The sequence below is a fragment of the Trichosurus vulpecula genome, chromosome 1 (assembly GCF_011100635.1).
Source record: "Trichosurus vulpecula isolate mTriVul1 chromosome 1, mTriVul1.pri, whole genome shotgun sequence".
Classification (NCBI taxonomy): domain Eukaryota; kingdom Metazoa; phylum Chordata; class Mammalia; order Diprotodontia; family Phalangeridae; genus Trichosurus; species Trichosurus vulpecula.
In genome coordinates, this window is record NC_050573.1 from 343,993,760 (window position 1) to 344,137,938 (window position 144,179).

The 144,179-nt window shown below is 39.3% G+C and overlaps 1 protein-coding gene across 1 annotated transcript; it reads right to left on the reverse strand.

Moving 5' to 3' along the window:
• Positions 1-3,269: 3,269 nt before the first annotated feature.
• Positions 3,270-116,248, reverse strand: ANKRD33B (ankyrin repeat domain 33B). The gene is made up of 4 exons (XM_036741008.1): positions 115,820-116,248; positions 40,036-40,165; positions 16,508-16,648; positions 3,270-4,117 (listed from the first exon to the last, which is right to left on the reverse strand). The coding sequence occupies exons 1-4, from the start codon at positions 116,246-116,248 to the stop codon at positions 3,270-3,272; spliced, it is 1,548 nt and encodes a 515-aa protein (XP_036596903.1).
• Positions 116,249-144,179: the final 27,931 nt, after the last annotated feature.

The following is a 144,179-nucleotide window of genomic DNA, read 5'->3' on the forward strand; positions in this document are numbered from 1 at the left end:
ATGAACCAAAAAGCAACATTCTCTTAAGTGTCCTCAGCTATCACAGATCTGGGCTGCTTATGATCAAGGAAATTCAAAAGGCAATTCCCAGAAATCTTATGGGGGAGGGCGGTGAAAAGAAGGGCTGTGCAACTGTCTTATATTTTATTTTTACTTTAACTATAATACCCTCAAGGAATTAAAGAAAATTAAAATAATCTCTAACCACAAGCATGTATGTTTGTGCATGTGTGAGAGAGAGAGTGAGAGAGAGAGAGAGAGATATCTGTCAAACTGTTGACTCAATATTCATAGTAATTAAGAACTGAGGTGGAAATCTTATGCCCTTGTTCAATTTGGGCTGTGCGAGGTTATTTCAATATACTATGTTTTCCTATCTACAAAAAGAAAATTGTAAAGAATTTAGTCAAATTAAGGGAAACAGGAGAAATCACTTTTTCTTTTCATTTCATGCAGTCTAAAGATTGTCACTTAGCTTTGCCAAAGCTACCATATTGCTCTCATCTCACATTTATGCCCCTTTTTTGCCTTCAGAGTAGCTGATGCCAGGAATTCTGTGAGGAATTTTGATAGGGATGGGGGTGGAACAGCCAGCAAAGGGAAGAAAGCAGAGGTCACAGAATGCAGAAGCATGTGGAGAACAGGTGGTCAAGCATCAAGAGGCAAAAGGTAATGAGGAAGAAAACATTTAATAGTCACACTTATTCTTCCACTTTTCCTTTTCAGCCCCAAAAGGAAGTAGTGGGATGGCAGTAGAAGGTAAAGACAAGAGTTCTGTGAGAACAACTATTGAACCTTAGCAAATATGGCAACTGGGAAAAACAAACCTGAGTGCCATTTTGATGCTAACGGTGGAAGAACACTCTTCAAGGAGGCCAAGTTTGACACACGTGGGACACACACTTAACTGACATACTTAGAGTATTCCATGATTATCTTCCCCAGTAGGGACAAAGAGAGCCAGTTGCTACTCTAATTAACCTTTTTTTAAAAAAAAAAAAAAGAGAAGAGGAATAAACAACATAATTATCTTGCCTAAGAACTGATATCCTTTTCCAATGCCTCCCCCATAAGAAATCTTCATTTCATGTTATTCTCCCCCACTGGGGTTAGCTGAACCAGCTCACCCAAAAGCAGAGAATGAACAAATGTATCTATAGTTTTCATCAACCTGTTCTGCTGACATTGTTGTGCTGATGGTTAGGTTTGCACAGAGATCTTAAGTTCAGTGTGAAAAATTACCTTGTGTAGGAAGAAAAAAAAACTCCCTTGGAAAAGAATAGAAAATCCTGAAATTCCCAGGAAGAGATAGCATTTGGATTTGGATATGCAGGGTTGCCCCTTTCCCATCCTGTGGCTGGGTTAGAAAACAAGAACACAGGCATCCTCGCTACAGCAGGGAGGTGGACCTGGAAGACAACTTCTATGGCTTGTGAAACTGCCATAGTAGTAAATCTGCTCATGCAGAGGAAAAATGAGAAGATCTAACCAAGCCAGCCACAAGGAAGAGAAGTGCAGAAATAACATAAAATGCCTTCCCTTCAGAGTCTGGGTGTGAGGAGTTAATAACGTAGTTGGATACGTGTGTGTACTCTAATGTGGTACTAATCATTCACTTGTTTTGTTCATTTTCTGTTTTTCACAATGTGCCCATGCATGTGTATATGCATGCACACACACACAAATATACACACAGTAGCTACTTCTCTGTCCCCTGTGAACACACAACTAACTCTATGCTCCACATTATGCTTTTCCATTGTATTTCTTTGGCCAATTATCTTGTTTTCTTCAATAACAGGGAAAGTGACAAACACAGCATCTGGCTTGCCAAGAAGATGTTTGTTTGTTGGAAACCTGCTGGCTTGACAGTTTTGAAGAAATATATAAGGCCCGTTTTGCTGACATCGTGAGCATTCTCTGTACCGTTTGCCCATTCAGTAAGCAGACCCCAAAGTGTCCTTTGCCTGTGACTGAAAACTAGGAAAAAATGTAATAAAAACATTCAAAACTCCCACTTCCTAATCCTATATGATATCTAGAGAAATGTAGAATTTAGCATCTCAATAATCTGGTCAAGTTTGCCAAAGGCATATGATGAGGCAGGGGACTGAGCAACACCAGAGGAGAGCATGCCTAAAAAATACCGGGACATCTATACAGTATTAAATGACCAACCTTTGGGGGAACATAGGAAGTATTGTTACAATACAAATACCCTACCTATCACTGATTTGATACAGGGACTATCTATGAAACAGATGGCTAACAGAACCTCCTCCTTCCCCAACCTCTAACCTCAGTAGGTACCAGCAAGAACTTGGGACATCAAATTTGCTCCATTTGACACAGACATCATTAGTACAAGGCAGATGTGATTCAATTAAATTTCAATTTCATAAACATTTACTGTGTCTAGTGTGTGCAGAGTACTGTGTTAGGCACTTAACTGCACTGTCCTTGAGTATGGGAGGAATGGAGACAGGACAGTATTTTGGAAATGCATGGTATCTCTATGCCATTCTACAGTACTGAAGTGTTGCCAGTAGTGTGTGCGTTACAAATATTCCACAATACCTATGATCATGGATTCATTACCCTTCCTTATTGGTTCTGAGATACAAGTGGTGCCAGGGTTTTTCTACAGGGCACAAGCTATGATGATGGAGTTTTTTTATACTCCCTTCCTGCTTCCCCTTACCCATATTTCTAAGTGGTGAAATTTAGGTCAAAAGAACATGAAGGATCACAATAAGGGAAAAATTAAGAGTGTTTGGGGTGGGGTTAAAGAGGGGCCAGCACGAGCAATCCCACCCACCTTCCCTTGGGCTTGGCGGAAGAATTTATATATATGGTTTGTTTTCTACTAGCTAGAGTAACCACCTTCTTCATACCTGGCAGATGCCTCCCTGGATCACTGCCCAGCTACCAAATTCCACAGCAGCATTACCAAGTTACCACGACAATTTCTACATTTTAACTCAAACCAAAGGAGAGGATAGGCAAGACAGGAACCTTGGAGCCCTGAGTTAGACATAGCAGCAAAGGAAAATATCACCTTTTCACTCAACAGGCTCAAGCAGCTGACATGAGCTGAATCTCCCCAAACCCTTGTGCTCGTTCAGCATGCCCCCCACTTTCTCCCTACATGCCTTCTCAGCATGACCCAAAGGAACAATCCCATGTCGCATGGCCACTGCCTGAGCGGAACGCTCAGTGACCCTGCAGTGTGGGAAGCTGATCCCAGATGCTAGAACTCCACCATAGGTTCAAGTCCTATTCCTCCAGGGAGATACTCGTCTTTCCTTTGGCGTTTCAGCTGTTTTCTTCTTCTCTGCCTGTTCTGCTTTTCTCCTTTCCTCCTTTGCTTCCTTGTATCTCCACTTAGGAATCTGCAAATAGGTATTATCCTTAACATTACTCTTCTTCTTCACTCGTTCTGGTTGAAAAGTGGGAGTGGGGGCCTTGTTGATGCGGACCTTTGGAATCACAAAGCCTGGCCTCACGCTACTCCTCCTCAACAAATGCAAGGGTAAGAGGCTGGCCTTCCGAGAGACTGCGGAGCTCCCCTGAGCAGCTGGAGAGGTGGAAGTTTGAAGACTTGCTCTCCTGTCTGTCTTTTGGGGAACCACCTCAACCTGGGAGTTCGGAAAGACCTCAAAGCTCTCCACCTTGCCCTTTTCATGATCATGGGCTTCCCCAGTGTTCTGGTGGCAGAGGATCTCCTGCACTGCAAGGCGCCTCTTCCCCACACAGGGGGGGCTCTCGGGGCACACAGTCTTGCAGGCAATTGCCACAGCAGGGCTGTGGAGACTCGTGGTCATTCTAACCATATGGTCAAGGACTCCCCCATCTTCAGGTCCTTGGACATAGCGAGAAGACAAGATTGACCGAAAGCACTCAGTAAGCCTCTGTAAACAGCTCTTGGGCTCTGCTGGTTTGACAAGAATGTCCTTCACCACTGGCCAGTCAGGCTTGTACTGTTCACTGAACTGCTCAGGACAGGGCCTATCCAACAGTCTCTGGATAACCCAGACAGCCTCAGACCTTCCTGTGTAAGATGCCCATTCCCGTGGAGTCATCCCTCTGTTGGGATCCGTTGCATGGACATCGGCTCCTGAAAAATGAAAACAAAAATAAGAACTCTCCCTACTCCCTACCCAAAAAAACAGAACAGAGATAACTGAAATGGAACTCCATTTAAAATGCTTAACAACTCACTGCATATTGCAGGTATCTCATCTTGGGGGAGAGTAATTACCTCCCAAATGTGGGCATTCTGTATTATTATCATAATCACCACCAACTATAAATAGAAATCAAACTTTCATTCTTACAGTCTATTTGGTGCTTTATCTTTCTGGATTCCATCTTCACCGATCTGGAGTTTGGGGTGTGTGTGTGTGTGTGTGTGTGTGTGTGTACACAAAGACTTTGTTACTTTCTACTACATAGGGCATCTTATGCCAGCAAAGGTCCCTCAGAACTTGCTTCAAGAAATGGATAGGAAGAGTAGTATGTTAAATGCTGCTTCTAAAGTACTTGGAAACAGTCTGTACTTAAGTAGGTTAAGATTTCCCTTGCCCTACAATTTTATTAATTAGGAATCAACGATAAGGAAGCCAATGGAGATTGTCTGAATGTTAACCTAGGCAAAGCACTACAAACGTGCTAGGTATAATGACAGATAATGATAATGGCTAGCATTTGGGGAGCGCTTTGGTTCGCAAAGTGTTTTACAAATATTTCTATTTATCCTCATGACAATTCTGGGAAGTAGTGCTTGTATTATTCCCGTTTAATAGATGAGGAAACTGAGACAAAGAAAGGTTAAGTGATTTGCCCAGGGTCACACAGCTAGTAAATATCTGAAGCCAGACAGAAGGACTTGGGTCCTTCTAGCTCTAGGTCCAGTGCTCTAACCACTGTACCCACTAAGCAAACTGCAAAATTGGAATCTTGATGAATAATTCATCACTAATGAATCTTAATGAACAATTCTTATTTGAACTGCAACTTATTGTTAATTAGGTAACTTAATCTCTAGTTTACAGCACTGAAAGGTTCAGTGACTTGCCTAGGGTCACGCAGCTAGCATGTGCCTGAGGTCAAATTTAAATCGAGATCTTCCTGGCTCCAGTATCAGCATTCTACTCACTGTGCCACCTCTATTTAATACTGTCAGCCTCTTCTCGGCAATGTTACATAACTGACAGTTGTCTAAAGCAGAGGTATCCAATACCCTGCTGCCATCTTGGCCCTCTTAGTGCAAGATTAAGCAGATTAAAATCTAATTTGGAAATTAACAAAATAAATAAAAATTAAAAATAATGCTAATTTGTGTTTTTCTAAGTCAATATGCCCCTGCAGGGATCCACTTCTATAGAGTTAGTCACCACTGGTCTAGAGCACTGGGAGGTTGGGTGACCTTTCCAGGATCACACAGCAACACTTGGAAACTGTCAGTCCATTATACCCCACTCCCTACCTTTCAGCGATCCAAATGAACAAAGATGTGCTGTATTGCCAATCCCAAAATGAAGCCAACTGCACAAATGGCTATAAAAATTATTTGAGACTTCTTTCAATAACAAAAAAGCAATGAGATGATTTAGGGTAGCAATCTGCATAATCAGGTAATGACCATTTTTGGCCTCCCTGGCTGCTGCTCGGTTCTTTTCTTGGCCAAAGCTGGCCTATCTAATCTGCACTACTTCAGTACATCTTCATTTTCAGACAAATTAAAGAGCTATGTGGAAAGTAGTTGCAATTATTTAGAACTGAAAATTAGGAAGTAACATTAGCTGAAGTACAATTTATAAATTGACTAAAAAGGAAACAGGGCACTAAAAATGTCATCACAAAAAATAAATGGCACATTAAAACTAAATTAATTGCATGTCACTTAAAAGGGAACAAACTGCAAAATTAAAATCTTAATGAACAATTCATTGTTTGAAAGGGACATTTTTTAAATGCTAATGGAACACAAAAGGAACAGCTGTCAAAATTTTAAGAATCTCCTCCCTGTGGAGAAAAATCTGCCCTCCTTTTTGCCCTCTGTGTATGATCTTGGGATGTACAAAAGATTCAAAAGATCAGAAGGCATTTCCATTATGAAATATTTCTCTGAACTATATCATACATCAGGGTGAACTCTAATTCAAAAGACCCATTATCAAACCGAATATTAATACTATAGTATGGCAATTAAATAACGGACTATAACGGACTGATGTTAATTATTTTATACTTAACGTCATGCCATTCAATGAAGACGTCAAAGAATTGTCATATTAATCATTTTACAATGTGACTATTGTTATCTTTACCTCTTCCTCTATCCACTGTGGCAGCCAGAACCCAGCTCCCTGACCACCCTGAAAAGAAAAGCTGGGCAACATAAAAGATGCCACTGTCCTAGTGCACATCTGTTAACTGTAGAGATAAGAGCCATCTAACTCACCCCCACTAAATATGTATGCCTACAGAGAACTCATGGTTGGTGGCAAGAAAAGAAGAAGGGCCTGTTGTGCCCCTAAGCTAGCTTCCTATGGAAAAGATTTAGAAGGTGTTTCTCTTGATAACCATTTAAGAAGCCTAGCTAGACTATTAGCAGAGTGATTTTGTGGAACTGGGAGGAGGGATTGGGACAAGTGGTGCTAAAATAAAAAACTCAGCTCACATTGATATAATGCAATTACAGTGACAAAAAGCTTTATCTCATTTCACCCTTACAACAACTCTGAGGTTGGCAGAGGAAGCACCACATTTTGCAGATGAAGAAACTGGGGCTCAAAGAACTTAACTGACTTGTCAAAGGTTACACATCTTGTAAGCAGGTGAATCAGGTTTTCTTACTCCAATTACTATTCTTTAAAAAAAAAAAAAAAAGGTAAGGCTCTGTGTTGGCAATCAAAATGGGCTCTTAGCACTCAGTTCAACCAAGTGCCCTTGAAGAGTTTGGCCTTTGTTTCCTTGATTAGATTGGGAGTCCTTGGTGACCTGACCTCCTTGCCTCAGGGGAGGGCCTAGTTTACATGGGTGTGAGTGGCATGTTTGGGACATCAGAGGCTTTTAGACCACGTGGGTTTAAGTCACCTCTTTGTGACGATTTTAGGTCACGTGAGTGTGTCGCATGACCTTCTCTTTTCCGGAGCTCTTACCCAGAGCCATGGTGGCATGCATTACTCTGGGGCCAGCCCTTGTTATGAGCTCCCTGGCTGAACCTAGATGTTAGTAACTATGAATTGTATTTGGTCTGTCTGTCACTGTTTGTAATTTGTATTTGCTCCAAAGTTCAGGGTGCTGGCTTTTTCCCCTGAATTAAGTGAACGGTATTTGTATGCTGAATTAAAGTAAGCTTGTTAACCCCTTAACATTGCTTTCCTTAGTAAAGCAGATCAAAAGAACCTGGGCTATTGCAGCGTGCTGGTAGCGTACCTGTTGCTGGGCTTGTGTTGGTCTTTCACCTCCACAACAGCTGCTAGCTGGATTGTTGAAACAGGCTCAGAGAGGTGCCAACATTTTATGATTCTGTGACTGAGAAGAGAACTTAGAGCTTTTCTAGCACAGCTACATTTTTCAGGTGAGGAAACTAAGGCCCAGAGATAAAATTATTTATACCAAAACACACAGTAAGTAAATGATGAACCATCACTTATACCAGGTCTTATGACTCTGAATCTACTGGATTTGTACACAACCAGCCACACAAAATACCCTCCAACTTTCCACCATCAGTAAAGGAAAGGGGGTAGAAATGTATATGTAATCCTCTGACTACATGTTTTATTTTTCCCCCTTTCAAAGCTGCTCTAGATGTCCATTTTAATCTGATTTCACCTGCATAAAAACACTGGGGTGGAGGGAAAATGGAGGAGAAAGTTTGCTCAGTGGTTTATCTTCCTTCATAAGTCATAATTCATCTACTGTCCCTCCCACCCGAGAATCTATACTAGATAGACTTTGTAGTGTCATGAAAAATGGGGACCAAGCCAATACTGCCTCCTATTAAAGTCAATCACAAAGAGAAACTTTGGCTGACACTCTATTTGTGTTCAAGAATATGCATGTACTCTAAGCCCTTTGATCCCAAATGGACTGACATTTTTCCTGAGAGAGCACATACACTATCTCCTTATATCTCCTTATCTCCTTATATCTCCATTAGCTTCGAAAGAGGAGACTGTAAAAGCTGGCTTGAAGCTTAAAAAAAAACAAACAAACAAAAACTAAGATCTTGGCTACTGGTCCCATTACTTCCTGGCAAATAAAGGGAGAAGAAATATTAGTAGTGTTAGATTTTATATTCTTGGACTCAAAGATCACAGCAGACAGTGACTACAGCTATGAAATCGAAAGGCACTTGGCTCCTTGGAGGGAAAGCTATGGCAAATCTGGACAGCATACTAAGAAGCAGAGACATCACCTTGTCTGTACAGTCAAAGCTATGGTTTTTCCAGTAGCAACGTATGACTTTGAGAATTGGATTATAAGGAAAACAGGGAGCTATAGAATTGAGGCTTTTGAATTATGGTACTGGTGAAGACTTTTGGGATTGCCCTGGACAGCAAAGAGATCAAATCAGTCAATACTTAAAGAAATTGATTCAGGCTACTCACTGGAAGGTCAAATGCTAAAGCTGAAGCTTAAATACTGTGACCACATATTGAGAAGATGAGACTCTTTGGAAAAGACTCTGATGTTGGGAAAGATTGAAGGCAAAAGGAAAAGGAGACAGCAGAGGATGAGATGGACAGTGTCATGAAGGCAACGAACATGAACTTGGACAGACTTCGAGAGACAGTGGAGGATAGAAGGGCCTGGCATGCTATGGTCACCCAGAGTCAGACATGACTGAATAACTAAGCAACAACAACTACATGATAAGCTCATCAGGGACAAGGGCTGCAAAGTGGCTGACAGAAAGCAGGTGCTTAATAAATGCACTGATTGAGCTTTAGAATTCTCTCCAGGTGGGGCGGAGCCAAGATGGCGGCTGGTAAGCACGGACTAGAGTGAGCTCCGTACCCGAGTCCCTCCAAAAACCTATAAAAATGGCTCTGAACCAATTCTAGAACGGCAGAACCCACAGAACAGCAGAGGGAAGCAGGGCTCCAGCCCAGGACAGCCCGGATGGTCTCTGGGTGAGCTCTATTCCACACGGAGCTGGGAGCTGGGAGCTGGGAGCTGGGAGCTGGAACGGAGTGGAGCAGAGCCCAGCCTGAGCGGCGTGGACGATCCAGACCGGAAGCCGGGCGGAGGGGGCCCTAGCGCCCTGAATACGTGAGCAGTTACCAGACCCCTCGACCCACAAACACCAAAGACTGCGGAGAAGGTTAGTGGGAAAAGCTGCGGGAGTGGAAGGAGTTCGCGGTTCGGCTTCCAGCCCCGGGGGCAGCGGAGGTGGGGCAGCTACAGCTGTTGTTACTTCCGGCTCCAGGCCCACCTGGTGGGGGGAATTAAGTGGCGGATCACAGCAGGGGTGCACAGCCTGCCGAGATCTGAGCCCAGTCTGGACTGGGGGTCCTTGGGGAAGGAGGAGTGCGGCTCTGACAGAGCTGGCACCTCCCCCCCAAACGTAGAACATAGAACTCTGTAATCTACAAGCAGTCATACCCCACTGAAAAACTCAAGAGTCAAGTTAGTTGGTTGGGAATATGTCCAGGACGCGAAAACGCGCCCAGATTCAGTCTCAGACTTTGGATTCTTTCTTTGGTGACAAAGAAGACCAAAACATACAGCCTAAAGAAGACAGCAAAGTCATAGAGCCTACAACCAAAGCCTCCAAGAAAAACATGAACTGGCCCCAGACCATAGAAGAACTCAAAAAGGATTTGGAAAAGCAAGTTAGAGAAGTAGAGGAAAAATTGGGAAGAGAAATAAGAAGGATGCGAGAAAACCATGAAAAACAAGTCAATGACTTGCTAAAGGAGACCCAAAAAAATACTGAAAAATACACTGAAGAAAACAACACCTTACAAAATAGACTAACTCAAATGGCAAAAGAGCTCCAAAAAGCCAATGAGGAGAAGAATTCCTTGAAAGGCAGAATTAGCCAAATGGAAAAGGAGGTCCAAAAGACCACTGAAGAAAATACTACTTTAAAAATTAGATTGGAGCAAGTGGAAGCTAGTGACTTTATGAGAAATCAGGATATTATAAAACAGAACCAGAGGAATGAAAAAATGGAAGACAATGTGAAATATCTCCTTGGAAAAACCACTGACCTGGAAAATAGATCCAGGAGAGATAATTTAAAAATTATTGGACTACCTGAAAGCCATGATCAAAAAAAGAGCCTAGATACCATCTTTCAGGAAATTATCAAGGAGAACTGCCCTGATATTCTAGAGCCACAGGGCAAAATAGAAATTGAAAGAATCCATCGATCGCCTCCGCAAATAGATCCCAAAAAGAAATCTCCTAGGATTATTGTTGCCAAATTCCAGAGCTCCCAGATCAAGGAGAAAATACCGCAAGCAGCCAGAAAGAAACAATTTGAATATTGTGGAAACCCAATCAGAATAACCCAAGACCTGGCAGCTTCTACATTAAGAGATCGAAGGGCGTGGAATGCGATATTCCAGAGGTCAATGGAGCTAGGATTAAAACCTAGAATCACCTACCCAGCAAAACTGAGTATCATGTTCCAAGGCAAAATATGGAGTTTCAATAAAATGGAGGACTTTCAAGCTTTCTCAGTGAAAAGACCAGAACTGAATAGAAAATTTGACTTTCCAACACAAGAATCAAGAGAAGCATGAAAAGGTAATCAAGAAACGGAAATTGCAAGGGACTTACTAAAGTTGAACTGTTTTGTTTACATTCCTACATGGAAAGATGATGAGTATGATTCATGAGACCTCAGTATTAGGGTAGTTGAAGGGAATATGCATATATATATGCATATATATATGTTTATGTATATATATAAGTGAATGTGTATGTATGCATGTATCTATGTGTATATGTATGTATGTGTATGTATGTGTATATATATATATATGTAAAAGAAAGAGAGCAGACACAGGGTGAGTTGAGGATGAAGGGAAGATAGCTAAAAGAAATAAAATGAAATTAAGGGATGAGAGAGTAACTTACTGAGAGAGGGAGATAGGGAGAGATAGAATGGGGTGGATTATCTCCCATAAAGGTGGCAAGAGGAAGCAGTTCTAGGAGAGGAGGGGAGTGGGCAGGTGAGGGGGGAATGAGTGAACCTTGCTCTCATCAGATTTGGCCTGAGGGGGAATACCATACATACTCAGTTGGGTATCTTACCCCACAGGAAAGAAGAGGGAGGAAGATAAAAAAAAAATAAAAGGCAGGGGGATGATGGAGTGGAGGGCAGATGGGGGTGGAGGTAATCAAAACAAACACTTTGGAAAGGGGACAGGGTCAAGGGAGAAAATTCAATAAAGCGGGATGGGTTGGGAAGGAGCAAAATGTAGTTAGCCTTTCACAACATGAATATTGAGGAAGGGTTATACATAATAATACATGTGTGGCCTAGGTTGAATTGCTCAACTTCTTAGGGAGGGTGGGTGGGAAGGGAAGAGGGAAGGGAATTTGGAACTCAAAGTTTTAAAATCAGATGTTCAAAAACAAAAAAAGTTTTTGTATGCAACTAAAAAATAAGATACACAGGCAATGGGGCGTAGAAATTTATCTTGCCCTACAAGAAAGGAAGGGAAAAGGGGATGAGAGGGGAGGGGGGTGATAGAGGGGAGGGCTGACTGGGGAACAGGGCAACCAGAATATACGCCATCTTGGAGTGGGGGGGGAGGGCAGAAATGGGGAGAAAATTTGTAATTCAAACTGTTGTGAAAATCAATGCTGAAAACCAAATATGTTAAATAAATAAATTGCATTAAAAAAAAAAATATGTTGATATACCATGCCATAAAAAAAAAAAAAAAAAAAAAAAAAGAATTCTCTCCAGGTGCTCCACTAACCAGCTGTGTGACAAGCCACTTCTACCTTGGGAGACTCAGTTTCCTCATTTTGGAAAATAACAGAAGAGAGCCTGATAATTGTAAAGGCCCATTGTGACTCTAATATTCTATGAGCTCTTTGAAAGTATGACTACATTTCTTTTTTAACCACCAAGAATTCTGTTAGCAGAACTGATGGCATCTAAGCTACTGTCCTTCAACCACGTTAGTGGTAACATGTGGAAGGGCATGTCTTGTAATCAACTGCTTGAGACTGAAGGAATGGTGAAATGGCATCCCTGTTCACTGCTTCTTAACATAGTCTCCAGGTCCCCTTGTGGCTTTCAATAAAAACTAGGCCCAGAGTTTTCCTGATTAAGAGGTGATCCTTCTTATCTTTGGAGAAAACATCTACACTTCTATTCACTGAAACCTGACTCAGTACATGCTATTTCCACCACTATTCTCTGCTTGTTATGTGCTCTTGTTAAGTAAATCCAATATGCAAGCTGCACTGTGTATATAAACAAAAAAAAATATGGGTATGAAGCAGAAAGAAACCTAGATTTTCATCTGACAGTCTAATTTGGCTTCATGAAAGCAAGTAGTTAGGAGTTACCTGATGGCAGAATAGTGTATGAGTGAGTAGGCCCTGTTCATCATTACAATTCTTCACTCACCCACATCTATATCAACTTTATGAAGTAGGAGGGACATGAATATTCAAAGATGTTTTCCTTTGTTTTCCCCAAATGTCACAACAGTTCCACCTAACTCAGTGTATGCCATTCAGGTCTGAAACTAAGCCTTGCAGCTTCTTCTTAAAAAGGAAAAACAAGTATCACCACTGAGTTATGTTTTTATGTAGATAAAATCATGCTCTGAATACAGCTTCTCAGTGCAACTTATTTAAACCAACCCGTCACTTTGGGAATATTAATATTCTATCAAATTAATAAGGTTTCACATCCCTTATAATCAACACAGCTGGCATTGCTGATGTGTTTGTCCTTAGTAGCCACGGTAACAGAGTCCCAATAAATCGGAATTTCAGAACCTTGGAGAGAGAAAATCCTTTATTGAACTATAATTTTTTATTATTAAATTCCAGGGTTTCTGAAATGTCTATTATCTCTTTGTTCTGCTTGATCAGAGTAGATAAAAGCAGTTATTGACATGTGACTCTATATACTCTGTATATATACTCTATGAAGATGTTAGCAGTTTGGGAGGGAGGGCAATCTGATAAATAATACATCATTTGTTTAAAAAAAAAAGGGGGGGGATGGACACCATTCCTGTTGAATACAATGAAATTGGGGCTAGAATAATTCAGCTCATAAAGGAATGCAGCAATGGATGAGTTGGAGGGCAAAATATATTTCCGCCTTAACTTTCAATATGGAGTTACTCCTGTGTCTTTCAATTCTCTAATTAAGAGTCTCACAATGATCATATTTTCTTGTTCAAAGTTATAGAAGGTACCTTATCTCAAAAGCGCAAACATTAAAGTTTTAAGCCATAAGTAATAAACAGTGATTAACAACCAAAAAACCCCCAGGACTGGACACTATCATCCATTTCCTTTTCTTAAGACTGAAGTCTGGCATAATGTACAGAATCAGCCTTGAAGCCATGAAGATTTGGGCACTACTCATACCTCTGACACACATTAGCTGTGTGATCTTAGGCAAGATACTTAACCTCTCAGTAACTCTAGGTGCTGATCTGCACTAGTAAGAGGAGGAAAAGGAATAGGCATTATAAATAAAATACAGATATAAGAAATCTATGTGCCAGGGACTCTGCTGAGCACTTTTTTTTCTTTTACAAATATTATCTCATTTGAGATATTTACCTTATTGTTCCTGATGTAGGGATTCCCTATTCTAGCAAAATCCTTATTCTTATTTAACATCGAAGATAAGGTGGAAAGAAACCCTGAGACTGAAGTAGATAGTCTATACCTATACCATATCCTATAATAGGTATACAGAAAAGTCAGGGAGAGATGCTTTACTACTTTTACTGATAAGATCAACTCTATTGCCACCAATTAGAAAAACAATTGTTAATATTTTGTCAAGATGATCTGAAAACCACTGATAAAGCCAGCAATGAAACACAGCACAATATTCCAGACTAATTATTTCTCCCCAGAAGATGGAGAAAGAGAAAGAATCTGAAATCTAAATGCCAAACTTACATTATTCAGACACTTTGTATCAAAGACAAAACTTAAAACTCATCTACTGTATACTTTCAATGAATTCATTTTTAAAAACCTCCTATGTCATGATAGGTAAACCAAGATGCCAAGATACCTGATGTAGTGTGGCAGATAATGTATCTGGAGCTAAAGCATGAGTCCTCTTTCCATCAGCAATATGTTAAAAAGCTTTACCAGAAATTGGTCAAAAAAAAAAAGTTACAAATTCAGATTCAGTTCCACCTGGACCTAGAGTCTGGAGGACCTGTGTTCAAATTCTACCTCAGATACTTAATAGCTGTGATCTTGAGAGCAAGTCACTTAACCTCCTTTTGCCTCAAGTTTTCTCATCTATAAAATGGAGAGAGCATCTACCTTCTATGGTTGTTGTGAGGATCAAATGAGAAAATATATGTAAAACATTTTGCAACCCTTGAAGAGCCATTATTATTATTTTGAAGACCCATCATTTCATCAGATACATATGACAACCTTCCGTGTGTGTGTGTGTGTGTGTGTGTGTGTGTGTGTGTGTGTGTTTGTTTTCTGGCTTGTCCTTTGTTCTTCAAGAGGACCATGGCGTCTGGGAGATGATGACATGACTTGCAAAGACAATCTTCAGAGAACCTTAACAATTGATTACCAGGAGCTCAACACTTTGGTAATGAGTCTCTCCAAACTTAGCCAGGCTGGTCTTCAGACAACAGATACAGCCAAACATCAGGCAAGTACTCCCAGATTTAGAATCAGAAGGGATCTCCTCAGAGGTCATCTAATCCAACACCTTCATTTTGCAGATGAAAGAACTGAAACCAAGGAAGGTCAAAGCCTTCCCATCTTAACCTTGTGCTCCACTAATATAACTTGAGAACCCAGGGTCGTCCCATGATGGATTTAAACACTGGAGTAGGACTTCAGTAAAGGAAATGATTAAACGTGCTACCCCCTGACAGACAGAGGTGATAAACTTAAGAAGGGGAATAAGATGTACACTTCTGGATATGGACAATGTGTGACTTGGGGGTTTGGGGTGTGCGCGCACTAGACAATGATTATCTGGCGTGAGAGAAAGGTTGTATAGGGGATGCGCAAGAGTAATAATAATGCTACTAAGAGGGAAAAAAAGAGGGTCACTGTAGCATTTTTTTTAATGCGCAGAAATAAACAGAAGAAAGTTCTGATGGAGACACAGATAAGCAGGTTAACCTTGAAACCAAGGTAATAAATTTATTATATACTTAAAAAAAACCAAGTTGAATAAATTAGAGATTGTTTCATATACAGTGTTCTTTTTTCTGTTCTTTGTAAATAAAAATACTAACATTCGTTGGCATTTGTCAAGTTCAGAATATCAAAATCAAATTATTATAAGTAAATTTAAAATGAATAACAATTCTTTTTTTAAAAACCCAGCCTTGATATAATTGTCTAACCAAAATTTTAATTGGGAATGAAAATTCTAAAGCCACAGCAACTCATAAAAACTACTCTAACACAGAGAGAAGGCTTGATCAACACTAGCAGAGGGAACAGCCTCATTTGGAAGCTCACTTCACTTCTGCATTATTTCTTAGAATCGAAGTATCCTCTATCCCTGTGGCTTCTCCCTCTATTTCCTCCTGGAACTTCACATTAAGGAGGTGGCCCAGGTAATCTGTCTTCATTCCTCTCCAGGCTACACTGCTAACTCCACAGGACTTCCTCTACCACCCTGCCCCTAACCTGGTTACTTCAATTCCATCCCCCTTTTCAGCTTCCTTTTATATGTAGTCTTCTCCCATTATATTGTAATGCCCTTGAGGGCAGGGATTGTTTTTCTTTTTTTGTATTTATATTCCCAGCTCCTGGAACACAGTGAGTGACTACTAAATGCTTGTAGACTTGACTTGATGCAGGCCTCAGAAATCTTGAATCCTAGAAGTATTCTATCGTCATTTAATTCCAACCTACAAGTCACTGATTTGCTCCAGACTCTCACCTTTGATACAAGTAGCTTGGTGGTTAACAAGATCAGGGCACAAACTCCTGAGGAAGGAGGATATGGATAGTACAGTTATGAAAGAAGGCAGCCAAGGTCCATGGCAGACAGGAAATATGGAATGGGACTAAACTTTGGAACACCTCCTGCAATTTTTAATAGCTTTTTCTTTTGTTTGTTTTATCTGGATTTGGGTGGCAATAAACCTCACAAAATAAAATGTTCTCTAAGACTACTGATATTTGGAAACACAGGGCTTTTTCAACACACTAATTCTACGTTGACACCTCAATATCTGTGAATAAAAAACACAATTTTAACTGTCCCCAACCTTGTGGAGACTGCAAAAGATGATAACCTACTGAAGTAGAGATTACCACATACCTGCCAACATTAAAGCTCGGATGCATTCAACTCGACCTTGCATGGCAGCTTTCATCAGGGCTGTGTACCCAAATACATTCCTTCTTTCAAGGTCAAGACCAGGAAAATAGTTCAGCAAATAGTTGGTGATGATTATGTGCCCTGAAAAAGAAAGTTGTACAGACACATATGGACTTATATATAAAGACTTTCATCTAGACCGGTTATTTGAATCACTGCTATAGAAATCCTCCCACCTTTCACCTGGCAACATCTCTGTAACTCAGTCAAGAAAGTTGGCTGGGGAACTTAGAAATTAAGTGATTGACCCAGGATCACAAAGCTATAGTACATGTTAGAGGGAGGCTGCCTCGAACTCAGGTCTTCCTGACCAAAGGCAGCTATCTTATCCAATATATCAAACAAGCACAAGCACAAGAATAAATGTTGGGAGTGGGGAGGAGGGAAAGGAAGCAGAGACAGTCACTTCATTAAGTATAAAGCTAAGTTATCTCCTTGCCATCCACTGAAATCACTTCAAGGATTTCTTTCTTTGACACTTGCAATACAAATTTTGCAATTTAAGGTTTCTTTTCTTTCATATTTCTTTGAGTTACCAGTAATTATTTTCCAGGTAAACATTGTCTAGGTCAAGAGAGAAGAGTAAGAAAATAAGAGAAAAAGCAAAGAAAGCAGAATACTACCAGATTTTCCCATTTATTTTTACCACCTATGATTCCTTCTCAGTTTATGACCCCCAGTCACATTCTAATAACATGGGGCTGTCCTATTGATCTCTAGCAAATGGATAACTTGAAACCTATCATTAAGAACTAAGGGGAACAAGCAATGGAGCTCCAGGTGCCTCTTGAAATTACCACAGTAGTGAATCTCCTAACTGCAGACATTTGACATGGTCTAGGAATTAGCCTCTGATGCCTTCAACAGCATGAAACATGGATACAAATATGTACAAAAGTACAAATAAGCTTGAGACAGTTTACAAATCATTCTGACCCTCAAAAAAAGAAAAAGCTGTCACTACTGCAATAAGATCTGACTAATTATATGCAGTAGGTTCCTAGGAACACACAAGACATCATGCCATATTGTAACAAGAAACATTGGATTCAAGAATTTTCTCGATTCTTTCTACTCTCTCTACTACTAGCTTTTCTGGTTAGAGCCCCATTTCCTAATAGTTTTCATTATGCTTGTCAATTCTAAAGACAGCTGGGTGGTGCAGGGGATAGAGCACCAGAACTGGAGTCAGGAAGAAATGAGTTCAAATGGTGCCTCAGATACTTCCTAGCAGAGTGACCCTGGGAAGTCACTTAACTGCTATCTGGCTCAGTTTCCTCATGTATAACATCTGCCTTTGCAGGGTTGTTAGCAAACCATAAACTGCTATATAAAGACTACCATCACTCTTGTTATTTACTGCTGTTTTAGCATCATCTTCATATAGCCACAGTCCAGTGGTAGCGAACTGAAGAAAAAAGCAATCGACCAGAAATTCTGCTGGCTTGCTCATAGAATACCTTACCCGTAACGGTTTGGCAAAATGGCACCAAACAATTGCCTAGCCCCTCCCCTCACCCCAGTAAAGTCTTCTGAGTGACCACATATTCTCAGTTCCCTCCAGCTCTAGGTTGCCATCAAGTTATCCTAGTACATCAGAATCTCTGTTCCTGCCTTAGTCAGTTACAGATTTTACCCTGGGGCAGGTTATAACCTCTTCCTGGTTGTAATCAACACCTATGGACCTAAGGCCACGGACCCCCAGCAGGCAGCATGAGAAGTGGGCATACTTGCTTTACCTATTTATGGAGAGTCATTAATAATCAGGTCAGATCAGTGATTTTCTTCATTTGAGACTAACACCAGAGCTGCGGTGAGTGATGTGGATAAACTAGGAGCTGGCCTCCTGGCTTAAAAGCAAAACAAGAGTAGAGCTGTGATTGGTCAAAAGAAATCATGGCTGTTTATCATTTCCATCTTCACCTCATCTACCAGCCTTCCTGCAGATAGTAACAAATGAAATATGTGCAGCTCTGCAAGGGATGTGTTACCTAAAATAATCACATCATCACAGGGCTAACAGTCCAAAAACAAATTAATATTAGGTTATAGCCATGTGATTCGCAGATCAAGACAAATATCTATTTCCTTTCTGACTCATTTATGTCGCTCTCACTCTTCCCTACTCCCCTTTGCTTGGCATTTATTTAGCGAGAGTGTGAAAGCTGCTATGATAATGCAAGCTGTCAGGCGCCTGCAACAGCTTAATTGTGGCAAACTATAAAAGAATGCTCTTTGATCTCATTCTGTAGTCCAGCTGAATGCTTTGTGGTGTGTCTGTCAGTTAAATTTGAGTAGGAACGTAACTGAAGCAGATTGCAATTCGTTCAGAGTCATTTTTTTCCTATCTGAAATAGCGTATCCATTGCAATTTTCAGCAGGAGGTGTTTTGCACTGACCATGTCCTAAACACTTTGAAGAGGAGAGAAGAGAAAAAACTGAAAATCCACAAAGCAAACTGACTGTTATACACAGTAGGCAGTGTTCAAATTAGACTTTCTCTCTATCTTATGCTTCGTTCGGGAGAATGGCCATGCAACTGACGAATCCTGATTATGGGTTTGGCTTCTCAATGGTCCATGACATGTTCTGCCCACATCAATGGGTGCCTTTTATTACTCAGTTGATCTTGTTTCAGTCAAGTCAAGGATAGGCCAATAGCCACCTCTCTCCTATGCATCTGGGAAGGTATAAGTCTTAAATTTTCTCCTTAAAAATGACAAATCATCCATTTTTTCCCTTTTTTCTTTCTGTAACCTACAAAAATATAGCCCTCTTAAAGCACTGGAACTTTGAAATAAGACTATTTACTATAAAGTGGAAGACAGCATAAGACAAGTCTATTTTCGATCTCATCCGGAGGTTCAGTTACTGAAATTCCCAAAGCACCTTGTTATACGCAATCTCACGTATAAGATATATTCATGGCATAGGTCCTAAGGATAGCTATATAATGAGACTCCAGAGTATTAGAAGCCCATGAGTCATAGTGGCAATGAAGCTTCAATGGAACATCTTAAGTCAGATGAACTCATATCATATCAATTAAGCACCCCCACAGAACAATGAAAGATTGTGCTTTAAACTAGCCTGGCCTAACTGCAGATATCTTCAAGCAATATGTAGCTTTGGAAAAGGAGTGAAACTGCTCATTGAAGGAAGGAAGCTGAATTCCCATGGCCTAGAATTCCTTTTTTTTAAATTAAATCTATGATTTTATTACTTAGAACTTAAGGTAAAAAGAGTTAAGTCATATCACCTATAAATATATCATCTATAAAGGAAAAAAAAATGAGCCTACCCTGCATTAAATATTCAAATGACAGTAATATTTAGACTGCTTAGTCATATTCAGTTCAATGAACACTTATTAAATGCTTCCTGTGTGTGTGGTGCCCTGCTTGGCGCTGGGGATCCAAAGACAAAAAGGAAACAGTCTTTACCTTTAAGGGTTTTACATTCTGTAGGGGCTGGGACATAACAAAATGTAGCCTACCATCACCCATTAAGATATTTTTACTACTGGAGTTTCTAAAATAAACTAAGTTATATTTAACTCAGTTTAGTTTTTCAATTCAACTGCCACTTATTAAAGAACTATTGTGTACAGAGAACTGTGCTATGTCTGGGTAGGATCCAAAGTTTGGTTAAGAAACCTGCCCTCATGAAACTTATCTCCAGCGCAGGAAGGATATGAGGCACAAGTTACCAATTCAGGGAAAGTTACTCAACTTAGGGAAAGTCCTAAATGGATTTGAGAGTTGTTCTTCAGGATTTGGTCTTTTTTTTTTTCTCTATTAACTATTATCAGATAAATCAGTACTACTGAAGTGCTTTAAGCTTGGGCTTACTAGGCAACAAAAAGCCCTCAGGGACTTTACCAGGCATTGGCAATTTTTAGGAAAGGGTGTGAACTTAGCTACAGGAAAGGGACTGGATTTGTGATTTCCTGGTGGAGAGACCTCCCAGATGTGGCAACTCCGTTTACTGATCCTAACAGGTTAAACACCTTCCTTAGGGTCACATAGCCAGTACGTGCCAGAGATGGGATCTGAACTCAGCTCTTTCTGACTCCAAGCCCAATGCTCTACCACCCTGCCATCTAGCTGCTTCTATTATCATATAGCATCTATTTTCATGGCAATGTCAAATCAACAAGCATTTATTAAGCACTTACAATGTTCCAGGCACTGTGCTAAGCTGTGGAAGTATAAATACAAGTGGAGGAGCTTACATTCTGGGGAGAACACTTAAAGGGAAGTTGAAAAGAGGTCTAGGAAAGAAAGAGATAATGGTACCACCAGGCATGGTGGAGAAGGCCTGGTAGAAAGTCCTAGCCTAGAGAGAAATGAAGACATGGTTGGTCTGAGGATCCATTTTAAAAGAGAGTTTCTGGGAGGAGACATCCAATCAGAGGGAAAGCCCGCAGGCATGGAAGGAAGGTACTTCCAGTGAGTGAGGTCCAGGGGCAGGGTGAGCTTCCCCACAGAAGAGGTTTCTATGTTACATAGAGAAAGTCTGGAGATACAAGAGTACATCCTAAAGAGGAATGAAGACCAAGCAGCATTACAAAGCCAGAAGACTGAAGTCAAGGGAAAAAAATCAGAAAAGAGAAGTCACAATCCCTAACTGGCTCCAATGAGTACTGAGTAGGAAAGCACCTGAGGGGGAATTAAGAATCAAAGAGAAACAGGATGGAACAGTCAGATCTTCACAAGATGGCTTACAATTCTGCTATGCCCTGAACCTCCTAGAGGCTGGCTCAGGGAGGCTCTTGTTTTTTCTTTCTCTTTTTTTTTTGGGGGGGGGGGGAGTAGAGGGGGGGGGGGGGCAGGTGCGTCATGCCTTCAACTTCATAGATCCTGAAAACACTGGACCACCTGACCAAGCTCTTGCATTCTCTGCCTTAGCAACACAAAGTCATGTTAACCACCCTGAATCTATTAATTTATCTCATTTAAAAGATCTGTTAAGTACCTATAGATTGTAATGTACTTAACTAAGTACATGGGGAAAAGTGAGGGTGGCATGGAGAGTGAAAGAGACAGAAGCAAAAATAAAGCTAACTTTTAAAGTCAAGGTATAATCTAATAAAGAAAATGTTTTACAAGTAGTGTCTGATCCTATTCATTACTTTTCAGGAGAAAGCTAAGTAGCACAGGAAATAGAGTGCACAGGACCTTCAGTCTAGAAGACCTGAGTTCAAGTCTAGCCTCAGATACTTATTAGCTGTGAGACCTTGGGCAAGTCCCCTAACTTCTGTTTGCTATTAATTTCTTCATCTCTAAAAAGGGGATAATAAGAGCACTTGCCTCCTATGGTGCTCATGAAGATAAAATGATATACCTGTACAGCATTTTGCAAACCTTATAGCACTCTTATAAATGTGAGCTATTATTATTTTCCATGACATTACATTGGCATTCCATACACATTCAGTTCATCCAATAAAAATATTTAAGTCCCAGCCACTTGTAATGTACTATGCTAGGTGACAGTCCTGTAAATCAACTTACTATCTCTGTGATTTCCCAGCCTAAAACATCTTTCTCAGGCCCGCAGCCCACTCTAGTATAGTCTTCCTCCATTCGAAGAGAAGCTCCTCTAGGAAGAGAACAATCTCTCTTTTCCCATTTTGTACAGCTAGAGCTGACCATGGTGGTTGGCTCACCTTAAGCGCTTAATAATAAATGCTTGCTTGCTTGGTTGAATTATTGATGTATATAATAATATTTTGTAATATAATTTTATAATATAATTATGGATGTGATCATTCCATGATGTATATGTTTTTGAGTACCCTTTAATGTTTTTCCTTACTTGAAGAAAAGAGTATAGATTGATCATACAGACTGATACATACAAGCTTCCAGTTTCAAAAATATGTACATCACTATTATCAGTCTAGTGCTATCATAAGAATATAACAATATTCTACAACTCAGGTTCTAAAAATCAGTACTCTGAATCTGGGTGCTAAATCTGTAGTTCTCCAAACTAAGCCAGTAGAGGGAACTGTAGACTTTACTAATGAAACATTGTAACTCAAGTGCAAGAGCAAAGTATGTAATCTACTTATCCTAAAAAGGACAAAACAGAACATAGAAATATAGTTTTAACTGAAAATTTTATAGCTATAGTAGCAAATGGGAAAACAATAAATTCGAGGGGGATCTTAGAGGGAGGCAAGCTTGTAAATGTAATCAGGACCACACTGAGAGGCAGCGCTCTTAACTCTACACAACATTGTTCTCATGTCATCTGTGGAAGCTAAAGCCAATACGGAAGGTAAAGGGAAGGACAGGGGATCTAACAAAATCTGTCGACACAACTCCAAATAATCTTCATTATCATTTCTTATTCGAAGAAAAAATTAAAAAAAAAATAGACAATAATGAACAGGGAAAGATCACAGATCACAGAACCAAGAAGCTACTATAAATGAAAAACACAACAGTAGTATTCAGAGGTATATTCTATTGACTACAAAAACCCCCTACACATAATGTTTAAGTATGGGTAATGCTAAACAACTCCAAAAAGTTTCAGTTTTTCTGTCATTTACATGACAGTGTTTCATGTTGATTAAGTAGATGGATTCAGATGCTGTATCACTCCACTGTTTTCAGGGGAATCCAATTTTTATATTATATATTTTCACTAAACAAAATTGTACTTTTTTTTTCTTGGTCTCACCTAAAAATAATTATAGCTACTTAGAATTTCCTGCTGTGGAAACATCACTTCTCAGTGTCCCACATCAGTCAGGCAGCACGCTGGGTCTTTACCTGTCGTTTTATAACTTTTCCATTGTGATGATTCTCATTTTAAAAATATGAACCTAATTTTTTTTCACTTTTCCTCCCTTCCACTTGCCCCCAACCACTTTAAAAAAAAAGAAATATAGAACGTTTGTGTCATATAAGCACAGTTAAACAATGTAAATCGCCATACTGGGGCTACATTCAAAAATACATTTCTTATTCTGCATATTAGTACACAATCTCTCTTTTAGGAGGTGGACAGTGTTCTACTTTATCAGTCCTCTGGAATCAAAGTAGATTATTTTGTTGAGAAGAGTTACTAAATCTCACAGAATTGTTTTATTACAGCATTGATGTCATAATATAAAATTTTTCTCCTCATTCTGCTAAATTTACATCACTCCCTAGAAAGCTTTCCAAGTTTTTCCGAAACTATCTTGTTAGTCACTTCTTACAGCATGATAGTATTTCATTACATTCATGTATCCTAACTTGCTCAGCCATTTCAAGTGATGGGCGCTTTCTTATTTTCCAATTCTTTACCACTATAACAAGGGCTACTACAAATGTTTGTGTACATATAGGAACTTTTCTTCTCTCTTTGATCTTTTTGGAGGTATAGGTTTGGTAGTGTTAATCACTGAGTCAAAGAACATGCACACATTATTAACTTTTGGAAGAAAATATTACCTGTGCTTATCACCCACTGCATGTAGTTTTCCTAAAAAGTTTAAATTTGTCTCCAAAAACCTATAACTTTATGGCTTTGAGAGGATCACTGACAATTTCTTGATAGTTTTCTGCCTTTTTGTACTGTCTCAAAAAGTTTTTGGTCACTTTAAAAAATGATTTCTGTGAAGCTCTTTCAACTTCATTCAAATAGCCTTCAAAGAGTTCAGTTTTATCATTTCCCTTATTTGAAGACACACAAATAGCTAGTCTTTGATTTCAACTTTACTGACTATAGAAAACTTATTTTTCAGATAAAGAAACTCATTCCATTACTTTAATTACATTTTTTTCTTTAAAGTGTAATATGCAACAGTGGTAAATCTCAGAGTTAACCAACTGTTGGCTTTTTTTTTCTTTTACCACTTTTTCCCTTCGAAACCATGTATTGTTAATGGAATGGGAAGATCTTTCTTGCCCATTAATAGGCCTATATGAACTGCTTGAGTCACATGGAAGTCTGAGTCTCAGGAGCCTCTGGTTGGAGGAGCTTGCTGAAGGGGTGGAGCCAGAAGGGGCGTGGGGAGGGAGGGAGGGAGGAGGCAGAGAGCAGCAGCTAGCATGATTGAGAGAGGGAGCTTGTTTTTTGCTTAAGGGAGCTTGTTTATGGGAAGGCCTGGGGATGGCGGTGCCTCCCTGAATTGATACTGTGTGTAGATTTCTTTGTTGCTTTGATGTATTTGGCTTTCTGGTGTTTGAATAAATGTCTTAGTTTCGTCTTCAATTAGGAGAGTCTGTTATAGTTTGCGATTCAAACCTGGAGATATGTTGTTATAGTCATAGCAGTCACTGTGGGTATCGCACAGGCAATATAGACCAGCGTCGCTTACAATTATGGATTTTAAAAAGATCTCTGCTGCCCTATTCATAAATGTAGCAACAATGTTTGCTATATCCAAGTTATAATCCTAGTATTACAATGACCAATTACTTTCAGCTCCCTACAGATACACCTATCATACTTGATACTTCTCAAGAACATTTCATATTTTGAACATGTTTTGGTATCTTTGTATAGGAGATGTCATACTTTCCTTCAATAGAGAAACAGTTTGATTTTTAGATGAAAAAACAAGGCCATTCACTTCCGCCTAAATTTGTATATGAAGATCTAGGGACAGGAAGGTCACTTTTCTGGGCTCTTTCCTTATCAGGCTGAGCCTCACTCTGGCACTCAGGTTCATCTTCTTCATCTAAATTCCATGTGTCTAGTTGTTGGGGACAAGCAGTTCTTCACTGGGTGAAACGGGTTTTATAGCTGATGGTAGATTTGGATATTGTGAAGCTACCCCATTGCATTAAGAAAAACAGCAACCTATTGAAAGATCTTCTTGTTCTCTCCCTATCTGAGGAATCATAAATGGGTTTGTAATGAGATCCATGCATCCAACCAGATAGCAGTCCTAGTACAAATGATTTAGTACATGTGAAGGGCTCAAGCTCTGTCCTGACCATGAATTATTCAGCCAAGAGAGAGTTTATATGCTTTCTTATCTCTTTTAAAGTAAAGGTGATATGTGAGATTTACAAGTGAGCTCAACACATACACAGCAAAAACCTTCTGGATGATTGACATGCTTGTGAGGCATACTTAAAATTTAAGCAAAGAATACCAACAAAGTAAAAAGCACTTGAGAAAACAGGATTAGAAACCTTAGTATTCTCAAGGTTTGCCAGACTCCTGGTACAAAACTGATAGAACATATTGAATTTCACTGCATGACTGAGCACACATGAATATGTCCCAGCCTGTCCTGCCACATAGCGCATAAAACTTGGGCTTTGCATAGCATGAAAAAAGCTAACTAGCGAGTCTTCCCTATTCTTCCAATACTTCCTACCTCCCCAAACCATATGTTACTGCCTCAAAGTGCATAATTTCTATAAAAAATTTATGTCATTCAACAAATAGATGAGAGTCCTCTTTTATTTTTTTTTACAAATTCACCATCAAAAATACATATAAAACACCAAGATGTTTTCACATGACAAAATATAGTTAACAGCATGATCTCTTGGTGACTATACAACAGTACCATACTGGTACAAAGTACTCGTTAATCAGTGTCTGTAGCCCAGTTTATATGATATAGATAGCAGGGATCTTAAAGATAATCTAAGTCAAATTACCTCATTTCTAAGGAAGAAAGAAAAATTTAGGAGAAGTTAAGATCACAGAGGTAGAGAGCTGATTTGAACCCAGTGTTGCGACTCACAATCCAAATTCTCTTTCTAAGCCTCTGCCGACAAGACAGTTTCAATTTTAACTGAGATCAATATCTAAAGGGAATACCAAGTCAATACGAGCATTTTTAAAATAATTTCTGAGCTCACCTTGATTAAACACAATTGGAAAATAGATGGATGGCCCCAAATCCTTCAGGAACAAAATGTGACAAAAAATAAATGCATTTCATGGGACCTTCTAGAGATCTTTAATTTTGTTTATAAAGTACTGTGTTCACATAAGTATAAAGGGATCTCTAAGGAAGATCAAAATGTTTTTTAACTAGAAACAGTTATCTACTATATCTACAAAATGGTAAGCAAGGTAGAATTCCTTCCCAGCGAGAGATGGAGCAAAACCTATGATGCAGCTGTTAATGATAAAATGGCAAGCACAGCTAATATATGTGTGTGTGTATGTATTACGTACATGAATATATATACATATGTGCACACATACATGTCTCTCATATATATATATGCATATATATATATATATATATATATATATATATATATATATATATGCTGGTTTAAGGTGAAGAAAGTCTTACAAAAGTATCACACAAATCATTTACTAGCCTTATAAATCATTAAAATGGATCATTTATTTTCTTAACATATTCCTAGCAGAGAAGTCATCATTGTAGAGAAAGCAATAGAGAAATTATGCCTTTGAAAATAGCTCACCCTTTCCTGGAGTCTTGATCTCTAGTAACCCCACTCTCATCAAGATCCTCCTTAGACTCCAGTCACCCCAGACTACTTGACCACCCCTCAATCCCTCCCTACAATCTTTCTGTATATAAGTCTCATCTTGCCTCCATGAAGGCGCTCAGATTCAATCTAGCTCAGTGGTTTGAATCTGGCCCACTTGTGAAAACAAACGTCACAAAGGGTGAAATTTCTTAAGACAACCCAATATGGCGAATCTTGAAAAAAAGGAAAAAGAAAACATAGCTCACCCTTTTAAAAAAAAAAAAACTGTTACAATTAATCATTAAGTATGGATCCTCTTGGCTAACAAGTAGAAACTAAAGGCAGGGAGATTATTTGCTAATGAGAAAACCCTATTGTTACCTACATTGTAATGAAACTAATTTGCATGACAAGCTGCTAGCAGTTGTAGAAACTTATAAAAGCAGAAAATAGTCTTTAACTTTATCATTTTATGGCAAACAATAGTGTTTAAAAAAATAAGAAACAGAAACTTAGCTGAAAACTTAGCATTTCAGTCTACATTTAACCTTTCTGAATAACAAAGGGAGCATGCTAGAAACATATAGCAGAAGGTCCCTGGAATCTTAGCATTCATTTACAAAAAAGGAACAAACTGATTACCCTATTTATGATATGTACTACTATTATCAGTAATAAAATCATAAAAGGCAGTACGGAGTGATGGAAATAGCACTTGTTTTGAGTGGGAAGGAAGGAAATAAGCATTTTAAGCAGTGTGTCAGGCAGTGTGCTAATTACTAAGCCCTTTATAAAAAAGGTCTCCTCTGCCACTCACTACCACGTGAACTGCGGTAAGCTGATTGACCTGAGTCCCTTTACCATTTTGGATAAGCTAAATTTTCTGTGGTGATCAAATGAGATGTCAATGAATCAGTTAGTCTAAAAGCATTTATTAAGCGACTAATATGTTCTAGGCGCTAAGTGCTGGGAAAACAACAATAGGCAATGCTCTCAAGGAGTTCAGCGTCTAATGGTAAAGACAACCTGCAAACTACATTCAAACAAGCTACGTAAAGAATAAACTGCAGATAGAGGGATGTTTAAAGGCTTCTTGAAGAGGGTGAGAATTTAGCTGAGGCTTAAAGAAAGCCAGAGAAGTTAGGAGGCTGAGTAGAGCAGGGAAAATGTCGCAGATATGGGCAGACAGCCAATGAACATGCCTGGAATCTGGGACTGAAGTGACCTCTTCAAGAAAGAGCAAGGTGGCAAGTATTACTGGATCACACTGTGATGGTTAGGATGGGGAAAGTGGCTGGAGAAGCAAGGTGTGAGAAAACTAGAAAAGTAGAAATGGCCAGGTTGTGAAGGGCTTTGGATAAGGAACAGCACTTTGTAAATTGTATGGCACTCTATAGTGCAAGCTGTTATAACCTGGGAGGACGATGACAAGGATGTCAACAAGCATTCAGAGAGCTCCTGCTTGGGGAAAGCACAATAAAAGCACCTACTGGAACAAAGAAAAACTAGGGAATACAGTGCCTGCCACGAGGGAAATAAAAACAAATTTGTATGTATGAAGTAACGTGTGAAGTCACAGAAAAGAACATGGCAACCAGAAGATCAAGTGAGGCAACGAAATGAAAATATGAATATGCCTAGTACCAAAGTATCCAGATCACATTTTAAAAAAACAAACAAACAAAAAAGCAAATGTGGCCCAAAAAGTCAAAACCTTCTGTCTTCTCTATCATCTCCACTTTCCCAATCGTGACCTTTCAAAGTGCATATTAGGGGCAGCTAAGTGGCACAGTGAGTCGAGCACCCGCCCTGGAGTCAGGAGGGCCTGAGTTCAAATCCAGCCTCAGGCACTTGACAAACTTACTAGCTGTGTGACCTTGGGCAAGTCACTTAACCCAAATTGCCCTGCCTTCCCCTCTCCAAAAAAAAAAAAAGAAACAAGATGCATATTAAATATAAAGGCATAATTCCTTGAATGATACTATAATTAAAATATAGAAATCTTGGCAGGTTTATAAACCTCTTCTTCCCATTCTATTTTGTGTATAGTTTTTAGTATAAAAGTTCAGAATTTTTAAAATGTATTTAAAAAACTAAATTAGGAGAGGCAGTAAGGTGCAGTACTGAGAATATTAGCCTTAGAGTAAGGAGTATATTTTAGTGTCTGCATTGGAATCAACTAGCAATGAGGTTTTAGACAATTTCACCTCTCTCTCTTCACACACACACACACACACACACACACACACACACACACACACACACACCATAAAGGGACAGTGTTGGAGCATATTTATCTCCAAGGTTCCTATTTCACCTGTCTGTCGGTCTGTCTATCTATCCATCCATCCATTCATCTGCCATAAAAGGACAGCGTTAGAACATCTTTATCTCCAAGGTTCCGGCTATATCTAAGATTCTGTGAATCCCTGGAGAAGACCTAGCTATGAGAGAGGTAGAGTGGAAAGGACAATGGAGTTGGACTCAGAGGACAGGGGTTCAGATCCCATCTCTGATACCTGTGTGACCTTGATCAAGCCCATTCACCACTCTGGACCTCAGTTTCTTTAGCTGAGGATGTTACAACGAAGTGGGCTCTAAGGTCCCTTCTAAGCTCTAAGCCTATGATCCTGAGGAAGTATTAAATGAACTATTTTTCAATTAATTCTCTGCAGAAGTCCTACTTTGAGCTTTCATCACGGCACAGAAGTGATCCTGGGTTCACGAAGGCTATGTCAGCAAAGAGCAAGTTCTGGAGGGTCCTACCAAGGGTTTTAATCCAACCTTGAGAGTAGACAGTTTCATTCTTTGCATTTGTATCCCCAGATCCTGGGAAATAGCAAGTCAGTGTTTAATAAATGCACAGAGCTTCCAGCGTCAATGAAATCAAAAGTCTGGTCCAGAAACAGAAATGAGAAAAGACACAAAACCAAAATACCCCTGACCTAGATAAATTTACAACACTGGGGTGGGGAGGGAGGATATAAAAAATACAAGGAAATCTGAGGAGTGATTGGGCAACAACAGCAAGTTTGAAATGCCTTGGGGGAGTGGGGGGAAGCATGAAAATGTGACCAGATCTGTAGGAACCTCCCCCACCTTGAGTGGTCTAGGAAAGAAAGATCACTCTTCCCACCCCTACCCCCCATGCACGGACACTTCCACATAACTCTTCCTTTAGATCAACACAATATTTTAGTCTATCTCCTCAAAGCACCCTGTCTATCTGTATTAATTTTTCATACACTATTCAAATTTTGTCCTTGTTTTCCCAGAACCTAACCTAATGTCTCACATAGAACAGATGTTTAAGAAATGTTTGTTTCATTTAGCTGAACTGGTTGTATGCTTAATAAAATCATAGGAGCCCAGGAATGGAACTCAAGAAATATAGAGATAATGTATATAAACAAAAGTATATGTCTAGTTCATGGGGCAAGTCGTTTAACTTCTGAGTCTCAGTTTTCTCACATATAAGGGAGATACATGGTTTTGAAGCTTCCCTTTAGAATTTAAAATTGTATATAGGGCATCCCTCATACCAAGCAAACAAACTAAACATTTAAATGATGTTAGTTAAATAAAGTTAGTTAAATAAAACTACACATTTAAATAAAGTTACTTAACCTGAGTTTATGAGACTTTAAGGTTAGAAATTCCATATTTAGTAGTTTTTTGTGTCTAATCATTTTTACTGCCAAGGTTCACTCTGATGCCTAACGTATAGTTGTACTGCTATAGCTTACATGGTTTCATTTGGTTTGGTTCTCTACAAAAATGGAGAGAAATTGGTTGGCAACAACTTTCACATCAACAAATAACTAATGAGGACCCCCTATATAGAAATATTTGCATCCCCAGGACCAAGCATAGTGCCTTGCATATACTAAAGAATGTAATCTAAATGTCTGTTATTGAATGATGTGTTACATCTTTGGGTAGGCCTTTTGTACTATATATATCTAGGCTAAAGACCAAATTCTAGACATCTATAGACTCTTAATAGATAACTACCTAGACTTCACAAATAATCTTATGCTTCACATCAGATATCCAGGCTTGGTAAGCACTTTTTGTGCTCACATTTCAAATCAAGACAAAAGTCTAAAAGAAATAGCCTTTAAAGAAGTGTGAATGGAAACAGTTTGTGTGGACTTAGAAAAATATGGAAAGATTTACGAAGGAAGAGGTTATCTACCCTCAGAGAAACAGGACAAATAAGTATAGTACAGTCTTACATAGGTGCATATGAATGTGTATGTCTATATATGAGTATGATTATAGATACCTAAATATATGTATGTGTACGTAAGTATATATCTTTGTGTGTATGTTTGTGTGTGTATATGTATATATATGTATGTATATAAACATATCTGTGCTTAATTGTAGCCTTCTTGGGGGAAAGAGGAAGGAAGGGGAGAAAAAGAACAAAGTAAAATGCACAGCAGAGGACAAAACAAAACTTGAAAGGAAGCAAAGATTAGTATTTATTATATAGGCTTTCTTGAAATGGAAATTTATTGGGTATATTTTGAATCCTCTCTTACGTTCTGCTGTGCATATGGCAAAGCTTTTTTTCTTTCCCTATTTGGTATTTAAGTTTTAATATTTAAGTTCAAAAGAAAAAAAAGAAACAGTTTGTGAATTATCTAACCGTTCTTTACTGAGGACATTAGTTATGTGAATTCATTCTTTAGTCCACCATAGGCAGGATATCTGTAGAGGTCCCTTCTTTAGCCATGAAGGCTTCCCTGACTTGAGAAGGGTCTGAGTCATAAAGATGACTGTAGGAAACAATTAGCCTCTAGAAATGGAGTTCTTAACTTTTTTGTGTTATGGCAGTCTGATGAAGTCAATAGGCCCTTTCTCAGAATAATATTTTTAAAATTACAAAATACATAGGAATGCAAAGGAAATAAATTATATTGAAATAATTATCAATTTTTTTTTAAATTCACAGACACTAGGTTAAGAACCACAGCTCTAGAATAAGTTTGGCCTACCTTCCCAGGTGTGAAACATTGTAGATAATGGCAGTTTTCTTTCATTATTTATTGGTTTTGTTCATTTTCCCCTCTTCTTCTTTTTTTGAATAATTCTTTGTTACAAGAAATGGTTCTTTGTGAGGGGGAAGTGGGAAGAAGATAAGGAGTAATACAAGTGATGTAAAAACTATTTTTTTAAATAATTTTTTTTCTTAAAAAAATTTTTTTCCTTAAAAGATCATAATCAGCTAAGCCTGGTGATTCATATACCTTTAATCTCAACTAATGGGGAGGCTGAGTATGGCAAATTTCTTGAACTGAGAAGTTCTGAGATGCAGTGGATTAACAGGGTGGCCCCAGGGAATATAAGGTTGTATAAGAAAACGTGAACTAGTCCAGGTTGGAAACAGAGCATGTCAAAGCTCCCTTGCCAGATTAGAGTGAGATTAGGACTGTGAGTAGCCTCTATACTTCCAGCCTAGGTAAGATAAGAAAACACACACAAAAAAAAAAGACCAGAATCCATGGAGCTCATGGAAGATTCAAGAGAGAGAAAGATCCTGGGTAAATGGGACTATTGTCTTCTCTCCCAGGGATCAGAACCTATCCTAAAAGGTTCATCCCTTTTAAGCCAAGAGGGTTCTACCCAGAAGCAAGACAACCCAGACTTGAGCTTTCTGGAACAATAAGTGACATTTATATAATGTTTGAGTGCTAGGTGGTATGGGCGATGGAGAGGTAGCCTCAACACCTGGGTTTAGGTCCTGCCTCTGATAAATACTGGCTGTGTGACCGGTGTGTCAGGGTCAATTAAACTTTCAGTTATCCTGGCAGCTCATTAAGCCTATAAGTTACCTATTTGTAGAATTTCCTCACATGAGAGTTTCCTATATCAGCGAAATTACAGGCCCAATCTCAATCCTAACCCTATATAGGATTTATTCAATTTAATATTTCAACACTTATGTAATGAAGGTGGTGATGAGTATAAGGCAGTATCATTTATTAACTTCCTATTAATGTAGAAAAAACTAACACTATTCTTGTGGAAATTAGGAAGGAAATTTCTCTTCATATTGTGGTGTTGAAAAGAAAAAAAAAAGGAAGCAAATACATCAGAGATTGCCCAACTCTTGGTGACCCCATGGACCCTCACACACCATGGGGTCTATGGGGTTTTCTTTGCAAGGATACTGGAGTACTTTGCCATTTCCATCTCCAGTGAATCATGGCAAACAAAGGTTAAGGGACTTGCCCAGGGTCACACAGATGGTGAGTGTTTGAGGCCAGTTGGCTCAGAGTGAGTACAAATAGCAATTGTTTCCTGTCTTGTCCAGAAACTCTGAAGGTCTTCCCCTCCCGGATTGAAGGCAAACTAGGCCATCTTTTGTCTCAATTCTAACATTGTCTTTAATCACTGAATGGGTGTTGCCTCAGACAAACTGAGACCTAAGAAAGACCTTGGCTTAAAAAGGCCAAGGTCTCAAATTGCATCCTGGGTCATTGCCAGTCACCTTGATTTATGTCTTGCCCCTGGACTCTGATGACTCAGGAGGAGAGTGAGGCTGATGACTTTGCACAGCTCTGCCTCACTTAAATCCAAGTCACTCACAAGACAAGACACCACCCTCCTGATGTCATTGGTCCTCTTAGAGAACAAACAAGGAAGAACGGTTTGAGACTGGATTTAAACTCAGATTTTCCTGACCCCACGCCAGGTGTTCTATCCACTGAGCCACCTAGCACTGTTTACATAATATTAACATTAGTAGTGCTCAAAGTACTATAGACATCAACTTCTGGTTATTCAGTGACCCCTCTTTTCTAACTGCTGCTACATCTTTTGGCCATTTCAACACCTACGTATCATGAAAGGAGGCCCGGGAAACAGAAAGGAAAACAGAAAAAGACCAGTCGATTTTCATATTTTATTATCTTTTATAAAAGCTTTGTCAAAGGGAGGTGAAGGAAAATATGGGAAAGGAGGTTGAAACTGACTCAGTTTGGTCAAATTTTACCCTAGAATTCTTTAGGGAAGCTTTCTATTTTACTTCAATTAGTTGAGACTTGGGTGAAACAGTATTTAATATTTACTGAACGCCTTTCCCCTCTCTCCCAAAATAGTCTAGGCATTCAGAAGGAAAAAACATAGTTCAATGAACTTACTTTCTAATTCAGTTATAAGAAGTCAACAAATTCCGTATCTCCTATTTCTACAGGCGCCTGAATATGCAACACAACTAGAGTAGCAAGAAGCACAAAAGTATGGAGGTTCTCCATATTCAGTTGGATACTGCATGAATTTTTTACTTTTTATTCATTCAACACATTTTTATTGAGCTCCAACTATGTACAAGTCACCATGGGGATACAACAATGATTAAATATTCACGACTTCAAATTATTTAGCTCATAGAATTATTTAGTTTTTCCCAAGAAACAGCAAGGTGGTCTTGGCTTTGTCCTTGGGGGACATTTGTTCCAATTACAAAACCAATACACAACACCACTGAAGAGTTCAGAACAATGTTCCTAGAAAAGTAGAGGGTATTAATGTGTCTAACAAAATCCACTGGCAGCTCCCCCTGCAGAGAGCTTGTGCAGAATTTGTCCATGGGCTGCCTGATTCCACCCGTTTCTGTAGGTCTCTACCTCCCAGAAGCATTAAACATTTACTAGGCTAAATAATTTATAGAATACATGCAAGACTATTTAGATAAAACATCTAGAAAAGGAAGCAGTGATTACAAAGAACCAGCATGGTTTCATCAAAAACAAGTCAAGACAGACTAAACTCATTTTCTTTTTTTTTTGACAGGATTACTAAACCAGGAAATGAGGAGCATGCTGAGAAAATAGCTTACCTAGATTTTGGCAATGCTTTTGATAAAGCATTATCACACTTTGCTTGTGGAGAAGATGGAGAGATTTTATAATTCAACTATATGGATTCACAAGTGGTCAGAGGACCAGACTAGCAGAATAGCTATTAATAGTGCATATCAATGTGGCTGGCAGAAGGCCTCATCAGAAAATGCCAGGGATCTGTATTTGGCTCAGGACAGCATAACATTCTTATCAATGACTTAACTAAATACATAGATGGCATGCTCATCAAACCTGGATAAGGCACAGTGACTTGATACATACTGATGCTCTCAATTACACTAATTTCTGAGTTTGGGGTGGGGAACCTGTGGCCCGGAGGCCACATGTGGCCCTCTAGGTCCTCAAGTGCCACCCTTTCATTTGGATTCAAAGGGCTGCACCTGAGGACCTAAAGGGCCACATGTGGCCTTCAGGCCTAGTTCCTCAAATTACCAGGACCTATTCCCCTCCAAATCAGCCCCACACAGATAGTCATACCCTCCTTGACCTTCTCTGAAGCCACAAGCGCTCCACTTCCAAGTTAACACTAAAATGTTTATATCTGATTAAAATCTTTCATTGTTCCATCTTTCCCTGTGCCTTACAACCCCTACCCCTACTCTTTATTCTGACTGAGACCTCCTTCCCTCCACTCCCCAGTTCTTTCCCAGGGCTTCACCTAGCACTAACTACACTTTCTGCCTTTCAGTATCTTGACCTCTTGGTGAATCAGTTTAACTCTTTCCCATCTTCTACACTCAAATGCCTTTATACCCATGTCAGATGGACAATAACACCTTGCCAAACCCCTAGTGCAGATTATTTTACCATTATGCTTTCTTTACTTGTATTAATTTGCTGCTGAATGGAGTCAGAGAAAACAAAAAACAACCATAGCGACTGGATCTGCTACAAATTTATGCTCCATAATTTCAACTGCACCCTTACTGCAGCAATTTTTTAACACGTCCCTAATTGATTCACTATACCACTTACCACAGCTGCCCTTTTTATCCCTTTCTCAAGCCTCCCCATAATAACACCTCTTTCGCAAGCTTCTCCCCTGCCAAATAAAATTAAGCCCCCTTTCTCCCTTCTGCCAAATCTCAGGGAACCCCTATCTCTTCCTTCCCCCCTTATGACTTTGATCCCATCCTGTCTCCAACAGATTATCCCTAGTATCATCCCCACTCTCTTATAATCTTTAATCTCTCCCTTTTAAATGGTTCCTTCTCTGCTGCCCACAAACACACACTATCCCCAATCCTTGAAGAAATCCCCACTACTGTCCTATATCTCTCCTTACCTTTGCAGCTAAACTTGAGAAAGCTATCTTCACTCAGTTGCTCCTCTCTCTCTCTCCTCCTCCCTCCCCCCAATCCTCTGCAGTGTAGCTTCTGACCTCATCATTAAATTTCATCTACTCTCTCCAAAGTTGTCAATGCTCTCTTCATTTCCAACCCTTCACATTCTTAAGCTCTCTGGAGCACGTGACCCTGTTGATCACCTTCCCCTCCTAGATACTCTCTCCCGGTTCTCCCCACTTACAATTCTCCCTCATCCAGGCCATGCCAAGTTACTGTAGGTTTTTCCCAATGCTCTAACCTTAGTCCTCGTCTCTTTTCCCTCCAGACTACCTCACCCAATTGTCTCATGACCTCCATGGGTTCAATTATGTCAATGCAGATGATTCCCTGATCTATATATCCAGTCTAAGTCTCTCTCCTGAGATCCAGTTTTATATCATCACTTCCTTTCAGACATCTTAACAATCCTCAGTAGTTATCCCAAACTCAACATGTTCAATACACAATTTACTGTTTTCCCACTAAAATCTTCCCTTCTCACCTTTCCATTTAGTATTACTGGCACCCTGCTCCCAATCAGGTTTGAAACTTCAGTGTCATCCTTAACTCCTGACTCTCAAATATACCACATGTCCTGCCTGTTGTCAAATCTTGTCACTTCTATCTTCATATCATTTCTCACTCATGTCCCCTTCACTCCATTCACAAAGCCACAACCCTCATCACCTCTTGCCTAGACTACTGTAACAGTCTTTTAACTCATCCCCCTTTCTTAAATCTCTTCCCCATCAATCCATCATTCTACTCTGATGTCAAAGCAATTTTTCTAAAGCACATCTGAGCATTTCACCTCTCCTCCCCAATCATTGAGCTGAAGTGACTATTATCTCTAGGGTCAAATATAAAATCTTCTGTTTGGCATTTAAAGCCCTTCTCAACCTGGCCTCTTCCCAGATTTCCAGTTTTCCTACATTTTACTCCCCCAAATTACATGAAAATTACATTAGGGCCACGAACCTTCTGGGTCTATTCCTAAAGTTTCACTGACACAGTTAGCAGTATTCCTAGAAAAAGTCTCTAAGTGATATTGGGTATAGCCTGTTCACCCGTATCACACATAATCGCTAATAAGCAGGATCAGTGAGGTTAAATATTAAAAAAAAATAAACAAATCAGGGCAGAAATCACTTCTTCATATTGACTAGTGTCCACTTTTGCATTATTTAAAAGTTAAATGAAAAACAATCCTGCCGCCAATGAAAATAAGGGCAAAAATGAGCTATATTATCACTTTCCTCAAACCATTTAACCAGCAGCAACTAAAACAGCTGAAATGCAGGGCAGTCACAGCTGACCCAGCACTGAGGATGGGGTATAATCACAATGAACAAGGGAACAAACCTAGGGGTACACATCAACCTCAAGAAAGTCATTCTTCCTTTTACAGTTTAAAGGAGAAACACAGAAGCAGGGGCTGCGAGTGATTTTGAAAATTAGTCCATCATCAGTTCTGCAGTGGCAGTATGTCATTCAAAGAGTGTTGAGTACAAGAGGGACAAAGAGAAGACCAATCTGTAACAGGACATATCTATCTATATGGCCATGATTTTGTTGTGGAATTCTAAATTTCCAGCTTCCTGTGAGGGTTTCTATGGTTGCCTTTGCAACCATACTCCATAGGTCTGGAGTCAGTAAGACCAGAGTTCAAATCCAGCCTTAGACATTTACTAGCTGTGTGACCCTGGGCAAGTCACTTAACACTGTTTGGCTCAGTTTCCTCATCTGTAAAATGAGCTGGAGAAAGAAATGGCAAACCACTCCAGTAGCTTTGCCAAGAAAACTCCAAGAAGAGGGAGGTCACGAAGAGTCAGGCACAACTGAAGCAACTGAACAACAAAAGATGGGAGTATCAGCTACCACACGGACCAGATTGTTTAGACTGAAGACTAAGTCTTTCCAGTCAGTCAGGTAGGCAGTCAACTAGCATTTACTGAGCATTTTCTACGTACCAGGTACTGTTCTAAGCACTGGAAATACAAAGAAAGACAAAAACCAGCCCCTCACAGTTTAAGTGGGGAGACTACACGCAAATAACATCTACAAACAAGCTACACTCAGGATAAATTGGGAGTAGTCTCAGAGGGAAGGCGCTAAGATTGAGAAAGACTCTTTGCAGAAAGTGAGACTTTAGCTGAGACTTGAAGAAAGCCAGAGAAATCAGGAGGAGATGAGAAGGGAGAATGTTCCAAGCATGGGGGACAGCCAGTGAAAATACTGAGAGCTGTAATCCGATATTCAAGGAACAGCAAGAAGGCCAGTGTCCTGGGGTTGCAGAAGAGGGAAGTGGATTCTTGGATTTCCCATCTTTATTCTCCCATATTCTGTCGTTCTCTGAGGCCGCAATTATTTGGCTTGTTGTCTTTTTGGTTTGTTTTAGCTATCTTTATGACTTAGTTTCTCTTCCTTCATTGATGTCTTTGCTAGGCTTCTAGCACCCCCAAGGTCAGGGTGGTCTAGTAACAGTCCTAAAGCCATTTAAGTGGTAGAAGGTCCCCTAGAACAGAGGTATCAAACTCCCAGAAAAACTCTGGAGGCTTGGCAACCAGATGAAAATGGAACTGGGAAAAGTTTGACAAAAATCAACAAAAATACAACATAGTATTAATTTATGGTTTTCTAAGTCAATATGTGGCCTGCAGGGATCAGTTTCTAATTGAGTTTGACAGCACTGCTCTAGAAGACTTCTAAAAGTCTGCGCAAGGGTGGGATATCTACCGGCATCCCAGGTAGGTAGATTGAGCTAGTTCTTTTCCTTAAAAGTTACTGAAATTATTTTTGAGATTTATTTAATTAGGGAAACCAAAGACTGCTAAGAAAATAACCAGGAAGAGCACAAATTCCTCTTTGACATTTGTCCTAGGCAACAACTCAGAAAGAGGGGAGCTGTCCACACCTGAATCACAGTGTTCTTGCTAAACATCCTTCCCCTGCCATGGCTAAGTAAATCTTTTTGTAAACTGTTCAGTGGACTAGGAGTGCCTCATTTTATTCCAATCTCAAACTGAAAATATTAGGGCTTTTGTCAGCGCTGGCCTACAATATAGAAATATAAAACAATGAATGATGTTTCCTGTATAACCTACAAACTGACTCTAAAGGCAATTCTAAACAGATTTTTCAAGTGTTTTAAGTGCTTTGAACACACAGAAAAAAGTCTGAACTTAATGAGTGTAAGCCTTAGCCACAGCAGAGGATTAAATAGCTGAACCAGGAATAATAACTGATATCATAGAGTTTTTTAAGTTTTACAAAGTGCTTTACATGAATTAGTCATACACTGGCCTGAATCCTCCCTATCTTGTCCCAGCAGGAAGTCCGCCAGACATTTGAGCCTAACCTTGCTCCCGAGCAACAGGGAAGCTCTGACCCATTCTGTGTCCAACCTGGGATAGTTCACTCCTCTTAGGCAGCCTGGCACCTTCCCATACAACATACTAAGGGCCCACCGTATTGGTACCAGACTTAGTGCAAAAGCCACCTTATTGGCTTTAGACCAACTGTATGCAGTTTCCTAACTCAAGTGATGCATCACCCTCAGCCTCCCCTTAGTAGCATGGATTACATGCACACACTACAAGGTGCGGCAGCTCTACATTCATTACTGTCTTTGAATCTCAGGACAATTCTGTGAAATAGTATTATTTATTACTCTTCCCATTTTACAGGTGAGGAAACAGGGCTCATGGCCCCAAAACTAGAGTCAAGAGATGGGATTTGAAGCAAGGCCTTCCCATTTTAAAGTCCAGTACTCTCTCCACTATGCCACAGAACCCAGATTTTACAGCTAGGTATCATCCATAACAGTGAAATGAAAAGCAAAGCCTTACCTGCCTGTGCAGCTGTAATTAGTGCTGTATTCCCCTCGTTGTCCTGCCAGTTTACATCAATATGAGGGCACTCTGCTAAGGCTACTACAATATCCACAAAACCTTGGTAGCAGGCAATAATAAGGCCAGTCTATAAATAAAAAGACAGAATTGGGTCAGAGGTGGCATATTCTTGATAATTGTTTTCCATCAACATTGTTGGCTCTCTCCCCATTAATTGTACTCTCCGAAAGCTACAGAAGTCATAGTGATACAAAAATCAGTAACAAACATCCTGAAGACTTAGTCTCAGTACATATAAAACTTGCAGATTTGTTAAGATCACTACAGAGACACAGAAAATGAAATATGTGTAAAAGTCATCTAGAAAATACAGTAGCACAGCAAGGATCCCAACAAGTCTTATTCAACTGGATAATTAAGTCTCCGGACAATGACCAAAAAAAGAGGAAAAGGCTATTGTAGGCAGCCTTGGGACTCCTGAAAAGATGAGGTAAGTAGATTTTTCTCTACCATTAAATATGTAAAGTGCCAGAGCAGTTTGCTTGCAGAACTTTCAAACTTCTGAGTGCTAGAAGGAGCCAGCGTATGCCAGCAATCAATTCCCACTAATATTTTCAACAACAACAAAAAAAAAGTGGTATGATCAGAAGCCACTGTGCTTGAAATACTGACAGGTAGCAAGCAATATGCCAGTCTCTTTAAGGAAAAATTTTCCAGCCACCATGATCTCACAACCTCCCACTCTAACAATTATCTATTTCTCTGTCAACAATTCTCCTTTGCACCTCTGCCCAACAGAGCAAGCCTTTAGTTAAGCTATAAGTAATTTAAGTAAGCTAAGTAGAATAACTTTAAATAAATTAAGCAGAATAACTACTTACCACAAAAATGCTGGGGACATGCAATATATAGATAAGCATATTCTGTCAGGGAAAAGTGTTTTAGTCAAAATGAATTTGGTTTGGAGCTAATAGTTCCCTAGGCCTATTCAGTTGGGTTCTAGGGGAAAGTGAATATTAAAGAGAAGTTTAAAAATACTGTTTGCTCAAGTCTGTTCAAGAAATCTCTAATAGCTCCCAAACAACTCTAGGATAAAACAGAAATGCCCATTTGTCATTTACAGCCCTTCACAATCTGTCTCCATTCTACCTTCCCAGGCTTATTAACTTTTATCCGGTCAACCTTTCCATACTCTACATTCCAACCAAACCTATTCTTCCTTGTATATAGCATTCCATCTTACTCCTCCTCTAGGATGCCCCCCCCCCCCACCTTTTACCTTTGGCCACTCAGAATCTCTAGATCCTTTCAAAGCTCTGCCCAAGTCCCACCATCTCAGGCAAAGGCTTTTTTGAGATTTCTCTAACTACCAGTGCTCTCCCAAAGTCTGTGTTTACATATGTATGTAAGTTAGAATATAAGCTTCTGGAAATAGAGATGGAAAGGATGGCTCCTTTTCTGTCTCTACTAGATCTTCCACCAGATCACACCCTGTAACTGCAGGTGTCCCTCAGGTTTTTGTCCTGGGGCCTCTTCTCCTCTCCCTCTATACTACTTCACTTGGTGATTGCATCAGCTTCCATAGATTCAATTACCATCCCTATGCTGATGATTCTCAAATCTACCTATCCTGCCCCCAAATCTCTGCTGACCTCCAAACTTGCATCCCTAACTACCTTTCAGACATCTCAGACTAGATGTCCAGTAGAGATCTTAAATTCCCTATGTCCAAAATGGAACTCATCATTTTCACAACCAGGGAGTCACCCTGCACTCCACACACTATCCCCTTCATCTAGTGCAGTGCCGTTACCCAACGATTTCACAAATGCACCCTTGTCTCCTCTGCTGCCTCCACCACTCTAATGAAGGCCCTTATCACCTCACACCTGGACTATTGCAATAGCCTGCTGGTGAGTCTGCCTGCCTTAAGTCTTTCCTCACTTCAATACATCCTCCATTCAGCTACTAAACTGATTTTCCTAAAGTCCAGGTACAATCACGTTATTACTCCTACTCCAGTGGAGCCTTATGGTCTCCCGCATCAACTACAAAATGTTCTATTTAGCATTTAAAGTCCCTCATAACCTAGGCTCCTCCAACCTATGCAATTTTCTTATACCTTACTCCCCCCACCACATACTCTCTGATCCAGCGACACTGGCCTTCTGACTGTTCCACTCCATTCCTCAGCTCTCAGCATTTCACTGTTTCCTATGCCTAGGACACTCTCCCTTCATCTGCACTGCCTACTGACCTCTTTAGCTTCCTTTAAGTCCCACCTAAAATTCCCTCTTGTAACAGAAGTCTTCCCCAAGCCCTAAATTCCAATACCTTCTCTCTGTTAAACATTTCCTATTTATCTTCCATATAGCTTGCTTTGTAAACTCACTAAGGGCAGGAACTTTCTTTTGCCCCTTTTTTGTATACCTAGCACTGAGCACTATGCCTGGCACATAGTAGGCACTTAATAAATGTTTAATGATTGCTTTTTAAGCGTATTTTTGCTCATCTAGCACAGGACTTGACAAATAAGTATTTTGCCAATCAATAATTAATCAAAATGGATTTATCAAGTATCCACTATGTGCCAGGCACTGTTGCTTTGTACCAAGGACACAAATACAATGGATGAAACTACTACCTGTAAGGAGCTTACAGTCTAATGAGAGAGACAAAAAGGGTATAATACAGAACAAAGACAACCAGTTACTGGAAAAGACAGGAATGCTGTTGGATAAATGCCAAGACTGGGGAACACTCCTTAGTCAAATGAGAAAGTAAAACCAACTCTACACCTGCTAAGTGATGAATTCCACGAAGCATACCAAAACCGAAAGGAACAAGGTTATTTTTAGGCAGCTAGTTGTTATGATCCTTCTTCCACAGGAAATTTGTGGAAAGTTGCGGCTGTGTGTGCTTCCTTGACTCAACAGAATAAATATAGCCATTTCCATAAATTATTAATCAGAAGCCAGAATCACAAATAAAAATTGAAATTGAGGTTTTATGAAACCAGCTATGTCTTTTATTTATTAAACTATGTTGAGGACCTAACAGTATCAAATCCAGAAAAAATATATATAATAGATAAGAACAATGAACAGTGAACCTTCCTTGCCAAAGGAGTATGGGTAGAGTCTAAGCAAGGGATTGAGGAGTCATGGCTGCCACTGGCCTAAGAGAGACCACTCATTCATAAAATGCACCATGGAGGATGTCAAAGGGAGCTGGGTGACCTACAGCTCTTACTTACTTTGCTCTAAGTGCCTTATGTGACAAGGCTATTCTACATAGAGAGGCCAGGGTAGAAGCCCAGATCACATCCCATCTAGCTTAATAGTCTTCTTTGTTGTCAAGCAAGCATGTATTAAGTGCCTACTAATTGCCAGGTACTGTTTAGGTTCTAGAGATATACAGGAGGGGGACAGCTAGGTGGCTCAGTGAATAGAGCACCAGCCCTGGAGTCAGGAGGAACCTGAGTTCAAATCTGGCTTCAAACACTTGACACACTTACTAGATGTATGACCTTGGACAAGTCACTTAACCCCAATTGCCCTGCCTCCCCACCCCCACCCCCCAAAAAGAGATATACAGAAGAAAAAAGGAAGAATAAGAAAAAAGACCATCCCTGGTCTCAAAGTAGCTTACATTCTATCAGGGGAAACAACATGCATGTAAGTAAATCCAAAGTGATTTCAGGGGGTACTAATAGTGGAAAGACTGTAGAAAGGCCAATAAATCATCCCATCATAGATCTAAAGTTAGAAGTGACCTCAGAGGACATTTAGGTCAACTCCTTAATCTGACAAATGAAGAAACTAGGGACCAGGGAAGTTAACTCCTCTGGCTCCAAAGTCAATGATCTTTCCACTGTTCCACCATACTGCCTCCCAAATAATGCCTTTGTTAAGCAACAACATAGGACTGATTAGAACATAGATACTCTATAGCTGTTGCTTCGGGTGGGCATATGAAGTCACAAGTAGCTTTCGTGCATATATACATATATATGTTATATAATATATGTAATACATATTTGTTCAATCGTTTCAGTCATGCGCTACTCTTCATGACCCCATTTGGGATTTTCTTGGCAAAGATACTGAAATGATTTGCATTTCCTTCTCAGGCAATTTTGCAGGTGACAAAACTGAGGAAAAGAGGGTTAAGTGACTTGCCCAGACACCTAGTGTCTGGGGCCAGATTTGAACTCAGGAAAATGAGTCTTCCTTACTTCAGGCTTATAAACCACCTCTATAATAGGTGTCCTATATTTTAAAAAAAGTTTTAAATTATTAAATTTAAAATGAATTTTAAAATTATTAATTTATTATTATTTTAAATAATTTAAGAATTACTAAAATTATTAATAATATAAGAGTCAGTAGTAACTGTGATTTGGAAGTATAAGGATCCTCTATAGTTATATCTGCAGATATGCCTTAAGAACAGACTAACAATCTGAACTCTGGAACACAGCCCTGAAAAACCAGAAAAAGACCTCTAACCACTGATACAGCTCCACAAAGCTAATTCTTTAAAATGTGGTTATCTGGTTTCTCAGATCATAGTGGAATAGAAGCAGCAACCTGGGGCCTGCTAGAAGTAGGCATTCTAACAGAAGTAGAAGCTTCTCCATCAGCAGCTCTTTTTGGTTTTGAGTGCTAGGAATATCATGCTCCTAGTTCCAGGCACCCCCTGGAAGCCTGCCCTCCCCCTTCCCCACTTTCTGCTTCTTGTGAGTTGTCTTCTCTCGTCAACTTGTAAGTTTCTTGAAGGCATGGACTGTCTTTTTTCTTACCTGAATGTCTAGCACATTCACAGCACCTGGCACACAGTAGGTGTTTAATAAATGTTTGTTGAACCGAATTGAAAATGAAAGGGTCAATTTTATCTGAAAAAATCTACTGGTATAGAACACTTCAATCCCTGCAACACCTAAGGAAATAGCATGGAAGGCTTTTCACACAAAAAAAGAAATGTTAATGCTACCACAGTGGCATTTTGGAACTCCAACTCTGTGAAATAGCATGATACTTCCGTAATACATACCTCCAAAAATAAAAATGCACACTCTGAGCCACAGAGGTATTTAAATGGCATTGTATCACTTAAACACAATTCCTACAACTCTCTAATTTGATGAACTTCCTTAATTTTCACTCCAACACTGAAAATCACAACCTGATTGACACTAGTAGTAAATGGCCATAGCGTTAAAACCCCTGTTGGTGTTCAGGGCTAAAGAGGTTGCTGACTTCTGGCTTAAGAACCTAACTCTAGATGCATTCTAGATCCAGCCTGAATTAATGCTATGGTTTCCAGAGGAAGAATGTTGTAGTCCTATAACATCCTGGTCTGGTCAGACTACATCTGAAGTTCTTTGGTCAGTTCTGCCATATTTTAAGAAAGACATTGAAAAGCTGAAGCATACCCCAAAAAGTCAATAATAATTGGGGTGGGATCAAAGTCATCCCAGAAGAAGACGGATTTAAAGAAAAATTATCTGGAAGAAGAATTAAGGAAGTGATGCTAGCAGCCTTTAACTTTTTGAAGGACTGTATCATGGAAGAGGAATTAGATTTATTTTGCCTGGAACAATGGGTGTCATTTACAGAAAGACAGATATGAGTTCAATATGAGTAAACACTTTCTAAGACTTATAGGTGATCAGAAATGAATGGGTTCCTTCAGGACATATTGATTTCCCCATTTTTGGAAGTACTCAATTAGAAGCTCAAGGCTAAAAGGGATAACAAACATGTTGGATGATAGAATCATTGTCTGAAAAGGCCTTACCTGTCTAAAGCATAGTGATGAACCCAATATTGGGGGGTTTTTGTTTGGTTTTGGGGGGGCTATTTTTGATAAATCAGCTTCACATGTACAAGATTAGGGAGGTATAGATCGGTAGTAGTTCATTTGAAAAAGATGTGGGTTTTTGAACAGACCGAAAGTTCAATATATTTGTCAGTGCCCTGGTAGGCCAGAGAAGCTAATGTCATCTTAAGCTGAATTAAGATTGGCAAAGTGTCAAGAAAGAGGGAAATGATGGTCCTGCTCAATACCTACCCTCCAGCTTTTCAGCTCCCTTTTCTGTGTAAACTCTTTTAGGTTAGGACTATCTTTCTTTTTTGCTCATATTTGTAACCCAGAGCTTATTAGCACAGTGCTGGGCACAAAGTAAGCACTTAATAAATGCTTGTTGCCTTGCCAAGATGAACATATCTCAAGGATGTTGTAGAAGGAATTCCTGTAACTATATTATCTTAGATATTCCTGAAATGTAAAATTCTTTGATAATTTAGAAAGAAAAAAAGAGCCATATTTATAGAGGCAAAGTTTTTCATCATAAACAACAAAAAACTTCACAAGTTAGTACGTTTATATGCCTTAAGTTATCCACATTTGTGAGTTGGGTCAGCCTAAACTAGACTCCAGTGTGAGAAATGTTTCCCAGTCATTTGAGATTGATATAAACTTAGGATCACTGATTAGGTCAGAAGCAAAGAATACAAAATTATTCGGTCAATAATCCCAAGGGAATAATTTGCTTTTGAGCTTCAAGCATTAAAAAAAAAAAAAAAAGATCTATGGTGTTCATAAAAGAGATACCAGAGCACTCTTTTAGAACTAGAACCACAGTGAAGTAATTTATTTATTCATTTATAAGCAGCATTTAATTATCCTCGATGGCTGAAAAAGCACTTTTAGATTTTTAAAAGGTCTAATTTCTTCAAGGCAAATTCTAAAGGGCAACAATATTCTACAAAGAGTTATTTGTAATTTCTAATGGTACACCTGATAGTATAAGCACATGCACACATGTCTGTGAATGGAATTTTACTTTTCATTTATTTGCTCATACAAAAAGTTCTGAAGTCATCCCCTGGCCATCTCTCAGTTTTCCTCCAATACATCAGATAAGGGGAAGAAAAGCATTCATTGCAAAGCAAAGCTATATAAAGTCAGTTCCCTAGTTAGAGTGGCTAGAGAAAAAGATAAATGATGATGACACAAATTTATCTTCATGTCACACTCTCCTCTCCAAGAATTAACATGTTACAACCATGTAATATAATACTAATAACATTGTAAAAACAATTCCTCCTCCAAACAACTCAAAGCTTAGAGTTTTTTTTTTTTTTAGCTTAGAGTTTTAAGAGGGAATATCTAGCAGATAAAATATAGATGCAGTCAAAGTCTGGGTTCAAGGGAACAAGTACCACATTACATCTTTGAATACTTCCCATAGGAAATGTAGATTTACTTCTACTAAAATATTTATGCTTTGTGGCATATTTTGATTGTTGATACTGACGATTGGCCAGAAAGTGATTTACCTTTAAATACCCAAGCTAAAAATTTTTTCTGCATTTCCAAATGGAATATAATACTTATTATTTTAAAGCCAAATTACTGTCTTGTCATAATTTCATAATGAAAAGCAATACGGCAAGATTTGGAGAAATTAGATAAAGATATAGCATGGAGGAGCTGAAAGGGATCCTGGAGACTGTTAGTCCAAGCCTGTCATCTTTTTGTTTCGTCTTTATTTTAAAATTTATTGATGTTCTGTTTTATAAACATAAATCAAATAACTATGTGTTTTCCTGTAACAAAGTAAAATAATTAAGCAAAACAAGACAGTGGCCTATCCTGAAAGTGCATACAGCTGTTGCACTCCCCAACCTCTCTATTTTAAAAAATAATCCCTTTTTAATTAACAGAAATCTATTTTCTCTCCCGCCATTCCCCAACCCAATGAAAAAAGAAAGGGGGGGGGACCCAAATTCGTTTGAACAAACATGCATAGTCAAGCAAAACAAATTCCTTCACTGGCCGTATACAAAAACATATGTGCCCATTCTATACCCAGAATCCATCACCTCTCTGTCAGGAGATAGATAGCATTTCATCACTGCTCTGGTCATTGCATCGATAATAACTTTTACAGCATTCAAAGTTGGCTGTCTTTACAATGTTGTTTGTTACTGTATAAATTGTTTTCTTGCTTCTGCTCATTTCATTCTTTAGTCTTTAAAATTCATCAAAATTATTAATTTTCATATTGATGTTGTGGTATAAATTGTTTTGATCCTGCTCCTTTCACTCTGCATCAGTTCATGTAAGTCTTTCCATGTCTCTTTGAAATCTACTTCCTCATTTCTTACAGCATCACAGTACTCTATTACATTTACATACCCGATTTATTAAGCCATTCTTCAGCTGATGAGTATTCCTTCAATTTTCACTTTTTTGCCACCACTAAAAAAAGCTACCATAAATATTTTTCTACATATAGGACCTTTTCCTATTTCTTTTCTCTCTTTTGGGTATATATCTAGCAATGGTACAGCTGGATCAAAGGGCCCATTTGGTAACTTTTGGTGTACAATTTCAAATTGTTTTCCAAAATGACTGCATACATTCACTGCTCCACCAACAGTGTTATCACTGTGCCTTTTTTCCTATAGCCCTCTCTAACACTTATTTTCTTTTTTGGTCATATTTCCCAATATGATGAGTATGAGGCAAAACCTCACAATTGCTTTAACTTGCATTTCTTAACCACCTTAACACAACACAGAATAAACTTTATGACCACAACATGGCAACACCAAATCCACAGGCAGGGGGTGGAGGGTGGGGGGTGGGGTGGAATGAAAGAAATAGCAGAGCCCAGGTGCAACAGGGACTCAAAAGCTACAGACCACAGATTTTATGTTTTAATATTTTGAGTAATATTTCATTTCATCCTCAGTTTTCTCATCTGTAAAATTGGGATAATAACAGCACCTACCTTGCAGGACTGTTGTGAGCAGCAAATGAGATATTTCTAAGACTCTTAGTACAGTGCCTGGCACATAGTTACCACTATGTAAATATTAGCTATTGTTATTATCCTCCAGACTAGATTAATTCTAGACCCAGCCAACAAAGGTTAATCACTTGGTACAGCTGAAATCCTAAATTTGTGGAGAAAGGGAGGTTAGCAATCAGGGTGTCTGCAGGCTAAGTATCCTCTGATTTCCAAAAGGGATACTGCAACATCCTAAAAAACTATCTCATGCATGTGCTCAAAACAAAACAAACGAACATACAAAAAAAAAAAAAAAACCACCAACTGATGAGGCCATGAGGTTGATCATTCAAACAGATTACTACTTCTGAGCCACTCAGATACTACATTCCCTTACTGGATAAATTAATTCAGTGACACAGCGTATTCCTATAAACTTAGGATGGCAGAATTCAAGCCACACAAAGAGATATTGTGCAAGGAACAGCAAGGAAGCCATTGTCACTGGATTGCAGAGTACCTGTGATGGGATGGGTTGCGAGGCGTAGTATGATGATAAATGTTACACATATACAAAGACTAAGGCTAGAGGGATCATTAGAAGAAATTCTCTATATATGTTATTTTGAGGATGCCAAGGCCCAGAGCTCACAGCCTGGATTGACATCCAAAACTGCTTTTTACCAGTATTACATGAGAGCAAATAGTTTGCCTCAAGCTGCATTCAGACTCCATAATTCTTTCTCTGGATATGCATAGCCTTTTCCATCATTAGTCTTTTGGAGCTAAGAACCTTGCATTGTTGAGAAGAGCCAAGTCTATCAAAGTTGGTCATCACAGAAGCAATGTGTCTGTGGTTGTGTACAATGTTTTCCTGGTTCTGCTCCCTTCACTCATCATCAGATCATATAAGATTCTCCAGGTCCATCTGCTTATATTTCTTATAGCACAATAGTATTCCATTACATTCATATACCACAACTTGTTTAGCCATTCCCCAATTGATGGGCATCCCCCTGATTTACAATTCTTTGCCATCGAAAAAGAGCTGCTATAAATATTTTTGTACATATGGGTCTTTTTACCCCTTGTATGATCTCTTTGGGATACAGCCGTACAAGTGGTATTGCTGGGTCAAAGGGTATGCACATTTTTATAGTCCTTTGGGCATAGTTCCAAATTGCTCTCCAGAATGGTTGGATCAGTTCGCAACTCCACCAACAATGCAACAATTTTCCCACATCTTCTCCAGCATTTATAGTTTTCCTGTTTTGACATGTTAGCCAATCTGACAGGAGAGACGTGGTACCTGAGGGTTGTTTTGATTTGAATTTCTCTAATCAATAGTGATTTAGCACATTTTTTCATATGATTACAAATATCTTTAATTTCTTCCTCTGAAAACTGCCTGTTCATATCCTTTGATCATTTATCAACTGGGGAATGACTTACATTCTTATAAATTTGACTCAGGTCCTTGTATATTTTAGAGATGAGGCCTTTGTCATACACACTGCGTACAAAACTATTACATTTTCCAGAGACTGTTCTTCCTGACATTTCAGTTTGTTTTCTTGACTTTGTTAGGGTCCACCCTGACATGCAGCACTTTAAAGGGTATCATCTTACCATCAGCCCCCAAACTTTAGGATGGTGGGTCATCTAATGTCTATATGTAGTTATAAATATGAGAAAATAAGTCACCATAAATTAAACCAAGCACTTGAAAGTTAAAAGACAGTGAGATTATTCTTCCATCTCTTTCTAGTCAATAAAAAGGGATCAGACTTAATGAGTCATTAATATAACTTTGCCCTTTAGTGAAACTGGTATTGACACAAATGCCCTCATAAAATCTCAGAGTTCGAAGAGATCTGAGAAATCATCTAGTCTAAGGTGTGGATGCACAGAAATTTCCTCTACAACATCCATGAGAAGTGGTTGTCTAGACTTTTCTCCCACCAGAGATGGGAAGATCACTACCTTTTAAAACAACCTATTTTACTTTTCAACAACTATAGCCACTAGAAGTTTTTTCCTTACAGTAAACTGAAATCTACCATTTTTCCCCCAATTCTTACCCTCTGAGGATAAGGAGAAAATTTTAATCCTTTTTCCACAATAGCCCTTCAAATAAATAAGATTTCTTCCCTACATTCCAACCTTAAAGATGAAAATGTAGAGATTAAAATTCACATCTTCCTTCTCTTCCCTCTCACTATTCTAAACTGATTGACTTCTATCAAGATCCAGAATACCCCAACATGCAAATGATCTATCCTTCCATCTGGGACAAGAAGATGAAACCTAGAACTCTTAGCTAGAAAATTAGAAAAGTTTTGAACAAACTAAACCAGTGAAGGGAAACTAATGATCACTCTCTGCAAGGTACTGTCCTGTTCTATGTCATTCACAACTACTGCCTAAGGTGCTGCCTTAGGATCTCCTTGGAAACTTCCATAAGACCCCTAGTTTCTAAATCTACAGTTATCTATACTGAATTAGAACCCATTAAACGGCCCTATCTATTGGGTGCCCCTTCACTCCTTTCATGAACAAACCGATAATTAAACAAACAACACCTTTGTCCTGATTCATTCAATTATATGAGTGACCCAGTGCTCACAAAGAAACTAAGCCTTTTTCAGGAAAAGAGAACTTAACTTATTTTCTTCAAGTATTTTCAGACTCCATGCTGGTCACCAAAACTCCTTTTAAATACTAGTACTCTATTTTCAATACTGTGTTCTTGATCTGAATTATTTAAATGTGTTATTTGTATTTTAAATAACAGACTATCTTACCAATCCTCATACTACCCCTTGCATCACAGGTACTCTGCAATCAGTGACAATGGCTTCCTTGCTGTTCCTTGCACAAGATACTCCACCATCCAATTATGGGCATTTTTGCTGGCCATCCCCCACACCTGGAATGTCTTCTCTCTCCATCTGTTTCTTGGCTCCCTAGGCTTCAAGTCTCAGTTAAATCCCATCTTCTGAGACTATCTCTCCAGTTTATTCTTCATACATTTATTTGTACAATCATTTGCATGTTGTCTTCCACATTAAGACATAAGATCCTTAAGGGCAGAAACTGGCTTTTCTTTTGTGCCCCCAATTCTTAGACCAATGCTGGGCACATACTAAGGGCTTAACTCAACTGGCTGCTGATCAGTGAGTCAGGAGATTTAACGTTGTTTATTGCCCCCTCCCTCCTAGATGTTCTTTTCTCAAGTGACTTCATGAGCCTGATCTCTCCTGGTTTTCCTATACTACCAGTCTGACCATTCATTCCCTTCAGACTCCTTCGCTGAATGGGTCACCCATGTCTTGCTCCCCTCAAAGCGTGGGTCACTAAAACTCTGTTTTATGCCTTCTTCTCTTCTCACTTTATACTCTGTGATCTCATTAGCTCCCATGGGTTTTTCATTTCTAAACAGATGACTCTCAACTCTGTATGGAGGGTTGCAAAAGTCAGTGCAGTTTTAAACTACTAAATCTTAAGAGCTCTTGGGAAGCCCTGTATAGCCAACCATAATCTCTCTCTAGTACCACCAACTGCTTGTAGATATCTAGTTATATCTAGTTTCCTTGGAAACAAATTCAGCACGTTCAAAATAGAATCCATTACCTTCCATTTTTTTTATCAAATTTCCCTATGTCTGTTGAGGGTACTCCTCTTCCATTCACTGAAGTTTATAACATCAGAGTTATGTTTGATACTTACCACTCTTGAAGCGACCACCCCAACTCCTAAAATTTACCTATTTCTCTGTCAATAATGCTCCTTTGTACCTCCAGTAGAAAGGATAATAAGTGATTAATAAATACTAGCTACTCTGCAACAAGCATGATGAATACAGAGAGGCATAGAAAGAATTACAAGAACTGATTCAAAGTGAAGAGATATGAAACCTTTTACAAGGGGGGGCACAAGAGTGGGACACTGTATAGAAAAATCAGATTTCTTAAATTTGTTGATGAGTTTTTCTCTTCCTCCTTTCCTTTTATTTTCCTTTTAAAAAATTTCTTCTTTCTGGGAAAGTAGAAGGAAGGAGGGGGAAGGGAGAATGATATGGGGAAAAATTTAAGGGATGTCAAAACAAAAGATACCAAAACAAATCTATTTTTAAATATACTTGCTGAATTGAGTCTATAAAAGATGACTGCCCTTCTTTCTACCCTCATTTCCAGAGAGAGAATAATATTACAAGTGGTTAAGAAAAACCTCATAAAAAATAAAACTCAATCTGTCCCTTTTGCTAATAAAACATATTCCCTCTAGTATATTCAAGGGCTTTTATGTATTCAGATTTTTCAATGACTCAATGATTATATTTTCAGTTCATTCCCCAGGAAAATAATTCATGGATGGAAGAACATTTCAAGTTTAAACATGTTCAACCTTTCCTTCATTTAATTTTATCCCATTACCCAGTCATCAACTTGAGATGGCACAAAATGAAAAATAATTAATAACATTTCCCAGAGCCACAGCAAAATTGTGACAGTCAGGCAGCTGGTGTGGAGGAGTTAGGACAGATAAGAAAAAGTAAATGGCTTAGGGGACAGAGGATTTAAGATGTCAGTACCAAAAAATGGAAACTAGAACCTCACTGTCAGTATCATCTGTAAATATGCTACAGAAGTTATTTAAGACATTTGGGAGACACCCTCAGATTACAACATTATCAATGCTAATAATGGAGTAAGAAGAAAGATCTTCATCTGCTTTTCTTGCGTAGTCAAATAAAAGTGTAAATTATAAGGAATCCCAGAGCCAAAACTAACTAAAACTGCACCCAGGACAAAGAACAGAAAGTACCTGATGTGATCATTTTGATTACCTGAAATTTGAAAGCATCTACACAGAAAGAATTAATGCATCTAGGATAAGAAAGGAAGTGTAGTCAAATGGGAAAAAAGTCTGTATCAAATTTCTCTGACAAGGGTTTGGTATCCAAGATATGTAGACATTTAAGAGAAATATAATACCAAAAGCCATTCCTCAAACAGAGAAGCGGTCAAAAGAAGTGAACAAACAGTTCTCAAATGAAACACAATTAACAAATATATGTCCTACCTACATTGTTCATTCAAAACAACAAGAAAGACTCTACTATTCTTCAGATTGTTTATGTGAAATAACTGGACAACGTAAAAGATTTTCCATAACAAACTCGTGTATTTTCTTCAACCTCTATGATCACTGTTAACATTTGACTAACTAAAGGGAGTAAAAAATGGCTCATTTTTTGCTGCATTAAATTAGACTGAGGAAATGAATTTTTAGAAAATCTAAGTGCCAAAAAAAAAAAAGTGTTTAGTTATATAACAAACCCAGAACTTCTTTCATATCTAAGTTTGTTCTGGTGATAAACAAGAGAGATTAACATACCCATGAGACAAAGCAGAAGTAAGAATATTCACTTTCAGGATTTTAAATTTTAAATTTAATTTCATCTTTCAGGATTTTAAAATACAAATCTATTATTAGGCTAAAGAAAAAATGATGATATTCCATTAGAAAATAAACTGAATGCACGACGCTTGTCAGTTTATATCTTATCTTTGTATTAGGTTCAGTCAAGAAAAATAATATCTTTGAACAAAACATGTAACTAGCAGCTGGGTAAACAAACAGAAGAAGGCAAAACATTACTTGCTGGCCTGTTTCTTATAACTGAGAATTCTCCCCCTAAAAATTATATAGATTGTGTAAACATGAAACATTCTTTCAACTATGGTGAATGAATTGTCCAGTCAATTCAACCAAATAAATATTCTACTGTAAGATGTTTAAACCACTGTTTATTTTGTGTAGTGGATTGATTATATGAATGTGATCATTATTTTTAAAAGTCAAAACACTACTATAATCTTTTTTTATCAATTAAAAAATTAAGGTGTGATCTGTACCATTATGTTACATAGCACCAACTAGAATAAAACTATTTAAAATATTTTTATATTTTCCCTATTTATATATATGAACAAATCTATGAATAAACTTTTAAGGGATGTCAAAACAAAAGATACCAAAACAAATCTATTTTTAAATATACTTGCTGAATTGAGTCTATAAAAGATGACTGCCCTTCTTTCTACCCTCATTTCCAGAGAGAGAATAATATTACAATAATATTACAACTTCTCAAACTTTTTGGTCTCAGGACATCTTTACCCTCTTAAAAATTAAGGACCTTAAAGAACTTTAGTTTATATTATACTTATCATAATTTACAATATTATAAATTAAAACTGATAAATTTTAAAATATTTATTCATTCAAAATAATAATGCTGTTACATGTTAACATAAATAACCTTTTTATTAAAACTAACTATTCTCCAAAACAAAAGAGTAGTGTTATTTTTAATATCTCTTTAACGTCTGGCATAAAAGAAGGGAGCTGGATTTTTTTTATCTGCTTCTGCAATCAACCAATCTGTACTAGTTCGTTTTCCTACCCAGCTGAACTCCTTTGGACTCCTCCCAGGTGCCTCATCATCAGGAACCTATCTTGCAAGATCACATCAGCTTTGGTAGTCATATCTCCCAAGTAAACTCTTTATCTCTTGCTGGAGGGCACAGCCTAGAACTCCTCCCAAGAACCTCCATTTAAGGAGGGTTTCCAGGCTAGTCATCTTTACATTCTCAATCAGTTGCAACTAGTTTGAACTTCATCATCATCCCTTTTGTGTGTAATTTTCCACTATTAGACTGAAAGCTCCTTGAGGGCAGGAACTGTCTTTCTTTTTAGTATAACCTTAACTTATGGTCTCCCACTGCATCCAGGGCCATCTCCAGTCAGCCTGATCTATAGCTTAGTACTGGACCCAGATGCCTCTGGAGGAGAAAGTGAGGCTAGTGACTTTGCACAGCTGTCCCTCACTTAAATCCAATTCACTTGCAAATCCTGGCATCACCCTCCTGATGTCCCGGTCCTCTGGTCCTCTTCGAGAATGAAGGACAAACAATAATCCCAAGGGCTTTAGCAGAGTCCCTAATGAATAGCCAGTGCTTCATAATGTTTATTGACATTGACTCACTGGTTAAAGCAAATGAAGAAAATCCTGATCGACACAGATAGGTAGTTGGAAAAGGAAGAATTATTTTAATAAGCAAATAAAGTCTTAGTATTATTATGAAATTAGTTTTTTACCTCATTGACCCCCTGAAAGGTCTAGAACAACACAGAAAATGTTTACATATATTTAAAGACAATTCATAATGAAGCTTCTTAGGAAAAAAAAATTTCACAGTTCAGATGATGAATTATACAACAAAATTAGAAATGTTGCCCAATCATTTTTCTGTACACCTGTGCCTTCTTGAAGCTTCACATTTCTTATTGTTAAGCAAGGACGCCCTTTACGTGTTCTTATCATCAATTTCACATAAGGTCACTGTCATCTGTTCTGACCAAATCTGTGGCCATTTGCTACATTTGGGAAAAAAAAATCAGAGAGGTTGGGGCAGCTAGGTGGCGCAGTGAGTAGAGCACCAGCCCTGGAGTCAGGATGACCTGAGTTCAAATCTGGCCCCAGACCCTTGACGCACGTACTAGCTGTGTGACCCTGGGCAAGTCACTTAACCTCAATTGCCCCACCCCCAAAAAAGTAACAAAAAAATAAAAAATAAAATTTTAAAAAATCAGAAATTATTTTATACTGCTCTAAAATATTGAAACTACCTAGCAATTTGCTATCCCTTATTCCTCTCAGACCTTCTGACCTCAGTTTTTAATAAAAGGGAAATTATAGGCGACAGGAAAACAGCAATAAATACTTTGCAAATAAAGTCATATTAAATAAGTGCACTTGCATCCAAATGGCTAAAAGCAAACATAATGCTGCAGAAACAAGCTGGTTGATAAAATTCTTTAGTGGCAAAGACTAGCCCAAAGAATTAACACACTCAGAGGTCTAAACCCTCTGCAATCTGACTTAGATTTTAATCTGGGTAAAGTCTATTGATCATTCCAAATGTTTAACTCATTAGTGAAATTAAAGCAAATTTTACATTAACAATAATCTTAAGGTTGTCAAGTAGTTGGTAGACAGACTTAAAGTTCAGTGAGATCATGTTCTACTATCAAGCAGCACAGCAGAATAAATAGCATGCTGTATTTTGAAGTCAGGAAGACCTACTGAGGTTTGAATCCTGCCTCAAATACTGGAATCAAGTCATTTAATCTTTCTGAGACTCAGTTACCTCAGATGTAAAATGAGATTAATAATAATCCCAATTTCACAGGGTTGTTTTGAGGGACAAGTTAGATTGTGTATATAAAACACGTATGCAAACTTTAAAAAACTATAAATGTAAGCTATTATTATTCCCACCAGATAACAATGTGAAATAAATTTGAAACTATGCTGTATTACTCAAACAAACACAAAGGACCTGCCCAACTATATGTCAATAAAACTGACAATCTAAATGAAATGGATGAGTATTTGCAAAAACGTAAACTGCCCAGATTAGCAGAATATGAAATAGAATACTTAAATAATTCTATCTTAGAAAAAGAAATTGAATAAGCCATAAAAAAAGCTCCCTAATCCTCAGGACCAGCTGGATTTACAAGCACATTCTACCAAGCATTTAAAGAAAAAATAATTCCAATACTACAATAAACTGAAAAAACTGGTAAAGGAGTCCTATCAAATTTCTTCTATGACACAAATATGATCGTGATGCCCAAAACAAGGAGAGCCAAGGAGAAGAAAGAAAATTATGGACTAATTTCCCTACTGAATATTGACACAAAATTTTAAATATTAAGGAAATTACAACAATATATCACGAAAATCATACACTATGACCAAGATGGATTTATACTAGGAATGTAGGGCTGGTTCAATATTATGAAAACTATGCTCATAACCAACCATATCAACAACAAAAACAGACAAATTGTAATTATTTCAATAGATGCTCTTGACAAGGCGCTGTAACAACAATGTTGCTAGCAGCTGCTACGGAGGTGAAAGACCAACACAAGACCAACAACAAGAGCAGACAAAAGGGCTGCTAGTACAGGTTCTTTGATCTGCTTTTCAAAGGAAGGCAACTTTAAGGGATTAACAATCTTACTTTAATTAAATTTATCATTCACTTAGTTCAGGGAAAAAAGTCAGCACCCTGAACTTCAGAGCAAATACAAACAGAAAATATAAACAGATCAATAGACAGGCTTTTGTCTGATCAAGCCATCACATACAGTTACCAGAAAGAGAAGCACCAACATCTAGGTTTTCAAAGCCAGGTTGAGTGTAGCCCCCAAAAGCAAAAGGCCGACCTCAGAGCTCATCTACTCTGTTCAGGGCCCTGAGGGGTCTGAGCACTACTTAGCAAAAGGAGTGTGGGAAAGATCTTTAATCACTAGTACCATATCATATTGTTTCCCATCAATGACTCTTGATTCAAACAAAGACTCAGAGACACTAGACTGCCTCAGTGCTGAGAAGCACTCCAAAACAAAAGACCCCACTTTGCTTGCCATTACATTTGAAAAGGCAAGACCCATCAAAGGTACTTGATCACCACAGCATTCAAAAAGAGAAAATAATAATAAAAAAAAAAGTCCCATCTTGATTACTATTACATGTTCAAGGTCATTCTTGAGGTCATGAATATTGCCTTACCTTACTGATACAGGCTCTTGATAAAATATAACTCATTCTTGTTTAAAAGAAAAACACACTAGAAAACATAGGAATAAATTGTACATTCTTTAAAATGATAAATACTAAGAACAAGTATTATCTATTGTAAGGATAAACTGGAAGCTTAAAAAAAAAGCTCTTCTTAATTTTAAGAGAGCAAAGAAGTCTTGGGACCAGAAAGTTTGAGAACCAATGATGTAGTCCAACTCATCTAGTGAGGCAGGGTTGTTTTCACAAAGTGAAATGTTGTACATACATGATAAACAGTAGAGTTGTGTGTGGGATGAATGACCCTTACCAATTAAAAAAATTAATTTTTAATAAGGAGTCATCCCAGGGTGGGAACAGAAATAAAATTTTATTCAATTCTCCCGAGAATTGGGCATCCCCTGCCAGAACAGATCTAGCAAGGGAGGCCTAGTACAAGAGGCAAAGCACCAATAATTATATCTAAGGCAAGAGAATTCCTGCCCACCTCTGACCCTTCTCACCATTGGCTGGGAGGCGGGCTTACAATCAGCACGAAAAAACTAGACAAAGAACCGGGAGATCAAGGCACAGAAACTCCAATTCCCATTCCCTTAGTTAATGATTTACAACTGAGGTGACATCTATAAATCTAAAGAAGGAGAATAAGATAAGGGGAGGGGGAGACCCTCTCCATTCTTCTACAGTACTTTTACAGTAAAGGCAAGCAGGTCACAGTGACCCTATTCTTACTTAGCAAATCTTTAAACCAGAACCAGAAGAAAGAACAAAAAGTTTCAGGGTAAAAAAAAAGAAACTTTCCCAGAGGCTGAGCAATCAGGCTCTCATGGCTTCAGAATTTTTCCACTTCCCCATTTCTCTATTTTTTGATTTTTAAACATTTCTAAGTATAGATATGAATAGATATATATTTATACATATATATTCCCTGCGTTGTCTTCACATTTTATTTTCTCACTACCTCACACAGTTGGAAGTCAGGGCTTCCATGAAACCTCACTGGTTTGGTCCCAAAACAAACAAAAAATTAGAAACTGCACTTTCTAGGGCCATGTTAATCTTTCTGCTTCAACATAAGGATGACACTTTGATACTTCAATGTAGCTACTAACTAACTAATGTGACTCTTTTCTCCAACAGCTCCTGCCCCATGCCTTATTCTGTGAGAAGGACCCTCCTGAAGTCATTGGGCACAGCATTCAAGCTATCTTTTATCTTTTCGCTCACTATGGCTGAACTACCTAATCCCTGATGATAATCACCCTAGTAATTCATACATCAATTTTACTGCTAGGAAACTAATTCTTCTCTACTATTCACAGAGAAAACAAAGAAAATCTATTAGTAGAGGATCTTTTTAAATTTAAAAGGTTACACAATCTTCTCCCCGAAGTACAAACTCAAAGAATACCACAATTCTGTTGCTGCTTTGAAATCCAGCAAGCCAAGAATTCTAAGAGGCACTGAGCTAAGCAGAAGCAGCTATTGCGCTAAAAGGTCAAGGAAGCATTGGAGAAATGTCTCTAAAAGTAAAGGTAAATTTGTTGCAAAGAGCCCACCATTTTGTATCAAAAGGTCTATCAGCAGAAAGTGGCTCAAATCTTGTGGGAAAAAAATGAAGTTTTCCCAACCTGCTCACCAAACAACAAAGAGATGAACATGGACAGCACTGAAAGGCTGAAAATAAGAACCACTATATTTACCCAAACCATTTGGAGTGTAAAAAAAAATTATCATTCACTGAAAAACCAATTTGGGGCTTCATAAGAATTTTATATTGCATTCAAGTGAACTTCGACCAACATCAGGAAAGCATCAGACCTGAGTTTAGGGGAACTATATCCACACTGTATTTTCATAATGTATTAAATTTGAATGTTGATTCAGGGACAAATGGGCAGTTGTTGGCTGCAGCCAACACCCTCCCCTTCTCTTCTTGTGGGAATTATTCCTTATCTCAGGATGGATCAAAGAAATGCTTGACAATCTAGCAATCAGCCAGCTGACATTTGAAAAGCACAAGTTGAATGTTAACACAGAACTGCAAATCCATACTATGGTATACACAAAAAAGTTGGGAGGGGAGTGAAAGACAGGAAGTAGTACAGATGTACCATACCCATGATACTTCACACATTTCTGAATCCTGAACAATAGCTTTTTCTTTTTTTTTTTGTCAAGACCTGTTTCATCACTAATTGTGGAGAACTCTTGTGAGACAATAAATTATACAATTATACAATAAAATGCTTTGCAGCTTGGGGAAGACAACATGAAAATAACTCCATGTTAACAAGAAACACACATGATAAATCGGAGATCATAGAGGGATAGGTGCTAGAATGAAGGGGCAACTGTGTGGGGTTGTGGATAGGGCACTGGACCTGGAATCAGGAAGACCTGAGCTCAGCTCTGGCCAGACACTAGCTGAGTGACCCTGGGCAAGTCATTTAACCCTATTTGCCTCAGTTTTCTCATCTGTAAAATAAGCTGAAAAAGGATATGGCAAATTGCTCTAGTATCTTTGCCAAGAAAACTTCAAATAGGGTCACGAAGAGTCAGACATGAGTGACTGAATACCTAGCCTTAAGAGGGATAAGGAAAGATTTCTCACAGAAGATGGGAATCAATTGACCTACACACTGAATATCTATGAAAGAGCATCATAATGTCATACTGGTTTGACTCTAGTATGAGCTCACTGAGGTAACAATGGAATATCTCCCTTAAAAGCCCAACATCAACCTCATGGCTACCAGGCCAACAGGGAGACCTAGGGTTGGCCAACGTCAGCCCCAATCACTCCAGGAGGTTTTTCCTACTCTCTGGCAAGAACATAAATCCCAATTTATGGATGCCCAAGAAGTAAGGCCAGTTTCGAGGGTTCCCCACAGACTTCCAACCACTGTAGCAGATTCTAGAGAAGCTTGATAGTTAAGATCCAGAAGCCCTGGGCCTTTTCAAGCTCCATTAGGTCAGAATAGATACACTTCAAGGGAAGGAAGTTGCTGCAAGGGAGGATGTGAAACTTCCTTCCTACCTCTGTCTTCATTCCAACCCATGCAATGAATGTTGAAAAACTCTGGGGTCTCTGAAACTGGATCCAGTATGGGGCAAGCCTTCAAGGTCACCAGTGAAAGACTGGTCCAAACTTATATCCCTGAAAGCAATAGATGGTACAGTGGATACAGCACTGGACTTGGAGTCAAAAAGACCTGAGTTCAAATTCATCCTCAAACACTACTAGCCCAGGGTCATATAACAACTTAGTCACTAGTCATAGTCACTTAACTTCTGTCTCCCTTGTTTCTTCATCTGTAAAATAGGTGTAATGGAGGCACCTATTTCCCTGGGGTATTGTGAAGATACTATGAGATAATACTTTTAAATGTTTGCAAACCTTAAAGCCATACATAAATGCTAGCTATCATTATTTTTTAATGACCACCTTGATGGTGGTCAATCCAAGATAATTCGTCCTCAGCCAGTAGCAACAGGCTTAGGTGTGTTTAACACTTAGGAAGTCACAAAACCATGATTGACTTCTCTATTTGATCTTAGCCTCCAAAGGCTGAAAACTACTCTTTAACTTCAACTGGTCCCTCGAAGCTGCAGAGCAAACTTTTATTCAGTTCTGATTGATTTCTTATTGCAATCCCTATGATGGCACTTCCAAACCTTTTCTTCTCTCCCCAAACCACCCCAAATCTCCCTCATAACACAAACGTCCTCAGCCCATTTTACTTGGAACTTTCCATCATGAGCTCCTAATTTCCCATCTTTTATACCTCAGAACTTTTAAGTGCCCTTGCCCCAACTTTGTTCCATGGTTCCAATCTCCAGATAAAGCAGCCTTCTTTGCCAGGGATAAATCTTGTTTTTGCTCTTAATCCCAACCCCTCTGGTCTCTTTGAGGACTACACCATCAACAACCAATAATCAACAAGCATTTATTAAGCACTTACTATGTGCAAAACATCAGGTATCACTTCTTTATCATTTGCCTTCTTTCACTTACTACTGGCTCTCCTTCCTCACTGCCTACAGAAATAATGGAGTTCCTAGTGGTTTAAAAAAATCCCATCCTCTCTCCAAGAGGTTGACCTACCAAGTCTAGCTGAAAATTATTTCTCCCTCCTCAAATTTTCTGGAACATCTTTGTCTGTACTCTCCTTGGTCCCTATCAAAGCACACTGTTATAATTTTGTACATGCAGATCTCCTTCCCAATGTAACTGCCCTGATGACAGAGACTGTGTTGTTTTTCATTTTTTAATCTCAAGTATGAGTACAGAGTGCCTTGAACAAAATAGATGAGTGTTTTTTGAATAATATATTTTAATGGAGTTCTTATCTATAGAAATTTCCTGATGTTCTTATAAGTCCTTTTCTAAATGTTTGTTGGCTAACATAATTGCTGTTCTCTTTCAGCATCTCACTGATCAAAATAAATAACTGATACTACACAGCCACCAGTGGTTAGGTTTCCTCCATTACAAAAACCAAAAATTAACAAATTCAACAACAACAAAAACCCAACCTCAGTGGTTTAATGATTTTAATGTAATTAAGTACTGTAGCCCAGGAAAGTCAAAATGAAGCACAAAAAAAAGGCAACAAAGACAGAGCTCCCTAAGGCATAATTTATCCATACCCTATCCTCCCTGGCAAGTGCTCTTAGCCCTTTCTGTGATGAATGATAGTTCCACTAATTCAATCCCAAAACGCTTCATGAAACATTTAGTCTAAAACCCTCATTTTACAGATAAAGAAATTGAAGTTAAGTCATTTACCCAAAGTCACACAGGTAGTATGAAGGAGAGCCAGGACTGTTGCAACAATCTGCTAGCAGCTGCTGTAGGGGTGCAAGACCCACCAACAACCAGCACACACAGAAAGCTGCCAACACAGGTTCTTTTGATCTGCTTTACTAAGGAAAGCAGTGTTAAGGGGCTTAACAATCTTATTTCAATCCAACATACAAATATCATTCCCTTAGTTCAGGGGGAAAAGCCAGCACCGTGAACTTCAGAGCAAATACAAAGTACAAACATACATTCATAAACAGACCAAATAGGATTCATAGTTACCAAGAAACCATCATCTGAGTTCAGCCAGGAGGCCCTTAAATCAGCTGCCCAGAATCCCGGGCCTCCAAGAGTGAGAGCCTCAAGCAAATAGCTTGGTTCTCTCTCTTTTTATACACTCTTTAGCCATCATCAAAGGTCATCTGAGCGACCAGAATTCAGGCTCCTACCATTGGCTCTGGTCTTAGCAACTCCCCTTAGGACTCTGAGGGCTTCATGCCCACACAGGCTTAGCACCTAGTAAAAAAATCAAAGATACCCAACTTAACTGATATTACAACGATTCAAACTCAAATCCTAATTCCAAATCCAGTATTTCCTCAGAAAGGCTAGAGAGAATAGCATTCATTAATCCAACCAATAGCTACTAAATTCAATGAAAGTAAAATTATTTGAGCAAGCAATGTGTTAGAAAAGATTTTTGTCATTCAGTTGTTCCAGCTTTCGCTGTCTCTTCTTGATTCCATTTGGGGTATTCTTGGCAAAGATAGGGGAGTGGTTTGCCATTTCCTTCTCCAGCTCATTTTACAGATTAGGAACTGAGGCCAATGGAGTTAAGTGACTTGCCCAGGGTTACACAGCTAGTAAGTGTCTGAGGCCAGACTGCCTTGTACTCTATCCACTATACCACCTACATGCCCCATCTATCTGGAAGAGATACTGGGAACTGAAAGGTTCCAATCATGGCTTTGGCACTAATAAATAAAAAGTAATATGCAGAAAGTCTCTTAGTTATTTTTTGTTCAGCTGTAAAATGAAGGGGTCAACCTCAATGATCTCTAAAGGCCCTGCTAGTTCTGAAACTCTCAAACTGATTGGGTGTTGTACTGGAGTCAAATAGCCCCATAGATACAATAAAATACTTGCTGTCAGTGATAAGATGAAAGGATATCTTTCCTTCCAGAGCATAAGTTCAACCATAAATTAAAGTGATTGCCTGGCTAAAAAGGGTTACATTTCAGTTGGGAATATCAACTTCTCTGAAGTATCATGAAAGAAAAAGAAGATAAATAAAGAAAATATTATAGGAAATCATGAAAGTTGGACTATTGAAGAAAGTTGAAATTTGGAAAATCAGAAGAGGAAGACCACCTTCTTTTACAGAAAATAGCAATATTTCATCCACAATCCAAAGAAGTGACTACAGCATAAGTCTTTCTTCAGAAATTTTGTCATTGTAGGGGTGATGGGAATATGAAGGATAGGACAGCGGAATGAATACCTGAGGGGTCACCTTGAGATAGTATGAGCTTGCAGAGAAACTGTCAGTAATTTCTAGCATTGTTCCAAAGCACCCAAACTTGCAGATTCAAGTGTTCTGGTCTACCTTACAGATACGACCGAATCACAGAAAGGCATTTTTCACCAGCTGTCTGTTCCATCCTGAGGTGAGTACCTCACAAGAGCATCTTTTCTCCGAATTTCACAGATTAACCAAGAAAAAAATTTTTTTCCCAAGGAGACTTCTATGGTATAGTATAGTGGGAAGAATACTACACTTAGAACAAAGAGACCAGATTTATCTCCTGACTCAGCTGCTTCCCAGCCATGTTTTCTAACCTTGGGCAACTACCTTCTGTAAGCCTTGGTTTCCTAATCTGTAAAATAAGCATAACAGCACTGGTACTGCCTAGTTCACAGGAAAACTGAAAGGAAAACAGTCAGGAGGCAGACATGATGATGAGGGACAGCATTCCAGGCATGGGGGAGAGCCAGAGAAAATGCCCAGAGCCAAGATATGGAGGGTTTTGTTCCCGTAACAGCAGGAAAGCCATTGTCACTGGATAGAAGAGAGGCAGAGAATGAGGTGTAAGTGGACTGGAAAGTTAAGGGATGTGGGGGAAGGGTAAATTATGAAACTTTATGTGCTAAGCTACTTGCTAAGCACTGAAGATACAGAGAGGCAAAAGACAGGGGATAAATGTAAACAAATGTATTCAAAGTAAGTTATATACAGACTTAATAGGAAATAACAGAAAGGAGGCACTAGGATTAAGAAGGGTTGGGAAAGCTTCCTGTAAAAGATGGAATTTTAGCTGACTTAAAGGAAGTCCAAGAAGTCAGCAGAGTTGAGGAGGGAGAGTATCCTCCCCCCCCCCGCCAAAAGTGTCCTTGCTATGTTTTAACATCACAAACATTTACAATCTTTCATTATTACTGTCTTTTTATTCTTTTGGATTTGAGTAGCATGAGTGAGAGCTTTCTTCCTGGGTCTGACCATCCCCTGCATGAACTGACAATCAGAGCCTCCAAAGCTGAGAAAGCAGATGCTAGGTATCAACCAACCATGAGCCAATGCAACAGGAGGCTAAAACAAACCAGTCACTGAACTACCTATTGCCTATGTTAACAATAATAATAATAAATATGAGTATATAACCATAAAACAGGTTCTAAATTTTTTTTCTTCATATACATTTTATAGAACTATCATTTGTTCATCATTATTAGGTCTTTTCATTTTTTCACTCTTAAGGAATTTATATTTTAATGGAGCAGAATCACCAGCCTCACTCTCTCCTCCAGAGCCATCCGGGTCCAGTTGACAGATACAGATTATGATGCAGGTCATCTTTAAAAAAAAAAAACCAACTAATTTTTAGTGGAAAGTCTTCTGTAATAGATGTTATATTTAGTTTTTCCCTTTTTAAAAAAATATCATTTTGGGGGCGGCAGTGAGTAGAGCACTGGCCCTGGAGTCAGGAGGACCTGAGTTCAAATCAGACCTCAGACACTTGACACATGTGACCTTGGGCAATTCACTTAACCCCAACTGCCCTGCCAAAAAACAAAAACAGACAAAAAATATCATTTTGCTTCTGCCAAGAGGGAAAAAAAACTTCTAATAAAAGATTAAAAAGGTCAATCTTAGCTAAAATGTCAGCTTAAGTCCAGCTCAAAATCTCTCCTATTATTTTGTGGCTCAAATGTGTAATTTGTTATATGTAAAGTAAAAAGATGAACTTGATAATATCTAACACGAAACATTAGCTCTTTCTTCTTGGTAATAATAATAACTCCATCTAGATACAATTTTACAGTTTACAAAGAACTTTACAACAACTCTAGGAGGTAGTCATACACATTATTTAATATCCACATTTTACAATTGAGAAAATAGGAGGGACTTGTCCAAGGTCACACAGCTAAGAGCTGGGAGGGGAACACAGATCTTATGTCTCTACTTCTAGGGGTTGAGTTCTATTACACTGCTCCTTAAATTATTTTCTGCCTACCTAGTCTATAAATGGACATGGGTAGCCCAGGTACTGTTACTCCACCCACAAATATAAACTGCAATCACTCGCCTTTAGGAGATAGTTTCATACCTTGCTATGGACCAAATAGTCATCACCTAAGGTCAAAAATAGCTAAGTTAGTTCTATCACCCACTAGCCTCAGTAAAAGCTTTGCTGCTTGGTAGTTGCTATTCACCTGGCAGTCTTTGAGAACCCAGGGTGATTTCCCACCAGGACAAGGCATTGGTGTGGGATTTTAACAGAAAATACTTTGGTGAGATGATGGATGACACTTGTATCTACATAAAAATATATACATTTTCTACGGAGAGCGAGAGCGAGACAGAGAGAGAAAATACAGTTCATTAGCTTTCTTTTGCTGGACCACACAATAGGGGAAGATGACTTAACTAAGAGTATGAATCAGAATTTCTAGAACCAAATGGAAGAGAAATTCTGAGAAAACTGAAACTATCAAGAGTCTGTGTCACTAAGAACAAAGAGAAGGGAAAGGAAATGGAGGAGGGGAAGGGAATAGCATATATATATAGTACCTAGTATGTACCAAGCTCTGTGCTAAGCACTTCTAATCTCATTTGACCCTCACAACAACTCTGCAAAATAGATAGTGTAATTATCCCCATTTTATAGTTGAAGAAACTGAGGAAAACAGATTAAGTAACTTCCCCAGGATCACATGGCTGGTAAGTTTCTGAGGCCAAATCTGAACTCAGGTCTTCCTGACTCCAAGCTTAGCACACTGTGTCACCTGGCAGGTAAGCCTGCTCTAGATTCAAGAGGACAGTATTAAAAGACTCTAAAGTTTTTAGTCCAGGTTAGGATAGGAAAGGAGATTCACAGCAGATCATCTGTTAAACAGTCAAGTCTGGTCTTCATGAGCTGAAGTATTCTTTAGCTCTTCAAATTTTCACAAAGCATGTAGCCTATCTCACAGAATCATATAATGTCAATGTTGGATAAGACCTAAGAAATCAAGTACACCAAACCATAACTGAACAGGAATATCCTCTCTCCAATGAGAGGGAGCCACTAATAGCCAAAGCGATACAATTAGACAGCTTCTACAATGTTGTTTCCACACACACACACACACACACACACACCCCGCCCCCCACCCCTATCCCTACATTGCTTCTAGGTTTGACTCCTGGGCACAAAGACCTCCTCTGTACTACAGCCCTTCAAACATTTTGAACTCTTCGAGCTATTATTAGGCAATAAATCAATGACTATTTATTAAGTGCCTACTATGTGTCCAGACAGAGGCAGCTAGATGGCTCAGTGGACAGAACACAGGGTCTGGATTCAGGAAGACATGAGTTCAAATCCAGCCTCAGACACTCACTAGTTTTGTGACCTTGGGAAAGTTACTTAACCTCCATTTGCCTTAATCCACTAGAGAAGGAAATGGCAAACAGCTCCAGTATTCTTGGCAAGAAAAATCTATACGGGGTCACGAAGAGTCGGCCAAAACTAAACAAACTGAACAACAAGAAGGTACTATGCAGGACACAGGATACAGATACAAAATGTAAGACAATCCTTGTCAAGTCTGTTCTCTAGTCTAACTATTCTCAATTTCTTCAATGGATCCTTTATTCATATCACATTCTACTTTGTACAACACTGAATTATTTGTACACTTCAAATACTTGCTCTACCAATTACTACCTGTGTGTCTTGGGCAAGCAACTTGATCTCTCTAGGCCTAAAGTTGTAAAATCAAAGGACTGGACTAGACACAGGTGTGGAGAATCTGCAGCCTCGAGGCTACATGTGGCCTCCTAGGTCCTCTGGTGCAGCCTTTTAACTGCGTCCAAGTTTTACAGAAGAAATCCTTTTATTAAGGAGATTTGTTCTGTGAAGTTTGGATTCAGTCAAAGGGCCGCACTTGAGGACCTAGAGGGCCACATGCGGCCTTAAGGCCACAGGTTCCCCACCCCTGGACTAGACAATCTGAAAGGTCCCTTCCAACTTCTCAATCTATGATTCCATCCTTCCTAGGGGGAAATGAGCTCTGTCAAGAGCAGGTATAAGAACTTATTTTTTTTAACTTTTGTGTCCTATCTAGTAGAGGGAGAAGATTTGAATTAAAAGGAAAAAGGATTCAAGGAGAAAGAAAATAAAGCCTTGGGGGGAAAAAATTGGCAAGATAACTGAGACAAGGCAAGAAAGAAATGATACATATGGGAGGCAGTGTAGTGAAGTAGATAAAATACTGGACTTGAAATCAGGAAGAAAGACTTAGATTCAAATCCAGCTTCTTACACTGCCTTATGTTCAGAGGCAAAAAATTTAATTTTTCTGAGCCTCAATTTCCTGATCTGTAAAATGAAGATTATAATAACTATAATGCCTACCTCACCTGGTTGCTATGAGGCTCAAAAAGACAATACATATAAAGCTGCTATATAAATATTGATTATTATTATTATTAAGACAATTTGATAAAGTAGGAAATTAAGTGTAATTATCAAAGTGTTAACAAGGTGAAAAGGACAGCACAATTCAAAAAGACTCACAAGCAGTTCTCCACAAAAAAACTTAGTATGTCACTTCCAGAAAGTATGAGAACATGAAAAATTTTACAATATCCTACAGAGAATGCTCAATGTTATGTCATCCACAGCCATAACTCTCAATTCTCCAAGTTATTAGAGAGAAGGAAGCATCCTTTTAAAAAAGTTGAAAATAATGTTAAAAAATGAAGAAGCATGGAGTAACAAATCCAAACCTCTGCTTATATTAAAAAACTCACAATAAGGAAATAAAAGAAATCATCAGAAACTACCCAGATTATATGCTAACAAAACTGATAACTTAGACAAATGGATACTTTAAAAAAAATACAAAGTTATCAAGAAGAAATAAACTATTTAATCCAATATCATAATAATAACAATCATAAATCAACTGCCAAAAAGGGGGGGAGGGGTGGTTCTTAGAACCAAATGGATTTATATTTCTATCAAACATTCAAATAAATAATTTCTATATCATGTAAGCTATTTGCAATCTTTCAATGATACAAATATGTTTTTGATACCTAAACCAGGGAGAGACAAAGTATAGAAAGAAAACTACAAACCAATATCCCTAGTGAATACTGAAAAAAATTTACAAAAACTAGCAGCAAGCTACAATAACGTATTAGAAAGATAATAACTAAGACAAAATTAGATTTATTTTAGAAATGCAGAGGTGGTTCAACATAAGAAGCACTACAAATATAATAAATCATGTTCAAAATACAAATAACTGAAACACATGTTTAATATCAATAGATGTTGAAAAGACTTGATAAAATCAAACACCCATTCTTATTACAAACTCTAGAAAGCATAGGAATAAGTGAACTTTTCTTTAATATAACAGCTACATTTACCTAAATCCAAAACAAACATTTTATATATATACATATATAAGATGCAGAAAAAGTTAAAGGCCTTTCCAATAAGATCAGGAAAAAGAAACAAGTATGCCCATTGTTGCCACTTCTATTTAACATAGTACAAAGTAGCAGCAGTATAAGAAAGAGAAATCAAAGGAATAAGCAAAAGAGAAACAAAATTATAGCTTTTATAAATATGATATTCTTAAGAAAACCCTAAAAAGTACAAAAAGCTGAAACAAATTAATAAATTCAGCAAAGTTGTAAAACATAAAATAAAACAAATCCAGATTAAAATCCCCTTCTACTATTAACAACCCAGTTTGAAGAATTAAAAAAAAATTCCATTCAAAATAACTACAGCAGCTATAAAATATTTGGCAGTGTATCTACTAAGATACATCTAGGAAGAATATAAAATATTTTGTAAAATAAAGACAAATCTAAATAATTGGAGAAACATTAATTACTCATGAATAGGTTGTCAATCAATATATTAAAAATGACAATATTACCTAAATTAATTTACTTATTCAGTGCTATGCCAAACTACTAAATAAATGTTTTGTTGAGCTAGAAAAAATGATGAAATTACTATGTAGAGGAAAGGGTCAAGAATCTCAAGGAAATTAATGAAAAAAAAGTGGATGGGGGAAGGAGGAATGGGAATGTATCATTATCAGATCTCAAACTGTTGTACAAAGCAAACATCATTAAAGCGATTTATTGGTTAAAGTATTGGTTAAAAAGTAGTGGTTAAAAACAACAAACAAAAGCAAGCAAAGAGTAGGATGGGGTCTTGATAAATCCAAAGATCCCAGATGCTGGGGGAAAGACTTACTGTTTGATAGAAAGGACTGGGAAAACTAATACCTCATATCCTATATGATGAAAATCTCCAAAAGGATACATGAGCTAGATATAAAAGGCCACATCATAAATAAATAAGAAGCAAGGAAGAAATTACCTTTCAGATTCATGGTTAGGGGAAGAATATGACCAATATCACAAAAGATAAAATAAACAATTTTGATTATATGAAATAAAAAATAATAAATTTAATATATTTATAATAATAATAAATTTAAAATATTTTGCAAAAATCCAATGCAACTACGGGGCAGCTAGGTAGCACAATGGATAGAGTGCTGGGCCTGACTTCAGAAAGACTTATCTTCCTGAGTTTAAATCTGGCCTCAGACACTTACTATGTGACCCTGGGCAAATCACTTAAGCCTATTTGCCTTAGTTCCTCATCTGTAAAAAGACCTGAAGAAGGATATGGCAAACCATTGTTGCATCTGCATAAGAAAAGAGCAACTGGGGTCACAGAGTCAGATACAACTGAAAAACAAGATAACTAAGAAACCAGGAAAAATAGGAAAAAAATCTTCCCAGCCAGTCTTTCTGATTATAGTCTCAATTACAAGAAATATTCAGGAATAGATTTTGTAATTTTGTAAGACTAACTAAGAGCCACTCCCCAGTAGATAAAAGGACAATAGACATGAACAGGCAGTTTTCAAATAAAGAAAACCAAGCTATTAACAACCATATAAAAATGCTCTTACTAAAAATGAGAGAAATGCAAATTAAAGCACCCATCAAATTGGCAAAGGTGAAAGATCAAAATCAAAAATGTTGGAGAAGCTTTACAAAATAGATTCGTTGCTCCGCACTGATATAAATATTAACTGGCCCTGCCATTCTGGAAAGCAATTTGGAACTATGCTCAAAAAGTCACTCAATTGTACATACCCTTTGACCTGGTTATACCATTACTGGCCTTACCCCCAAAAGATAAAAAAAAAAAAAAGGAAAAGTGCCTATATGTACAAAAATATTTACAGCAGCTCTTTTAGTAGTATCCAAAAAACTGGAAACTGAGGAGGTAATATTTCTACTGGGGAATAGTTAAACAAATGACCAATTTATGACAAAATGGACAATTTCAGAAAAAAATGGGAAGATTATAGAAAACTGCTGCATAGCAAAGTTAGCAGAACCAGAACTTATACAATGACAATATCATAAAGAAAAAAATTTTGAAATACTTTAGAACTCTGATCAATGCAGTGAAAGAAAAAAAAAAACACCACTGCCGAGAAGTGATAAATTTCAAATGGAGAGACATAACATTTTCAGATATGGCCAATGTGAGAATTTGTTTTGCTAGACTATACATATTTATAATAAAGGTTTTCTCTCTTTTAAAAAAAAATGCTCAACTGAGAAGAGGAGGTAGTTGGAGAGACCTCATAAATTTTTAAAAATCTTTTAATAAGAAAAACCTCTGCATGCAAGAACCTAGAACAGGGTGACTAAGGATAGCTGGTTATTTCTGTAACTGCCTTTAAGCCTAGGGTAAACTTGAAGTGTGTAGTGAAAGGGTGGGCCTGGTTGTGAGGCAGGAGGATAGGTAAAATGTCACTGGTTCCTAGCATTCTCAGAATCCCTCTCCATGGTGCTAACTTAAATAAGTATTCATTAGTTCAAGGCTGAGGGTGGGCAAGGCAGGCAGGGGAAGAAAAGCACACCACAGCCCATTAACCTACTTTTCAATTTCATTAAAATATCCTCCTTGACTTAGAGCTAGAATTTGTCTTCTGAGAAGGGGACCAGATGCTGTGTTTTACTCTCCCTTAGGGAACAGCACTGTTCCCAAATGACAAAAGCTACATAGGATATAGGGAGTATCAAGGCAAAGTCCAAAAGATTCTGTTTTGTTAAATTGGGATAGACTGTCAGTTACAAAGCAAAAGCTGGGAGGACACTGTGGAAAGAGAGGGAGGGGCCTAGGAGGCATATAGGAGAGGGGCAGGACTAAGAAGACTCTAGGCAGAGAAGGACATAGGTTGGAGGGGTATTGGGGAGAGACAGGGCAAGGAAGCTACCAGGTTAGAGGGGCAGTGGCTACAGGGACATTTGGAGATAGGGAAATGGAGTGTAGGAACACTGGGAGAGAGGAACAGGGCTGGAAGAGACACTGAAGGAAAGAGAGGGCAGGGAACTTGTGGAAGGCTTTAGGAGACTACTGAGGTGAAGAATCAAAAGTAGAGGGAATACTAGACAAAAAATACGATTTTTCTTCTGTTCAATAACATTAAAGAGCTCCATGCTGCCCACAAGACTCCTTCAAGACACTCAGTTCCCATTCTCATTAATTTTTTTTAAATTCCAATGTTGACCTCATGTTCCAACAGACCTAACCACCACACCCTCACTCAAAATGTTAAAAGCTTTCTCCATGATTTTTCATACTCCTTTCTTGCTCCTCTTCACCAAACGATGGGCCTCTTCTCCTTCCAGGAGGATATCAGAGATATGAAGAGGATCTTCGAAAGAGTTTAGCATAAGTGAGTTAGTAACAGCTAAGCAAACCTCCCTAACCTTGAACTTTCTGAATTACACAGGGCTGACCAGCCCTTTCTTTTTTACTTTCTTTGCCCATCATGGTACCTCATCTGTTGTAGGTGCCAAGTAACAGTTTAGTGATGAAGCGAACACTAGTCCTAGGAGGAAAATAATTACCCTATTACACTGAAGTGATATAGTTCTAGAGTGAGAAGAAACTCACCCAAGTCACACAGTAAAAAGCCATTCTGAGACCTGAATCTTAGTTAGATAATGATAAAGGGCATAATTGACAATTTAGGGAAAAAAATGACAAACTTTATCAAAAAACACAAACATTTGAATAGACAGGAATAAAAAAGAGGATTCAACTTGAAATTATGAACTTCTGTCATGTAGTTTATTTTTATATTTCCACTAAATTGAACAATATGGTAATAAAAATCATCTTGGTTGTGAACCCTTCTGGAAAATATGAAAGCACTGCTAACAGTTAAAAAATCTTGGGCAAGAAAACTGAAGCCATTAGGGACAAAGGTAATGTTTTGTTTCATTTTTTAAATCACTATTGCCAAGGCAAGGACTTCAGAAGAGAAAGAAAGATTTGGGAAATAAATAGTAAGTTATAAAAATGATATCTAAAACCAGTATTTGTAGACCAGAGTTTATAAGGGCTAGTAAGAATATATTTGCCTGGTTCATTACAAATCTAATCAAAACAGCCTAAAACAAAAAATAAAGGGGACAGGGAAAGCTGTCTATGTACAAATAGGCATAAGCATATAGTGTATAGTGTAAACACACATACACACACACACCCCACATTGTTGCACAGAATTGTTGTGATGAAAACACTTTGAAAATGATGAAATGTTATATAAATACAAGTTACTATCAATTATAATTACCGTAAACTTTAGGAAAGCAGACTAAGACTCTAAAAGAAAAGATAGATTCAGGAAATTCTCCAAACAAAATTCTTGGAACAGAAATTTGAGAACACGAAATTCTTTTATTTTTAATAATATTTTATTTTTTCTGAATTACATGTAAAAACACTTTTTAACATTCATATTTTAAAGTTTTGAGCTCCAAATTCTCTCCCTCCTTCCCTCTCCTCTCCCCTCCCTGAGATGGTAAGCAATTTGATGTAGTTTATACATGTTTAATCATGCAAAACACATTTCCATATTAGTCATGTTGTAAGAACACAAAATTCTCACAACACAAATGTCTTTCTCATTAATCCCAATGAGGAAGACATGATGTGATTATAAAAGACATCAAATAAAAGATAGAATACAGGGCACACAGCCAAGGAAGAATAAAAACAAATATAACTCTCCTGGTGTCAGGAAGTTTAAAGCTCAGAATGAGCTGAGGCTTGCAAAAATTACTAAGCAAAATGAAAAGGGTTTTTAAGGATATGTTTGCTGAAAGCAAGCAAAGATAACATGTGCCTCAGGTAGCAGGACCGTGCTAAGAGAGAAAAAAAATAAGCACCCCTGGCATATTTTGCTCCATACTCTACTGGGATAAATGTTCTTCAAACTGGAAAGGGTTAAACAAATTTCACTCGATGAAGTTTTTGGCCTTGTTTAAGACCCATAAGTTTTGCAAGCTGCTCCTGGTCTTTTCTAGAATCTTCCAAATCTTACTCTCTTCTTTCTCTCATTCTTACTCTCCCAGTTTGAGTCACCAGTCAACTCCAAGCACAGCACAACAACTAGGAAAAGAGATGGAATTTGGCAAAACCTAATTGTGCTAAGTCTGAGAATGACCTCACCAAAGGATTATAGCTAATCCCCATCCCACTTCTTGCCAGAGTGCAAAGGCCCTGGCATGTAAGGTTCTCATGATAAATTCCTCATCATGCCCTAGGATGTCCTCCTCACTCTCCTATCCCCAAAGTACCTGAATTTAGGCCTTGAACCTTCTTCTGTGTAAATTAAAACACATTATAATAAAAGCCTGCTGCTTTCCACATCACTTGTCTATTTCACTCTTTTGTGAAAACATCCTCTAAGCCCCCAAGTTTGCCGTAATTAATGGGACAAAATTCTAGAACAGATTCTTGAAGATCATAAATAATGATGACAGCTAACATTTATATAAGACTTACTAAGTGCCAGTCACTGTGCTAAGTGCTTCACAAATATTGTCTCATTTGATATTCATGATAACCCTGAGAGGTAGGTGCCATTATATCCCCCATTTTACGAATAGGAATACTGAGGCAAACAGAGCTTAAGTGACTTGCCCAGGGTCACATAGCTAGTAAGCATCTGAGGCAAGATTTGGACTTAACTCTTCCTGACTCCAGTTCTGGCACTCTGTCCACGCACAGCTTAGATGCTTCAAGAAGAGAGTTAATGCTTAACAAAGGGAAGTAGTGAGCAGCCACCACGAACCAGTACTCTTAGGAGAGGTCTTTCCAAATCAATCTTATTTCCTTTTCAGAAAGGATTATTAGAAGGGAGATCAAGAAAATGTTACACAGCGTGTATGTGTTTCAGTGAGGCATTTAACCAAGTCTCATATCTTTGGGGACAAGAAAGAGAAATGTATTCTCAATGACAGTTCAGTTAGGCAGCTTTATGGGTGACCGAATGACCATACTCAGTATTGATTTATGTCAATCCAGAATGAGTTTGCCTTGTGGCTCTGTCCTTGGTCCAATCTTATTCATTCACAAATTGAATGAATTGGGATCCAAAAAGATATCAAAAAGGATGGACCAATAAACTGAGTCTAAAATATGACATTTGAAAAGTCTTACATTTGCATTTTTTTCTTTAAAAAAGCTCTTTTAAGGCAAGGACAGTATCTTATTTTATCTTAGTACCTTTAGTACCCCTCCAAACATCTATCATGGTGTTTTGTATGTAGTAGTTACTTATTTTCTTTAAACAAAAGCAAATTAAATTGAATGGCACAGGTTGGAGAAAACAAAGCTTAACCTAAATGTAGACAAAAACGAGAAGTTAGTTGACCTAGCTATAGAAGCAAACAGTTTGAAACTGCTGCCAAAAAAAAAAAAAAAGCTATTGCAACTTGGTAGAATTAACTGAAATTCAAACTACTACTTTCATCTCTATTCCACATTAGTCCCCTTAATGCTTATGTTCCAGCCAAGCCGATGTTCTCCAAAGGAGACATTCAATCTCCCACCCACATGCTTCCATTCCCAACAGCCAGTTGCTGTTCCTGGAATGTCATCCTTCCTTATCTCACCCTCTTGGTATCTTTCTTTTCCTTAAGGCTTAGCTCAGGTGCCACCTCCTACTTCCTTCCTGATCCCCTTCAGTTAGCAGGGAGGGCTCTCTCTCCTCTCAAATAACCACTTAGCTACTTCTCCATAAAAATACTAAATTTCCCTATTATAGTGTACTCTCCTTCAGGGCAGGGACTGCTAATTTTGTTTTGCATCTCCAGCACCCAGTGCCTTACATCGTGCCTTGCATTATGTCTAGTATATAATTAGTATTTAATAAATGTTTGCTTGCTGTTACAATAATAACAGGCAGCCAGACACTGCAGTGGGACAAGTGCAAGACATCGAGTCAGGAAGTTGTTCTTGTTTAGCTCTTTCAGTTGTATCTGATTCTTTGTGACCCCATGTGAAGTGTTCTTGGCAAAGCTACTGGAGTGGCTTGCCATTTCCTTCTCCAACTCATTTTACAGATGAGGAAACTGAGGCAAACAGGGTTAAATGACTTGCCCAGGGTGACAGAGCTGTTAAGTGTCTGAGGATGCATTTGAACTCAGAAGATGAGTCTTCTGGACTCCAGGCCTGGTACTCGATCCACTGTGCCATTTAGCTGCCCTAAGCTCAAATATGGCCTCTGCCTCATGCACTTACTCGTTGTGTGACCCTGGGCAAATCGCTTAACCTCTGCCTGACTTGGTTCTCTCATCTGTAAAATGAGTATAACAATAGCACTACCTCCCAGGGTTATTGTGACTATCAAGTAAGATTTTTTATATATATACATGTGTGTGTGTGTGTGTGTGTGTATATATATATATATATATATATATATACACACTATATATATAGTGCTCTGCAAATTTTAAAGCACTATATAAATGCTGTCATTGGGGCAGCTAGATGGCACGGAGTCAGGAAGACTCATCTTCTTGAGTTTAAATCCAACCTCAGACACTTAATTGCGCTGTGACCCTGGGCAAGTCACCTGACCATGTTTGCCTCAGTTTCCTCACCTGTAAGATGAGTTAGAAAAGGAAATGGCAAACCACTCCAATAGCTCTGCCAAGAAAACCCCAAGTGGGTCATGAAGAGTTGGACGCAATTAAAAAACAACTAAAACAACAAAATTATTATCACTATTATTCTGCATGACTCAGCACCAGGAAAAGCATATCTGCATTACAGATTGGGTTCAAATTGGGGAGCACATATTTAAAAAGAGAGTGATAAACTAGAGCACATAAAAAAGTCAACCAGAGTTCAGTAAGTCTGAAAACTAAGTGAAATTCAATTCAAAAATCCCTTATTAAATTCTTCCATATCAGAGTTATATGCTGGGTGATAGGATAGTCATAAGACTTACCTAATACATTGTGACTGACTTCATGAAATTTAAACTGCATTAAGAGAACAAGACAGATAACTATACTACACAATGTTATATAATAAGTGTATTAGTAAAGTGTAAGAAACTATTATTACCTTTCAACCAGTGATACCAATACCAGGAATATACTCTAAAGAGATCAAAGACAGGGAAAGGACCCGTAGGTACACACAGCATATTTTGTTACAGAAAATAGTTAGAAACAGAATGGATACCCAATCAAATGGGGAATGATGGATCACATGATTGTAATAGAACATTACTGCACCATAAGAAATATTAAAAAAAAAAATGATTCAGAGAAACATGGCAAGACATTTACAATATAAAGCAGAACCAGCAGAATGCAATGGCCACTCATGACTGGAGAAGACTGACAATGTAACATTGCTTCCCATCTCTTAGCAGAAATGTAATGGGCTAGAGGTGCAAAATGAGAAATAAATTTTAGACATGGCCAATGAGTAAATCTGTGTGACTAAATATTTGTTTAGTAGGGTTTCTATGTTGGGTAGAGGAGGATGGAAGAATTAGGGTAGGAGAGATACTGATCAAAAAAATGTATAAATAAAATGCTTTAAAAATACACACAAAAGAGCTAAAAGAAATACAGAAAGAGACAGACATAAGCAGGCCACTTTTGTTACCATAGTGTTGTATTTAATATACATTTTTTTAAAAAACAAGCTCCAAATTTCATAATTTAGCTTCACAGGCAATTCTCTTTGTCTTGCATAATAAAGTGTTTTTTTAACTCATAAATAAAATGTGAAAGAAAATATCAAAAAAAAATGTGACACCTAGTATTGTTACATCTGAAGGGGAAAGTCATCAAAGGAGAAGGGGTATTTGAGATTGACTTTAAAGATTGGTAGGGGCAGGCAAAAATGGGGAATAGGCTACAATCTGGAAACAGTATGAATGAAGTCGCAGACATTGGAAGCAAAGATTATCTTCAAGGGACAGAGCGTAGATAATTTGATTTTAAACAGAGAAAAGATGTTAGAGCGCGTAATATGGGAAGGCTGCAAAGTTAGGGTGGTGTGAGATTGTGAAGGGTCTCAACGCCAGTAAATGGGAGTTTGCACTTTACTCAGCAGGTAACAGGAATCTAGTGTTGAGCAGAGGAGTGAAATGATGGCATCTGAGCATAAAAACGAGTCTGTTGTCCACAGCATTCAACTCAATTTAACAAGCATTTATTAGGCAACACTATGTTCCTAACACAGCGCTAGGTGCAAGAGATGCAAAGACAAAACCAAAACAATCCCCACCCTCAAGAGACTACCATTCTGCTTACATATTCTACCATGTACACAAATAAAGTCAATTCAAAACGTAAACAAAGTAATTTCAGGAACAAGGGAACATTGATAAAGGGAGCAGAGGGAAGTCAGGAAATACTTTATGTACGAAGTATTTGACCTACACATCCTGAGCTAAAGATCTAAAGAGTGGAAGCAAGGAAAACGTTTGAGGCGTTAGGAACACTGCACGAAGACTTGCAGGCAGGAGATGGAAGTTCATGTATGGGGGAAAAGGCAGGCCAGCTTGGCTGCATATATAAAGGCAAAAAATATTTAATAAGGCCAAAACCAAGGAGTTCTTAACCTGGAGTCTATGAATTTATTTAATATTTTAATAACTGTATCTTAACATGGTTGGTTTCCTTTATAATCCTATTTTATGTCTATAAAAATACTGCTTTGAAAAGAGATCTATAGACTTCACCAGACTGCCAAAGGGGTCCATGACACAGTCATGACTGCAGAAGACTGATAATTTAACATAATCAATTAAGGTTAAGAACCCCTGATCTAAGGGTAGCTAGGTGGGGCAGTGAGTAGAGCACCAGCCCTGGAGTCAGGAGGACCTGAGTTCAAATTGGACCTCAAACACTTGACACACTTACTAGCTGTGTGACCTGGGGCAAGTCACTTATCCCAAATTGCCCTGCCTTCCCCCCTCCAAAAAAAAAAAAAAAAAGAACCCCTGATCTAGAAATATAAGTTGGAGCTGTATTTCAAAGGGTTTTAAATACCGACAGAATAATTAGTGTTTTATTTTAGAGGTAAGAGGGAGCCAATGAAGATTCTGGAAAAGTAGAATGACATGGTCAGACCTTTTTTTTTGAATATCAAATTGGTATCTATTTGGAAAACAGAGAATGCAGAGACTAAAGTCAAGGAGACCAATTCAGAGGCTACTGGAACAGTCTCTGGCTGAGAAGTGATGGCGGCCTAACCTAGGAGAGTGGCAAGAGGATGACACACCTGAGACAAGAAAAATAAGGAAAATTTACTAGGCTTAGTAACTGACTATATATGTATATAATAGATAGACTAGAAAAGAGCACAGACACAGGAAGACCTATTAGGACTGGTTTGGGATACTGAAATATTACACAAGGATGATAATGAGGTGATATACAAGGGTGCCAGCCCTTGAGAATTGAGATACAGTATAGATGAGAGATGCTGTGGCAGTAGAATGAACAAGACTTGGCAAGTGATTGTATAAGAAAGGTAAGAAAAGGATCCCTCAGAGATAGCTTCAAGTTTTCAAACAATGGAAAATTATGCCACTAAGAGAAATAAGATACAATGGAAAAGGGGCAGCTAGGTGGCACAGTGAGTAGAGCACCGGCCCTGGAGTCAGGAGGACCTGAGTTCAAATCTGGCCTCAGACACCTGACACATGTACTAGCTGTCTGACCTTGGGCAAGTCACTTAACCCCAATTGCCCTGCCAAAAAACAAAAAACAAAACACAAAACAAAACAAGATACAAGGGAAAAGCAGGTCTAGCTGGGGAAAGAATAAGTTGGGGTTTTGGTTGTATTTGAGATGCTGATGGAAAATTCAGGTAGTTTGAGACAGAGATCTAGACTCAAAAAAGAAATAATATCTGGAGACACAGATTTGGACCAAATGCACCATCTTCATTGAGGAGGTAGCAGAAGCTGTGGGAATGAATGAGACTGCAAAGAGGCAAAGTGGAGAGAAAATAGAGAAGAACCAAGAGAAGAACATTGGGAAGCATTCAAGTCCAAAGTCTCAGGAAGAAGACAATAAGCCAGTGTAGGAAACAAGAACAACAGTTATTAGCCCCAAATAAAAGATATGAGAACTGCATTCTGCTCCTTTGAAGAAATCTGGGTTGATGGACACTGAACGCTGTATATGGCGATGGGTTCAGAGAGCTATTGTGTTGATCAACCCTGATAAATGGTTTTTCTTCCTCTTTACAGAAAAAATTCTTTATTGTAGAGGATGGTTTTCTGAGAGGGACATTTAGACTATGTAAAAACAAAATATGTAGCTAAAAATATTTTGTTTTCTAAAGAAAAGTAAAAGTTAGAGAAGTGAAAGGAGAAACAGGTGGGTGCAATTATTCTGAAGCCAAGGGAATGAATACACACACATATACTATATATATATATATATATATATATATATATATATGCATATATACACACACATCACAGGAAGGGGTGGTAAATATATTCAAAAGTTGCAAAGCATTCAAGAATACATATGTGTGATAGGACAGTTTCAGTAGAATGATGGAAAGATGGAATAAAAGAGGAGTGAAGAAGTGGAGATATTAAAGGTAAACTAGTGGTTTGAGAATTTTATTTTTTTATATTTTATAATTTTACATTTTATTTTATTATAATTTTATATTTTATATCTTTATATATTTTATTTTTATTGAATTTTATTTAGCTATGAAGGGAAGGACATAAAAGGGAAACCAGCCAGAGGCAGTGAAAAGATCAAGGGAAGAAGCATAGCCATAATGTCAGAACATCAGGAAGCAGCACAGTGAGCTACTTTCACTCCCCCAAAAAAACTCCTCCAAAAAGACCCAGAAAAAGGCCCAGAACCAAATCCTAACAGGGAAATCCAAGAAAAAGTCACAGTGAATTATTTCTCCAGCCCAGGGACCAAGAGCGCACACAAGTGGTGTATTCCACTCCAGTGCCCAGAGAGAGGGAGAGCACCAGGCCAAGTGTAGGTCCCAGACCCATACAAGGGCACCAGGATGGGACAGGAGTAAACTAGCATCTTTGTAGCCCACTACCAAGTTCCAGGTCACAGATCCAGGGCAGACTGAGGAGACCTGCATTTATCCTTCCCCACTTCCTCTGACGTGTAGGAGAAACAGGTTCAGAAACAAGCAGACATCGCAAACCAAAGGGGAGCGAGCCATTCTGTCACTCTGAACCAGCAATACCTACCAGATGGCTGATAGTAGCTGAGTTGAGTACAGCAGCATTCTACTGTGGCTCAGACCTAAACTCAGGTCAGGAACTTGCAGAGTTCAGACTAGAGGAACAGCAATCAGACTTTGCCCTGGATCAGACCACTTTGGAAGAACTTAAAAATTTGCAGATCCCCACCTTGGGCTATCCCTGAGATCTTAAAACAATACAATATCCAACAAGACCATCCCATATTTTTCCTCCAGAACTGAGGAAAGTCTGGCCCTAATATCAAGTTTGAAGTCAGGAAATACAAATCAGGATGAAAGAATGAGCAAACAGAAAAAGAAACCCACTATAAAAAAAAAAACAAAAACTATTATGAGCACAGATGGTCAAGACACAAATCCAAAATAGCTACAAGCAAAGCCTCCAAGAAAAACGTAACTTATGCATAAATTCAACTAGGACTCTTGAAAGAGATGAAGAGTTTAAAATGTTTTTCTCAGTGGAATGAGAGAGCTAGAGGGAAAAGGTAGAAAAGAAATGAGAGATGTAGAAGAAAGAACTAGAAATGAAATTAACAGCTTGTCACAAGAGGTATAAAACCTTGCCTAAGCAACAAACTCCCTAAAAATCTGAATAGAACGAATAGAAACCAATGACTCCATGAAACAAGAAATATTAAAACAATGTCAAAAGAAGAAAATGTGAGGTAGAGGGAGAAGAAGAGGAACGGGGGAGAGTGAGAGAGCAAAAGAGAAGGGGAAGAGGAAGGAAAGGAAGGAAGGAAGGGGAGAGCACGCGCATGTGCTGAAAAACAGATTGAGGAGAAAAAAATTAGGAAACATTGAACTATCTGAATACCATGACCAAAAAGAGAGCCTAGATATTCTATTTCAAGAAATCTTAAAAGAAAAGTACCCAAGTCTCTTAGAACCAGAAAGCAAAGTAAAAACAGAATTCACCAGTCACCCCTGAAAGAACCCCTAAATGTAAACTCCCAGGAACATCACAGCCAAAATCTAGGGCTTCTAGTTCCAAGAAAAAAATACTGCAAGCAGCCAGAAAGAAACAACTCAATGCCGAGGAGCCAAAAATCAGATCACACATGATTTAGCAGCCACCACTATAGAAGGTACAAGTACACACTGAACAACGAAATAGTAGGGAAAGGAGAGAAGGGGGAATTAGAGGGATGGTAGATTAAGGGAGGAATTTGTCCTAAAAAAAAAAAAAAACAAGTACATATCAGGATGTACATTAATATTTATAGCTCTTTTTGATGTTACAAAGAATGGGGATCTTAGGAGGTGCCCAGAAACTGGGAGATGGCTGAATAAGTTATGGTATATGTCATGGAATACTACTGCATTGTACTGTAAAAGACAAAAATAAGATAAAGACAAACAATTCTGAAAAAATTAAGAAATCGGATCAGTGTCACAACAGAGATTTCAGACAACTAATGATAAAATGTGCTACTCTTCTGACAGGAGTAAAGAACTCAGAGTGAAGAATGAGACGGGTTTTTTTTTGGGGGGGGGGGGACATGGCTAAGGTAGAAATTTGTTTTGTTTCACTATACATGTTTATTATAACAGAGGTTTTGTTTCTATCTGGTTCACAATTGGGCAGGGATGGAGGCTAAGTGGAAAGTAGAAATGGAAGATTTTTGCTAATAAATTTTTTTTTAATTAAGGAAAAATATCAAAGGAAGGCTGGTTTTCTGATTGTAGGAAGATAGAGAGGAACCAATGTTGAGGAAGATTAAAGATGCAGCAGTAAAGTGCTGGAGGAGGCAGAAGGGTATAGGCTCAAGGACACAAATAAAGGGCCTAGTCTCTCTCAGTAGAGAGTATGCGTATCTCTTTAATGATGAGGAGCTGAGGGAATCCACCTAAGATGGTCTCAACCTTCTTAAAAAAATAGGAAGTTAAGCCATCTGTTTTAACTGTGTAGAGTTGGTAACAGAGTTGGGAAATTAAGGAAAGGGGGCAAAGTTTAGAACAGTCTCTATGGAGTACAAAAAATATCAGGAAATGAATAAGAGTATTTCATGAGGAACAGCTGCATAGCTTGGGATGTTTATGCTGGAAAAGACAAATCTCAAGAGGCAAGGAAACTTCATCTGGATTAGATTTATTCTATGTATCAGCAGAGCATAGAACTAGGACCCCTAAGTCTGAGTTCAAAGTATAAAGTACCAAGAGACGGAACATTCTAACACGTCAAAACAATCCAAAATTAGAATGGGATGCCTTGTGAGATAGTGGGTTTCTCATCAGTGCAAGACTATGAAATTGTTACTGAGGGACAACACGTGTCTGAAATAGAAGGTTGGCTTAGACTAGATGATTTCTAAGGTCCTTTCCCACTTTAATAAAAACACTAATTAATATATACATGGTAAAGTGCTTTAATATATTAACTCATTTGATAAGAACAAGGTAGAGCAGTGGATAGAATGCTGGGCCTAGATTCATGAAGATCAAGTTCAACTAAGAAACTTACTAGCTGTCTGACCTTGGGCAAGTCACTTAACATCTATCTGCCTTACTTTCTTCAACTCTACAATGAAAATAATAACACCTACCTCGACAGGGTTGTTGTGAGGTTCAATTGAGATGATATTTGTGAAGCACTTAACATAGTGCCTAGCACATCACAGATGCTTTTATAAACGCTTATTCACTTCCATTTCCCCTTTCCAATGAGTAAAATGTTTTGACAACAACCCTGTGAGGCAGGTGCTATGATGAGCCCTACTTTAGAAATTTGGAAACTGAGGGAAACTTTGGGGAATTTAGGGATTTGCCCCCTGGCCAAATGGCTACTAGGTATCTAATGAAACATGTGAACAGAAGTTTTAATGATTCCAAATCCAATACTCTATCTGCTTTACATATAAACTGCTATATATCACCCTATGAACAGAAATACAATCCTTGGCCTTTGGCCTCCCCCAAAGCTTCTGAGCTCAGGCGACCCAAAGGGTTGAACGTAAAAGTCATTTTTTGCTTCCACCTTAAGGAAAAGTTTACAGGAAAAGTTCCTAAAATACTCAAGGTATATAATTCATGTGTAGAGTTCCACAAATGTAGCCCTAGAAGGCATGGCATTAGCAGCTCAAAATGGGGAGAAGGGAGAGACACTAGAAAAGGCATGCTGGAAGAGATGGAACTTGATTTAAAGGAAACTAAAGATTCTAAGAGTTGGAAATGGAATGAAAAGTATCCCAGGAATGGCAAACAGAGCCCAGAGGTGGAATGTAGTGAACAAGAAACAGTAAGTAGATCCATGTGGGTGGATCATAAAATTTGTAGAGTACAAGACTGGAAAGGCAGGAAAAGGTCAAGTTGCAAAGAACTTTAAAACAAAGAATCACCTAATCCAACTCCCTCATTTTTCAGATAAGGAAATTATAATTCATTGAGGTTGACTTGCTCAAGATCTCAACAGCTAAACAGTGATAGAGCTAAATTTCTCATCAGTAAGAGAAAATAAATAATCTATACTGTGAATTAATACGGCAAGTAATGTTTTTAAAGAGTTTCAATAAATCTATTAAAAATTTATCCATTTCTTTGATGAAATATTTATTTTCTTTCTTAAATGTTCTTATTTATTAGTGAATTCAATTTTCACGCATGCAGTAAGACCTGTTCATATGCAGAAACTAGTCCATATGAAAACTGACTAGGCAGGACCAGGGCTAATGCAGAAAAGGCTTGATTTGAGGCTTTTAAAAGTGAGGGGGTATTTTTACTTTAAAATGAGGGAGTTTAAGACAAGTGACGCAAATAATATAATCAATTTATTTTTAAGTCTTTTAAAAGTGTAATTTCAGAAATCTAATTTTTCTGTTTATACTGGTTCATTTAATTAAGTCAGCACAACTATGCCTTGATTTAAGCAAATTATATATTAAAATGTAGACTTACAAAAAAGATAAATGAGGGAAATTTGTTTTACAAAGGATCTATAAAAGTATTTCTTTAAACAGCAACCTCTCTAAGAGGAATGTTTAAAATTAAGTTGTTTTTTTTATTTATACAAGTTTTAAATGATACATGCACTGCATAATCTATCTGTAAATCCATGATAAATAACTTCAATACTTCGTAAAAACTGAATGAAGTTTTAAAGGATTAAGTCTAACTTAATCATCTTCAGCTATGTTGTACTTCAATGTATAATTCTACATAACTATTTCCATAATAGTACAGGGTATCCCAAAGTCTTTTAAGTTCCAACAGCTTAAAACTGCACTAAGACTTTTGGGCCATAGCATATAAATCCCAGCATTACACAGGATTAAGCTGCTAAAAATTGAACAGTTAGCACTTTTGCATGGTTGTGTGGTTTGTCCTTCATTCTTGAAGAGGACCATGACATCAAGGAGATGACATGACTTGCAATTGACTTTGATTTGAGTGAGGGAGGGAGGACTGTTCAAAGTCACTAGCCTCACTTTCTCCTTCAGAGCCACCTGGGTCCAGTGGCCTGATATTCACCAGGACGACTGGAGATGGCCCAGGAGACATTGGCACTTTTAAGCTAAGGTCTTTTCCAGTTCTCACTGAGTGAGGCAACGCCCTTTCACTTTAAAAAGTGAGTCAAAGGATGGTCCTTTAATAAAAAAAAAAAAAAATCAAACTGGGAGGGAAAGACCCTCAGGGTTGCTGGCCAAAAGAGAAAGTTACTATATACATTCACTCAACCAGGAGGTCCTAGAAATTAACCCTTAAATGGTGCTTGGGCCAGGACCTATTGTTATCCAGTGTGAATTGGGTTTAAAGGCTAGATCTTTTGAGAAGAAATCTAGCTCGTAAACCCCAAGTTAACTAGATAGGTTTTGGCCATCAAAATTTATCTTCCTTTGGGTAGAACACCCTCAGGTAAGGGGAAAGGACAGGAGGGGAGGTAAGTGAATTGGGTCTAAGTCTAATGGTCACAAAAGGTACAAACTGATTAAAAAAAATAGCCTTCAGTCAGAGGATTTTGTCTGATGACTTCTGTAAGATACTTTTTAGTTTTACAAAAAAAAGACAAAGATAAACAGGTGGTACCCAATGTCTTCAACTTCAGCTCTTCGTGCAAAAATGGACTGCCCAGTAGTTATCACACCACTGACTGTTCAGAGCAAGTCTAGACTTTTTGCATATTTTCCTATGTCCACTTGAAAAATAAACTAAAAATTCAATCAGATTCATTTCAGACATGTGTCATTGTAGAGAACCAGACAAATAACTTTAACCAAATCTCTGTACAGACTGACTATTCAGGCATGAACTGCTACCTGGACCACTTCCTGACTGCAAATACTATTTTACAGTTATTAATCCTAGCACACTCCAGGAGAAAAAAGTTCGAAGCCTGACAGTTCAGAGTTCCACTGCAGTTGTTCCAGTGGCCCACCATGTTTCTAGTCTACTACAGGAAACATGGTGACCTTCCTGTTGATCTTTGTGGCCCAGGTGGACTCTTCTTCCTAGATGGATCATAAACGTGTAGATATTTGAACCTGCTCAGTATCCAGTGAACCAACTTCCAGGCTGGCACAGCAATGTTGTTATTTTTCTAGTTGTTCGTGATTAAGATCTTTGGCGAGATTGGTATGATTTCCTATTCAAACTGAGTGGGAGGTAATTCTTGTGAAAACTTCACAGAGAGAGAAAATATAAAAATTACATTCTTTATTTCTGGAATAAGCAGGGGCAATGAGAGGATGGAATGGACTTGGGATTTAACCTTGTAGGAATGTGATTACCTAACTCTCAGGAATTCGGGGCCTGGGGCAATAAGTGCCTATGGGTTGTTCCTTCCCTGCTCTTTCCTCATTCCTCCTCTTTACCTTAGCCATATTACTGCCACATCAGCAGCTAGTTACTAAATGAGGAGATATGTTTCAGATTGGCTATACTGGATTTCCTCATTCTTTGTCTAGCTTTTCCCACCTAGATTGTAAGCCAATGGTGAGGAGGGATGGTGGTGGGTGGGAATTCTTTTGTGATAGGATATATGTTGGTGCTTTGCCTTTGTGATCCTCCTCCCTCCACTAGTCCGTCCTGGTGGAGGTGATGCCCAAAGATTTGTCAAATAAAGATTAATTCCTTTTCTGTCTCTACCTGAGAAGCCTCTGTGAATTATTAGGGTACTCAGGTGGTCTCAGCACTCCACACAAAAACCAATAATAAATGAATGAAAAAGCATTTACTAAAGCTTGACTATGTGTCAAGCACAATGCTAATTGCTGGGGATACAAATACGAAAGGAAAAACAGTTCCTGCTCTCGAGGATCTTATGTTCTATCTAACTTACACTGGGGGAGAGAGCATGAGGAATGGGCATTTTGTGAAGTTATGGGGACAGGACAGTGATGGGAGCTGCAGGGGAACAGACTGACACATCCTTTCCAGAAACAATGGCAGATCTGAGTTTGATTATGGTTTCAGCACTAAAAAAGGGGGTAGGGAGTAGAGGGACTCACTCTGTAAACTAAAGTCTGTTTCAGTATCTACTTCCTCACTCCCAAGGCTTCCTTCTGCCCCCTGGTGCTCTAGACCTTCCCTTAATGGCATTCTATGATCCAGAACCTTTATTGGTCATAGGTCTCCTACAAATATCTGTCCCATTTCTTGCCTTCCCTTTTCTGGACTCTCTCATGAGGTGCCATGATTTGCTCAAAGGGCTCATGTTTTCTGTTTCAGAGAACTGGATACTCATTAATAACTAAAAGTCAACCTGAAGAATGCTTCCCCAGGACAATGAAACAAGATACAAAAGTTCCAGTGTTTAAGGGCCTTCACTCTTAAGATTTCTCTAGTTAATATGATTAATGCTATTGATTCAGTTCTCGGAACATCCTAAGTTTCTAATGCTTAATAAAAAAAAAAAGGGCATAGGACCATTGCCAATGAAAACTACAGGTTCCCAATACCAGCAATCACAAGGTCTGAGGTGTTTTGTCATGGGCCTTCTTGTTTTAAAGGACTGAGATCAAGTGATCTGATTCTTCAAAAAGACAAGGTAAATGCCAGAAAATAGATATAATGTAAGAAATACTGAGATATATGTTCAAATGATTAGCAGACACACTCAAAAAGAAAAAACTTTCCTTTCTAATACTTTGAAAGTTGGGGGAAAGGGGGAGAAAGAGAGAGTGGAGGGAGAGGAAGAGAAAGAGAGATTGATTCCCAAACCAAAGAAATCACAGGTCCACTCAATAAAGCAAGCAAACAAAAAGAGAAAACAAATGAGTGGGAAATGGTCGAACATTGATGCATAAACGTAATGGAATAATATTTGTGCAAATAAGAAATGATGATTATGAGGAATTCAAAGAAACATGGGAAGACTTGTATGACTTGATGCAAAGCAAAATTAGAACCAAAAGAACAATACACACGATGACTACAATGAGATCAATTAAAAGACTATTTAAAATTCTGAAACTGAACTCTGAATAACTGAGAAATCAATAGTCCCACTGAACACACATAATAGAATAATATGAGAAACATTGTAAGATGATCACTGCATTTGTTGTTTTCTAGTAAATTATTCTGGGGGAGTTACACGCACACAGATCTTGATCGTATAACAGAAATTAAGAAATAAAATTATGAGAATCTCTTGATCTAGAATCGGTCACTCTAACTTGAATCAAAGACCTAATCAGTCTTCATTTAGTGAAAGACACTGATAGAAGGATCCCTGAAATTAGGATTATTAGAATTTACCTTGTTCAAGGTGACCAAACTAAGACTGGTAGTGACTTTATTTAATCTTGGTTCACCTTTGACCAGACTGGTATCTGGAAGATATTTTTCCAAGGGTACCCCTGCCTGTATTACCTATTGTTCTATTTAAGAAAATCAAATACATAAAACTTAAATCACATACTTTTGTTTTACTTTGCTTTGGAATTTTGCCTTTTGTTATTATGAAATAACTGGAAATTGCCTGAATGAAAACATTCTGATTAGCACAGGGAATTCTCCTTGTTCAAACCTCTCTCCAGGCAGAAATACTTTCATATTAATAAATGTCCCTAACAGACTAGATAAACAAGTTATAGTTTTTCTTCCAAACCAAAGAGGGTTCAACTTGGAGAAAAGGACAGTATATCCAGAAATAACAGTGCTTTAAAAATAAAAGGCAACAATTAAATTTTTTTTAAAACTGTAAGACCTTTTAAAAGGGAACTGCTTATTAAATCTTTCAAATGAATACTTAGTATAGAAAATAAATTCACCTCAATATCCCTTTCTAACAGGAGTAATAGTCACCAGGATTAATACTAGTACTTATAAGAGCTCAGGTAGAACAATTAACTCAGAATAAATTCAGATAATCAGTCTTTAATGCTGTCAATTCCTAAAACATCTTTGGACAGTATCTGATTTCTCCTGGCAAGTATAAAACATAGAAAGTTAAGGATTTTATTGGGTAAGCTGTTCTATCAATTCCCTACCTAAAATTTAGACAGTGAAAACTTCTACTGGGAAACCCAATCCTGACATTAACTCACCCACAGAAGAAATGAGATTATTTGTTTCCCTCCCCCTACCTCCTCCACAGTGGGGCAAATGCTAAGTTTCTCGTTTCTTAATTTTTTTCACCAGCTTTCTTTTCCTTTGCTTATCTCATAGCATCAAAATCAAATACAAATAAGGATCACTAATTCATACATAAGGATCCCTGTGGGATTGACTTAGTTTTAAAATATTATCTATGTTACCTACCTTTTTATTCCATTAAATATTTCCCAATTACATTTTAATCTGGTTAGAGTGGTACTTGGGAGTGTTGCCCACTAGTGTTTGACACCTCTGTCACAGACTATGATATCCTTAGTGTAACTTAAGTTTCTATCTTCCCTTTACCACAACTCAGAGTGGAAAAGCACCAAATTTGTAATCAGAAATGAGTTCCAAGTTCACCTATGTGACTTGAGGAAGTCACCTCTCTCTGGGCCTCAGTTTCTTCATTTATAAAATGAGAGTTGTATAAAATAGTCTTTAAGGTCCCTCTGACTCCAAAGCCTACAATCCTTTTGTGATCCTGTTTCCTTACAGCATCTACTCACGCCATCCCCCAATCCCACCCCAACCAAGATATGGAGCTCCATAAATCTGTTCTCTTACTCTCCAAAGCCTAAGAACTATGTGCCAGAGAAAAGAACTAGAATGTTGGGTCACAGACCTAGACCTGACAAAGGCACCTTTATTTTTTAATCTCCTCTTCTTAAGGATTGAAATCAAGACACATTTCCCTTCTGGGTTTCTCTGTCACTTTGAAATTGCTACATTTCTTTTTTGCCCAGACCTCTGATTTCATTGGGCATCTAGGTGGTACAACGGATAAGAGTGCCAGGCCTGGAGTCAGGAAGACTCTTAATTCCTGAGGTCAAATCTGACCTCACTTACTAGCTGTGTGACCCTGGGCAAGTCACTTAACCTTGTTTGCCTCAGTTTCCTCAACTGTAAAATGAGCTGGAGAAAGAAATGACAAAGCACCAGTGTCTTTGCTAATATAACCCCAAATGGGGTCACAAAGAGTCAGACAAGACTGAAATGACTGAATAATAACAAATGATTTCACTGATGCAGAAAATTCCTGTTGAGTAATTTTCCTATTACAATCACTTTTTTGCCACTTTGTTAGTCATAGAACTATTTGGGGCACTGATAGTTTAAGCGACCTGCCCACATTCACCCAGCCAGTATAGGTTAGAAGCTAGATTTAGACCTAGATCTTCCTTACTCAGAGGCCAGCCCTTTACCCACTATGATACAATGTTTCTATACTCACAATCTAAGCTCATACACTCGGAGGCCTCAACTAAAAAACTGCTATCTACAGGTCAATCTTTTAAGTCTTTCCAGCAACCTCTCCACTCTGCAAAAGAAGGAGCATCTGGGAGAGGCTCAAGCCCTCTGAGTCACCAGGCTGAAATAAGCCCTCCTAGGGCTTTGACAGAGACAGGTGTCTCAACTCCCATCCTATTCCAGTATGAATCAGTACCAGTCTCCAAATATTCATTTATATAATGGTTCAGATCCCCTGATCACCCCAAAGGCTAGTGGGACTTTACCCAGGAAAAAAAAAAAAACAAACCATAAAAGTCCACCCAATTTTACTGATTCTCATGGTGCCTTCCACCAAGTCCTCAGCAGACCTGTGTTCAGCACCACCCCCCCAGCCCCCTGATAAGGCTGGCTTGCTTTATGTCTCTGCTACCCTGCCTTCACTCTTCTGGTGCTGTGTTTCCTTTGGAATCCCAAACCTGCATCAAAACAGCCAGTTACTGTCATCATGACTCCCTTCATTTCCATTTTGTTCAAATTTCCAAAGAGTAACAACCCTGGGTGAGCACATCCAGTACCTCCCACATCTCATGCTTAAGGGACTTCACAGCTTGCTGTACAGATATGTACATGTACACACACACACACACACACACACACACACACACACACAACCTCAAAGTCTTTAGGGAAAATGAAAATGCTCCTCTTTATGACATTAGTTAAGTTGGTTTTTGAGTACACAACCTCTTAGCACAACTGTGAAGCTAACCATTCATAGAGTTATACCAAAGTATCAACAGAAAAGTATAATCCCTGATTCAAAATTAGTAAATTTTAACATACTCAAGAATATATTAATGCACATAAAAAAAATGAGTAACATATTAAGGCACTGTACTTAGAAAAAGAAACCTTAAGGGTACGTGCTAGTATTCTTCAAGAAATTAAAGCCATCCAGAGAAAGAAGGATTAAGCTGGTTCTGTGTGGTCCCAGAGGGCAGAAGCAGGGACTAAGGTTGGGATTAAAAAAAAAATAAATTAGGCTTCTAGTTAAGAAAAAAAACAGACAAAGGAACAGACTAAAAGTGTAACATGCTGTTTCTGGGGAAAAAAGTTTCAAATGGAGTTTGGATAAGAACTTGGGCAGCCTCGAGCAGCAGTGTCAAACTCAAACTCACTGTTGACTGAGAAAACCACAAATTAACATTATCTATGTTGTTCTGTATTTTATTTTGTTTAATGTTTTCCAATTACATTTGAATCTGGCTCATGCCCCACTTGGAAATTTTGCATGCTCTTCAGCTACAATTTGTATTGGAATATTTTAAAAGGTTGACTAAATGCTACAGCTAGGCATCTAGCTCTGAAGTCCATTCCAGCTCTTAAGATTCTGTCACCTACAGTAATAGGTACATTATAAGTGCAGTGATAAAAGACCTAAGTGATTTTACCTCAACTAAGGCATTTTTTTCCATCTAAGAGTAAATCCCATCAGATTTTTATGCTAAGAAAATGGAAGAAAAGTAGTTTATACTTTGTACTATGTGCTAAGTATTAATACCAAGACATGTTAATGCACAAGAGATATACATATACATATATACATAAATAGATATGTAATTTAACAAAAGTCTCCAGGTCCTCTGAAAAAGAAGCTGGGGGACATGGGTTATTTAATCCATTCATTATAATAAAGTAAAACCCTCGACAAAACAGGTATAGTCCTTGCCATAAAATTTCAGTTCAGTCATTTTCTTCATTGTCACTACATTTAAATTGCAAATATATTTCACTGTCCCGGGTCATAATCTATTTAAATGGATTCTAAAAGCCTGATAACATTATAACAGATCTCACTAATAACTTAGGAGTTTAAAGATTTGTAAAAGTTTATATATATGTAAAAGAGAGAGAGCAGACACAGGGTGAGTTGAAGATGAAGGGAAGATATCTAAAAGAAATAAAATGAAATTAAGGGATGAGAGAGCAACATACTGAGAGAGGGAGATAGGGAGAGATAGAATGGGGTGGATTATCTCACATAAAGGTGGCAAGAAGAAGCAGTTCTGTGGGAGGAGGGGAGAGGGCAGGTGAGGGGGGAAAGAGTGAACCTTGCTCTCATCAGATTTGGCCTGAGGAGGGAATACCATACATACTCAGTTGGGTATCGTACCCCACAGGAAAGAAGAGGGAGGAAGATAAAAAAAAATAAAAGGGGGGAGATGATGGAGGGGAGGGCAGATGGAGGTGGAGGTAATCAAAACAAACACTTTGGAAAGGGGACAGGGTCAAGGGAGAAAATTCAATAAAGCGGGATGGGTTGGGAAGGAGAAAAATGTAGTTAGCCTTTCACAACATGAGTATTGTGGAAGGGTTATACATAATGATACATGTGTGGCCTAGGTTGAATTGCTCGACTTCTTAGGGAGGGTGGGTGGGAAGGGAAGAGGGGAGAGAATTTGGAACTCAAAGTTTTAAAAACAGATGTTCAAAAACAAACAAAAAAAAGTTTTTGCATGCAACTAAAAAATAAGATACACAGGCAATGGGGTGTAGAAATTTATCTTGCCCTACAAGAAAGGAAGGGAAAAGGGGATGAGGGGGTAGGGGGGTGATAGAGGGGAGGGCTGACTGGGGAACAGGGCAACCAGAATATATGCCATCTTGGAGTGGGGGGGAGGGTAGAAATTGGGAGAAAATTTGTAATTCAAACTGTTGTGAAAATCAATGCTGAAAACCAAATGTTAAATAAATAAATTTAAATTACAAAAAAAAGATTTGTAAAAGTTGGCTCTATTTATAATCTAGGTTATTATAATCACTTTTATGGATCAATTTAATGTTTGAGTGAACTTTTTTGTCATTTTGTTTTCTGTTATTTTGGGCATCGAACTCCCTCAGCAACTCATCCCAGTCATAGAGAGCTGAATAAGTCACTGAAAGATTAATTGATTTGTACATGATCACACTCAGTACATATCAGAGGCAGGATTTGAAAATGGGTCTTCCTGACTACAAGTCCTCTATCTACTATGGCACAATCTAATGTTACATAGGCAGGAATGGATTATTAACTATAACCCTGATGTATACTGAAATGCTTTTAAAAGGTTAACTAATGTAGCATATGATTGTGATGGAATACTATTGTGCTATAAGAAATGACAAGTAGGATTATCTTGGAAATACTTACATGAACTGATGCGAAGAGAAGTGAGCAGAACCAGAACACTGTACACAGCAACAGCGATACTGGACGATAATCAACTGTGAATGGCTTAGCTAATCTCAGCAATTCAATGATCCAAGACTGATATAATGATCCAAGACTGATATAAACACATCCAATGATGATGAAAAATGCTATCCATCTGATGAAGTCTGAAAGCAGATCAAAGCATACTATTCTTCACTTTTTCCCCTGGTTTTTTTTTTGGGGGGGGGGGCCCAGGGGGGTATGTGCTTTCTTCTACAAGCTGACTAATATGGAAATATGTTTTGCATAATTGCACATGTATAATTTAAATCAAATTACTTACAGTCTCGGGGGGGGGAGGGGAGGAAGAGAGGGAAAGAATTTGGATTTCAACATTTTATTTAGTTAGTTTTAGTTTTCAACACACATTTCTATAAGATTTTGAGTTCTAAATTTTCTCTTCCTCCTTTCCCTCCTCAAGACAGCTTCCAATCTGATATAGACTATACATGTACAATCACATTAAACATATTTCCATATTAGAACCAAAGGGAAAAACCATCTCAGAAACAAAAAAAAAGAAAAGAGAATAGTATGCTTCGATCTGCATTCAGACGCCATACTTCTTTCTCTGGATGTGGATAACATTTTCCATCATGAGTCTTTTGGAATTGTCTTAGATCCTTGCAGTGCTGAGAAGAGCTAAATCTATCAAAGTGGTCATCACACAATACTGTGTACAATGTCCTCCTGGTTCTGCTTACTTCACTCAGCATCAGTTCATGTAAGTCCTTCCAGGCTCTTCTGAAATCTGCCTGTCCATCATCTCTCATAGAACAATAGTATTCCATTACATTCACATACCACAACTTGTTCAGCCATCCCCCAACTGATGGGCATCCCCTCAATTTCCAATTCTTGGCCACCACAAAAAGAGCTGCTATGAATATTTTTGTACTTGTGAGTCTTTCCCCTCTTTTATGATCTCTTCATGATACAGACTTAGTAGTGGTAGGCACTACTGGGTCAAAGGGTATGCACAGTTTTACAGCCCTTTGGGCATAGGAACTCAACAGTTTAAAAAATGAAGTGTTAACTGTTTTTAAATGCAATTGGGAAAATTAAAATATTATTCAAAAAACAAAAAATGGTTAACTAAATGCTCCAACTAGGCTGCTAGTTGCACAACTGAGAGAGCACTGGACCTGAAGTCAGAAAGGTCTGAGTTCAAATCTGGCCTCAGAAACTAACTAGACAAGTCACTTAACCTGTTTGCCTCAGTTTCCTCAACTGTAAAATGGGGTTCATAGTAGCACCTACCTCCCAGGGGTGTTGTAAGGATCAAGTGAGATAATTGTAAAGTGCTTTGCAAATCTTTAAGTGCTAGCTAGCTATTATCAATATTATTACAGCTGACCTTTAATCTGTCCTGTCTAAAGCAAAAAATACAGCTATGGTTTAGCAGTTTTGTCTTTTCAGACAAACTGAAAACAGACAGATTAGTAAATCATTATATGGTAGTGCACATTTACCAAACAGATTGGTAAATCATTATGTAGTAGAGCATAAAGAATGTTGAAGAGGGGCAAGGTGGGGCCAGGTGGCTGAGTCAAATCGTAGGTCATAATCTTTTTCTGAAAATGCTGATTTTCCCTCCTCCTCTATAAAATGGGAATAATAAATGAGTATTAGTAAATGACATTTTTGTAAAATGATTCCCAAATTTATTGTGATTTTAGGGTCACAGATGTAGAACTGGAGGGAACTTCAAGGTTCATCTAATCCAGAGGTTCTTAACCTGGGTTCTATGAACTTGTTTTCTGAAGCATTTTTATATTTGTATTTCAATGTAACTGGTTTCCTTTATAATCTAATTTATTTTATGCATTTAAAAACACTGTTGTGAATGGGGTCTGTAGGCTTTCACAGACTGACAAGGGAGTTTATGACCCCCTTGGTAGCTGGGTGGTAGAGAGGATAGAGAGCCCTTGGCTTAGAGTGAGGAAGACCTAAGGTCAATTCCACCCTTGGACTCTTAATAGCTGTGTGACCTTAACCAAGTCATTTAACCCATCTGCTTCTTTTCCCTCAACTGTAAAATGGAAACAGTGATAGCACATACACCTTGAAGGGTTGTTCTGAGGATAAAATATCCGTCAAGTTACCTGACACACAGAAGGAACTTAATAAATATTTTTTCCCTGTCCTCTTCTCTTCCCAAGGAAGGTTAAGGATTTCTGATCTATATAAACCCCATCATTTCATGAGGAAACAGATGAGTCCCAGAGAAATTAAGTGTCCTATTTGTCCAATAGTAAGCATATCATAGGCAAGATTTGAACCCAGGTCCCCTGATGCCTAAGCCAGTATTCTTTCTACTGTGTACACTGTGGGTAATACAAATATTATAATCTGAAGTTTGCCATTAAGGAAAAAGAGGTGAAGTGATGCTGAGCCATTCACACAGCCAATACTGCCTACAGCCAGAATCTGAAGAAAACATGTTGTGAACCTCAAAGCAATATATCTGCATTTGGGGGACTCTGGGCTCCAAAACTGACCCTTACTTATCTCTGGTGGGTTCCAGGTTTGAAGAGGTCATAGAAATAATGCAGACTGAAGAAGCCTGGGAAATACTACAATGTATCAATTATTTAAATTAAAATGAAAAATTTTTCCGCAAAATTTACTTTAGAATTTCAGGTAACAAAGACATTGTAGAACATTCTAAAATCATGATGAGAAATCATGGACCTCTACATGAAACTGTACAGTTGTTTCAGGAAGCTCTGACAGAGTAGAAATAACACTGTATTTAGAGTTTGGCCTCGGGCTTAAAATCTCAGCTTTACTACTCACCAGTGTGACCTTGGGTAAATCATTTTATTAACCTTTCAGAACTTCACTGTCTTTTTCTATAAAATAAAGGATTTGTACTAGACCAGAGTTTCTTAAACTTTTAGGTGTCATGGATCCCCATGGCCATAAAGTAAAGACGATAGCCCTTTTCTTGGAATAATGGTTTTAAATGCATAAAATAAAATACAATTACAAAAATATAGTTATCAAAATATTAAAATTAAAAAACAAGTTCATAGATACCAGATTAAGAATTCCTGCACTAGATAACCCCTAAAGTCCTTCTACCTTTAAATTCTAATGGTGGTTTCAGTTTATTTTCCTGTGCACTTATACAAGACTCCTAGGAAACCTGACAGGATCAGGGAAATCTTCGTTTTTATTAAGGTAAATGAGGATAACTAACTTCTTACTAATATCTTGTTGTGGAAGCATTATTTAAAAAGTCCTTCAGTAAAATTAAAAATATTTAAAACAATATTTTGCTTTGAAGCCCTTTCCAAAATTCTTGGACAAGTTTTTTTCCTAGGAAAATGGAGTAAGGGTAATACTTTTAAGACAAAGCAACTCTTGTCTTGTTCACATCACAGCCTTGCCAACCAACAGAACTAATTAGCTCTAGGACTCATTCTCCATAGAGAAAAAGTTAAGATATAGATGGAAGAGGATGGAATAATAACTTGGTTTCTCTACAACTAGCTTCCTCAATAATTCTGGAAAGTTAACCCAAACTGTATATTTACATATTGTGATCTTTTCCTTCTTCAAGGAAAACTTGAACATCCCTAATAAATATTACCCGAAATCATCTTGGGACACAAAATCACGTAAGACATGGGTGACTATGCCAATCTAGATAGCTATCTCTCTCCAAGCTAGAAATGGCTTGAATATAGCTTAACAATTAAATAAAGATGCTTTTGGCATATCAGAGCCTAAAACATATTAGTATCAATATTTTCCTTCAACATTGCTTTCTTTCTTTTTTCAATTTGTCCAAAGAGTCATAAATATTTTAAAAGGAAAAATTTTCCTCATCTTTTAAAAGCTTTTAAAGTTAAAATAAATTGCAAAGTTAGAATGAACCAACTTTGGAAAACCAACAGTGTTTACTGAACCCCCAACAGAGAGCTCACCACTCACTTGGGTTCTGATAGCCCGATTATATGCTTCCCTCCACACCCACGTTATCTTTTTTTAGGAAAGCTTCCACTAGCTAAACATTTCATAGCCCTCGTGTTCTGTAGGGAGAAGGGTCCTCCATTATCTTAAATTATCTTAAAAAGCCCATTAGAACTTAAATCTAGAGCACTTAATCGATCCTATGGGACATCCAGTACCAGGATCATCGGGTCATAGATTGAAAGCTAGAAATAATCTTAGAGGTTCAACCCCACCTTACGAGCTGAGCAGCTAAATGACTTGTCTAGAGTCCCACAGCTATTCAGTGTCTAAGGCTGGATCTGAACTCAGATCTTCCTCACTTCAGCTGCTCTAAGAGGGTGCTGTAAAGTATATTCAAAACCCCAACCCTGCAGTTTTTCTTCTACCTTCCGACATTCTCATTGCAGCCTGTTTTAAGCAGCTTTTGTTTTCATTCTTCTGGCCTAAGTTCTCATTCTGGTCTAAGACCCATTTCCCCATCTCATCCCCTTTTCTATCCATGAATTCGGCAGCACAACCAAAACATACTCCTTAAACAAACCCTTTCCACTCATTTGACACCATCCCTAAGACTTTACAGTCTAAAAATACCCACTATCACATGCTTACAAAAGGCAACAGAGACATAAGCAAGAGGAGTAAAGATGGTAATAAGGAATCACAGCCATATTTAGTCAACGTTTGTACAGCACCTACCCCATAACGACGGGTAGTTAACAAAGAGCAAAAACCTGAAGAAGGCAGGAGCACACAAACAAAAGAACAGTGGATTTGTGTTAGGAAAGTATTATTAGTTATTCTGTATAGAATCAAATTTTCTCATGAAGCATAAAAAAAAAAAATCTTAACTCAGCTATACCTACTGGTCATTATGATGGAGTAGAGCCCAAGAAAAGAGGGGGACACTCTCATCATACACCCAGAGTGCATAGATCAAATAGAAACTCTCCATTTAGTTTTTAGAGGCCTTGAAAACTTTGTGTAACCTATTTTTTACAGCCTCATTGTATGTTACTCTCCCTCCTGCACTCTGATACGGCCAAATTGGCCTTGCCTCTGGATGTCCTCCATGCCCTAATGAATTCCCTCTCCTCTGTCAAGATACCACCTTCTATGTGAGGCCTTTCCTGATCCTCTCTATTAGTATGGGCAACCTGTTTCAAACTCCCTCGGTATCTAGTTACTTTATATTTATTTTTAATTGTTTTATTCTTAGTATTCATTCTTTATAACCTCTTATGAGTAGGGACTGTTTCATTACTTTGTATTTGTATCCCCATAGTGCCTAGCACACAGCAGGCACTTAATAAATGCCTGTTAACTGACTGAATTTTTCTTGGGCAATATGATAAAATAAAGGGCCTTTGGAAATTTTTGCTTCAGGGACTAGAAATTAAACTTACATCAAGGGTGAAAATTTTAAAGGCAATGCAATACTCTATTGAATTAAAAATAATTAGGCCTAAACAGTTCAAACTCTAAACCTGACATTCGCATTACTCTTCCACACCAATAAAAATAGTAATTACACACCCTCAGATTTCAGTGTTTTCCCAGGAGTGATTTCTCTGTTGACTTGACTGGAGAGGCACTCCAGGTAATAACATAAGAGCAAAAGAAAGATGACAAATAAGACTGGGAGGATAACATGTTTTAATGTCACTGGGTTAGGGAGGGGGGAAACCATATAATTCTAAAACATATCATCAAAGCATACTTTCCAATTAACTGGAAAATCATATGAAGAATATTTGTATTTTACATCCTAAATTATGCAGCTCTTTTTATAGTCATTAATATTTTAAAAGGAAAATAATATACCATACCACTCTCAATAGTCTACAACTCACAAGAGTAGTAGAAAGAAGACAGTCTTTAAACAAAACAAAGCAGACATTTATTTACCCTTTCCAAGTTGAACATTAAACAGATCAAGGAAGACCAACTGAGATTCAATTTCATAAATTAAATGAATGGAGTTATGTGAACCAATGAGCATCTTTAGAATAATCCTAAATTATTTTTCTAAAGAAAACTGGTTACTGGAAAAGGGGCAAGGAAAGTTTCTTAGAGATCTTTCACCTATATTTACTACCTCTGGGCTTCAAAACATTTTAAGTTTCCCCCATTCTATGATCAAGTTCTTTTGAACTTTGTAGTATGTTCCTCAATTATATTACTGAACAACAGCCAGTCTAGTCAGTATCAGCCTAGCCTTAGGAGACCATTTATTTCCTGTTCTGAGATTAATTATATCATCTGAGGAAGGTAATATCCCCAGTTTCATGACTGATAGGATGCTAGTGTGCTGTATCTAAAGTCAGATTTCAATCCCACCTAGGATACTCACTCATTGTATGATCATGAACAAATCAGTCAACCTGTCAGAGCCTCGGTTTCCTCATCTGTAAAATAAATCCTTACTTGTATTACCTATCTCATAGGGATGTGATGATGAAGGTGCTTTGCAGTTCTTAAATGTGAATTATTATTTAAGGTATGTTCCAGAACTAATTTTTTTCCTTTTGTTTTTGTACGGGGAAAGGCAAGGTAATTGGGGTTAAGTAACTTGCCCAAGGTCACACACCTAGTAAGCATGTCAGGTGTCTGAGGCCTGATTTGAATTCAGGTCCTCCTGACTCCAGGGCCATTTAGCTGCCCCAACCTAAAATAACTTTTAAGAAAATCTGATGATGGTGTAATGTTAAGCAGGGTGGGACTTTTTTTTTCTTTTTACTGTTTTCTCTTTTGGAATGCTAAGGCAGTCAAGTACCTTTAATGAGTCTTGCCTTTATTTGAATCAGGCAGGTAAAGTGGGACCTTTTGTAGTCTTTTGTTTTGGAGTGCTTCTCAGCACTGAGGCAATAGGATGTCTTTGATTGAATCTTGCCTTTGTTTGAATCAAGAGTCATTGCTTGGAAACAATGTATATGATGTGGTGCTAGTGGTTAAAGATCTTTCCTACACCTTTTTGCTAAGTTGGTGCTGAGCCCTCAGGGCCCTGAACAGGGTATATGTGCTAAGGCTGGCATTTGCTTTTGGGGGTACACTCTTTGGAAGAGCGTTGGTGATGAGACTCTGGGTAGCTGTCAGAGAGCCCCCTCAGTTTTAAAAGCCCAGATGTTGGAGCTTCTCTTTCTGCTAACTATGTATGTGATGTCTTGATCAAACAAAAACCTGTCTATTGATCTGTTTATATTTTCTCTATATTTGCTCTGAAGTTCAGGGTACTGACTTTTTCCCCTGAACTAAGTGAATGATATATGTAGGTTTAATTAAGGTGAGACTGTTAACCCCTTAAAATTGCTTGCCTTAGAAAAGCAGATCGAAGAACTTGCACTAGCAGCCCTCCTGTGTGCCCTTGTTGTTGGTCTTTGACCTCCACTGCAGCTGCTAGCAACATTGTTGTTACAGACAGTCACCCAGACTTTAAGTAAAAACAATCCCCTACTAGGATACTGTTGAATCAATCTATTATTACCAAAGAGAACCTTAGGCTTAAAATATCTGATCAGAGTAGCCACCTATCAGTAAATGATTTTGAATTTCATGTCTTAGTACAAAAAAGGGGGGGAAACTAAAAATTAATACAGAATCAAAGAGAAAAAAAGAACCTGAGAATTGCAAGGGACCTCAGAAACCATCTAATCTGTGTCTGAACAAAAATCCACTCTACAAAATACACAGGTGATGATCAAATTGTCACTGGAAGACCTTCAAAAAGGGGAAACAAATCACCCTACCTAGGTAGCCCTCTCTTCCATTGAGGGATAAGCTCAAAAAATATTGAGAAGTTCTTCCTTAAATTTTGCCTCTTCTGCTCATGGTTCCTAAAGTCTGCCCTCTGGGACCAGATCTAATCTCTGCTCCCTCAAATGATGGGAGAAAGCTAACTTATTCCCTTCTCTCTCCTTCCCCAATTCTTATCTTCTCCAGGATAAAGACCCTTAAGTCTTTCAATTATTATGCTTTCCTAAAAATGTAGTTCTTAGAACTGAACAGAGTATTTTAGATGTGATCTGACTAGGTGAGAACTCTGCAGAATATTTTAACCAAATCCTGTGCTAACTACTACCTACATACCTTTACTTCTGTTATTCCCTCCCTTTAAAATGCTATGTATCTGTCCTTAGAGGAAGCTCATGGGTATACCAGTACTAGATCTGGAGTCAGAAGACTTGGGTTTGAACCCAAATTCTGCTACTTGCTAGTTAGGCTACCGATGAAACATTTTAAAAATCTTCAGAAGAGAGCTAAAATAAATCCTTACTAAGGGGGCTTAGAATAGGGTTGGTACTATGTTAAGTTTAACTTCTATTAAAAAAAAAAAGTTTTACAGAAGGATCACCATTTCATAGAGTACAATCCTTTCCCCTCCATTCTTCATATATGGATGTTCATTTTGCTGATATTTTCAAATTCTTAAGAAAAATTTTTTTAAAAGAATGTACTTCTTTGATGAAAAGGTTTTATAATAAAAAGGATGGAAGGAGCAGAAAGCTGCCTATACACGTCCAGCAATGAAGGGAGAATAACAACTTAAACACCAGAAGCTCACAGGATATGGAAGGCATCAGAACCAAAACTAATGGCTTCAAAGTGACCAAAGATTAAGCAACTTGACTCCTCCTATTATAGGGTTTCTTACATTTTGCTTGGCAGTCCACAGGTGAAGCCTATAGATCCTTTATCAGACTAACGGCTTCTTGTTTCCAATCTTAATTTAAGGAAATGCTAAGTTTCAGTGAAAATAAATACTAATTTTTTTCCCCATTCAAGTTCTAGGATTCCCTGAAATATCTACTCCCAAGGGCTCCATAGTTCCCTTCATAGGTTTAGAAATCTTACTGTCATAGAATGAAAGGCTCTGTGAAAGCAGAGACTGTCTCACTTTTGTATACACATCTGCAGCACAGTGCCCAACACATACTAAGCACTTCAAAAATGCTTGTTGCTAGACTGAAGAACTAGTGGTCCTGATACAAGCATGCACATTTGACCTCAACGGTCAAAGACTCAGCAGAATGAGACAAATACAGATGCAATCTGCAAAAGTATAACGTGGTCCAAAGAAACAGGATAGGTAAATGGGGCTGAGTTGCAGAAGGGGGCAGAATTGTATATTAAGAATGAATGAATCAAAAAGCATTTATTAAAAGCTTATTATGTGCAAAGTGAGAGAGATACAAATAGGAAAGTGAAGATGGTCGCTCCTTTAGGAAGTTTACATCCTAATGATGGAGACAACACACAAAGGAGGTTTCAACTGTAAGTTGGATGGACAGTCCCATTGTCCTTAAGGTTCAATGATAAGAGGAAATCAATGGTGAGGAAATCAATGAAGGGAAAAACAGAAACAATTTTGTCATAAAAATATTCTACCCAACACCTGGACAGGAAGAAGAAATTGATGAGAAATTAATGAAGTAGATCACACCCCTGGCCCAAAGTCATGACAGAGTACATCGTGACAGGTGGAATTCTCTTCATCAAAAGCAGGGCTTCTTGACTAGAATTTCATTCTTCAAAACATTTAGGATCCAACATGAAGAAATACTATTCTGAAAGAATTAATCAAGGAAACGGTTGCTTGAGTAAAATTTATGGTAGCCTTGAGAGGTGACCATACTCTTACAGTTTTTTTTTTAATAGAGAAAACTGAAAACAATGTACCCCAAATTTTGGGAGAATAGATACAGTGGAAGAGGAATAGATGGGAAACCCCTCCAGATGAACTTCTAAAGATACAGGGAAAAAAATTCTAATAAGAAGGAGGGAAAGGCTTCATCAGAACAATAAAGATTAACAGAAAATTCATCAACTTAGATTTTATTTTTAAAGATAATGTACAGAAAGTGGAAGCAAGGGCAAGTAACAAAGGAGGAATAGTCCTGTAAAAAAATGGCACAGCCTCATAAAAATAAGGAATGTGAAGGCTCAGAATGAGCTGAGGCTGTCAAAGAAAGCTAAAAGCAACAAAAAAAAAAAATAGGACGGAGAAACACAACTATATCGAGGGAAAAGGAGAATCAAATCAGGTAGAGAACTTGAGGTGGGTGAAATAATTGACAGAGAAGGGAGAATTGCCCATTCTCATTTTGCTGCTGTTTACTCTGCCAAGGATGACCTTTACAGTGGAAATGACAGGAAAAAAAATGGAAAAAAAAAAACCCGTAGAAAACAAGGAGTTGATACCCAAGATAAGAAAGCAAATAGTGAGAAAGCAGCAAGCTGCCTTTGGTAAATTCAAAACATTTAGTCCAAATGAACTATATCCTGAGAGGCTAAAGAAATTGATGAATATGATTCCTGAGTTTCTTTCCATAAAACTGAAAGACCATGGAGAACAAGATACCACAGAACTAGGGAAAGGCACACTTTCAAAAAGAGGTGAGGAAAAGCAGATTCTGAAAACTATAGGCCAGTGAACTTGAATACATTTCCTAAAAAAATGTGTAACACATCATTAAAGGGAGATTAGATGTGCTTTTTTTTTTAAAATCTAATGGTAATTACAAAGAAGAAGCATGGTTTCATGTTAAAATGGATGCTCCTTCGGGAGTAGGGATTCAAATACTGTATTTTTACCCCCAATCCCTAGCAGTGAAAACCCATAAAAAAATATTTACTGAATGACTGATCACAGACAACCCTCTCAGTTGGGGCCCTTGCCTCATTCTTAGGTTATTTGCCAAGAGCTCTCTCTTCTTTAATCTACATTATCAAAACCCTTTAACCTCATTTCCCATTCTCTTCTCCTTTAACCCAATATCAGGTGGAGAGGTGGCCATTCTCCTTGCCAACCCTTCTATTGATAGCCTCATTCCCATCCTATCTAATTCTTTTAGAAAACTGCCCCCGCAATCTCGCCCCTCTATCTTTCATTTTAGATTTACTGCTTCATCGTTGCTCTAAAAGTATACCTAGGTCTCCCGCATGCTTAAAAAACCTTCACTTAACTGTAGCATTATCTTCTAAAGCCATCATCCTCTACTTTCTGCCTCAGCACTCATTTCTGAACCACTTGAAATCTGGCTTCTGACTTGACTTAACTGAAACTGTTGGCAGGGCCGAGCCAAGAAGGTGGCTGGAAAGCAGGGACTTGCGTGAGCTCCCACCTAGGTCCCTCCAAGCGCCTATGGAAAATGGTACAGGGAGGGATATCATAAGATGAGAAGGCCTCAGATACTAAGGAAGTTCCAGGGTTAGACAGCATTTGATACTACTGACCACTCTTTCTATCGTCTTTTCCAAAATATTCTCATTTCTCCAGGCTTTTGGTTCTTTTCCTACCTGTCTGACCACTCCTCTGCTGAATCATTATTCATGTCCTAACCCCTAACTATGCATATACTCCAAGGGTCCTTCCTGGGCTGCTTTCTCTTCTTGTACCCTCTTAAGATCATCTCCACCACTGTAGCTCCCTTCTCCCACTGGTGAGTTTAGAACTTCTGGAGAAGGTCTCAGACTAGCCATCCTCCATTCTCAAGATCTTACCACTGGGACTCAGCTGTCTTCTTCCTTGACCTCTGCTGACACTTCCTCCTATTGGTGAGCTCCTAGCATACTCCATTCTCTGCACAGTACCACCCTGCTTGCCCCTCCTCTCTCCTGCAGCTCCCTTTAAGTGTTGTCTTTCCTCTTGAGACTTTAAGTTCCTTGAGGGCAGGAGCTGTCTTTCTTCTTGCTTATAATATCAATATCCTTGGAGCCTTACACAATACCTAGCTCATATTAAGAGATTAATAAATGCTTATTGACCTATAATAGCTGTGCAAATGACGCCCAGAGCTATGTATGTATCCAAGTGTGTTCTCTTATGAGCTCCAGTCCTGAATAACCAACAGCCTACTGGAAGTTTCCTAAGAATCTCAAACTCCACATGTCCAAAACAGAATTTAATGATGCCCCTCCCACCCCCACCCAATCCCAATCTTCTTCCCAATGTCAATCTTTCTATCCAGGATATCACTGATGAGGGTAGTCTCTGGGAACCCCCTTGAACCTGATGGTGCACAGTCTCTGAGAACCCCCTTGAATCTTCCCACTAGATCTGGCCTTCCCCTGAGGCCATAAGCCTGAGATTATCTAGGCCCAAATCTCTACCTGGCCTAGCCCTCTATTGTCCAGTGCTTATCACCCTAGATCCCATCAAAATCCCAACTCTCTGATTTCCTGGAGTCCTGACCTCTAGTCACCCCAGTCTCATCAAGATCCTCCTGAGACTCCTCCTCAAGACCCTCCCTAAACCCCTCCTCTAGTCACCCCAGACTACTTGACCTAGATCCCTCCCACAATCTTTCTGTATAGAATCTCCATCTTGCCTCCATGAAGGGGTTCAGATTCAATCTAGCTCAGTAGATTGAATCTGGCAGGCTTGTGAAAACAAGTATCACAAAGGGTAAGATTTCTTAAGACAACCCAATATGGCAAATCTTTAATAAACTGTCTTTTTCCCTGGCTGAGAAGGCTTGAGTTGAATTCATTTGGCAGGACCTGGCACGTTGGTGTTTGGGGTCTCGAGTACCCCTAAAAACATATGGTTCGCTACCTCAGCATTTCTCTTTAACCTCATCATCACCATCCATCTAGTCGCCCAAGTTTCAAAACCATGAAGTCACTCTTGGCTCCTCATTCTTCCCCCCAGTCACAACTGTTCAGTAGCCAAGTTGCTGATTTTACTTTCTGGAAACTTCCTGTTTCCATCCCATTCTCTCTACTCAACCTACCCTAATTAAAGGTCTAATCTTCTTAGGTGGGCTATTGTAATAACTTCCCAACTGGTCTCTCTGCCTCAATTATCTCCCCTACACTGGGCTTACAAAATGGTTCTCCTAAATCATAGCTCTGACTACGTCACTCCTCTATTCAATAAGCTTAAGTGGATCCCTTTTATTTTATGGATAATGCCTTTGTTTGGCATTTAAACCCCATCACAACCTGGTTCCAATATACTATCAAAGAAAGCTAAAAGCAACAAAAAAGTAGGATGGAGAAAGATAAGGATCAAATCAGGTAGAGAACTGAACAACAGAGAGAAGGAAGACTTGCCCATTCCCATTTTGCGTTCTACAGTCTATAGTCCAGCCACTCTGGCCTCTGGCTGTCCCTGACATACAACTTTCCATTACACACACACACACACACACACACACACACACACCCCTTCACTTGTTAGGATCCCTAGATTCCTTCAAACTAAGCTTAACCATCACTTCACACAAAAGAACAATCCTGATACCCCACAACTGCTACTTTCTTCCCCCCCAAATTATCTTATATTCACTTTCCTATGCATGCATTATATGTGTGTGTATATATATACATATAAGATACAAGGTCCTTTAAGGCATGCACTGTTCCATTTTTGTCTCTGTATCCCTACAACCCAGTATAAAGTTTTGGCACATAATAGGTGTTTTATAAAAATGTTTGTTGATTGATGCCAGCCTAGCCTTATTTCCTTTTTTTAATGATAAAGAAAGTGCTACAGATGTAGTTGACAAAGTGTCTTTTACTATTATTTAGGGAAAAGATGAAGCTATGTACTAGATAATAATCATAATTAAATGGATGTGGAACTGCTTGAATAACTAGACTCAAAGAGGAGTCATTAATAATTCAATGTCAAGTAAGCAGGTCTCAGTGGAATGTCCCAGGAATCTGTGTTTGGCCCTGTGCAATTTAATTTTTATAGTGAATTTATAACTGACAAAAAACTAGTAAGGACAGTGAATACATTACATTGGGTGACAGTCTCCTAAAAAGTTTGTTGACCAGGTACTGAGACAAAATTCAATAGGAATAACTGTCTTGAACTTGGGTTAAAAAAAAAAACTTCAGGATGGGAGGGGGGGGGCGGAGCCAAGATGGCAGCTGGAAAGCAGGGACTAGCGTGAGCTCCCCACCAAGTCCCTCCAAAAACCTATAAAAAATGGCTCTGAACCAATTCCAGAACAGCAGAACCCACAAAAGAACAGAGGGAAGCAGGGCTCCAGCCCAGGACAGCCTGGATGGTTGCTGCGTGAGGTCGCTCACAGAGCTGGGAGCAGAGCCCAGCGCCCAGCACGGGCCCCACAGACCAACCAGACCAGGAGCCCCGCGGAGCAGGCCCTAGCACCCTGAATCAGTGAGCTGTGGCAGTTGCCAGACTTCTCAACCCACAAACACCAAAGACAACAGAGAAGAACTGCAGAACCCACAAAATAGCAGAGGGAAGCAGGGCTCTAGCCCAGGACAGCCTGGATGGTCTCTGGGTAAGGTCTATCAAGCATGGAGCTGGGAGCGGGGTGGAGTGGAGTAAAGCAGAGCAGAGCCCAGTGTGGGCGGTGCGGACCAACCAGACCAGGGGCCGCCCTAGCGCCCTGAATCAGTGAGCTGCAGCAGTTACCAGACTTCTCAACCCAGAAACACCAAAGACAACAGCTGCTGGGGACAGGGGGACAGAGTTTGTGATTCAGCTGGTGGGGGAGGCAGCTACAGAACTACAGCTGCAGTTGTTTCCAGCCCCAGGCCCACCAGGTGGGAGGAATTAAGTGGCAGATCAGAGCAGGGGTGAAGAGCCTGCTTTAGATCTAAGCCCAGTCCGGGTTGGGGGTTCTTGGGGAAGGAGGAATGCTGGTGTGGCAGAGCTGGCGCATCCCCCCAAGCTTGGAACATAGAACTCTTTACTCTACAAGCAGTCATACCCCAATGAAAAACTCAAGGGTTAAAAGTAAGTTGACTGGCAACATGGCCAGGCAGCGAAAACACATCCAGATTCAGTCTCAGACTTTGGATTCTTTCTTTGGTGACAAAGAAGACCAAAACATACAGACAGAAGAAGTTAACAAAGTCAAAGAGCCTACACCAAAAGCCTCCAAGAAAAACATGAACTGGTCCCAGGCCATGGAAGAGCTCAAAAAGGATTTGGAAAAGCAAGTTAGAGAAGTAGAGGAAAAATTGGGAAAAGAAATGAGAAGGATGTGAGAAAACCATGAAAAACAAGTCAATGACTTGCTAAAGGAGACCCAAAAAAATACTGAAAAATATACTGAAGGAAACAACACCTTAAAAAATTAGACTAACTCAAATGGCAAAAGAGCTCCAAAAAGGCAATGAGGAGAAGAATGCCTTGAAAGGCAGAATTACCCAAATGAAAAAGGAGGTCCAAAAGACCACTGAAGAAAATACTACCTTAAAAATGAGATTGGAGCTAGTGACTTGATGAGAAATCAAGATATTATAAAAGAGAACCAAGGAATGAAAAAATGGAAGACAATGTGAAATATCTCATTGGAAAAACCACTGACCTGGAAAATAGATCCAGGAGAGATAATTTTAAAATTATTGGACTACCTGAAAGCCAAGATCAAAAAAAGAGCCTAGAAGAAATTATCAAGGAGAACTGCCCTAATATTCTAGAGCCACAGGGCAAAATAGAAATTGAAAGAATCCATTGATCGCCTCCTCAAATAGATCCCAAAAAGAAATCTCCTAGGAATGTTGTCGCCAAATTTCAGAGCTCCCCGGTCAAGGAGAAAATATTGCAAGCAGTCAGAAAGAAATAATTTGAGTATTGTGGAAACACAATGAGAATAACCCAAGATCTAGCAGCTTCTACATTAAGAGACTGAAGGGCTTGGAATGCGATATTCTGGAGGTCCATGGAGCTAGGATTAAAACCAAGAATCACCTACCCAGCAAAACTGAGTATCATGCTCCAAGGCAAAATATGGAATTTCAATAAAATAGAGGACTTTCAAGCTTTCTCAGTGAAAAAACCAGAGCTGAATACAAAATCTGACTTTCAAACACAAGAATCAAGAGAAGCATGAAAAGGTAATCAAGAAAAAGAACAAGAAAAAGAAATTGCAAGGGACTTACTAAAGTTGAACTGTTTTGTTTATATTCCTACATGGAAAGATGATATGTATGACTCATGAGACCTCAGTATTAGGGTAGCTGAAGGGAATATGCATATATATATATAGATATAGATATATAGATATATAGATATAGATATATAGATATATATGTATATGTGAGTGTGTATGTATGTATATATGTATGTGTATATATATGTAGAGAGAGAGAGAGAGAGAGAACAGGCACAGGGTGAGTTGAAGATGAGGGGAAGATATCTAAAAGAAATAAAATCAAATTAAGGGATGAGAGAGGAATATATTGAGAGAGGGAGAAAGGGAGAGACAGAATGGGGTAAATTATCTCGCATAAAAGTGGCAAGAAAAAGCAGTTCTGTAGGAAGAGAAAAGAAGGCAGGTGAGGGGGAATGAGTGAATCTTGCTCTCATCAGATTTGACCTGAAGAGGGAATACCATACATACTCAATTGGGTATCTTACCCCACAGGGAAGAAGGAGAAAGAAGATAAAAAAAAGGGGGGGGGATGATAGAAGGGAGGGCAGATGGGGGAGGAGGTAATCAAAAACAAACACTTTCGAAAAGGGACAGTGTCAAGGGAGAAAATTCAATAAAGGGGGATAAGTTAGGAAGGAGCAAAACATAGTTAGTCTTTCACAACACGAGTATTGTGGAAGGGTTATACATAATGATACGCATGTGGCCGATGCTGAATTGCTTGACTTCTTAGGGAGGGTGGGTGGGAAGGGAAGAGGGGAGAGAATTTGGAACTCAAACTTTTAAAAATAGATGTAGAAAAACAAAAAAATAAATAGCATATTTGGGAAAAAAAAAACAAAAAAAAAACTTCACACGCTTATGATAGGGGATGGGCATATGATTAGACAACAGTTTGTCTGAAAAAGATCTCATGGGTTTGATTGAAATCAAGCACAAAATGAGTCAGCATTGCGCTGTGGCAGCCAAAAAACTAATGCGACTTTGGGCTACACTGAGAAGCACAGCTTACAAGAATAAGGTGAAACAGTCCCTAGGTACAGTGCCTGGTCAGTCCATATCTGGAACATCCCATTCATTCATTTTTGAGCACCACACTTAAGAAGGATGCTGAAAAGCCATTGAGGGTTCATTCAAAGGCCAGCAACTAGAATGGTGAAAGGCCTTTTGGGTCCTTTCATATACGGATCAGCTGATGGAATTGGGAAGTTAAGCTATATAAGGCCCATAGGGAATAAGAAAGCTAAGTTCAAAAATTTAAAGGGCAGTCACCCTGATTGGTGATTGCCTCTCGGGAAACACTATTTCAGGAAAGCCCCTGCACTTCCCAGCCTTACTTACCTCACTAGCAGCCACCACCCACACCTATAATTTTCCATAACAAAAGGTTCCTCTAGGACCATCCCAGAGAGTGACAAAGTTTCTTCCTTTAGAAAGTAAGCTCTTTGTGGGCAAAAACCCTCTTAGCTTAGTATTCTATACCCAGTGTTTAGCACAATGCTTCTATGACAGATGGAAGTTGCAAAGAGGAAAATTTAGGCTTAATGTCAGGGGGAAAAAAACAATTAGAAAGATGAAGAAGTGAAATAGTATGTATTGGAAGGCACTAGGTTCATATGATCATAGATTTAAAGATGGAAGGGACCTAAGAGGCTATTTAAGTCAACCTCTTCATTTTTAGAGATGAAGATATTGAGACAGAGAGGGTAAGATTTGCCTGGGATCACACAGCTAGTTAATTGTCAGAGGCAGAATTTGAACCCAGTCTTCCTAACTCCCAGATCAGCCTCTTATGGAAGGAGCTGGATGACCACTGGTATATCCCTGAAGAGGTAGCTAGGTGGCCCAATGGATAGACCACTGAGACTGAAGTCAGGAAGAACTGAATTGAAATCCTCCTACCTCAGGCGCTTACTAGCAGGGTGACCGTGGGCAAGTCACTTAACCTCTGTTTGTCTTAATCCACTGGAGGCAGAAATGGCAAACTGTTGTGCCGAAAAAAAGTGAGCGAGACCCAGATATAAATTTAGACGTGGATTTAATGAAGCACCGGACTGTTCGGAGTAACTACTCAAATCGAACAGCCCTGAGCAAAGGGAGAGAAAGAGTATTTAAAGGGAAAGAACACAATTAGATTTCCGTGGAGATGGGGACACAAACAGTAGGACAAGCTGAGGCAGGATTATTTCTGTGGAGAAGGGAACACAAACAGTGGGGTCTGTGGAGATGGGAGTACAAACAGTGGGGTCCGTGGAGGTGGGAGTAAAAACAGTGGGGTGAGCTGGGGCAAGATGGAGAAACTGGAGGGGGGGCGGGGCATAACAAAACCACTCCACTGGTTTGTATCCATATATCCAGTATCTATGTGGTCCATGGGATCATGAAGAGTCAGACATGACTAAACAACAATATGCTTTAAGTATGGGTTGCAGCAGAAGCCCCCTGAGGTTACTTCCAACTGTAAAACTCTGTGATTTTATGTTTTTAAGTGTAGAAACAAGGCATAAATTTGTAAAGAAGAGCCATGATCTTGAATAAATCTCAGGAAAATCTCACCCAACAAGCTCAGGCTATATAAACAAGACACTAAGTAACACCTGCGTGGGGTATCTAAAGTGGATGAGTAACTAGGGGTCAAAAATCAACCTCTCAAGTAATGAGGCACTCACGGAAGAGATTTCCCTTCTCTAATTGAGGACAGCAATATTAGCCAAACCTATAAGATTCTCAATATTGTAAGGATTACTTCTCATGACAATAATTATAAAGCAGTCTACCAACTACAGATGATAATAAAATATGGGATTTAAATAATCCCTAAGACCCTAAAGTGATTCTATTACCCAATAAGCTCCAACTCCTCTCACTTGAAGCCAGGAAGCCATCCATGACTATCAAATCTCTTTGATCTTTCTTCTCTGAACTCCTATGGCATTTAGCAAAATAATATGCAACATAATTTAGCACTTAAATTTATATAGTCTTTTACTGTTCAATAATGATTTCACTTTAGTATTTTCTTCCCCAAATGGATCATTAAGGGCACAAAACAATTCTTAACTCTCCTATCCTGAATAGAGCCTATCACAGATACCTCAGTAAAAATTCAGACTGACTGAATGATTGTAAAAGAGTATTCCTCTTGCCTTATTGAAAAACCAGATGGTTATGAAAGCAATTGAAATAAACAGTTTAAGGAAAGAAGGAAAAGTACCTTAATTGTAAGAGCTGAATGTGGAAATTTTTATCCTGGACTGGAGGCTATCAGTGTATGTGAAGGACTTGAAAAGGGGGGAAAAGATTGAAAATTTCTGAGGGAAAAAATGCTCTGCCTACAGAAGTAACTATGAGAGTGCTGGACTGGGTAAGCTTAGCTATGAAATACTACCTCAGTTGCAGAACACTGGCATTTGCAGAACACTTCAAAGTTAGGGAAGTCTCTTACATACATCACTTCTCTTGATTGTTTCTGTTTTATGGATGAGGTAACTGACTCTCTATGAGGTTAAAGGACCTGCAAATAGTTATCAGACACCTAATTATCAAACTCACAGCCATCTCACCTAGGTCCAAGTCCTCTTTCCTCTCTAACTTGCATGTTTTTATGTTAATTATTTATGCTACATCCCTATTAGAATGTAAGCTCCTTGAGAGAACACTTGTTTTCTTCTTTCCCTTCCTTTCTTCTTTTCCTGTCCCTAGTCTTTAGCAGAAGACCTGGCATATATTAAGCACATAAATGTTGCTGACTGATTTATTTCCACTCTACTCCTCTGCCTCTAAACCTGGAGTTTAAATGAATTTTGGGCGGTTCTTTAGGTGTTACTGGTATAACAACAGCAGGAAGGTAATTCCCACTCTTGGTTGGTAGGGGGAGGGTTAGATTGGAAATATGCAATTATGCTTCCTTAGGCATTGGTAATGAAACAAGTTTAATTTTAGGATGAGGCACTGGGAGGGCTCTCGCTACAGCAGAAATTGGGTATGTCACTTTATCAGCTGGGTATGAAAGAAGTAGGTCTGAAGTGAGGCTGAGTGCACGAGGGGCCAAGGTTTTCGAAACTGGTAGAAGCAGTGTGGAAGGAACTTGTAAACTGGGTTGGGATGTGCTAGGGCAAACCGTGCTAAAAATGGACTTTATCTGCAGCTCTCGAGAAAAGGATGAGCAGATAACGTGTTTCGCGGCCCAGGGAGGCAGTAAAACAGTGTGGTAGGCTTGGTGCAAGGAGAAAAGCCGGCGGTCCAGCTAACGAGCAGAGGGCGTCGAGCGGGATCTGTTTGTTGCGGGGTAAAGCTGCTGTGATTGGCTGGAGGCGGGCGAAGGAGGGATAGGGCAGCGAGTGGACAGGCAGAGAGGGAAGGTGAGTCCGGTGGGTGTAAGGAAAGGAAGAGTGTAGAGGGTAATCCCAGGGAGGGAGCTTGACGCTGTGAGGTAGGTCCAGGTGCAGACAGACACACACACGGACACGGACACGGACACAGACACAGACACAAAAGGTCACCCAATTCTCTCGCTCTTACCCGGCTGTTGCGGTCGGTCTCCTGCACCTCCTCAGCGCTAGGTCCCCGGCGGATGAGCGCTCTCAGGAGCCCCACGTTGTTGGTGCTCGCCGCACGGAAGAGGGACACCTCCTCCGGGATGGCCCCATCGTCCGCGTGGTCCTCCGCCTCCGAGGAGCACCAGGACTCGGGCTCGCTCGGCTCCAGCCAGCCGTCCTCCCCGTCGGACGGGTAGAAGGAGTCGTCGGAGGCAATGCTGCGAGCGTCAGGCAGGATGGAAAAGTCCACATACTCCTCGTAGTCTTCTTCCGCCCCCTCGTCCTCCTTCTCCTCTCCGGCTTTCAAGGCCGGGAAGGACTCCTCCTCCGCGACGCATCCCGGGCTGGCCGGCTGCTCCCCGTTGCCGCGGCCGCCGCCTCCTTCCTGGCAGTCCCCCGACAGCAGCCCCATGCTGGCGCCCCGCCCCGCTCAGCCTCGGGCGGCGTGGGCTGGGTACGAGGGAGCCAGCGAGGCCAGCGGGGGCGGGGATGAGGGAGCTAGGGGAGAGCAGCCCTTCTGCGGGACGAGGCGTGCTGCGGCGGCTCCTCGCGCGCTCTCACCTCTCCTAGCCTGAGGAGCTCTCCAAGCGAGTCGGGCGCCCCACGCTGCACCGCCCCGGTTTGCGGTCCCCTGAGGCTATGGACCAAGGCGAGCGTGTATCCGGGGGAGCGTTTTCTCCCACTTCCACTCACCGCTCTTCCCCATCCCCCGAAAAACACGTTTTAAAAAAGAGCAGATTCTCCCTCTAGACTCCGCCTTGCCGGAAACTAAAGACTATCTCTTTTCACTTGGCCAAAAAAAGTACGAAGCTGCAAACGCGGAGCCTCAGCGGAGCTCTGGAGGAACGGCAGGGGGTTTCCAGGCGTCCCAGGCGCAGGCAGAGACAGGGGGCGGGCGCCGGGGCAGCCCCGCGTGGAGCGCAGTTCACGGGAATTCACGCTGGGCAACTCACCAAGCTGTGCGTTCTGTGCAGAGGGCTGGCTTGGCTGTTCGACTGACCCGCGGCAGGCTGCTCTTTCCCTTCCTCCAGTTCTAGAAATCCGCGGGGATTAACTTCTCCAACCAAAGGGAGGTGTGGCCCAGAAGGGAGCCCCTGGCTGCAGCTGAAAAAGAAACAGGTGGGGCTCCCGGCGGCCCGGGCTGGGGTTACTACCCGCCCCACCCACTTCTGGCAGTAAGAGCCCTGAGCAAGAGCCTAGTCTGGGAGGATGCGCCACTGGTGCCAGCTCCAGCTTTCGCACTTTGGGAATCCTCAGGCGAGTTTCCAGCGGAGAGAAAGAAAGCAGAAATAAATAACCGCATTCTTCTCTGTGATCCTAAGTCTAAAGAATGCACGCCCCCTCCCACATCCAAAGTTAAGCAAAACGCAGCTTGGTTTTCCTGTGTCAAACATCTGATCCCTTCGGGTCCTGCCGCTGATTCAATACAATTCTCCCTGGGACCGTTTGAAAAAAGAGTCTCCGTAGGTACTTTCTTTCGCTTAATCAGATACTCTGAGTCCATTTTCTCTCCACCCCTGGGATCCCGGAGTCATGACAACAGCCCGTATCTTCCTGAATGAACTCACTCACCTTCTGTCCTCTTCCTCTTTAAGATCATGTATTCATTAAAAGTACATGAAGAAAAAAGGATTGATAATAGGGAGCGGAAAATACCGCGGATCAGCCTTAAATAGTCCACTTTAAATCCCCGTTACTCTGCTAGATGGTAATTGAGCATGACTGGTAGGTAAACAAGCTCTCTTTAAAGCTGGCAATCCCCTAAATTATTAACCCTTTGGGACTGCCTTGTATGTAAGGCCCGAGTAACCCTACAAAATGCAAAGCAATAGAGTCAGAAAATGAACAAAATCAAATACAGAGCAGTTCTTAGAGGCAGGGGTGAAGGAAAGGCTGGAGATAGCCAACAGATGTGTACTCTCTAGCCTTGAGTGAAGTAGCAGCAACGGTGCCAAGAAATGCCCCTCCTCTACTTGTCTTCGAAGATGAGAAAGAAGTAGCAACCTACTTGGAAAAAAGCGCATGAAGAAATGGAAGAGGGAAGAGAAAACGGCCTTTCAGAAATAGAGTCTAAGGGAAAGGGAGTGAAAGTAACTTCTACGTACAATGTTAGATTGTGGGACAGAAGAGAAGACTGGTGAGGAAATCATCTTTCTTTGGTGAGTTTTCTACTGCAAAGATCTGTCTGAGAACAGAGTGGAAACTACAGCCTAATCTGGGCCTCCCCAAGAAAAAAATGACTCATAAATTTAGTTTGATGGAACTTCAAGGTGCAAGGTGCAGCCCCCTCATTTTATAGACAAGAAAATTAAGGCCTGGAGAGATTAAGTAAAGTGCCCCAAATCTATGCATAAAATGAAAGAAAGAATGAATGAATGGTAAAAGTATTTATTAACCTCTTACTGGGTACCAAGTGTTAAAATGCTAGGGATACAGATAAACTGAAAGAGTTGGAATCTTGCCTTAGAGAGGTATTTGTAAAGTTTCTGGAATGGTGAGTAGAGCTGTTGGAAGAATAGATCACCACACTTTTCCTAATACTATTGACTTGATTATGGCTCCGGAACCAGAAGAATCAGGACAAGGAAAGGCAAGAAGAAAGGTGGAGGTTTCAGGGAAGAGATAGTAAAGTGTAGTATGGCTGCTGGCATGCCCAGATAAAAGGATTACATCTGTCACTCACCAGTCAGAACCATGAGGCCCTAGGGCAGGATCTAGAGCTAAACAGAGCAGGTTCTCCTAGGTGATCTCATAGCCAGAGTTTTACTAAATCCAGCACATTTTCCAATGTACCAAGAGTCACTCAAAATTGCCCCGGTGTACATATCTATCAACAAGAACTTACTGGGAAAAAAAAAGTATCTATTATGCTCTTTCTACATGCCAGGCATTGTGGTAGGTACTAGGGATGTGAAGACAAAAGGAAAACAATTCCAGTCCTCAAGATCTTATATTTTAACAAGAGCATTTAACATGCTCCTAGGTAAGAGACAGACCAACAAAGCGATTAAGTCCCTATTTAAGGACCAGGGATATAAATCAAGCAAACAAGACCATTTCTGCCCTCAAGGAGCTTACATTCTTTTTTTGTTTTTGTTTTGGAGGGGGGGGGAAGTCAGGGGTTAAGTGACTTGCCCAAGGTCACACAGCTAGTAAGTGTATCAAGTGTCTGAGGCCAGATTTGAACTCAGGTCCTCCTGATGCCAGGGCCTGTGCTCTACTCACTGTGCCACCTACCTGTCTCAGAGCTCCCATTCTAAATGGAGAAGACAACAAATAAAGGGGTGGGGGTGATATGGCCTTAGTGAAATGGGGTGGAAATGTCAGAGAAGTGGCATGGAGGCCTGGTTCTAGGGAAAATGAAGTGCTATCACTTTTCAGAGCTCAGTCACAGGAGCAGAGTCCTTTGCCACATGGAATGGAGGTGGCAAATACAAAATGCATGAAAACGAGGTACAGTCTTCTTGGGGATGGGAGAAGGTACTTGCAGCTACAAGACCAGGAAAGGCCTAATGCAGAAAGTGTTATTTGAACTGAATCTTGAAAGAAATTAGGGACTCTAAAAAGCACAGTAAGGGGAAGGGGGGAGAGAGAATATTTAAGGCACAGAAATGGGACATGGAGTACACGAAAGTCAGGATGGGGGCAGCTAGGTGGCATAGTGGATAGAGCACCCATCCTGGAATCAGGAGGACCTGAGTTCAAATCCAGCCTCTGACTCTTGGTGGCTATGTGACCCTGGGCAAGTCACTTAACCCCAATTGCTTCCAGAAAAGAAAGCAGAATGACTAGACTGTAGATTCTATGGACAAGAGTAATGTGGAATAAGGGTGGAAAGATAGGATGAGGACAGGGTATGAAGAAGTTTAAATGCCAAATAAAAGAGATTATAATGGATACTAGACATAATAGGGAGCCATAGAAGCTTGTTGAGAATCAGGGGATGATATGGTCACCTGGACAAATCATTTTCTTAACTATGTGGAGGATAGATTGAAGCAGGGAGAGATTTGAGGCAGGGAGATTATATGAGGCTATTGCTTTAGTTCAGAACAGAGGTAATGTGAACCTGAACTAGGGTGATGGCTGAGTACATAAAATGGGATGAGTGTAAGAGATATTTGTAACGACAAAGTTGCTTGCTGCTGCTGTGGCTGTGTAAGGCCAATAACGCCAGCACACAGGAGAGCTGCTAGCATAAATTCTTTGATCTGCTTTTCTTTATTTTTTTTTTAATTTAAATTTATTTGACATATTTAGGTTTCAGCATTGATTTTCACAATAGTTTGAATTACAAATTTTCTCCCCATTTCTACCCTCCCCCCCCCCTCCAAGATGGCGTATATTCTGGTTGCCCTGTTCCCCAGTCAGCCCTCCCCTCTATCACCCCCCTCCCCTCTCATCTCCTTTTCCCTTCCTTTCTTGTAGGGCAAGATAAATTTCTACGACCCATTGCCTGTGTATCTTATTTTTTAATTGCATGCAAAAACTTTTTTTTTTGTTTGTTTTTGAACATCTGATTTTAAAACTTTGAGTTCCAAATTCTCTCCCCTCTTCCCTTCCCACCCACCCTCCCTAAGAAGTCGAGCAATTCAACCTAGGCCACATGTGTATCATTATGTATAACCCTTCCATAATACTCATGTTGTAAAAGACTAACTACATTTTTCTCCTTCCCAACCCATCCCGCTTTATTGAATTTTCTCCCTTGACCCTGTCCCCTTTCCAAAGTGTTTGTTTTTGATCACCTTCACCCCCATCTGCCCTCCCCTCCATCATCCCCCCCCTTTTATTTTTTTTTTCTTCCTCCCTCTTCTTTCCTGTGGGGTAAGATACACAACTAAGTATGTATGCTATTCATTCCTCAGGCCAAATCTGATGAGCGCAAGGTTCACTCTTTCCCCCCTCACCTGCCCTCTCCGCTCCTCCCACAGAACTGCTTCCTCTTGCCACCTTTATGTGAGATAATCCACCCCATTCTATCTCTCCCTGTCTCCCTCTCTCAGTATGATGCTCTCTCATCCCTTAATTTCATTTTATTTCTTTTAGATATCTTCCCTTCATCTTCAACTCACCCTGTGTCACACATATATATACACATAGATATATACATACATACACATTCACTTATATATATATACATAAACATATATATATATATGTATATGCATATTCCCTTCAGCTACCCTAATACTGAGGTCTCATGAATCATCCGTGTCCTCTTTCCATGTAGGAATGTAAACAAAACAGTTCAACTTTAGTAAGTCCCTTGCAATTTCCGTTTCTTGATTACCTTTTCATGCTTCTCTTGATTCTTATGTTTGAAAGTCAAATTTTCTATTCAGTTCTGGTCTTTTCACTGAGAAAGCTTGAAAGTCCTCTATTTTATTGAAAATCCATATTTTGCCTTGGAGCATGATACTCAGTTTTGCTGGGTAGGTGATTCTAGGTTTTAATCCTAGCTCCATTGACCTCCAGAATATCGCATTCCAAGCCCTTCGATCTCTTAATGTAGAAGCTGCCAGATCCTGGGTTATTCTGATTGGGTTTCCACAATACTCAAATTGTTTCTTTCTGGCTGCTTGCAGTATTTTCTCCTTGATCTGGGAGCTCTGGAATTTGGCGACAATATTCCTAGGAGATTTCTTTTTTGGATCTATTTGAGGAGGCAATCGATGGATTCTTTCAATTTCTATTTTGCCCCGTGGCTCTAGAATATCAGGGCAGTTCTCCTTCATAATTTCTTGAAAGATGATATCTAGGCTCTTTTTTTGATCATGGCTTTTAGGTAGTCCAATAATTTTTAAATTATCTCTCCTGGATCTATTTTCCAGGTCAGTAGTTTTTCCAAGGAGATATTTCACATTGTCTTCCATTTTTTCATTCCTTTGGTTCTGTTTTATAATATCCTGGTTTCTCATAAAGTCACTAGCTTCCACTTGCTCCAATCTAATTTTTAAAGTAGTATTTTCTTCAGTGGTCTTTTGGACCTCCTTTTCCATTTGGCTAATTCTGCCTTTCAAGGCATTCTTCTCCTCATTGGCTTTTTGGAGCTCTTTTGCCATTTGAGTTAATCTGTTTTTTAAGGTGTTGTTTTCTTCATTGTATTTTTCAGTATTTTTTTGGGTCTCCTTTAGCAAGTCATTGACTTGTTTTTCATGGTTTTCTCGCATCCTTCTCATTTCTCTTCCCAATTTTTCCTCTACTTCTCTAACTTGCTTTTCCAACTCCTTTTTGAGCTCTTCCATGGCCTGGGACCAGTTCCTGTTTTTCTTGGAGGTTTCTGTTGTAGGCTCTTTGACTTTATTAATTTCTTCTGTCTGTATATTTTGGTCTTCTTTGTCAGCAAAGAAAGAATGCAGAGTCTGAGATTGAATCTGGGTGCGTTTTCGCTGCCTGGCCATAATCCCAGCCAACTAACCTGACCTTTGAATTTTTCAGTGGGGTATGACTGCTTGTAGACTACAGAGTTCTATGTTCCACGTTTGGGGGGGAGGTGCCAGCTCTGCCGCACCAGCACTGCTCCTTCCCCAAGGACCCCCAACCCGAACTGGGCTCAGATCTTCGGCAGGCTGTGCACCCCTGCTCTTATCCGCCACTTAATTCCTCCCACCAGGTGGGCCTGGAGCCGGAAGCAGCAGCAGCCATAGCTGCCCCACCTCCGCTGCCCCCGGGGCTGGAAGCCGAACCTCGAACTCCTTCCACTCCCGCAGCTTTTCCCACTAACCTTCTCAGCAGTCTTTGGTGTTTGTGGGTTGAGAAGTCTCGTAACTGCCGCAGCTCACTGAATCAGGGTGCTAGGGCCCCCTCCGCCTGGCTTCTGGTCTGGATGGTCCAAGTCGCTCAGGCTGGGCTCTGCTCCACTCCGTTCCCAGCTCCCAGCTCCGTGCGGGATAGACCTCACCTAGAGACCATCCAGGCTGTCCTGAGCTGAAGCCCTGCTTCCCTCTGCTGTTCTGTGGGTTCTGCCGTTCTAGAATTGGTTCAGAGCCATTTTTTAGAGGTTTTTGGAGGGGCTCGGCAGGGAGCTCAGGCTGGTCCCTGCTTTCCAGCCGCCATCTTTTTGATCTGCTTTTCTAAGGAAAGCAAATTTAAGGGGTTTACAATCTCAGTTTAATTAAACATACATATACCATTCACTTAGTTCAGGGGGGAAAGCCAGCACCCTGAACTTCAGAGAAAATACAAACAGAAATTACAAGCATACATTATATAAACAGAACAAATAACACAAACCAGCGGACAGGCTTCTAGCTGTCTGTCCAACAACTGGGTTTTCAAAGGGGATGGGAGGGGGGGAGGTGGCGCATTCCTTTACAGCCACTACCCAGAGTCTCATCACCAATACTCTTTCAATGAGTATGCTCCCAAAGGTAAAACACCAATCTCAGATCTTATATACACATCTCAGGGTCAAAGGGTACCACAATCATTCTGACTCAAACTCATGTGAACTAGGCCTTCCTTTGGTAAGCAGGCCATCAAAGACTCCCAATTCAATCAAAGATTCCTTAGTGCTGAGAAGCACTCCCAAAACAGAAACAACAAAAAGTTCACTTTGCTTGCCATTATATGGCAAATTACTCTGCAAAAGTACTTGATTACCTCAGCATTCCAAAAGAGAAAACAGTAAAAGTCCCACTTTAATTACCATAACAATATTGTGGAGATATAAACAATTGGCAATTGACTGATTAGCTGTGTGGCATGAGTGAAATTAAGGAGGTGAGGATTACACTAAAGTTGCCAGCTTGGGTGACTGGAAAGATGGTGCTGCCCTTGACAGAGAAAGAGGACACACTCCTGGCATAAACTGAGATAGGATATTTTCCTGGGCAGGCAACCATCTTCTACCTGCTGACCTTTTTATTCTGATTTTGACGTTTGCTCCTAATGTTCTACAGCTCTTTGTCTTCAACAGATTCTTTAGGGTCCCAATTTTCTAGAGAGATCAATTAGAAAATACTTCTTGGTACCCTGCTCCTTCACAATATGAAATTTAGTGTTTTCCATTCAGTAAGTAAAATGATTATATAAACTATTTAAATCACATCCCTTGACAGGGAATATTTTAAGCAAAGATAATAATTGAACTCAGAACTCCAAGTCTGATTGAAGAAAGTGTTAGGGGAGAGTCATAATTCAAGGGAGGAAAGGAAATAGAAAACTGGGAGGGCGGTTAATCTGATCATCATCTCTGGGTGACATGTGCCAGCTTAGCATGTTGACATCAGGGCCACATGCCAAAAGGGATTTATTTACTTAGGAACATGCAGCTGTCAGGGTTAGGCAGGGCTAGGTTTTCTTCTGGCCACAGAATAAAATTGTACTTGACAGACAAATAATTTTAATTTTAAGAACACCTTCAGCTCCTGTTTGTTAAACTCTTTGTCTTTGTTAAGTTGTTTACTTGTTTATTTGACCAGTCTTTAAAAGATTAATGTAGCAAGAACCCAGAAAGTTGTCCTGAAAGTTTCTGGGTTAATTAACAGTACCTGAAGTCTAGAGGAGGATTAATGTTTAGCAGCCATGTAACAGGCATATGTGTGTAAGTATCTTATCTGTCTATCTAGGCTGTAGAGATATGTATAGATATACATATATGGACTAGTATATATATATATGTATATATACACACATATCTATGTGTGTCTATGTATACATATATAGACTGGTATATGGTGTATTTATGTATATATGTATATGTATGCCATATACCATGTACATAGATACTCACACATATATGCCTGTTATATATATATATGAAACTGCTAGACATTAATCCTCCTCTAGACTTCAGGTCCTGGTAATTAACCCAGAAGCTTTCAAGGCAACTTTCTGGGTTCTTGCTATGTCCTATATATGTGTAACATGTGTCACATGTATATATGCTGGTATATGTATTTATATGTATATGTATTTATATGTACATGCTGCTGGTATGTGTATAAAGATAAATACACATATATGCCCGCTACGTACATGCTAAGACTTCCTAGCCCATGTGTGAGTGTATGTGTATGCATACCCACACATACAGATTAGATACACACATAGATAAATTTTTGCTTGTTCAGATGTATTTATACACTAATTTCTTTTTTTTCTTTTTCTTTTTTTGTTTTTTTTTAGCAGGGCAGTTGGGGTTAATCGACTTGCCCAAGGTCACACAGCTAGTACATGTATCAAGTGTCTGAGGTCACATTTGAACTCAGGTCCTCCTGACTCCAGGGCCAGTGCTATACACTTATTTCTAAAGCACTGTTCTATCTGATGCTGAATTCTGGTTTTCAGTTTATTTTCAATAAGAACTTGGAAATGAAATATAAACAGGTCCCATTCGTTTCATTTTGTATTCCATTTTTAATGCCATTTTGGACACTAATAATAGTTTTACATCTGAATTCATAAAAATAAATAGAGGAAAACACCCAGCCAAAATTATTCTGTTTTTAATCAGATTTCTTTAAATGGAGAAAGTTATGTAAACTTTCAAATATCAGATTTTTTAAAAAAAATTCCAAAAGCCAAATGTATAAGTATCCCTTTTGGGAAGAGAATCCCAATATTGAATTCAAGTATAGGGGAAATCACACTAGCGTTGGATCCAGAGGACCTTGGGTTCAAATCTCACCTATAACCTTGTTGGTGATGCCACCATTGTTGTTGTTATTGTAATTTTTTAATGTCAGTTTCCGTATATTTCTATTGCCTCTCTTCTGGTCTGGGCCTGATTCAAGTTAGTCTCCTGGTGGTTTAAGTTTGATATTTGATACACTTAACAATTAACAAAAAAGAGATTGCTTAGTCTTAGCAGGAGAAAGATATTCAGCAAAGAAAGACATTGAGAACACCATAGGGAGGTACTCTACCAATGCAAATGAACACCTGCTTCTTCTGTTACTTATAGTCTAAGAGAGTTGACTAGGGTACTAAGAGGTTAATTGACTTGTACAGGGGCACTCAGCCAGTATGTGTCAGAAGTGGCACTTGAACCTAGCTCATGCTCTTCTAAAAGGCTATGAAAAACATAGGCAGACACTCAGGATGCCATAGCCAGTCTGGGTCTGAGTTATGACTTGGACCCAGATCTTCTGGAGTTAGAAACCAATTCTTTGGGGGCCTTGCCAAGATCTTTCTCCCCATATTCCTTTCAATTCCATTTTCTCATTCAAGAACCTATATTGTTCACAATTTACATGGAGGAATGCCTGGTTTCCTTTAGAAAACGACTAGTTCATCCTTTCTTGCTCTGCTAATGGTACAAAGGCAAACAACCATCCTTTGTCTGGACCCTCAATACTTCATGTGTGGATTTCCTCCATGCAGAAATCAGCTCAACTATACTTTCTCATCTTGTGTAATTCTTATACATATTATCCTATAGAAGTTCCATTAAACAAATAGTAATAATAGCGTTTAGGTAGTAGTACCTACTACGTGCCAGGCAATGTGATAAGAGTTTTTCACAAATATCTCCTTTGATCCTTACAGTAACTCTGGGAGGTAGGTGTTATTATTATCTTCATGTTACATTTGAGAAAACTGAGGCAAAGAGCAGTTAAGTCACCTTCCCAAGATGTGTATAAATGTGTGAAGTTAGATTTTAATTCAGATGTTCCTCGCTCCAGGCCCAGCCATAAATTTTAATCTAATAACTGTTTTACAGGGCCTTTTATCCACAATAAAATCTCTACAAGGGATGCTGCAGTCCTTTTATAATTCAGTTATTGAAAGGAAAACATAAAGATTAATCAGAAATATAGTAATAGTGCATTGCCTTTTTAAAAATGACAGCGACCTTTTGACTTTGTTTACTTCAGTCAGTCAACAAGTATTAGTTAAGCACTTGCTCTGTGCCAGTACTGTATTAACCAATTTGGAAACAAAGAAAGGCAAAATTTTTGTCCCTACCCTCCATGAGCTTACATTCTTCTGACAGAGAAGACCATATTTAAGTAAGTACATACAAGATATATGGAGAATAGATGGAAAGTAATCTCATAGGAAAGGCACAAGCAGCAGTGGGAACTGATGTAGACTTCCTGTAGAAAATTAAGATTTGAGCTAAGTTGAAATCCAGGAGGTAGAAGTGAGAAGAGAGAACATCCTAGATGTAGAGTATAACCAGTGAGAAGGGGCGGAGTTAGGAGATGGGTTGTCATGTGAGAAGAACAGCAAGTAGCCAATCATTCCACATGGGGTAAGATTGTATAGCCTCAAAGTTATTTTTTCCTTTCAATTATTTTTGCAAAGTCCTCTTTGGATAACTTTTTATATCTTTTTTCATATTGCTTTGAATCTCTTTGAATGACCTCTGATCATTAAAAAATCACCAAAATTTTTCACCTAAGTTTCCCTTACATAAGGATTTCTTGTTAAAATATTTTGCTCTTCAGCTTGATAGAAAATAGGAATTTAAGATTTGCTGCATATAGTGTGCCTATTGAAGAATGCTATCATCATGTTGGAAACAAAAATGGCTGATGAGCCATAAGAGCTCAGTTGATCCAGATTTTAGATACTGCCTGAAAAGCACTCTATAATTTTATCTGGGAGATGGGGTAGAGTAAATGGCTAAATCTCAGTCCCTTCGCCTCATCAGTAGATTTTCATAGTTTCCAGACAGTAAGGTTTTAGGAACACAGAAATCAAGCACTTGCATTTTTAAATTAAGTTAGAATCTGTTGATATAATATTTACCCAAATGAGTTAATACAGTAAATATTGTTGTTGAATTTAAAATATTAACAATAACTAACATTTACATAGAAAATTTAGGATTTCCAAAGAGCTCTTCTCACAATGACCTGTACTTTAGTTAATAACTATAGTATTATCATTTCTTCAGAGTGGACAATAGGGTCAGAAAGGTGATGTAATTTACCCAGAGTCACAGAATTATTAATTGACAAAGCTAGGATTCAAACCCAGTTATTCTGATTAACCTACATTCATTCGGGGACTGTCAGCAACATCTGAAAATCACAAAATTCACTGGAATAGACTGATTGAGTCCAATGTATGCCTACTTAAAACATGAGAGGGCAGGAATTCAGATGTTTAGAAAATATTCCATCAAGACAATTGTGAGTTTTCTGTTTTAAAAAATTATTTTATGGGAAATGGTATATTTGCCTGGGATTATCAACATCTATGAGGCAGCTGGGTGGCTCAGTGGATGGAGCACTAGGCCCAGAGTCAGGAAAACCTGAGTTCAAATCTGGCCTCAGACACTTACTAGCTATGTGACCCTGGACAAGTCATCTAACCTCTGTTTCCTATAATTCGCTGGAGAAGGAAATGGCAAACCACTCCCATATCTGCCAAGAAAATCCCATGGACGGTATAGGCTTATGAAGAGTCGGACACAACTGAAAAATGACAATCAAAGTCTGTAACATTTTTACAAAGCCAAATATTACTCTTTTGGCATGTATATGGGAGAGGGGAATGAGTTAAATGAAGGAAAATTATAAAATTATTAGTATATTCATGTACTGACTTCACCATTCCCCTGTGCTGGTTCCCTCTATCCAACCCCTCCTTGATATCTCTTTTATCTGTTGTCTTCCCCCTTTGGATATAAGCTCCTTGAGGACAGGTACTATCCTGAGTGCTTACAATAGTAACTGACACATGATAAGTGCTTAATAAATCCTTATTGCTCCCTGTCATCTGAGCTCACCACCTCTAAACTCATCACTATGCTGCTAACTCAAGGCTTGATCTATACCTCCTCCCTCAGCCTCCTCTCCCTTCTGTTTAGCGGCCTGGAGGGCAGAAGGGCAGAGTACCAAACTCCATAATACTTTCCCTTATAAAGGGCAGAAATTGGATTCTTATATTACTCCCCTTTGCATCTGCTGCCCTATCTGGTTTCAACTCCAGAGAACGAGATGCCCCCTGATGTCCTGTCTCCCCATTACCCCCGCTTTCCTGCCTCCTTCCGTTTCCCCTGCTTTAGATTGTGAGTTTGTTGAGGGCAGGGACTATGTTTTTATTAATTGTAGCACTAGCGACTTAGCATAGCGCTTGCCACATAATAGGCATTTAATAAAGGTTTGTTGGATTGGTTTGGATCTGGGCATTAGAGTATTGGACTGGTATATATCCTGGGATATTCTGGTAGTAGAGACGGCTCAGGGATGGCATTACCTGCCCCCAAGCCACTCAGAGTCATATGTTAACCATATAACATACATAGAGGCCATCAGGAAGTTGGCATTGCCTAACTGGTGACCAGTGAAGCTTCTAAATGTGAATTATTGGGTTTCCTTCCCCAACTTAATTCCATTTTAAGAATCCATTTCAAGAAACCTGTTGCTGCTCTAGTGGTGGGGCTACATTGGTTTTTCAATTTTAAAATTGTTTTTCCTCTCATTTTTCTTCCTACACTATTTCTGATATTCCATGGTCATCTAGCTTCCACCTTGTTACTAGAGGTTCCCCTTCCTGCAAGAAATAATTTGGAGATGAACATTCCTTCTAGCTTAGATTTTGTTTTTCTGATCAACTTACATTTTCTGTTCTGTAAGAGCTGGGCCATCAACCAGTCAAGATAGGAAGCCGGAGCTCAAAGGGCAAGGGTTTCTCCTGCCCAGTGAATTTAAAGTGAATTCTAAAATGTATGTATGTATGTATTTGTATCTTTTGCTTTTGCATCACCTACATTTCTCACTGTGTGCATCCCTCTCACCTACTCTCTTATAACAAAGAATTTTAAGAATAAAGGAAAAAAACACAGCGAGGCAAAACTGACCAAGTCATCGGAAAAGGTCTGACATCACATTTAGTGTTCCATGCTCACAGTGCCCTATCTCCACCAAGAAGGTGGGGGAGGTGTTTCCTTTTCTCTTCTTTGTTGCCAAAGTTGATCATTTTCATTTCATAGCACTCAGTATCTAAAGTAAATGCTCTGCCTTGGTCATTGTGTGTACAAAGCCAAATCAAAGTCAATAAACATTTATTAAGTAGCTACAACATATCACTACTGTAAGCAGAAAGAAAGATAGTCCCTGCTCTCCAGAAGCTTACATTCTAATGGGCTTAGACACTACATAAAAGGAAGCTGAAAAGATGTTTGGGGAAGGCAGGGTACATCATAGAGAAAATCTGTAGTGTCTAGAGTAGATCCTGGAGAGGAGTCCAGAAGGGTGGAGTGAACTTCCAAGGTGAGGTTGTTGTTGTTGTTTGTCCTTTGTTCTTGAAGAGGACCATGATCTTAGGGAGGTGATGCCATGACAAGCAAGGGATTGGATATAAGTGAGGGAGGGCTGTGCATAGTCACCAGCCTCACTTTCTCTTCCAGAGCCATCTATGTCTTGGATTCTCATATTACTCTACTTTGCATCTGCTGCCCTGTCTGGTTTCAACTCCACAGAATGAGATGCCCCCTGAAGTCCTGTCTCCCCATCACCCCCGCTTTCCTGCCTCCTTTTGTGTTCTGTTTCCCCCCTTTAGATTGTGAGTTTGTTGAAGGCAGGGACTGTTCGATTAGTTGATTGACAGTTTGATTAAGGCTAGGTAAGAAATGAGGCAGAGAATGTCCTTTTTTAGTTAATCAAAAAAAAATTATCAGTCTGGGAGGAGAAGACCCTCAGGGTTTCTGGCCAAAATGGAAAACAATTGCTATCTACATTCACTCTGGGCCAATCAGGGCTGAAACAAAGACCAAATGGGGCTTGGCCTACAACCTATGGTTGGTCTATCAATGAGAGCCAGAGTGATTTGGGTTTAAAACTTAGTCCTTAAGAAAAAAAATAAATCAAGCCCATAAACCACAAGATATCTTTCAAGGTTTCAGAGATCAAAATTTACATTCCTTTAGGCAGAGCACCCACAGAGGTTCTGTGGTGTGGTAAGTAAAAGTCCAGAGAGAGAGGAGGGGAGCCTGGACAGTAATGACTTACAAGGTAGTTTGGAAAGGAGGACACCAGCATTTGGGAGGATCAGGAAACTGCCATGCAGACAATGGTGCTTGAGCTTTGTCTTAAAGGAAGAAAGGGATGCTATAAAGTTGAGATGAGGAAATGCATTATATACATGGGAGATGGAGAGTACAAAGGCTGTATCACAGAGTGCAAGAAGGGGAGTAATGTCCAATGAGACTAGAACAAAAAAAGTGCTGCCCTAAATATTTTAGCGAGTATGGGATTTTTCTTTCTGTCTTTGATCTCCTCAGGGTATATGCCCAGCAATGGAATCTCTGGGTCAACTGGTATGGAAGTTTTAGTCACTTTAGTCAGCATAATTCCAAATTGCCTTCCAGAATGATTAGACTAACTTTCACAACCACTCCAACTGTTTATTCCCACCTTTTGTCCTCTTTGCTAATCTGTCATGTAGAAAATGAAAACTGAGAGTTATTTTGATAGGCATTTTTCTTAACATTAGTAATTTGGTGAATTCCTTCATATGGTTGTTAATAATTGTCAATTCTTTTGAGAATTGTTTGTTCATATTGTAAGAAATGGGAGGAGTTTTGTTTCCACAGAACTAAAGGTGTACTTCCCCCTCCCCCACTCCAGCTTTAGCAGAAATCAGGCCCCAAGGTTGGTCAGGTGAGAGGTCAGAGGCTTGTATTCATTCGCATGCTTTTTGAGAAGGCAGGCAGGGGAATTAGAGAGGCCAAACCAGGTTGAAGCAGTTCAAGCTTATCTAGGGTCTAGTCTTGGTCAAGAGTCCCGCCTACTGATTTGCATAATTTGCATATGTTAAAGAGGCAAGGTAGGGGAAGCAAAAGAATGTAGATCAATCCTAAATTAAAACAAAGAAAATCTAATTAACTTCACTTTTGCTTCTGTATCCTTATTATCCTACCTATATAAACTATGTAAAAAATAAAGATTGTAAACTAACCATAACTCTAGCAGGAGTGGAGGGAATGGTTACCCCTGCTCCTGCAGCTGTATCGGTGTGAGTGTTCCAGCAAGCACTACACCCGCTCTCTCGAGGAGCATAGTAAATGCTTTCCTCTGCCCACTCTGGTCCTGAGTTCTTTGGGTGAGAATGAGCAAATCACATGGATCTTCCTAAGGTCAAGTGAAGGGAAGCAATGAGCAGCGGAAGCTTGTGTGGGACTTACTTCCTGATCCTACTTTGGGGAGTCCTGTGATTCCCCACTGCAGTGTTAAAAGGGTTACCACTCAGGATTCCACCAGGGAACCCTGTGGTCTGCACAGCCTTCTTAAGGGGACATTGCTTGGGTCTTCTGGCCCTGTCTCGGGAGCCTCGTGATCTTACTGCCGTCCTAAGGGACCATCACTTGGGTCCTCCTTAGGGCCTGACCCCTAGGAGGCCCTGTAATCCCCACAGATTAAGGGGGGCTACCACTTGGTCTTCCTTGGGGAGTCCTGTGGTCTGCACAGCCTTCCTTAGGGATTATCACAGGGTTCTTCCTCAGGACTTTGGCCCTACCTAAGAAGTCCAGTGATCCCCAAAACCGTGTTTCTCACAATATCCTTTGGCCACTTCAAGTGATTTAAAAAAAAATTTAGAGTGAATTAAAAATATTTTGAGAATTTCATGACACTCTTCTGGATGGTCCCACCACCAATCTGGTCCTGGGATGCATTTCCCCCTTTCCCACCTAGCTGCTCTCTTCCTCTGCACTAAGTATTATGCAACCCTGAAGAAGCAGTGCAACAGAAATGATGATCTCTACTTTATAAATGAAGAATCTGAAACTCAAGAAGAAACTTGCCCAAAGTCATATAGATTACTAGTGGGAAAGGTGGGACTCAAAGCCAGATATCATTATCATTACTCCCCAGCCAAAGTATGATAATTCTTTATCCTTGGAATCATAAACTGTACTCTTGCCTTTATTACCTGCTAAACAAGCCTACCCCTTCTGATGAGATCAGGGGTGCTCGAGACCCCAAAACACCAACACGCCAGATCTTGCTAGAATGAATTCAACTCAAGCCTTCTCAGCCAAAGAGAAAAATAAAGTTTATTACAGATTTGCCATAATGGGGAGTCTTAAGAAATCTCACCCCTTGTGCAGCTTGTTTTCACAAGTGGGCCAGATTCAATCTATTAAGAATCTGAGCACCTTCATGGAGGCAAGATGAAACTTGTATGCAGAAAGATTGCGGGAGGGATCTAGGGTGGTCATGGGGTGATGGGAAGAGGGGTTTAGGGAGAGTCTTGAGGAGGAATCTAAGGTGGAGTTTGAAGAGACTGAGGTGAGGTCAGAGTCCAGGAACCAAGAGAATGGGATTAAGGGTGGGAAGTAGCTGAAGGCTACCTGGAGATAACAGACAGCATAGGGCTAGGCTAGTTTAATTTGGGCATAGACACTTTGATAGGATCAAGGGTGGAAACTAGCTAGACAATGGAGGGCTAGGCTAGGTTAAGAGTAACAAAAATTTGGACGTATTGATAAGGAAAGGCTATGGCCTCAGGCAAAAGCCTCATCCAGTGGGAAGATTCAAGGAGAATTTAAGGGGGTTCCCAAATCCTGTACCCCATTACTTCAATTGTTCTTTGTTTGGAAGATAACTTTCACTCTGAGTTTACATTTATGACAAGCTTGGCATATTCCCACCATCATTCCTGTAAAACTGCCAACTTCAGGGATACATTAAAAGAAGATAATGGTATTATCTATGCAAGAAAAATTAGTCCTACAGACTTTATCCCATGTCATTTTTGAAGCATTCCTTATTTTGAGAATTTGCCTCTCACTATGTCCAATATTTGGATCTAGTCAAATTCAAAGTGTGTCAGAAAAGGAACTGGATGTGTCCCAGAGATTAGTAATGCAATCTGAAGCCTTCCTTAAGTTTAGGATTTCAGCCTGGACCCAGAATAATAACTCATATTTCTATGGTACTTTTAGATTTACAAATAACTATCCTCCAAAAGCCCTTGAAGAAGGTAGTACTGATGAGGGCACAGTCTCTGGGAACCCCTTGAACCCTTGAACTCTCCTTGAATCTTCCCACTCTACCTGGCCTTGGCCTGAGGCTATAACCATTAAGCCCAAATGCCTACCTTGCCCAGTCCTCTATTGTCCAGCTGTTTCCTACCCTTAATCTTGTCTTCCCAATGACCTCCCGCCCTTAATCCTGTTTCCCATCCTTAAACCTGATCAAAATATCTATACCCTAGCTCGCTACCCCAGCCCTTTATGGGTTGTCATTTCCATATAGCCTTCAGCTATTTCCCCCACCCGGGAGTCTGACCTCATCCCAGTCCTTTCAGGCTCCTCCTTAGACTCCTCCTTAAGTCCTTCCCTAGACCCCTCCTCTGGCCACCCCAGACCACCCCTCAATCCCTCCCACAACCTTTGTGTATATAATCTCCATCTTGCCTCCATGAGGGGGGGTCAGATCCAATCTAGCTCAGATTGGTCTGGCCCGCTTTCCTTACAGGCGTCGCAAGGGGTGGGATGTCTTGGGGGCAGGCTTATTTGGCTAACTCTTAATAAACTTTATCCTTTCCCTTGGCTGAGAAGGCTTGAGTCGAATTCTTTCGGCAGGACCCGGCGTGTCGGTACTTTGGGGTGTCGAGCACCTCTCACCCCAAACCCTCATCAGTACAAGGCTTATCAGTGCAATAAGCATTTATTAAGCACTTACTATATACAAGGCACTAGACCAAGTGCTAGGGATACAAGGACAAAAAACAAGTCTTACCTTCAAAGTGCTTTCATTTTACACATAGGCCAACTTAGACTCAGAGCAGTTAAGCACTTTGCCTAAATAACCCTCAAAGGAAGGACTGAAACCCTCCTATACTGATTCCAAGTCCAATTCATTTGCAGTATCCATCACTGTTCACAACGGAAGCCAGTGTAGTTCATCTGACGAATCTCAATATGGCTCTGTAAGCAGCTCCCTAAGTAATGGTGTATCTCATTTTAGGTCATAGAATTGCTCCTGAAAAGTCACATATAGATGGAAATTTTGAAAACATGATAATATTATATAATATGACTATATAATCCTTTGCTCAGAACCCTTTGATCACTTCTTTCTGCCCCTAAAGCAAAATACAAATTCCTCACAATGGCAATTGGGACACTCTACAGTCTGGTTCAAACCTATCCCTTCATTCCATTTGAATTTTCTAGCTAATCTGGGTAACCCCTGAACTCAATATTCTATCTCCCTCCACAGTTTTTCAAAGTAGGGAACAAAATTCAGAATCCTTCTTTCTTCAAAACCTTCTGAGAGCTCAGGGGTCACCTCCTCTGTGGAGTTTCTCCTGATTGTTTTTACCTTGTTTTTATTTATCTGAGCCTCAATCACATTGGATGGACCCCTATGGCACACTTAAGGGAGGACATAGACCAGAGGCACAAGGGATGGGCCTACAGAGTTGGAAAGCTTATCCACATGGTAAGACCACACATCCCTTTGAGTAGTGTTGTCTAGTACTGTCCTTGCCTAGGTTATATCTTCACAAAAGGTTTCCTCTCCTCTCCTCTCCCCTTACCTGAAGGTATTCTGCCTAAAGAAAGGTAGATTTTGATGGCCATGCTTATGTATTAGTTAACTTGGGATTTACTGGCTAAATTTCTTTCTCAAAGACCAAGCTTAAACCCAGTTCACTCTTGATCTCATTGATTGGACAATAGGTCCTTGCCCAAGCACCACTTAAGGGTTCATTTTGGGGGCCTCCCGGTTGAGAGTGAATGTAAATAGTAACTGTTTCTCTCTCTCTTTTTTTCTTTTTTGGAGGGCAATTGGGGTTAAGTGACTTGCCCAAGGTCACACAGCAACTGTTTCTCTTTTGGCCAGCAACCTTGAGGGTTTTCCCCTCCTGGTTTGATTTTTTTTTTTTTTAATTAAAGGACCATCCCTTGACTCACTTTTTAAAGAGGCCTACTCAGTGAAGGGGTGTGTTGCCTCACTCAAAGCGGGAACCTGAAAAGACCTTAGCTTGAAAGGGCCAAGGTCTCCCACTGCATCCTGGGCCATCTCCAGTTAGCCTGATCGAATATCTGGCCACTAGACCCATTTGCTCTGGAGGAGAAAGTGAGGCTGGTGACTTTGCACAGCCCTCCCTCACTTAAATCAAGGTCAACTGCAAATCATGTCATCATCTCCCTGATGTCATGATCCTCTTCAAGAATGAAGGACAAACCATACTCACAAGTCTTTTATTTAAAAAAAAAAAAAAGAGGGGGGATCAAAGTTCCTAGGAAAGTCCTACCTCACTAAGGTCATAAAGTTGAAATGATCACAAGAACTCCCTAGTTCAACATCCTATGTAAGAATATAGTAAAATATAAGTTTCTTGAGGGCAGAAATTATTTCACTTTTATTTTTGTATCTCCAATATGCATCTAATAATTTTTTTTTGAATGGAATGAAATGGAATTGACTTAATTCTCTAGATTCCTTGCTATATGGCTGTTCTGTGAGACTTGGACTTGACTCTTTCTGCCTATGTATTCAAATCCTATGGCTGTAATTGAATAAAAGTTTTAAAAATCTAGTGAGAAGAGGTAGGGCATTAATGTGATGTGATCCCTTCTCCATATTAAATGGATTTTGTAGCAGAAGAGGAAAAGTAAATGCAGGGTCTGAGATTCTGAATGCTAATAGTTTCCCATCGCATTGGATGAATTTCATATTACAGATTGCTGCTATGCTCATACTGCTGGTGATACCAAGTAATGAAATTTGAGAGCTCACCAAATGCTGGAGGGGCTTTGAAAGGCGGACTTCTTCAGAAAGAGGAGGAGCTAGAGTTACTTTGAAGAGAAGCTACAAAGTGACTTTTGCACCAACAATAGCTCTCCCAAATCTGCATTTAGTGCACTTCAGGATTCATTTTCAAATCCCTCTCCCAACCTAGCATAAATTGCATAATGAAAGAAGTGGGTCAAAGCCTAAACCTTTGGCTTGGTGACTCCCATAGCTTTGTTTATACTAGCTGCTGTCCTTAGTTCTTGGCTCATTTCACTGACTCCAAGATTCTGATTCTGTTTCTAATCAAAATAGGTATGCATTTTCTAAAAGGGGGATTATGAAAGAGGAGTCAAAAAAATTTCGGGGGGAAAGGGGACAATCACTTGGTTTAACCAGGGGTCTTGGTTGCCTAGTAGTAAGTCAGTGGAGAATAGTATCAAAAAATTAATTGGGGGTAGGAGAGATAAAGAAGCAGTGCAAAGCTGACTCGACCCCGCTTCCCCCCCATTCCCAGGTGGAATGAAAGAGAGATGGAAGATGAAGTGCAATGTGATTTAACTTTCTTCTCTTCCTTTCCTCCCTTTCCTCACCCTCCCATTTCCCTTCTCTCCTCCACCTCCTTTTGTTTTCCCTTCTCCCTAATCACTTCTGCTTTCCTCCTCCCTTCCTCCTTATCATTTTCTTGGGGCTACTCTGCCACAGCTGTTCTCCAAGTTGTAGAGGTGGCTACCTGAGTTTAGCTGGACAAAGTAATCGCCCCTCACCCACCCAGTTATGCTTGTGTCAGGTCTAAACTCTGAAACAGCTAAAGTTATCCTTTGACCTCTTTTCTCCTACCTCTTGCCATAGATCTTTCCTCTACCAACCATTTACATGACTCCCTCCCCTTAAATCTCACCCTTAGTGTTAAGGCTTTAGCCCTTCTCTTAAAAAATCAAAAAGCATTTGACTCCAGAGGAATGAAGTTAATAATGGTAGGGTGATTGACTGTAGGTCTTACATTTGAAGTCAGGGATTCTCTGAGTTCATCCTGGAAAGGTAGCTGTCTACTCTGCCTGCTTATAAGATGAGCCTTGCCTGGAAATTGGAGAGGCACCCCACCCATAAAAACTCTCATCCTCTGGCTAAGGATTTTGTAACTTTGTAGCAATAGACACAGGAAATATAGTATACCAATTTGTATGGTATTTTAGAAAGAGCCCTGGATTTGAAGTCAGAGAACTTGGATTCAAATCCTAACTTATAAACACTGAGTGACCTTGGGAAGGTCATTTCATTTATTTGAGCCTCAATTTACTCAACCTGTAAAATGGGGGCACTGGATTAGATGGCCTCTAAGATCCCTTCCAGGTCTAAATCTATAATGGTAACCAAGGGTTCTAAGCGTGGCTATCTACATATTTCCTGTAGCCATCTCCTGTAGTCCTAGCTGGGAAATGGGTGGGGCTTTCCTGTATTTAGGAATCTCAAAGAGTAATACCTTGGGGGCAACGGGGGGGGGGGGGGGGGGGGGGGGGGGGGGGTGGGGGGTGGATAAGGGAAGCTAGGAGGAGAAAGGCAGCATTGGAGCTGTGCTCAACTTGGAGAGAACTAGGGTCTGCTCAGAACTAGAGAGATACAGGGCAGAGAAACTGGTGGTCACCTTAGAAGGGGAAGAGCTAAAAGGTTATGTTCACAGCTTGGTTCTTGCCGTAGAGCTCACCTGCTCCAACACTGACTCAATAGCCTAATGTAACTCATCTACTCTTTCTAAATACAAACATCTACCATTTACTATATCAACTCCCTTACCTCAATGATGACAATGCATTTTAAAGTTACAAAAACTAAATGGGATATTGATTCACTGTTTGACAGACACTTACAAGCTGTGTGACCCCCGGGCAATTAGCTTAATCTCTGCCACAATTTCCTCATTGGCAAAATTGAGATAATAATAGCACCTACCTCCCAGGGTTGTTGTTAGTATCAAATGAGATAATAATTGTAAAGTGTTTAGCACTGTGCCTGGCACATAGTAAGCATCCTATAAATGTTAGTTATCTCATATTAATACGGTTTGTTTCCATTTTCATAAGTATAACAGTATTGATCCACTCTCACAACTCACCAGAAAACATAGCTATTTTATTCAAAGGTTGGAGGGGGTGATGTTGGCAAATATCCCTGTCAGAATAATAGGTTGGGATTTTATGCCTAAAATTTTCAATGATAAAAAGTTCCTTCAAAAGTTCCATGAACTCAGATTTGCCTTTCTATTCTTTGCTCTCTTAATCTGGCACCATCGTTACTAGAAGAACCAAATATACGAATAAACTTCTCAATATGCATGTTTTAATTACAGATTACCTCCTCCCCTTACTCCCACACCATAGTGACTCATGCCCATATTCACAGCACTGGCATCTGTCTCAAAAATCACCCCTCACCAATCTGCACCAATGTTTTAGTGCCATGTAGACTCAGATAAAATCCCTTCTTTGAAACTTCTCACAAAGATTCAAAATTGAAGCCCTCCTTTACTTATCTGTGAGGCTAAATCAATCAACAGATACTTGTTAAGGGGTGACTACGTATAAAGTGCTGTGAAGGGATACCAAAAAAAAGAAAAGAAATATGGTCTCTCAACCCAAGCAACTTGTAACTTAGTTGGGAAAGTAAACCATGTACACACAAAAGGCTAGCTAACAATCTAAAGCATGAACAGTAAGAACTATGGAAATTCAGAGGCTACATAGATAGGAGAGAGGTAGTGATCAGGGAAAGCTTCATAAGGGATCTAGAATTTGATTTGAGCCTTGAATGATGGGTAGGATTTACTTAGGGGAAAGGAGATAAATAAGTACTCCAGGTGTAGAGTATGGCAAGGCAAAATCACAGAGGTAGCATAAGATGTGTCCTAGGGACAGAGTCCTTTTCAGTTCTTGTAGGATTTGAATTAGGTATGAATAAAAAGGGTATTCTTGTTGTTCAGTTGTGTCTGACTTTTTGAGATCCTGTGGACCATACTGTTATACCAGAAGCGAGTGAGACACACCACAGAGTGTAAGTTTTGAATGGAGAAGTTTATTAGCCGGCGGTCATTCGGGGAAAATTCCCAAATCAAATGACAACGTTTGAAGCGAGAGGGTAGTTTATATAGACAATACAGGATTCAGTGCTTAATTATCTCTTGAAGTTTACATATGTTACTTTGCAGACTCAGCAAGCCTGTGTTATTTCACTTTTTATGACCATGATACATTAGAGGAACCTCCTAAATAGATTGTAAATACAACATATCAGATAGTTGACAAAGTGTCAATTGGAATTACAAACCAGGATCTCTGTCTCCAACTTTTGCCATAACTCTTGAAGCTAGGAAGGCTCAAGATAAGGCAAAAGTCATATAATTCACGATAATGTCTAGGGTCAAGGCTTCCATCCTTAATGGCCATGGACAGACCGAGACATGTTTTAGCTCAGTTAGTCATTAGACCTTTTACCTGGCAATTAGTTCACATTCCTTAGAAGAGTTTTAGGGGCCCAGGCCCCTTGCCGAATGGCAGGAACTCAGTCTGTTTTTTTATATGCACACTGGAGTTTGTAATTGGGGGCTGGGGGCAGGGTTTTTTAGCAATAGCTGGCTACTCAGGTATCACAATACTATCTATGGGCTTTTCTTGGCAAAGATACTGGAGTGGTTTGACATTTCTTTCTCTAGTGGATTAAGGCAAAAAGAGGTTAAGTAATTTGACCAGGGTCACACAGCTAGTGTCTAAGGCTGGATTTGAATCCAAGCCCAGTGCTCTATCCTCTGAGCCATGTAGGTACCTTGCTGGAAGGGTACACAGCTCACTAATTTAAATTCAGTTCAACCTAGATCTATATTCCAAAGAGATAAGAGAAAGAGGTAAAGGATCCATATGTACAAAACTATTTATAGCCTTTTTTTTTTAAATTTTTATTTTTAGTTTACAACACACGGTTCTACATAATTTTGAGTTCCAGATTTTCTCCCCTCCCTCCCCAAGATGGCATGGAATCTCATATAACTACCACATATAACTTCGCATTGAATTAATTTATACACTAGTCAAGTTGTGGAGAAGAATTATGACCAATGGAATGAATCATGAGAAGGAAGAAACAGAACCAAAAAAAAACAACCCAAAAACAAAAACAAAAGAGAAGAAAAAAAGGCGAGCATGAAGTGTGCCTCAATCTGCATTCAAACTTCACAGTTCTTTCTGTGGATGTAGATAAGACAACTCCAAAGGACTCACGATGGAGAATGCTATAGCCTTTCTAAGGGACTGAATAAATGAGTGGTGGAACAAGTTATGATATGGGTATATAAGGAAATATCATTGTGTCTTGAGAACTGATAAAGTGATAGTGTCTGACAAACCTGGGAAGACTTGTGTGAAGAGAACAATGTGTACAATAACAACAACATCGTAAATAAAAGGGAAGAAAAGAAAGATAATCATTCTAATTAATGTAATAATGAACCATGATTCCAGAGGACTGATGATGAAGAATACTATCTACCTCTTGACAGAGATGATGAACTCAGGATACAAAATGAAGCACAAATTTTTAGACGTGGCCAATGTAGGGATATTGTTTTGATTGAGACTCAGATGGGTCCAGAGGTGAAAGTGAGGCTGGTGACTTTGTACCTCCCTCACTTAAATCCTGTTCACTTGTACACCGTGGCATCACCTTCCGGAGGTCATAGTCCTCTTCAAAAACAAAGGACAAACAGCAGTATTGTTTTGATGGATTATGCATACTTGCTACATGGGGATCTTTCCCCCCCTCCCTTTTAATTGGGGGGAGGGAGGAGCTACAGCTAGAATAACTAAAAAACAATTTTTAAAGTAAGAAAAGAGGGTCTTCGGAATAGTTTTTAAAATGCACAGAAGAGAACAAAAGGAAGGTAAATAAGCAATACAACTTTGTAGCATCGTGTACAATCCTTTTTTATTCTAATTTCTATATGAAAATGTTCATCTTATTTTGTATTTATTAAGTTCAGAATAAAACATTTTTTAAAATATCAATTCAACAAGTATTTACTGTGCACCTACTGTGTGCCCAGCATAATACTAGATCTCTAGTGAACACAAGAGCTCCTTGGAGGCCTTCTTAACAGCTTCTACCCACATAACGTGGATAGATTTCAAGGTCTTTCCTCTGCCCACTGTTAATCTCCTACAGTTTCCACCTTAGAAAACTCAACAAACTCTAATGATTTCAAATACCCCTTATAAGAGGCTGGCTCCTACATCTACATATAACTGTAGTACAACCCTCACACCAGAGGTTCTAGTTTTCCCTGAACACACCATATGCCCCATTAGGCATATAAAAGACTCAAAATTTAGTAAGCAAAGCATTTAATTAAACCACAAAGCAATGTAAATAACAAGGAAGTGAATCAACCAAATACATTCTCTGCTCACACACAAAGCATCAAGAATCATCTAACCTCTAAGATAGTTTTAATCAAATTCCTCAATTCTTCTAACTTCCCTGCATAGCAAGAAGGTGTAAAGCTTGTGCTTTAGAACTCATATGTCTAGGAGGAGATTCTTAGCATAGGCTATGGTCTGTTTTTCTAAATCTTCCTTAGGGCAAAGCTAAAAAACAACTAACAGCTCTGGCTTCAGTTCAGTGGTCATCATCATAGATGCCAGGGCCCAGGATGATGTAGTTGATGCCATCACATGTGTTCTCTTCTCTACCAAAGTTCTTCATCCTCTCTAGCTTATCTCCCACATGTGGGTTTTACAGCCCCATTTTTAAAACCTTCCCTGCTGCAGAACTTCCTCACCCATTCATCCCATCTGATGTCACCACACAATTGGTTCATGAATAGCCTTCTGGGAAAAGTAGGCTAGAGAATTTCCCCCCAATAAGTGAGGCTGCCTTGATCCTAAGCACTGTGGGACATAAAGTCCATGGATACACGCACGCGCGTGTGTGTGTGTGTGTGTGTGTGTGTGTGTGTGTGTGTGTGTGTGTATCTGCATGCCAATATCTCTGCTAAATTCAGTACTAAATTCCCAAACGCCTACCTGGATGTCACCTCAACTTCAACATGATCAAATGTCATCTTTTCTGTAAAACTAATATGTCCACTATGTACTTCCCCACCTTCTATATGCAGTTAATTACCTAGTGTCCATTTTTCTTACATCTGCCTCTTATATTCTTCTCCATCACTCTCTCTCAGCCTCTTCTTTCCTTCACTTTCTCCAGTCCAATAAATCCTACATACACAGTTTCCAGACCTTTTACTTCAGTATTTCAAGGATCCATAATTTCACAGTTGTGGGTACCCCCAAAACAGATCACAACTCCTTCCACAACTCAGTAGATGGTTTTCATGGATTTCCATAGCCAGAAAGTATCTGGCAATCAACCCTATGGTAATAAGCCTTTCCACACTTAGTTAGGTTGGCCCTTTGACCAATAGACACAAAGGCTGCTACTTAAGACCTGCCACAGCTTGGACTATGCTGATATAGGCTTAGAGAAACCAGGGTAAACTCCACACTGAAATTAGGAATAGGAATTTAGTAGAGGCTTCCAGATTAAATACAATCTCATGCATCATCATGTCCCCATACAAAAACTTGACTTCCTCTCCACCGTCTATAAAATAAAGTCTGAACTCCTAAGCTTTTCAAGGTTCTCTACAATGGGATTTATGTTTACTTCTCCAATCTTAGCTTCCACTACTTCCCTACAAAATCTGTTTTACTATACTCCGACCACACAGGTGTACTCATTGCCTCCCAAGCACACTATGGCACATTCCTGCCACCTCATCATTGCTCATGTTTTCCATACCTAGGATGATTCCTCCTAACTGGAATACCCTTCTCCTTCCTTTCGAAGTCTCTCCCAACAAACTTCCATTATATATCATCATTGTTTTTCCAGAATCAAGCTCCCTAGCCTTGTCCACATGGGGAATTATATCAGTGAAACTCTGGCTATGTTCATAGTGAGTAGGCTTATTGACCAGTCCTGTTTCAAATGTATTAGATCGTTGCTCAGTTGTTTTCAGTCGTGTTTGACTCTTCATGACCCCACTTAGGGTTTTTCTTGGCCTGTCTACTGGAGTGGTTTGCCATTACCTTCTCCAGCTCATTTTATAGATGAGGAGCTGAGGCAAACAGGGTTAAGTGACTTCCCAAGGTCACACAGCTGGTAAGTGTCTGAAGCCAGATTTGAACTCAGGAAAACGAGTCTTTCTGACTCCAGGCCCAGCATTCTATCCAGTGTGCCACCTAGCTGCCCCATATATTGGGTAAGCAAAACGAAACAGGTTAGCAGTATGATTAGTGCTCACTGTATATTTTACTGCTTTCTGCTTGTTGCATTCAGATATTTAACTTCATCAATGGGGAGTCCCATTGGCAGTTCATTCCTCTCACTGTCTGGCATTGCCCTAATAAAGGATATTCCACGAGTATAGCACAGATGATATCAACGATGGATAAAGATCAATGTTTTAAAGGACCAACTGACTGTTGTCATAGCTTCCAGAACTATAAGAGCTCAGTTCCACAGCATTCGGATGAAACCACTACCACAGCAGCCATTCCTTGGTGTAGTGTGGAGGACCTGGACTTGCAGCACAGTCACTCTAAAACACTGTTTTGAAAAATAACGTGGGGACTTGGACTATTTATT

What these genes read in the sequence shown, in the direction of transcription:
- ANKRD33B (XM_036741008.1), bottom strand. Translation starts at nt 116,248, where the DNA reads ATGGGGCTGCTGTCGGGGGACTGCCAGGAAGGAGGCGGCGGCCGCGGC. An exon ending in AGACCGACCGCAACAGCCGG is followed by an intron (nt 40,166 to 115,819) that starts GTAAGAGCGAGA and finishes TTTTATTTATAG; the next exon opens with ACTGGCCTTATTATTGCCTG. An exon ending in AATTACAGCTGCACAGGCAG is followed by an intron (nt 16,649 to 40,035) that starts GTAAGGCTTTGC and finishes TTTCTTTTTCAG; the next exon opens with GGCACATAATCATCACCAAC.